Source organism: Moschus berezovskii, chromosome 9, assembly GCF_049115385.1.
Source record: "Moschus berezovskii isolate FMDL1 chromosome 9, NW_MosBer_1.0, whole genome shotgun sequence".
In the NCBI taxonomy this organism is placed as follows: domain Eukaryota; kingdom Metazoa; phylum Chordata; class Mammalia; order Artiodactyla; family Moschidae; genus Moschus; species Moschus berezovskii.
The window spans coordinates 103,844,970-103,954,454 of record NC_142468.1 but is presented as its reverse complement, the minus strand read 5'-3'; the positions used below and the strand labels follow the sequence as shown (position 1 = coordinate 103,954,454).

At 42.0% G+C, this 109,485-nt stretch overlaps 6 protein-coding genes and 3 pseudogenes across 7 annotated transcripts; 3 read left to right on the top strand and 6 right to left on the bottom strand.

Moving 5' to 3' along the window:
* Positions 1 to 10,650: 10,650 nt before the first annotated feature.
* LOC148776845 (uncharacterized) lies at positions 10,651 to 14,647 on the top strand. Its single transcript, XM_088840243.1, has 3 exons — positions 10,651 to 10,888; positions 11,352 to 14,102; positions 14,361 to 14,647. Exons 1-3 carry the CDS (start codon positions 10,651 to 10,653, stop codon positions 14,645 to 14,647), a joined length of 3,276 nt encoding a protein of 1,091 aa, XP_088696369.1.
* Positions 14,648 to 16,514: 1,867 nt separating this feature from the next.
* On the top strand, positions 16,515 to 27,363 carry LOC129563372 (protein 4.2-like). Its single transcript, XM_088840242.1, is given in 10 exon segments — positions 16,515 to 16,697; positions 17,439 to 18,030; positions 18,201 to 18,339; positions 18,645 to 18,748; positions 19,276 to 19,332; positions 19,335 to 19,514; positions 20,934 to 21,233; positions 24,047 to 24,201; positions 25,278 to 25,411; positions 27,201 to 27,363. Coding segments are annotated over 10 exon segments (2,007 nt in total).
* A 3,041-nt stretch (positions 27,364 to 30,404) lies between these two features.
* LOC148776844 (cyclin-D1-binding protein 1-like) lies at positions 30,405 to 36,287 on the bottom strand (annotated as a pseudogene). The gene is made up of 5 exons (XR_016038344.1): positions 36,206 to 36,287; positions 35,552 to 35,626; positions 34,923 to 35,201; positions 31,076 to 31,122; positions 30,405 to 30,830 (listed from the first exon to the last, which is right to left on the bottom strand). The product of XR_016038344.1 is annotated as a cyclin-D1-binding protein 1-like (transcript).
* Positions 36,288 to 36,334: 47 nt separating this feature from the next.
* On the bottom strand, positions 36,335 to 40,273 carry LOC148776843 (uncharacterized). The gene is made up of 5 exons (XM_088840241.1): positions 40,224 to 40,273; positions 39,957 to 40,156; positions 39,359 to 39,438; positions 37,513 to 37,594; positions 36,335 to 36,545 (listed from the first exon to the last, which is right to left on the bottom strand). The coding sequence occupies exons 1-5, from the start codon at positions 40,271 to 40,273 to the stop codon at positions 36,451 to 36,453; spliced, it is 507 nt and encodes a 168-aa protein (XP_088696367.1). The 3' UTR covers positions 36,335 to 36,450.
* Positions 40,274 to 41,141: 868 nt separating this feature from the next.
* On the bottom strand, positions 41,142 to 58,790 carry LOC129563382 (transmembrane protein 62-like). Its single transcript, XM_088840240.1, has 7 exons — positions 58,753 to 58,790; positions 56,705 to 56,864; positions 52,416 to 52,529; positions 50,139 to 50,223; positions 46,502 to 46,606; positions 44,624 to 44,742; positions 41,142 to 41,716 (listed from the first exon to the last, which is right to left on the bottom strand). The coding sequence occupies exons 1-7, from the start codon at positions 58,788 to 58,790 to the stop codon at positions 41,390 to 41,392; spliced, it is 948 nt and encodes a 315-aa protein (XP_088696366.1). The 3' UTR covers positions 41,142 to 41,389.
* Positions 58,791 to 60,706: 1,916 nt separating this feature from the next.
* Positions 60,707 to 61,816, top strand: LOC148776842 (tropomodulin-2 pseudogene; annotated as a pseudogene).
* Positions 61,817 to 62,466: 650 nt separating this feature from the next.
* Positions 62,467 to 66,984, bottom strand: LOC148776841 (olfactory receptor 11H6-like). Its single transcript, XM_088840239.1, has 3 exons — positions 66,067 to 66,984; positions 63,227 to 63,334; positions 62,467 to 62,586 (listed from the first exon to the last, which is right to left on the bottom strand). The coding sequence occupies exons 1-3, from the start codon at positions 66,976 to 66,978 to the stop codon at positions 62,467 to 62,469; spliced, it is 1,140 nt and encodes a 379-aa protein (XP_088696365.1). The 5' UTR covers positions 66,979 to 66,984.
* Positions 66,985 to 78,451: 11,467 nt separating this feature from the next.
* Positions 78,452 to 79,089, bottom strand: LOC148776840 (olfactory receptor 11H6-like; annotated as a pseudogene).
* Positions 79,090 to 95,392: 16,303 nt separating this feature from the next.
* On the bottom strand, positions 95,393 to 96,367 carry LOC129536203 (olfactory receptor 11H12-like). Its single transcript, XM_055394949.2, has one exon. It carries the CDS (start codon positions 96,338 to 96,340, stop codon positions 95,393 to 95,395), a length of 948 nt encoding a protein of 315 aa, XP_055250924.2. The 5' UTR covers positions 96,341 to 96,367.
* Positions 96,368 to 109,485: the final 13,118 nt, after the last annotated feature.

Below are 109,485 nucleotides of genomic sequence, written 5' to 3'. Positions count from 1 at the left end.
GATAAAGTCTCTTTGATTTTAGCCTCACTAGGATGTCCATCAGTCTGTGCCATTTATCTGAAATTCCTGACCTGCAGACTTAGACCCAGGAGGACTTTTCTGGCCTAAGGTTGATTGGTCGCTATGAATTTGCCGTGTGCAGTGCACAGCCCTGAGCACCTATCACGCATAGACTCTTGAGCTATCCTTCCTCTCTGATGATCTTGTTCCCCCTGCAGTACTGACCTGATTATGGGTTCTATCCAGTAACATTTTACCTCCAGTTATGATGTGTAGATTCTATGGTCCTATGGCACGATAGCCATTTTCACTGCCTCTGGCTATGGAACTGCATAGACCAAAGAAGCCTGCCTTTGAGAGAACAGTTCTTTTTCCACGGTAACTGACAAATTCCATGTCAGCTTGGATCCACATGTAAAGGGATTAACTTGAGCCTATGGTAACCATACGTGTCAATGCTGACAAGTTCTGTAACATATACTTTCCTTACAACTACGTCTTTGTCTCAGTCAAGCCTGCTTGGGAAAAAACTACCTGAAGAGTAAGCCAAGGTGAGCAGCTGCCTGAGTATTTCCTGCCCTGTAAACTTCTGCCCACCCCAAAGTTAAGAGCCGGGTAAAGTTCTCTGTATACTAAAGACCCTCCAGGCGCCCTATTCATTCTGCTCCAGGCATTCGCTCAGCCACCTGCAATTCCCTAGGGCCCCTTTTCTTTATGCCAGACCTTTCCTTAAGTGGCTTGACAGAAACAGCCACTCTCTCATGCAATAAACTGCAGCCAACTGCAGAGTCTTATTGTTGGTGTAGTGGGTTGATGATGACCCCTGAAAGGATATATTCATGTTCTAATTCTACTGTTACCTCACTTGGAAAAAAGGTCTTTGCAAGTTTCATTAAGGATCTTGAGATGGGATTCCCATCCTGTATTAATCAGATGGGTTCTTAATATGATGACAGTTGTTCTTATTAAACAAGAAGGGCAGAGGGCAGTTTGGACCAGATGAAAGAGAAATACAGACATACACAGGGAGTGAAAACAGAGACTGAGTGATGGGGCCTCAAGCCCAGGAAGCTGCTAACCACGGAAGCTCAGAGAGACAAGGAGTGCACCTCGTCTCAAGAGACCAGGAGACGCCGTTAGGGAGTGCAGCCCTACTGACACCTTGAAATCAGACTTTTGACCTCTAGAACTGTGGGATGGTACATTTTTATCATGTTAAGCCTCCAAGTTTATGCTGATTTGTTACAGCAGGTACCGGAAACTAACACAGCATACATTAAACCTTTTCTCGACTTCTACAGTTAACTGCATAAGCCGAAGTATTTTCAAATAGCCAAAGGTCCCAACATCCCACCACACATTAAAGACCAAGGCACAAGACTACCTTGCATGGACGCACCAAAACATTCCCATGTGGACATTTTCCTCTCCAAAAAGTCTGCTCCTTTCTTTTTATTTCTCAGTGTTTCCAGGTAACACACCAAATGATGCATTTGTGCAAGTACAACAGATACAACACCTTAATGACATCTAGGTGGAGATCAATCCTGGGTGTTCATTGGAAGGACTGATGCTAAAGCTGAAACTCCAATACTTTGGCCACCTCATGCGACGAGTTGACTCACTGGAAAAGAGTCTGAGGCTAGGAAGGATTGGGGGTGGGAGGAGACGGGGACGACAGAGAATGAGATGGCTGGATGGCATCACCGACTCGATGGACATGAGTTTGAGTGAACTCTGGGAGTTGGTGATGGACAGGGAGGCCTGGCGTGCTGTGATTCATGGGGTCGCAAAGAGTCGGACACGACTGAGTGACTGAACTGAACTGAATGGAGTTAATTAAGAAACAAGATAAAAGAGCGAAGATGGAGGTCCAAATATCCCTGGTACTGATCTAACCCTGGCTTAGACTCCAGTTTGAATGAAATGATCCCATAACTGAACCCCAGAAATTACTAGTCCATAACTGAACTAGTAATACACAGGATGACAGAAACAGAAGATACCAACTCTCACTCTCAAGGGAGAGAACAGAATTAGTTAAGACAAACATGCCCACTTAATTCTTTTCAAGCTTCCTATATAAGTCACTTGATCACCCTGGGGTGGAGTAAGTAAAGAAGCAGGGCTGATATTACCCTAAGATCTCTCTTGACAGGATTGAAACATCAAGATGGGAAAAAGACCATTCCCTCACTCCCCACCACCACCACCCCCAGCATTAAAAAATAATAACCTACACTTACAATGTAAAACAAATCAGAAACTTCTTTAGTTCTGATTCACTCTTAGTTTTACTAATACCTAATCAGGAGTCTTGTGCAAAAACATCTTGATTAGTTGCTAATAAAATTCTTTAGAGGCAGAGTCTCCATATGCCTCAAAGGAAAGATGTAGACCTCTTATGTGTTAAGATTTTCTCACCAAAAATCACACAATGTCTTTACTATTCCAGCCAAGTGTAGCCTAGCCCTATGCTCATTCCTGCTTTACTTGGATAAGCAAAAAATATATAAATGGAAATAAAGAAGAGATATCAGGTATAAATACATAAAATAGTGGGTAAAACATTATAAGTGGAGTCAAGTACCACCACCATTCACTACAGTAGAAGTGAACATTCAGCACCAACAGTAATGTTTTTTCCTGTAATGTCTGGAAAGTCATAATAAATCATATGTACCTACCTTTTCAAATTTGTTCAAATCTCATTTTTATATTAACTACTGCATGCCAAGTAACATGCTAAGGCTGCATCAACAGATGAAGAAAAGGTAGTCCCGGCCCCAAGGAATGTTGCCCAGAAGAAGCCCGAGATATGTAAAAAATCCAACTTTGTGTAAAAAAGTGCAACAATCAGGTATGCAAAAGTGTAATGGAAGCAAAAAGGAAAGTGATCACAACACTAAAGAGAAGACAGCACAAAAGAGATAATATGTAAACTGAGTTTTGACTCAGAAATGAAGCAGGTTTTCCAGGTGCCCAATAGAGAGGAGAGAATTCTTCGAGAAGGGAAAAGCATAATTCAAGAGAGTGAATTGTTCATATACTCCTAGAAGAGAAGCAGGGAGCAGCAGAAGAAATACTTGGATATAGGCATCATGAATATTTGTATGTTTCATTTTGGCAAAACCATTCTAATGGAAATTTTGAAGATCAACTCTAGAGGGGATAAACAGAACTAGTAATTACTGCAGGAAATACTAGAACCAATTTCTACTATAATCTACCAAAAAGAAACAAAACTGTTTCAATGACAACACAGTATCACAGAAAGGGCTTGGTGTGTGTGTGTGTGTGTGTGTGTGTGTGTATTCAGTTCAGTTCAGTCACTCAGTCGTGTGTGTGTGTGTGTATTCAGTTCAGTTCAGTCACTCAGTCATGTGTGTGTGTGTGTGTGTGTGTGTGTGTGTATTCAGTTTAGTTCAGTTCAGTCACTCAGTCGTGTCCGACTCTTTGTGACCCCATGAACCGTAACACATCAGGCCTCCCTGTCCATCATCAACTCCCGGAGTTTACCCAAACTCATATCCATTGAGTTGGTGATGCCATCTAACCATCTCATCCTCTGTCATCCCCTTCTCCTCCTGCCTTCAATCTTCCCCAACATCAGGGGCTTTTCAAATGAGTCAGCTCTTTGCATCAAGTGGCCAAAATATTGGAGTTTCAGCTTCAACATCAGTCCTTCCAATGAGCACCAAGACTGATTGCCTTCAGGAGGGACTGGTTGGAGTTTAGTGTATTAGGTGTCACTTAAAATTTTGACTCCACAATGTACTTGCTTTGGGATCTTGAACGAGACTCATAACTTCAGCGAGTCTCAGTATAGTGAGAGTATGTGATCACCTACATCTGTACCTGCACTGCAATCTTAATGTAAACTCAAGTTCCGGTCCAAGCCTAGGTTCTCTGTGACTCCTCCTCTGGTTAATTCAAAAGCTATCTCTCTCTTCTTCATTCAGCTTCTTTATGGAAATATCATAAGAATGTCTATGACTTCTTGGTGTCTTTTGCTGTCGTCTGTTTTTTAAATTGAAGTCTAGTTGATTTACAATGCCATGTTTGTTTCAGGTATACAGTTCAGTGATTAAATATACATCCTTTATCAGATTCTTTTCCATTAAGAAGTTATTATAAAATATTGAGCATAGCTCCCTGTGCTATACAATAGATCCTTACAGGTTATCTGTTCTATGCCTTCTTTGAAATATTGTAGCACTTGTTGTCTGTATCATTTACATGTTTCAATTACGTTATGACTGAAAACAAAAAATTTATATTTGCCCATGCCCTGGCCCATACTTTAAAAATGTGTTCATTGATTTCCTATTCATTGGCTACATTTTAGACACTGTGTTAGCTGGTGGTTCCAGAAGTTAGTAAAATATAGATGTTCCTGATCAGAAGGTCAGGTCTTTGTGGGAAAACAAACAAAAATAAACAATCCGTGTCTCAAACAGCTGTGTACTTCCCAAAGAGAACACGCCTAGTTGGTACAGTAAATACATGGATCACAAATAAATGTATCAATAGTTATTTGGTGTTAATAACTTCAGATAACTGCTTTTCTCTTTTGAAGAAATGATGACACTGTTTCACCAGGAGCTCAATACCCCTCTGAGACTTAGGGCTTCACTTCCACTTCCATCCTGACTCACCACAGTGCTTTCTTATATGAAAATATACAAGTCCATCCATACTCCCTATTAAAAGGATTATCTAGCATGACTTTCTGACAGCATGAAGAAAAACTCAAGAGGTTCAGAATTTTAGTTCTGAGATGCATCCAGAAGTTCAGATGCTCTAATTCAACTTGCTTGACTGGAAAATGGATCTGTAAATCTCACAAGATCAGATGATCTTTTAAGAATTTCAAAACTTCCTGCTGCTGCTGCTGCTGCTGCTAAGTCACTTCAGTCGTGTCCGACTCTGTGTGACCCCATAGACGGAAGCCCACCAGGGTCCCCCGTCCCTGGGATTCTCCAGGCAAGAACACTGGAGTGGGTTGCCGCTACTAATTAGAAATTCTAGAAGAATAGCTTCTTTTAAAATACACTGATAATATGCTTTACAGCTTAATATCCAGCAGCCTATGTTTCCGTTAAGTGAGCTTCGGGAAAGAAGAAAACTTGTGGTTTAGTTGCATTTACTTTGGAGCCTCTGGTCAAAACATCTACTTCTGTGCTCAGCCATCTTTTCATTTTTAAAATAGGGGCAACTCTAAAAACATGGTTACAGAGATGGTGCACAGCTTCACCTGTCATTGTCTTCATTTGTTTAGAATACCAATAAAATCGAAGCTATCACTGCAAAGAGTGGGATGTTATTTGGTGTCACCTAGTGCAACTCTGTGGAAATAAAGAAAAGGAAAGGGGTCTAGAATAACTACAATTTTCCTGAGAACACAATTGTTTTATGGTAAATCTGGGACAAGATTCCTGATCTCTTTGACCCACTCCATGCTTCTTTCACTGGGATCTGAACAACCCAGAGGAATAAATGTGCTGTGTTCTATGTAACTGGTGCAGGACTTGGCACGATTGGAATTGTAACACTATGTATGAAGAGTTATCTGGAAATTCTTAAAAATAAGTGAGATCCAGCCCAGGTATATAGAACACTATGTTTTATGAAAATTCTGTGGAATGAACAGAACTGGTAACTGAAGTGTGTGTGCTGTGCTGCAGTTTCAAGTAGGTAGGGTGAATTCTTGTTTTCTGGCACCTTGAAGATTTCACTCCATTATACACATGAAAATGAAATTAACATTTGAACTGTGCTAGTGCTAAGTCGGTTCAGTCCTGTCTGACTTGGTGACCCTATGGACTGTAGCCTGCCAGGTTCCTCTGTCCATGGGATTTTCCTGGCAAGAATATCGGAATGGGTTGCCACTTCCTTCTCCAGGGGATCTTCCCAACCCAGGGATTGAAACCAGGTCTCCTGCATAGAAAGCAGATTCTTTACCATCTGAGCTACCAGAGAAGCCCTAGTAGCTCAGATTTGAACTTGGTCATATTTAATTCTGCATGGTCTTTTAAGTCAGAAAAATATTCCATGTATCAGTTAAGTTGCGATTTATTTTTATCTTGATTTTTTTTTTTGAGTAAGATTTGTTTTATTTTCTCTTATAAAGATTAAAAATATAAGGGTGTGTAATGGTGTGATTCATGGGGTAGCAAAGAGTCGGACACGACTGAGCGACTGAACTGAACTGAATGGTGTTTTAGTCACTGTCATTCTCCCTCTGACCTGACCCTCTCCCCATAAACAAAAATATCCCCCATCCTTAGAAGAAGCCTGTTCTCAATTACTTGTAGATTCAGAGATGATGGTTCCTTTTGCTTTTTACAAATGTGATTGGGACCATACCATCCATGCTGGGGTCTTGAGTTCTTCCACCCAAGAAAGATCTTGATCTTGATCTTTAATTTCTAAAAGTCTTTCCAAACAGAAAACAGAGGTTAGAAATGGTATGTGGGAGGCTTTCCAAGAAGAAATAAGCTCATTTCATTCAGCACAAAAATGAACATCCAAACTCTTCACTGCTGAAAGTGTCCAAAGCTGCTAGCTTCATCTTGTAGTTAAGGCATCTGAAAGAATCATGCTCAAGGACTCCTAATCACCCAGATATCCCATATCCGACTCAGTAGGTATAATTATCCATTATGGGTATTTTTCTGAGTGACAGAGAACAATATCCTGGCTGAACATCCCTCTGCCATGACACAGAGATGATGGTCTCAAGCTATCTTGAAGGTGTTAGAGCCCTCTTTATCCATTACTAATATTAACAGAGGACAAAACTTAATACTCTCTTTGCTCTGTATTTGTTAAATCACTTCTTGCCTTCATTAAAATGGATGGCCCATAATTGAGTCGGTAGTATGTGTATCACTGGAAGCTGAACACATGTTTGTTGGTTTTATTAATGTCATAGATTTCTAGGGAGGGTCTACTCAAAAACTAAGTCTAGTTTCACAGACACAAATAAATTATGATATAATTTTGAACAAATTCAGCCTCATCATAAAGGAAAGATACTGATACTTACTATAACCCTGCCCTTGAGGGGCTCTTGTAAAGCACTAAATAAAGTAATAGAGGCATGCACACATGCATAGATTTTCAGTGATATCTGTGCACACTTAAAAAGAACTCTACACAATATATTATAAAAATCTTGATGCTGTGTGTCCCTAGTTGCCAGCTCTCTACACCCGGGGCAGATTCATGTCAATGTATGGCAAAACCAACCAATATAATATTGTCAAATAAAAAAAAAAACAACTATCTAAATTAACAAGACCTTATCTATTAGGATAGCTATCAGAGTATTCCAAATTCTACTTCTTGTAGTACCCTGTCCCAACCATTTTCCTTCCTCTTTTCATTAGCCCTCAATCCAGAAGCCCTGGAGATTTGTTCATTAATTTGTGTACCTATTTAGTGATGTGGCCAATTTCTTAATCCCTTATCAAATTTCAGGCACCATTCTTCAGTATGTTTTGTAGGGTGATGACACAGCAGTGATCAACACAGATGAATATACCCTCTCTCCAATTGAGGGGGCAGACAAAAATAAACAAGCAAATATAAAAAAATATAAGTATAAATATGTAAATAAAAATTACATAGATGCATAGAATAACTAGTATATCAGGTAAGTGCTAGGGAAAAAATAGAAAGCATGGTAGGGAGATGGAGATGGCTGATAGAAGGCACCTGCCACTTGAAATTAAGTAATAAATGAAGGCTTTATGGGGAAGATAAAATGTATCAAGGAATTTAAGGTGGTTGTGGAAGGGAGCAAGGTGCATATCTGGGGAATGAATATTCCCAGCAGAAGGAACAGTCAGATGGCAAGAGGAGGAGGCAAGAATGTGCCTAGAGTATTCAAGGACAGAAAGGGTGTCAGCGCGTGGGAAATAGAGTGAGCAAAGCAGAGAGGAGAAGGAACAAGTCAGGAAGAAACAGAGGCCCAGATTTCTAGGCCTGTGGAGGCACTCTGAGGACTTTGCTTTTTAAGTCACTGAAGAGATCTGAGCAATACGACCCGATTTACGTTTTAACAGGATCTCTCTGAATGCCCTGTTGATTAGAAACTGCAAGAGAGTAAGGACAAGCTCCAGAAGACCAAGAGTTGACTCAAAGACATGATTTACTCAAAAACGCACCTCTTATTCAGTGACAATGTAGAGCAGGGACTGGCAAATAATTGCTCACAAATCACTGTGAGCTCAGCCTGTTCTTTTATGACTGCTGAGCTAATACTGAACCTCACATTTTGAAAGGCTGCTGAAGAAAGAGGAGGAGGAGAAGCTACAGAAACTGTATGCGGCCCACCGAGTCTAAGATACATATGTAAAACTCCAGAAAATGTTTTCCAACACCTGATGGAAATCATCGGGCTGGTAGTAGGTCCACAACAAAACTGGGAGGAGGAATCCATGAGTGAATTAGCTGCTGAAAATATTGTAAAGTGACAGGTGTCAAGAGACATTCACGGTTTCACCCTTAACCTTCAGAAATGGTGCTATTTTCATTGAGCTGTTGAAAAATATAATCTAACTTTCAAAACAACAAATCAGAAGGCATCTTCTCACATAAGCAAGGTCATAAATCACTGTCAAGTAAAACTGAAGTAGCAACAAATCAATAACCAAAAACATTTGTATGGACTTTTAAACTTTAGAAAGCATTTGCATCTTCATTATCTAATGTAATTCTCAAATAATCCATGAACTAGTTATTATTACTTTCCCATTAGAAATTTGGAGAAGGCAATGGCAACCCAATGGCAACCCACTCCAGTACTCTTGCCTGGGAAATCCCATGGACAGAGGAGCCTGGTAGGCTACAGTCCATGGGGTCACGAGGAGTCGGACGCGACTGAGCGACTTCACTTTCACTTTTCACTTTCATGCACTGGAGAAGGAAATGGCAACCCACTCCAGTATTCTTGCCTGGAGAATCCTAGGGACGGAGGAGCCTGGTGGGCTGCCAACTATGGGGTCGCACAGAGTCAGTACACAACTGATGCAACTTAGCAGCAGCAGCAGCATTAGAAATTACCACATACTAAGTCCTTAGTGATTGCCCAAGAAAAGCTGAAATCTTGAGTGTTACACCTATTAATGCCAAGGTTTCCCCCCCACCTCCCCCCCCCACCCCCGCATGGAAATGCTGGATGCTAGAACTGACAGGGATTTTCAGCTCAAGATGCAGACTAGAACACATATTTACTTTCTCTTCTTTCTGAAACCATATTTAAATAACAGTGTAAAAATACCAAAATTAACAAGCCAATAAAAGCCAAGAGGTTGTGGAAGTCATCAACTACAGAAAGCTTTCAACATATTTCTAGAAGGCAAAAAATGAAACAGAGTGATGAGTAAAATAATTAAGGAAAGATTGTCCTAAGAAGGGTCTGCACAAAGCCAGTCAGCTTTTGGTGAATTCTGGTTTTAGTAAAGGGCAAGGAGACAAGAGGAACTGAAAAACAAGGAAATTAAAGTTATTTTAGGGAAAAAAGTTACTCGAATGAGCTCCAGAGACCACTCAGCCTGATGTCATATTAATTCATGGATTACAATGGATTGTTGGTAAGCAAGACAAGGAAACAGGGAAAAAACAAAAATCAAGAGGTTGTTCCTTACTGAACTCTTCTCAAACGAGATCAAGGAATTATGGTTAAATGCCACGGCTGTAAATCATTTCTGCTCCTAGAGAGGTCACATAGGGCTTATGACATTTCTCGCTTTTTTCAGACATAATTTAGGTCTGAGAAAAACCTTTTGTGTCCTCCAATCTCAAGTCTTATTGGGGATGGAAGTCCAAATTTACTCTGACATACTAGAAAAAGAATCTCAAGAGCAGAGGGCAAAACTAATTTATAATATATGAATTATGTCCAGTGTTATTTTAAATATATTTTAAATGAAAATATATAAATCAAGTTTCACTGATCAATACAATTCTGGGTTCTGAAACCTCTACATGTCACATGCCTAATGTGTAACCACATGTCAGCCCAGGAGAAGGAAAACACTCCAATGAAGTAAGCCAAAGAAACAAGATTTAAACTCAATAAAGCCATGTTAGACTAGGATTTTTCAGTTCTTTCCCATTCTTTTGAAGCTTCTACCTTGTGAATAATAACATGTTTCCCTTGTCCTAGACACACAAGAGTGCGTCTTCTCTCCTGGGCATAAGAATCTCTAGAATTATATATAGTAGTAAAGAGTGGACCAAGCTGACATGCTCACAGTGACCAAATTGTACTATTCTAAACTGATACAGTGCTCCGCTATGAAGCTGCAATAAATTATGTGTTTGCTTTCTAGACGTGAATGAGTTGCCTCACTGAACATACTCCAGGAAGGCCATCCATAGAAATTGGCTTCTAATCCATACAGAATAATTCACTGGTAAATTTCTTTCAGGAAAGCCCACGCTTTATCTAGACTATAATCTTTACACATCTGGATTCTTCAAACTAGACCAAAGGGAAAACCTCCGCTGGTGCTCTGCTGACAACTGGTGGTCCCTCACCTGCATCTTCTGAGATCAGAACCCAGTGCGGTAGGTGATCAACTCATGAACTGAGCAAAAGAAAACCTCTACAGGGTAGGATATAGGCTCATTATCGGTATGACACTTGGGGCTGATTGTCATCAGGAGTACAAGAAAAGAACAGTCATACATGAAGCATGGATGACCAGGAGGCACCACAGCCCAGAGAAGGCTTGGTTCAAATCCTGGCTAAGCCATCACTCTCTGCACACCCTGAAGACCAGTCTAAAGTCGAACTGTTGTACCAAATTTCTAAAAAGACGTGAAGAGCCTTACCTGCCAGGAAGGGAGGTTGTGGGGGGCAGCATCCGGCCAGGTGAGGGCTCTGCATTCCCTGCCGGCTGGTGATGATGGCAGAGGAGCAGCAGTGGAGAAGGTGCTCCTGGTTCCAGGTCTCGCAGAGAAGCTGGGGAGGTCCCCATAGGTGCTGGACCACCCCCCGACAGGATGGGTGGCTCTTGCACTCAGCTTTGCACAGGCCTCTGAGACACAGGCAGGGAAGGGCTGACCGATACAAATGCAGGCACCAAGGGGGCTGCATGAGGAGGTGCTAGACAGGATGAGCTCTGGAGGAGGAGGCCCCCACAGTCCTTACCAGTCTTTGCATGGTGGCCCCTCTGGTGCCAAACACCTGCCGCCCACAGTGGGAAGTCTCAGCTGCTAGAGAGCCTGGGAGGGGTCATGCGCTGGGGCCCTGCCCTTTGCCCTGTAATTTGCCACACCCACGCGCGCGCAGCACAGTTTCTCTGTGACACGTATACCATGGACTCATCACAAAGGCCAGGCTGAGGACTCCCCCCTCCAGTGCATGCTTGACCACGAGTGGAGTCAGAAGCTAGGGAGGCACTCTCCCAGTTTCACACTCTATTCTCTGGCGTTTTGGTGTGCAATCAATACTGTATGGGCAACTACGCTCCTGAGTTCACTACCTGAGCTACCTGCTCAGGTGGTCAAGCCTGGGAAGCTGGTACCAACCAGTCACCTCCCACTTCCTTGCGCAAAGGAGAGAGAGGTGATGGGCCAAGAAGAGCCCAGGGAAGGCATGACAAAGGAGGAAGGCCACGCAGAGGCCGAAGGACAGGACGATGGTCTGTACCACAGTGGGGATGTGACAGCGACACCCAGGCCCCAAGAGACCAGCGGGGTCCTCACATCCCTGCAGTGCAGTCCTGAGCCTCCAAACCTCCTTCCGGTGCACCCAGAAGGCAGCTTCCGTGAGAAAGCCCAGGGGTCTCGGCTGAATTCCTCCGGAAGCCCCGCCATCTGCTCAGCCGGCACTGGTGGAGACGGCCAGCCTCCCTTGCAACCTGGGCCCCTGGCCACGGTGCTCTCTGCCCCAGGTCCGTGCTGCAACCTGCTGCCCGAGAGGCCAGTAGAGGTGCTGGGAGAAGACCACCGACCCAGCTCCCCAGAGTCACTGATTTCCGGGAAGGTGCTGCAGCATAAACAACCTTCAGACACCCCACGGAGAAGCTCTTCGCCCCTGGGATCTGCCAGCAGTAGGCACCCCGTCAAGCGGAAGACACCCGTGCCGCTTTTTCTGCCACTGCCGCCACTGCTGCCACCAGTGCCACCACCGCTGCCTCTGCCGTGGGGTCGCAGCAACCTTCCCCCTCCTCCGAAGCTTCCAGGCATGACTCTCGCCAAAACCTGGGGCACCCTGAAACAAAGCATGCAGCGTCAGCGGAACAAAATCCTGAAAGATGCAAGGAAGGCCATGCGACGCCACAGTGTCCCTCCGCCTGCCCCAGGGACGACAGGCTCCCTGATTCCGGTCAGTCACACTTTGGCGGTCCCTCCTGCTACCAGCAATTTGGCCGACCGGAACTCCAGATTCCTCAATCTGGCTGGCCGTCCACCTTGCCTGACAACTTGTCTGGATCAGGGGGCAAGACACACAGCCCCCGTGTACTCTCACGCTGCTATTGCTGCACGTGCTCGTCTTCCTCCAGTTTGCAATCCCATTGTGGGAATGAACCTTAAGAAGGATGAAGGCACTCGGTGTTCAGTCAGAGCAGCACCCCCTTTTACTTCTGACCTCTCCAAACCACTGAGCACCCCAACCCTCTCCTTACCACCACCCTCCTACAGAACTGAATCCCCAACACCCATGTGTGTAGATCCTCCCCCTCCCTTATCCTTACTCACCTCTCTTCCAAACCCTCCCATCGCCCCCGCTGTTCTGACTGTGCAGCCCATCCCTGCTACTGCCGTGCCTTTTCCCACCACAGTCCCGGCATCTGGAAGTGTGACCTCCCCGTCTTCTTCAGATCCGGGCATCACAGCCATGGACACTACACCCCCTTCTAAAGCTATGATTTTTCGGTCTCCCCCAGGGATTGGGGTGCAGCAGACACACACTGCACCAGGCACGACACTCTCATTTGTGCCCATGGTCTCCAGCCGCGCTGGGGCTCCGGCTGCCGTCTTCCCCGGGCCCTCATCTGGGGCTCCGGCTGCCGTCTTCCCCGGGCCCCCACCTGGGGCTCCGGCTGCCGTCTTCCCCGGGCCATCATCTGGGGCTCCAGCTGCCGTTTTCCCCGGGCCCCCACCTGGGGCACCGGCTGCCGTCTTCCCCGGGCCCTCATCTGGGGCTCCGGCTGTCGTCTTCCCTGGGCCATCATCTGGGGCTCCGGCTGCCGTCTTCCCCGGGCCCTCATCTGGGGCTCCGGCTGTCGTCTTCCCCGGGCCATCATCTGGGGCTCCGGCTGCCGTCTTCCCCGGGCCCTCATCTGGGGCTCCGGCTGCCGTCTTCCCCGGGCCCCCACCTGGGGCTCCGGCTGCCGTGTTCCCCGGGCCATCATCTGGGGCTCCGGCTGCTGTCTTCCCCGGGCCCCCACCTGCGGCACCGGCTGCCGTCTTCCCCGGGCCCTCATCTGGGGCTCCGGCTGCTGTCTTCCCCGGGCCCTCATCAGGGACTCCGGCTGCCTTCTCTGTTCTAACTGTGCAGCCCATCCCTGCTACTGCCGTCCCTTTTCCCACCACACTCCCGGCATCTGGAAGTGTGACCTCCCCGTCTTCTTCAGATCCAGACATCACAGCCATGGACACTACACCCCCTTCTAAAGCTATGATTTTTCGGTCTCCCCCAGGGATTGGGGTGCAGCAGACACACACTGCACCAGGCACGACACTCTCATTTGTGCCCATGGTCTCCAGCCGCGCTGGGGCTCCGGCTGCCGTCTTCCCCGGGCCCTCGTCTGGGGCTCCGGCTGCCGTCTTCCCCGGGCCATCATCTGGGGCTCCGGCTGCCGTCTTCCCCGGGCCCCCATCTGGGGCTCCGGCTGCCGTGTTCCCTGGGCCCTCATCTGGGGCTCTGGCTGCCGTGTTCCCCGGGCCCTCATCTGGGGCTCCGGCTGCCGTCTTCCCCGGGCCCCCACCTGGGGCACCGGCTGCCGTCTTCCCCGGGCCCCCACCTGCGGCTCCAGCTGCCGTCTTCCCCGGGCCCTCATCTGGGGCTCCAGCTGCCGTCTTCCCCGGGCCCCCATCTGGGGCTCCGGCTGCCGTCTTCCCCGGGCCCTCATCAGGGACTCCGGCTGCCTTCTCTGTTCTAACTGTGCAGCCCATCCCTGCTACTGCCGTCCCTTTTCCCACCACAGTCCCGGCATCTGGAAGTGTGACCTCCCCGTCTTCTTCAGATCCGGGCATCACAGCCATGGACACTACACCCCCTTCTAAAGCTATGATTTTTCGGTCTCCCCCAGGGATTGGGGTGCAGCAGACACACACTGCACAGAGACCACGCACGACACTCTCATTTGTGCCCATGGTCTCCAGCCGCGCTGGGGCTCCGGCTGCCGTCTTCCCCGGGCCCTCATCTGGGGCTCCGGCTGTCGTCTTCCCCGGGCCCCCACCTGGGGCTCCGGCTGCCGTCTTCCCCGGGCCCTCGTCTGGGGCTCCGGCTGCCGTCTTCCCCGGGCCCTCGTCTGGGGCTCCGGCTGCCGTCTTCCCCGGGCCCTCGTCTGGGGCTCCGGCTGCCGTGTTCCCCGGGCCCTCGTCTGGGGCTCCGGCTGCCGTCTTTCCCGGGCCCCCACCTGCGGCCTTGGGTCCTGGTTTCCCCAGGCCCACTATCTAGAACTCCAGCCTATGTCTTCCCCATCCCTCCCTCTTGGGTCCGGCCGCTGTCTCCCCTGTCCCACCCCCCCATCTATGGCTTTGTGTCCTGTCTTCCCTCACCCCCCCATCTATGGCTTTGTGTCCTGTCTTCCCTCACCCCCCCCGCCCCATCTATGGCTTTGTGTCCTGTCTTCCCTCACATCCCCCCCCCATCTAGGACTTTGGCTGTTTCCCTCAGTTCTCAAATTATGACTTTGGGTCCTGCCTCCCCCAGCCCCCCAACTATAGCTTCAGCCCCTGTTTCCCCCAACCCCCCATCCATGGCTTCAGCTCCTGTTTTCCCCAACCCCACATCTGTGGCTTCAGTTCCTTTTTCCCCAGCCCCACATCTATGGCTTCAGCTCCTGTTTTCCCCAACCCCACATCTATGGCTTCAGCTCCTGTTTTCCCCAGCCCCCACCTATGGCTTTGGCAGTTATCTATGCTCCAGCAGATGGCATCGCGACAGATGCCAAACCAGTCTTTGACACAGATGCTATAGAAACCACACCTGCTCCTCAGACTGTTATTTTCCAGTCTACCTCTGACTCCAAGGAGAACCACTACCCATATCACGTGGCTGTTCTTGGTTGTGAGAACACAGCACCCAGTGGCAGCAATGCCTGGACCCAAGCCTCGACTTATTTACCTGTGGAGCTGGTCATCAGAGGTACCCACATTTCAAGTGAAGCTTGAAACCCAGAAACTTGGACTCAGAACTCACCCTTTAGCCCACATCTGGGGCCAACAATAGGAAGAAGCCTAACAAGTCTATTCCACTGGGAAACCCATTAGCCCTAGCACAATATAAAAAGCTAACCTCTTCTGCAGTCCAGCCACCCAGAAGAAGCATAATGGATTCAGGTTTGCCAGATCCCCTGTCTGAGACCACCACCATCAACATGCAGCCGGCCTTTGTCTACAACTCAGATATTTTCCCCAGGTATGTATCTGCTACTACTGGTTTTGGAGAGGATACCACAGTGCCCGGTACTGGACACTGGTACTTGTCCCTTCACACAAATTTCTCCTCTATGGTGATGGGATTTGTAACTGTAGCTTTTCTACACTCAGGTGGCTCCTGAGTGCAGCGATGGGAAGTGGTAACACCCCGACCTCTAACCTCTAACCATAAGGATGGCAGTGTCCCCTGCCATCACTCTACCACCTGGATTCGGCTCAGGTAGACCCCAGGCATTTGGATTCAAGTTAGAACCAGATATGTGCCCCGATGCTGGGAGGGCGGCTTGCCCTTCCTACTGCAGCAGCCATGCTGCACTGAGATGCCCCCAGGTGATCTGGCCTACAGTAGGAACACTAATGGTGCTGGGTGCCCCACACAGTTCTGTCCAAAAGTTAGGTGGGCCAGATGCTTCTGAATAAGTGAGGCCTAGGGCATTCACACCAACCCCAAAACTCCCACCAGCCATAGAGGCTGCAGGTCCCATCAACAGTGGGCCTGATGTGGTACTGCAGACAGCAAGCTACCGTCTCCAGTCCTCTGCCAGAGCTGCCCCCGTCTAGGGCCCCAGAAGTTTTTTACTCACGAATGGTCCCCTCCTCCCAGAGTGCAGGGGACAGTCCCTGGAGGAGGGTCTGAGTGAGGAGGGGCAGACAGTAGCATCCAGCGGGGAGAAAAATGACAGGAAGGGGTCCTCCCTCAGGTCACAAGCCAGCGAGGACTAAAACTGACCTGGGTTTCCTTGAGACCTCCCTCTCCCTGCCTCCTCACCCCCAGCCCTGGCAGGTAGCTTAGGTCCCTGGGAAGAAGGGGGTCAGTTCCATCTTACCTGTGGTTTGGGGATAAGGCAGTCAAAGGAACTTGTTTTCATTTCTAAATTATTCCCATGAAGGTGGCCTGGTCCTTTCCTATTGTCCTTCAAAAGTTCTCTCACAGGAGTAATGTGTTCTCTCTTTCCTCATGTGGCTCAACCCTCTCCTCTGAGGAGGTGGTGAGGGACAGCGCTAGCCTGCGAGGAGGAGGAAACGTGGGCCTCAAGGCCCCAGGTGCAAACACTCGAAGAATCAGGGCCAGGCAGACCAAGGAACAGTGAAAGCCTCCAGCGAGGGGCAGCCCTCCTGCTGCTCTCGTGTCCTGAGTTTCATTTGCCACTATGGGCTTCCCTGGGGGCTCACAGAGTAAAGAATCTGCCTGCAATGCGGGAGACCTGGGTTCGATCCAGGTTTCAACCCCTGGGTCAGGAAGATCCCCTGGAGAAGGGAATGACAACCCACTCCAGTATTCTTGCCTGCAGAATCCCATGGACAAAGGAGCCTGGGGGGCTACAGTCCATGGGGTCACAAGAATCGGACACGACTGAGCGACTAACACTTTCATTTTCATGGCTCACGAACCCCTGCTTCTGAAGGACTTGTTACAAATGTTTCCCAGACACCATCCCAGTGGGTGAGGGTGGAGCCCAGGAACATGCAGGTTTAACAAGTTCCAGGTGATTTCCATACAGGTGATCTGTTCACCATGCCTGGAGAACTTTGATGAGCCCTTGCTACGGGCGTACTAAGTCACTTCAGTTGTGTCCGGTTCTTTGCGACCCTATAGCCCACCAAGCTCCTCTGTCCGTGGGATTCTCCAGGCAATACTGGAGTGGGTTTCCATGCCCTCCTCAAGGGGATCTTCCCCACCCGGGGATTGAACACATGTTTCTTTCAACTCCTGCATTGGCAGGCGGGATCTTTACCATTAGCGCCACCTGAGAAGCCGGAGCCCTCCCTACTCACCCCCATAAACATCCACACATTTCCCCAAACAGCTGCACGTTCTTAAGGAGAAGTTCGTCCTGCTCACTGCGAAGATCCAGACTATGGAGGAAAGGGCCTTGCTGAACAAGCGCCGGGACAGTGCGCCCATCCTGCGACAGAGGGTCACTGGTCATGGGAGGCCCATGTACGAGGGTCAGGCCTGGGTGTTGGCAGCTGCTGCTTGCACAGGTACAGAGCAGACTTGCCTGCCACACCCAGGCAAGTCACCTTGGCTACCGCACAGAGTGTCTGCCTTGCTTCTTGCATTGCCCGGTCCCCCCTGCCCCGTGACATCTCCAAAAGCAGCCACTGCCTCCACTCCGCAGCATCCCCCACCTCCACCACACCTGTGCCTGCTTCCCATGCGCCATCTGGCCAAGACGGCTTTTCCCCAGCCACTCCTCCCAACCAACTTCTGCTCCTTTTCCCAGATTCAGCAAAGCTGGGCCCATCTGGCGAGCTCTGCTCCCAAACTCCCCAAAGCTCCTGCCTGCCTCTGCCCCGGAAAAGCCAGTCCCAGCGCTCTGTTGAAGCCCCCCGCTGTCCACTCCACCTGCTGTGTATCTTGTCTGTTTCTCATTACTTGGCCTGCACGTAGCCTAGGTCGGGCGGGTGTCAGCTCCCGTGCCCCTTCTTTCCACAATGTCACCTGGCATTTAGGACCATGAAAGTGCCCGGTGTCCAGAGGAGACACTGAGAACGCTAGCCATAGACCCCATCCCCCGCGTCCCAGGCCTCTCTGGTGCCCTGACCCTCTGCCCGCTTGCCCGCAGTGCTGCAAGGCCTGGGAATCCCTGCCCGTGTCGTGACCGCCTTCACCTCCGCCCAGGGCACCGGCGGGGGCCTGCTGGTAGACGAGTACTACAACGAGGAGAGGCGGCGGAATGGAGAAGGCAACAGAGGCAGAGCCTGGTGAGAAGCCCAAAGGGGATGCCTGACGTCCCAGACCTGAAAGGGCTCCAAACCCGCAGGCTCTCATCCACGGGAACTCCCCGCCCCAAGCAGCCCTGCTTTGAATAGGCCTTCCGGATTCTGGAAGGCAGGATTCCGAAGGTCAGGGTGAATGTGAGATGCACGCCCCTTCCTGGGAGTGTTGGAACCACTCGTCCGCAGTGTCCTCCCAGCCACTCAGTATCAGCTCTGTCATCTCCAGGGCTGCTTCCGGACTCCGCCCCCCCCCCCCCCCCCCGCAACTTGTATTGTTCCCTTTGCTTCAGGATCTTCCAGACTTCCACGGAGTGCTGGATGGCCCGGCCTGCTCTGCCTGAGGGTTATGACGGATGGCAGATTCTATACCCAAGTGCTCTTAAAGGAGGTGAAGGTAAAGCCTGGGGTGGGCCTAGGACCCCTGGGTTACACAGCGCTGCAAGAGTACAGGGAGTCCCTTGGAGAGGAAGCAGGGGCAGCAGGTGTTCCATAGTGGGTCTGCAGCCCCTAAAACAGAAGGGGTGGCAGGACTGATGGTGAGCAGTGGGATGCCGGCCCAAGGCCCCCCAGGAACAGAACAGTCACAGAGCCAGGCACGCAGGAAGTGCTCAACAAAGGCAGCCTGCTCCTGTCATGTCTGCGCTCAAGCTGGCTTAGGAGCTCCCATGTCCTCTGTAACTCTGAGGTCTCGTCCAGCTTCTGAGAGGGCGCCTGCCATAGACCATGACCAAAAAGCTTTGTCACTACAAGTGAGCCTCACCTCCTCTGTGCCCTCAGAAACCCTGCCTAGTGCCCACCTCTGACCTTGATTCCAGCAGAGGGGCAACAGGGCGTTAGGATGGGGACAGAGGTTTGGCTGCTCTGACCGAAGCCAAGGTCTGGCTGTGGTTCCTCTCACTCACTGACGTTTCTCTCCCTCAGTCCTGGAGGCCTGTGATCTGGTCCCAGTCAGAGCGGTCAAGGAGGGGATAGTGCAGCTGAGCCTGCAGCAGCAGACATTTTTGCCTCCATAAATGCCTCATGTGTGGTCTGGAGGTGCCGTGAGGACGGGACCCTGGAGTTGACTGACTGCAACCCTAAGGATTTTGGCAATAATAGCACCGAGAATGTGGACGGTGACCGCCGTGAGGACATCACACAGAACTACAAGTATCCTGAAGGTACCAGGCAGTGGGGGTCCTCTCAGGTGGCTCAGAGGTAAAGAATCTGCCCACCAATGCAGGAGATGCCAGTTCGATCCCTGGGTCGGGAAGATCCCCTGGAGTAGGAAATGGCAACCCACTCGTTTTCTTGCCCAGAAAAATCCCTTGGACAGACTGAACGGATGCAGTCTGTGGGATTGCAAAGGGTTGGAGACGACTGAAGCAATTTAGTATGCACGCACCAGGTGGAAGAGGGCCCCAAACAGCAACAGAGGGAAAGGAATGGGCCAGACACATGCAGGTCAGGGAGACGTGCTGTCCGCTCCCCATCACATAAAACAGGACTGCTCAACCTTGTTTGACTTTACTCACATTTTGGACCAGATATCTTTGCTCTCTGGGAGGCTGTGCGACCTGGGACATTCAGAAGCCTTCCTGGTCTCTCTCCTCTAGATGCCAGCCCCTCCTCAACCAGCACCACCAGTTGTGACAACCAGAAATGTCTCCTGACATTTCCAAATGTCCCCTGGGGGCAAAATTGTCCCCAGCTGAGAACTACTGCTATAGAACAGAATACTTAATACCAAGCCCAGGTGACTTCCCTGGTGGTCCAGTGGTTAAGACTCTGCACTTCTACTGCAGGGGGTTAATCCCTGGTTGGGAAGCTAAGATCCCATATGTCACATGTGGCATGGCCAAAGACAAAAGAAAAACCAAGCCCAGCTGCCAGGAAATATTCTCTGTCTCCTGCTGTATTCCAACACTCCCCACCCTCCCTGTGGATTCCCCTCCATATTAGTTATTAGAGTGCCCCGCGGCCCTGTCCTCCCATTTGTCCAAACAAGAAGGCCTGCACTGTTCTTGAGCCGCCCAATGGCACCCTCACCCCCATCTCCTCATCTCCTTCCCCGTTGCCTGCAGGTCACTCAGGGCCTCATCATCTCTTTTCTAGAGGATTATAGTAGCCTCCTAACTGGACCCCTGCCTCCAGTTTCCCCATCATTATTCCATCTCTAACTTACAGTTTCCAGAGTGAGCTTCCCAGGACACAGATATGTTTATGTGACAGAATATTCCTGCTCCAGAATATTCCATGGCCTCCATTTCCCTTGGAATAAGTCCAAACTCCCTCACTTAGGAAAATACAAGTTCCTGCAACTTGGGCAAAAACTAGCTTTCCCACCGTTCAAGGGGCAAATTCACAGTACTTGAAGAACTTGACCCCTGAGTGACTTGGAAGAGACACACTGTATCTGTGGTGAGTTTGTCTAACACAAACCTTTCTTTTAACTACACGTGGCGCAAGAGGTTTGCAAGGCTCTTGTGGCCTTGGGCAATTTGAGCAGTAGTGGGTCAATGAACCTTAATCCTGAGCTTTTATTAGAAGAGTCTATACCTGCTGGGTAAGAAGCCTGCTTTGTTTATTCCATTCTTCAGGATCTTCTCAAGAAAAAGTGGTGCTGGAGGAAGTCCAGAAATACGTAATGAAACACAAGAAAGATGGTGCCATCTATCCTCCTTGTTGTGAGACTGATGATCCTCTACATCTCTTTTTGAAAGCACCGAGTTCCCTAGCCCTGGGAAAGAATGTAGAGTTCTCTGTGAACTTGTTAAAGCCCAGGGACCAGGAGAAGGAAGTGTAGCTGGCAGTTGGGCTGCAGGCAGTGTACTACAATGGCGTCCTTGCTGCCAAGCTCTGGAGGAAGAAGTCTGTCCTTACACTCAGTGCCAACTCAGGTAACGCTCTGGGGCCCCTTCCCAACACTCTACACACCCAGCTCCCACCTGTATGGCAGCAGCCATCCAGCAACCCCTGCAGATTTGAAGACATGGTTTCTAGTTCCTGAAGGGCTCGCTCGCTCTCTGTCTCATTCACTACATATTTACTGAGCTTCACACAGGAAAAACAAAACCCACAATTCTGATTGTAGTCGTCTGAGTCAACAGACTGTGGAGCAGGGTAAGAAGTGTTTGACGAAGTAAGCACAGTACAATGGTGGATTAGCATCTCTCCCAGGCAGGAGCAGGCTGCCCCCAGGTAAATCAGGCTGCCCTGGGTCTTGAAGGATGAGTAAGGCAGTGTCAGACAGAGAAGTGAGTCATGGGCTTTCCAGGCAGAAGGGACATATGCCCAGGTTCTTCCTCCTCCTTGAGAATCTTATGTAATTGATCTGGAGCCGGATCCAGGCACTGGACTTTTTTCAGAGCTCCCTGTGTTATTCTAGGGTTGAAATTCTCTGGACTAGAGCAGCTAGTTCTGCTCTAGTTCTCATGGAAAAGTTCTCCAACTTTGCTGCATGTAAGAACCAACTGGGGGAAGTTTGATGCTCACCTTGCACCCCAGACCAATTAAGTCAGAAACTCCACAATTTGACCCAAACATCAAAAATATTGTTAAGTCCCTGGGTGACTCCAATGTGCAGGCAAGAGAATCAGTGGAATAGAGCTTGTTTACATGATTGCAGCTCCCTCCTGACTGGTCCCCCTGCCTCCAGTCTTTCCACCCTGTTCCCTTTCCAAGAGTGGGAGGAGTGGAGTGGGGGAGTTGCGTGAGAGCCAGACTGGGCCAGATCTTGAAGTGGCTTGTAGATGCTGCTCAAGAGTTGGGTTTTATTCTCTGGGCAATGCGGAGCTGGTAAAAGGTTTTAACCAGAGGAGTCAATGGGATTAGAAATTCATTTTTGAAAAAGAACTTTTGGTAGAATGGAATGGAAGGGGTCATATTAGAGTCATGTATCTCAGCCTTGTCTGTATGTTGAATCACCTGGAGAATTTTAAATATACTGATTCTTAGGTTTCTCGGTCGGAGTCTGTTTTAATTGACTTGGGGTGTGGCTTGGCATTGGGAATTTTTAAAGCTTCCCATATGATTCTAATGTGTATCTAATGTGTATCCAACAACCACAGATTAAAGTTGGAAGGTTTTGAAAAAATCGAAGGACAAAGTAAACTAGCAAAACTTTTCAAATGAAGTCATATTATAGAAGTGGGCTAGATTGAACTTGGGTATGCGGCTAGAAGGTGCTTCCAGTTTGGATGAGCCTCTAAAGTAGGGCCAATGGGAAAGAACAGGTTTGGGGAGAAAGATGACGCGTTCTGTTTGTTGCGTGTTGGGTTTGAAATCCCAGAAGACATCTGAGCTGTGATGGACAGTAGGCAGCTGGAAACCTAAACCTGGTATTTTGGATAAAGTCCTGGATGGGGGCAGGGGCGAGTGGGGAAGGGCTGAGAAAATGAGAGGGTGAGGAGGAAACCCAGGCAGCACCAGCGTGCAGGCAGCAAACAGGGAGACCTAGAGTGGGAGACTAAGTCAGAGAGGAGGAGGGGGAGCCCAGCACGGCCAGCGGAGGGGCTGGGAGAGGTCAAGGCGGGGAAGCCTCTACTGACAGGGAGGTCGGTGGAGAAGCAGTAGGATCCTGGGGCTTAAACTGACCGAGAGCTGAGGAGGTGAGACAAGGTACGCAGTCTTTCCTGGAAGAACGGATGGAAAAAGAAGAGAGGCTGGGTGGCAGACGGGGACACTCGGGAGAGGGAAGGTGTTCTTTGTTTTAAGATGACAGAGAGCAGAACCTGCTTACATGCTGAAGAAGAATTAATAGAGAGAAAAAGACAAAGCCTCAGGAGAGATGGGTTATAATCGATGGTGCAACCTCTGAGGAAATGAGACACAACTAGAATAATTATAGCTCACATTTATTGAGCACTTATTTTCGGCAAACACGATGTTAAGTGTTCTGTATGCATTATCTCATTTATCCTCATAATGACCTTATGAGGCAGGAACCATTATCATCCCACTTTACAGATGAGGAGACCAAGACACAGAAAGTTAAATAAAGTGCCCACAGTCACACAGCTAAGCAGCGGTGGGGTTGGGATGGAGCACTGATCTAAAAAGCAGAGGACAGGATCTGCGCACAGAGCGGGGCCGCGCCCTGGAGGCAGTGGCGAGGAGGGAAGCTGGCTTCATTTTCTCTGCAAACGGGAAAGAACAGAAGCAGAGAAGGGGAGGGGACCAAGCAAGCGTATATCCAGCTGTGACTGGGTGGCAGGTCTGAGGCCAGCACTTAACAACTGTCTCATGAACCAGAAGCCACCCCGCCAGGTAGGTGTTACTACTAGACAAGGGGACTGAGGCTCCACTTGTCGTCCACAGGGCCCTTTCCAGAGCCCTGTGGAGGCGGTCTGCCAGGAGTGTTGTGCCCATGGTGCTGATGCTGGTCTTGGATGGGTTGCTCGTTGTTTTATTTTGGCTGCCCCTGGTCTTAGTTGCGGCATGCGGGCTCTTGGTGGTGGAATGTGGGAATTGTTGTTTCCTGACTGGGGGTTGAACCTGGACCCCCTGCCTTGGGACCACGGAGTCCTAACCACTGGACCGCCAGCCAAGTCCTTTTGGGTGGGTTCTTGAGCGAGTTCCTTCTGAAATTGCTGTGAGGAAGAAGGCATCTTTCTGGCGTCAGTGAGGCCCTGATTCCTGGGAGTCATGTGTGAAACCACTGCTTGTCTCCAGGGCACTCCTGGTCCCTGACTCCCCCTGTTACGTGTTTCAGCTAAGAAAATCTCTACCTCCCTGTTCAACTCCAATTTTGAACAAAGCCTGCCAGAGAATAGCTTCCTCAGACTCACTGCCATGGCAACGCACTCCAGCCTTACCTGCTTCGCCCAGCAAGACATCGCCATTTGCAGAGCACACCTTGCCATCGAGGTAGGCACCGGTCCTTCCCCAAATCGCTGTGTTTGCTGCTATTCAGAAAGAACAGAGCCCCTCAAGCTTCAGAGCAGGTGACCGTGCTGAAGAAACTATCAGGAAATGCTGGGTTGAGAGCTCCTTCTCTTGAAAGAGATGATTTCTTATAGATGATACTAAGATTTAAATCTTTCCACTTTAAGTAAAGGTTTCTAAAATCGGAGTCTTCTCAGTGGCTGCCTCCAAACTTACAAAGATAATAGCCTACGGTCATTTAGCACTTTATACAATACCAGTGTATTTTCACGTTTTACTTCTTTGAATACAACAGCCCTGGGAGGTGAACTCTTCCCGTTATTCAGATGAGGAAAGCATCATGCCTACAAATCTTAAAAATGGCCTGTCTTAGAGGCTTAGGGCTCTTAGTCCAGTCCTCTTTCCACATGTGTACTCGGACCAAAATGAATGTGACTTGGTCTCTGCCCTGGAGGGGGTTACAGTTGGGCAAGGGTGCCACCACATGTGGTCTCTGTACCAGCTTTCAGAGGAGCAAAGTCACTCTGGCACAAGTGAAGTAAAGAGGCCTATTTCCGGCTGGGGGTTTGGGAACACCTCATGGAGGAGGTGGCATTTGTGTCAGGCTTTGAACAATAGGTGAGCTTTCAGTGCAGAGGAGGGAGAAGGCCATTGCAGATGGAAGACTGAGGAAAGAGGCCCAAAGGAAGGGAGCCTGAGGGCTGTGCTGGGGCTGGGAAACTGTCCACAGAGGCTAGGGTGGAGTCAGGGGTAGGACAGATGAGCCCGGGATAGATTGGGGTTAGATTGTGACGGGCTCTGAAGGCCAATCAAAGCTGAATTCTGAAGACAATACGAAACCATCCAAGGTTTCCAAGTGAAGGAAAGGCACCATCAGTGTTGTCAGTGATGGATCAAGGCTGAGAGGACATTCAGAAGACCACGTAGAGGGGAGGGAAGTCAGCAGTCGAGTTTAGGTGAGGATGGTAGAGATAGGAGAATAACCAAGAAAGGGTTCAGGACGGTAGCCAGGAGGGGAAGGCGTGACTACAGCTCTGTGCTCTTGGGATCCCCCATAGATGCCAGAGACAGCAGAGCAACATCAGCCCCTGATGGCCTTGGTCAGCATCCATAAGCCCCTCGATGTTCCCTTGGAAGACTGTGTGATCTCCATCTTCGGAAGGGGGCTCATTCACAGAGAGAAGAGCTACAGGTAAGAGACCACAAGCTTCTCATCCCACAGAAGTGTCTCACCCTGTCAGAAAGGCAAGAACCTGGGCTTCCCTGGTGGCTCAAATAGTAAAGAATGGCAGGAACCCAAGACTGATGACACTCTGTTTGCTATGTCCATGAGGACAGAGCAAATACCTGCCAGAGTTGAACTAAAAGATCAGGGCCTCTCTCACCCTGGGGCCACCAATGTTTACTGGGTACAGGAGAGAGGGGGGCTCTGTGCCCCTTGGGCACCTGATGCTGGCTGAGGCCCTGGTCATGCAGAGAGGGCCTGAGGATTACTGATGAGCGCAGGTGAGGGGGTTAGGGAACATCACAGGCAGGAGCTGCACTCTACCAGTGACAACACAGCACAGGATTTCATTTCCACATCCCTTTACTCCTATTCCCTACTCCCATTCTCTCAGATCCTTGTCTTAGTATGTGTACAATGTGTACTGTTGCTTCTCGAGCCTGTATTTTTAAACTATATAAATGTCAGGTCTAATTCATTTCACTCAGAACAGTTTTTCACTCACCCACAGGTCGTCCATTGCTTCTGTTACAAATTCCTCCGTCACGTATACCCCTGCTTCCCACCACACCACTCCACAGTGCCTCCAACTCTCAGACACCGCAAGTACACACATTCCCTTATCACCTGCTTGAAAACGTGTGTGTCGGGGGGTAAATACACAGGAACGGAGTTGCTGAGACATGGGATAAGACCTGGTTTGACCACATGCTACCAGATTGGTTTGTAGAATAGCTGCAGTTCCCTCCAGCAGTACTTGACAGCTTCTATATTCTTACCATTCCTCCATTCTTGGCAATACGCAGTTTTCTCTTTTAATCCAGTCTAACAGGAATAAAATAACATCTCATCATTGTTTTAATTTGCAACTCTTCATGTTTATTAGCCTTTTCCATTTCCTCCTCTGTATAGTTCCTTAACTTTGCCCACTTTTTTTGCCGTTCCTTTTTTCCTTGTTGATCTGTGGGTATATATATACACACATATATTCATACACACAAACCCTGTATAATCTAGGTTATTAGCACCTTGTTGGCTTTAGATGTTGCAAGTATCTCTGTTAATCATTGCTCCTTCTCTCGTCAGGTCCACAGCATCCTCCACTAAACACACACATACAGTTTAGAGTTCACGATGCCTATTCCTACAACCCCGAGGTCCCTGACAGGTTGTGTGGTTGTTGAGCCACCACCTCAGCCTCAAGAAACTCAGTCAGTCACTCTTGGCCATAAGTTGACGGAAGGACTGCCAGCATTTAACCAGACTTCTGTGGTCTCCCAGATAGATTGTTAAGATAAAGCTTCTCAAAAGAAATCTGCACTATGTGCTCAGTCACCGTATGAAGGTCCACAGGTAGACAAGAAAGCTGCTGATAGGCCTCCAAACAGCAGCTGCCGGCATCCTGACGTCTCAGTATGCCCACTACACCCGCTGCAGTTAGCAACGAGGATTCTAAAACCATAGTTTTCACAAGCCTACTATTACCAAGAATGGGCCCAGACTGAAGTCACAGGTGATGAAACAACAGATGCAACCTGGAAGCCCTTGGAATAGGATGTTTCTCTTCTCAACCATACAGCTGCTCACCATGGAGGCTCCTGCCTTCCACCTTCTTCCAACCTCCTCTGTTTTAACAGCTGGGTACTTACATGTTTATTTCTTCACGGTCTGTAAGCAGGTAAGCATCAGATTCACTGGGACCAGCAAAGGAATGGCCCTGAGACAGAACTAGGACGTTTCTTTTCTTCTATTTCAGAGTGAATTCGGTGCAGCCCAGAAACACTTTGCGCACCCAACTCGAGTTCATGCCAATGAAGGTGGGGCACCAGAGGCTCACTGTGGAAATGGACTGCAACATGTTCCAGAACCTAACCAACTTCAGAACTGTCACGGTGGTAGCCCCTGAGCCTCCAGCTTAAACTTCCAGCTCCCGCATCACGTTCCCCAACCACCTCCTCAATCTACAATCTAAAACCAAGCATGCTGGGAAGAGAAACTTTGCTTATCAGACAAATGATTCTCTGCTCAGGTTAAGCAAGAGAGGACCAAGAACAAAACCAGATTCCCCACCTCAAAAAAACTTATAGTCTCAGAAATCAACAGAAAAAACACTCATTTCTGTCACCCCAGCTCAAGGCATCTATGAAGACTAGTTGTCTTAAAATAGAAACTATTGGGCTTGAGGAATTTTTTTAAAAAGCCTTTATAAAGGTATTCAGATAATTAAGATTTTTTTTGAGTTCAGGGTTTTTCATAACCATTAATTTATAGGTAAGGAAAATAACCTAATATTTAAAGCACTCTTGTATTTCTGATGAAATGGGACAATATTAAATAAAAATATGATTTTTAGACAATCCTAATTATACTGGTCAATGCCATCCCTGACCATTATCCTTAAAGATCCAAAGATGACTAAAGAAAGTTATAAAATACACAGCATAAGACCTGAGTGGAGAATGATCGTCAATATTTAGCTATGGATAAGTCCTTATTAGAGTTGAATATTATAAAAGCGTAAATATTCCACAATTAAGTGTCATGTTAAAAACATGAATTTGGTCCAGTAGAGAAATATGCAGTTATTAAGTATAAAGAAAATAGGACCTATAAAAAAAACTGGACTCCTTTTGTACAAAGTTAACATTTGTTTCATTGTTTCCATGTTGTTGCTTTGATACTCTCGGTTTTAGTTCCTTTTCTTTGGAATACTTGTGAACAAGTACAGAATGGCACTTTATTAAAGTAAAGTAAAACTCCTGACCCAAAGAATTTCAGCCTCAAGTACACAGTATTCTCTCAAAAGAACGGATGCTGGTCTTGCAGGCTACTATGCTAAGTGAAATAAGTCAGACAGAGAAAGATAAACACTGTATGATATCACTTACATGTGGAATCTAAAAATAACAAATTAGTGAACATAACAAAAAAGAAGGGGTGGTGGGAATAAAAAACAGGACAGCGACTGTTGCTGAGTGCACCTAGAGAGACCATGGGGATGTCAGATGGGCTGATGTGATGAAGAACATCTACACAAGACAAAGGACGCCCAGAAGAAGTGCGGAGACCTGTAGGACAGGCATGAGGCCTAGTCAGGTATAGCACTGTATACCCTGCTTTCTAAGATGTACTTTCCAGGTTTACCTTGCTTTCCAATATGTGATCTTCCAGACTGATGCAAAAATATAATTAACCGGTGATGGTTTTGCAAAAGGATTAACTGAAGAGGCCCTTAATACTACATAAACCCTATAATCTTATACATTCAAAATTTTTTGATTTATAAAAATTTTGTACTTACATTTGGGGACAGGCAATACAAAACAGAGAACAATATAAATATGTATAAGGAAAATAAGTCTGTTCAATACAGTGAACACACCTAACAACTGAGCTTGTTGACCTAAAATATGAAACAGCCAGTTATTTTACCAGCAAAACGGGTTTATTCGGGAACAACAAACAACTGCAATTAGGGTCAAGCCAGCGACAGTAAAAACCACAGCCAAGTTCCACAAAGGAAGGAAGCAAAGGGAGGAAGTTGGGAGCAGTTGTTTGGAACAAAATTTCATGGAGGAAAGCGAGAGTTCAGGGTGACGAGGGGTTCTCATTAGCTTCGTAGCTAGGGTCAATTTCCTGGAGGAGATAAAATGTACACCAGTCCTGTCTATAACTGACAATCCTTCCTGTTATAGACCTAGAGTAATACTGTGTGACAATATACAACCTTGACGTACACCTTTTCCTATTTGGAACCAGTCTGTTTGTTTTTTTGGGCTCCAAAATCACTGCAGATGCTGATTGCAGCCATGAAATTAAAAGACGCTTGCTCCTTGGAAGGAAAGTTATGACCAACCTTGATAGTATATTAAAAAGCAGAGACATTACTTTGCCGACCAAGGTCCGTCTAGTCAAGGCAATGGTTTTTCCCGTGGTCATGTATGGATGTGAGAGTTGGACTGTGAAGAAAGCTGATCGCCGAAGAATCGATGCTTTTGAACTGTGGTGTTGGAGAAGACTCTTGAGAGTCCCTTATACTGCAAGGAGATCCAACCAGTCCATTCTAAAGGAGATCAATCCTGGATGTTCATTGGAGGGACTGATGCTAAAGCTGAAACTCCAATACTTTGGCCACCTCATGAGACGAGTTGACTCACTGGAAAAGACTCTGATGCTGGGAAAGGTTGGGGGCGGGAGGAGAAGGGGACGACGGAGAATGAGATGGCTGGATGGCATCACCGATTCTGTGGACATGAGTTTGAGTGAACTCCGGGAGTTGGTGATGGACAGGGAGGCCTGGCGTGCTGTGATTCATGGGGTCGCGGAGAGTCGGACACGACTGAGCGACTGAACTGAACTGAACTGAACTGAATACTGTGTGAGAGCTCCTCCTTCTGGCCTCTCGACTCCATTTTAAATAAGGTTTCACTTCATTGATTTTCCAGCTTCCCAGGTGGCACTAGCAGTAAAGAAACTGCCTGCCAATGCAGGAGACGTAGGAGACTCGGGTTTGATCTCTGGGTTGGGAAGATCCCCTGGAAAAGGAAATGGCAAATCACTCCAGTATTCTTGCCTAGAAAATCGCTAAGACAGAGGAGCCTGGCAGGCTACAGTCTACAGGGTCACAAAGAGTCAGACATGACTGAGCGACTAACACACTTAATAATTTTCACAAGCTCAACACCAACAGAACTCTCTCTTGTGTGCTCAGCTGTGAGGCTCTTCTGTCCATGGAATTTTTCAGGCAGGAATACTGGAGTGGGCTGCCATTTCCTTCTCCAGTAGATCTTCCCAACCCAGGGAGTGCACCTTGTCTCCTGTGTCTCCTGCATTGCAGGCAGATTCTTTACTGCTGAGCCACTGGGGAAGCCCTTCAATAACAATATAGTAATGGAACAAACTGGAAGAACATTCAAAAGAACGTGCTGGTAAGAATAATATTCAGCAACATGCTAAAATATACCTTTGACAATGACACATTTTATTGAGTAGGGAATACGGCAGCTTCCCCAGGGATCTCTGAGAGGCAACTCAATCACAAAAACTCATGTAATTGTCTTTTGTATCTAGCACAGAAAAATATACTCATATGGTTTATAAATAATTGCCAGTTTGGCCTAATCACCAAACTTTGGTAATTGTGTCTCTTAGTAAGTACAGATACTCCCTTCTAATCCAGAAAGCATCCTAGCTCTATTCTCAAAGCAGACATCAGAGCTTGGCTGTAACAGTAAGACAGAGAAGAGAGTTCAAATGAACCATGATTAAAATTCATGATTCAACTTCATTCTGAGTGAGTTCTTTGATTCTGTTCATGCAATGATCAACAGCATTAATGAGTAAAGGAATCCAATTATCTTCTGGCTGTGGGGTCACATGACTTGCTCTGCAAATGCAATGGGGAAAAGAGAAGTTAAATTTATTACACTGTCAAGGGAAAGACCTATCCTCAAAAGGGGGCACAGGGAAAACTACAGTAAAAGAGGGCAAGGGTCTCAGCTGCTCCATAAGCAAAGCTGAGAGAAAATACCACATTCACTCTCGACGCTTCGAGATGGGGGTTTGGGAGTTGAGAATGGCTGTTCAGGCTTATTCTCAAAAAGCTATTTCGGGATAAGTCTTCATACTCACTTTGTTATTTCCAGTGCCTTCTTTAAAACGGATACAAGTTTTGCAGACTAGAAAAAAAAAGAAACAAGAGAAGTTACTCACTCTGAGCCCTATCACAAAAAGGAAAGGATAGGGAACTTCCCTGGAGGTCCAGTGGCTGGGTCTCTGAGCTCCCAGTGCAGGGGGCCTGGGTTCAACCCCTGGTCAGGGAAGTAGACCCCCCAGGCCACAACTAAAAGATCCTGCATGCCACAACAAAGACCAAAGATACTTCGGGGAATAGCTAAAACTCAGCACAGCCAAACAAATAAAACAGATACTTAGGGGAAAAAAAAGGAAAGGAGGAAAAAGGGGAGGGGGGGGAGTAAAGCTAAAAATATTTTACTTGAATATTAAAATATTTAATACTTTAGCTCTCTTCCCCTTTTTTTTTCACATTCACTTTTTAAAAACGGACTGAAGAAATAAACATCTTTAGCATTTTGCCATGTCAATTACCCTAGAAACAATTTTAAGGAATGCACATTGGTAGCATTCATACATCCTCACGTTATTTTGTCACTGGTATTCTTAAAATTCTGTAAGTTAAAAAAAACAAAAACAGTTGTTTCTGCTATACATATCCTGAACTATCAGCAGAGGTGGGACAAGAAGTCAATTTTTTAAAAGTGAAAGTGAGAAAAAAGGAAGGAGAGTTAAAATATTACAATATTTTAATACTCAAGTAATAAGAAGTCATTAAAAAAAAAAAAAAAACCTTGGAGGAAACAGTCAAAAATAAAAATGTTGATTAGGTGGCCAGATCATGGACTCTTTTCTATTTAGCAAAATCTTATTAATACTGCTGCCAGAGTATCTTTATAAGCTTTTTTATATTTAAAATTTTTTTAAAGAAAACAAAAAAAGGAAAAATATAACCTAAATTTGTCCTAACTGCTGATAGTTCAGGATATATACAGCAGAAACAACTGGGATTTTTTAAAAAACTTAAAATTTTAAGAATACCAATAACAGGGTAACATGAGGATGTATGTATCCTACCAACATACCATGCATTCCTTAAAACTGCTTTTAGGCAACTGACATGGCGTATTACTAAGGATGTTTATTTCTTCAGAAGTCAATTTTTAAAAAGTGAATGTGGAAAAAAAAGTTAATGTCCAAAAGGATCCTAATTCTACTCCAAGGTGTTTCCACATTGTGAAGATACATTTGATGACTCTATTAATAATTTCCACAAATTTACCAAATATTATTGGAACTGATACATCTGATGGTAAAATATAAGCTAGCCACAATTTATTTTTCTTTCCTATGAGACATAATAACTTAAAGTTTATACAAAATAAGAGAACAGAACTCTAGCACAGGACCTAGGAGTTCAAAGAAAACAATAAAATCAGATTTTTATAAAGAGCTTAACCTACTTCATGACCACTCATGGTTAAATCACATAATATGTCGATATTAGAATAGAGAATAGATACAGAATTAGATATTAAACATATTCTAATATTTTAAATTATTCTCTATTAGACTATTCACCTATTTTGGCCAATACTGGAAATGAGAAACTTGTAACTTCACGGTGAAAGAATCCTAAAGCACTGTACTAATTTCTCTCAAGGCATGGTTATCTAAGGTCTTTGGGTGCGTGCATACTAAGTCACTTCAGCTGTGTCTGACTCTTTGCGAACCTATAGACTGTGGCCCACCAGGCTTCTCCATCCATGGGATTCTCCAGGCAAGAATCCTGGAGTGGGTTGCCATGCCCTCTTCCAAAGGATCCTGCTGACCCAGGGATCAAACCATGTCTCTTACGTCTCCCACATTGGCAGGTGCGTTCTTTACCACTAGCACCACCTAGGAAGCCCCTCTAAGGTCTTTGGGTTTTTCTAAACGATTACCCAAGTGGTTATGGAAGAGAGAGTACTATCAGAGCTCACTGCTATCAGAATTCAAATTCAACAACTATTTATCAGGCACAAACACATTGTGACATTACTATTGTACTTGCATCCAAGTGTAACAAACAAACATATTCCCCACAGTTAAAGAAAATACCAGTGATTCCTGAAATTCTACCAATTAGGTCTGCCGCTATTCCCTCAAAGCTAGTACTTAATTGTTTCGCACAGTCAAAGGGCACACAGGTGGGTAAATGCTCAGAGCCAAATCATCCACACTAAAGGGAGAAAGAAAAAATAACCATTAACCAAGAAGGAACAAAGCTCAACTAGGTGGTCTCCAGGATACAACTAAGAATGCAACGAGTGAGGAAATAATTCCCAGAAATGCATCAGTTCCTTATTCTGGCCAACCAATAAATAACCAATTCAACTGGTATTTATGGAACACATACATACCCTGTTTTACTAAGAAGTTGAGGGTGGGGGGAACTCCCTTGGCCAGTAGGATGGGATATTATTAATTCAGTTAAAATTTTGGGATCTGAAACCATAAGTTTAATAACCGATATAGGCAGGGTTCATCCCTGAATGCCATTAAAGGAGGCACCACTTTAATCAAGCTATCAAGTTAGTGCTGTACCACCAAAAAGAGGACAAACTAATACCATGTGCCTTTCTGATGTGATGCAGTGAAAAGCATGAAACACTCAACCAAGTGATATTCTTGCCAAAAATGTTTAACCCGAATATAATTATGAGAAAACAACCACACGAATCCAGATTGCTGGATATTTTACAATGCAACTGACTTGGATTCTTTAAAAATGTCAAGAAAATTTACAAAATTTTTAAATGTCAATGACAAAAAAAGCTAAAAAAGGACAGGGACTGCTTTAGTTGCAAGATGCCAAAGAGAAGACAACCAAATGCAGTACGACCCCTTGACAGAACACTGAATTAAACAAACAAACAAAAATGCTATAGAAGACGTTTTAGAGACAATTTGGGAAATGTGAATATTAGATAATATTATTATATTCAGTATAACCTTTATCATCAGGGAATGGCAAACCACTCCAGTATTCTTGCCTGGAGAATTCCATGGACAGAGGCACCTGGCAGGCTACAGTCCATGGGGTTGCAAAGAGCAGAACACGACTAAGCGACTAACACACACAAACACATATTCAATGTAAATTTCTGAAATGTAATACTAAAACTGTTTGTTCTTAGGAAATACATGCTGAAATATTCGGGGAAAACGTCACTTACGTCTGCAACTTACTCACGAATGCTTCAGGGATAAAAACAGCACATCGATTTCGGTTTTTAAAAAGGTACATCTAATTACACAGAAATAAACCAATACAGGAAAAAAAGCGAACAACAGGTGAACCTAGACAGAAGTACAGGTGCTCACTACAATACTTTTTAACCCTTCTGTGAAGAAAGCTGATTGCCGAAGAATTGATGCTTTTGAACTGTGGTCTTGGAGAAGACTCTTGAGAGTCCCTTGGACTGCAAGGAGATCCAACCAGTCCATTCTAAAGGAGATCAATCCTGGGTGTTCATTGGAAGGACTGATGCTAAAGCTGAAACTGCAATACTCTGGCCACCTCATGCAACGAGTTGACTCACTGGAAAAGACTCTGATGCTGGGAAAGGTTGGGGGCGGGAGGAGAAGGGGACGACCGAGAATGAGATGGCTGGATGGCATCACCGACTCTGTGGACATGAGTTTGAGTGAACTCCGGGAGTTGGTGATGGACAGGGAGGCCTGGCGTGCTGTGATTCACAGGGTCGCGGAGAGTCAGACACGACTAAGCGACTGAACTGAACTGAACTGAACAGGTTTGAAAACTTTCAAAACAAAAAGATGGGGAAAAACCTTCAGGTGACGGCACAAGTTGAGATCAGAATGCTGCTGCTGGGAGGTTTTGAGTGGAGGTCACACCTACCTAGGGCTGATCTCATTAGAAATGTCCACAATGTCATCCAGCTGGGCCACCTGACCGTTCTTCCCGTTCTCCGCCACTGAGAGCCGGGTTTTCTTCAGGCAGGCTTTGGATGCTCTCGGCAGTGCAAGGCATGGGATTATGAGCTCCTGGTCTTCCTCTGACCAATGAGTCCCGACTGTTTGGACATCCCAATATATCCTCCTCATCAACACGGCTGTCAGAGCTGTCCTCCTCAATGTCATTCAAGAGGCCACAGGAAGGGTCACATTCTTCCACAGCCTAAGAGACAATATGATATATGTGAGTGCCAGAAAAAAAACACAAGTATTAATACTTTCAGCATCATGTCTGGGTTGTTCCCAAACTTCAGCCAGCTATTTCCCTAAACGGCTACAGAGCTGAATCACCTCACACATGCTGTTCTAACTCTCCTAGTGCAGCAATGGAGCAGAGAGGAATGGTACAAATCGCACCCCCACGTGGGGTGGGGGAGACGGGAGATGGAGGATGGGAGTGAGGGGGGACCCATGTGGTCCACGCTTGACACATCTTCTCTCTCTATAACCAGTTCTCATCTACTAGACACAGAGTGGCCTTCCAATGACCATCAAAGACAGAGGTCCTCTCACCTGCTCCACCTCCTCATGTGCATCCTTCACAAGATCCACTCTCTGTCAGCACTGAAAGGGCTGCAGCTTTGTTATCTATGAGTGAAGAATCAGAAGCACCAGTTAGTGGAGAATCCCAACAATCCTCTTGAGTCTGCAAAAAGCAACAGTGTGCTCATCTGAAAGGAGTGCCAAGGACAGTAAACAAGGGCAGCAGTTGAATGTACAATTCTTCTCATATACATCCTCTGGGTGCCCAGACGGGGGTAAAAAGCTTTCTGTCATTCACCATAGGAAGAACTACAACAGTCACATGCTGGTTCTCAGCGTGGTGCCCTGGCATGACCACTGCTCTCGGCCTAGCAGGCTCTACCCCGTAACTGCTTCAGTGTCCCCAGAATACTGCCCCTGAGGCAGGACCAGAAGAGGAAACCACATCTGTTCAACAAGAGACAGAGCCACAGCCAGAGGTGTTTGAGTCTAAAAGTTATGTGAACTAAAAAGACTGGCAACAAGAATTAACACCTATCATTTCATGTCGGCGATAAACTAGACCTGTTTCACTAAGTTCTTTACGTAAGTAAAGATACATACATACTATAAAACCGGCAGTTAGATGTGAGGTCTGTCAGCTTTGGCCAGCAGAACCAATGTCTACTTTCCACTCTCACCCACCTTTAGGGATCTGAGGGACATGTTGGCACGCATCCCAGACACTGTTATAGGAAATCAGGTTCTCAGGGCTGCTGAAAGCCATCAATAAGGTTATATCAATAACTGGGTTCCTGTTTCCTACAAAGGTCCTTCCTGCTGGTCATTAATCTCAGTTATCAGTAACTTTGCTGTTAAAATGACTTTTCCCCCCCTCCCAGAACCAAAGAACCCCATTACCCAATAACTCCAGCTATGGCATCACTACTCTAAGCTGGATTGATGTAAAGTGCTTCCCCAAGCTGAGCCATGTCATCCACGATGTCCAGAGTGGCGCTCCGCACCAGCTTTCGCAGGGTGATGCCTGTAGCCAGACCCAAAGACTAAGCAGCCTATTCCTCTTTCCAGAAGTCTGGAAAGTCTTCCCGAGAATCTAAGCCCTACAGAATTTGAGGTGATGTGCACCCACGTGCTTTAACTGCAGTGCCAACACAAAACCCAGGTCTCATGTATATCCCCATGTCATTTGCTTGCTCCTCCCACCACTCCTTAGTGGTATTCTCCAAAAGAGATCTGGAACAAAACTGTTCCATGACAGCATGTATTCACTCATTAAAGAGTAGTTTCTTTCCTGGGGGTCCAGTGGCTAAGACTCTACGCTGCCAATGCAGGGGCCAGGGTTCAATCTCTGGTCAGGTAACTAGATCCTACACGCCACAGCTTAGGAGTTCACACGCTGGAACTGAAGACCCTGCGAGCCACGGCGAAGGCTGAAGAGCGCCCCTGCCACAACCAAGACCCGGCCCAGCCAGAACAGAAAAATCACAAAGTTTTAAAGAAACAGTGACTTCTTGACGTTTGTGGATCAAACACTTCAAGTTTAAACCACATGAGTTAACCCTGAAGATCCATGAGACATGTCTTCATCTATAATTGTAACCTGATAATAATCAAGACACGAATATGCAAGCAGAGCTGGAGGCTACTTAACCTATAAGGGAGCTCAGAAACAGCATGTGATGAGGAGGAGGAGCCTGGGGATGGCACTGATAACCAAGCAGTATCTGTGGTGATTATAATGAGTTAGAGACAGAGAAGCCAGTGAGAATTAAAGACGTAAGGCAGGGGACATGAGAACACAGGATCTGAACTTTAGCACAAAGGCTTACTTACAGAGGTCACTTATATAACTACCTTTGACCGCATTTAATGGGAGAAAGTTACATTACATACTCAAATTGAGGAAAAGGTAAAATTCTCAGGACATAAGCTGTCACATTAGCAAAGATCTACCCCATAAACTGAATACTTATGTGTATGGAGTGGCTTACCCTGATCCTTGGGAAACAAATAGTACACTGCAATAATTGCCTTGATGGCAGCATGCACTTGTTCACAGAACCCCTGGGTTTCCTATGAGAAGATAAGCCAATTTCACAAAGAAAAAAGAAATGGATTAGATCAATGTGGTCAATCCATCTACAGGGGAAAACAGCAGACATCTGTACAGCATCATCAAACATTTTCTGAAGTCCTTTTATGCATCAGGCCCTGTGCCGTTCTCATCACATACCAGGGAGGAGTTAGCTGGATACCAGATACTGAGCAGAAACTCAGTAAGACATGAAGAAACTAGGAAAAACATCCCTGATAATCTATATCCCAAGCTATCTGTGACTGGCTTTGAGGTATTCACAGTATCTTAGACCAGGAGTTGGCAAACTAGGGCCCAAGGGCCCAATCCAGCTCACTGCCAGTTTTTGCAAATAAAATGTTTCTGGGACACAGCCACAATCATGCGTTTACATGTTATCTATAATCGTATTCGCACTACAGAGGCAGAGTGGAGTAGCTGGACTGCAAAGCCTGGCATGTTTACTCTTTGGCCCGTTACAGAAAAGTTGTCAGCTCCATCTTAGACCATTAACCAGCTGTCTGTCTCTCTGCCTCTGTGTCTGTCTCTGTCTGTCTGTCTCTAACAGAATCTCAGTATACCTAAAGGAAATTAGAATGGACTTTACAATGCTCAGTGCTGACTATTTTCCTTTGAGGCAGTCACTGGCTTTCCCTTATCTTCCTTGTCCTCACTGCTCTGCTAAATTCCAAGCAAGGGCTACGCAAAATGTGATCTACGAGATTGGAGCCAGTCCATGAATGATCTGTTACCAGTCTGAGATGGATAGGTACAAAGATTGAGAATACTTAGAAACTTTTATGCCAATTTGACATTGTTTCAACATCCAAACATATAATTTTGTAAAAACACCACTTTGTATGGACTGCAATTAAAAAAAAAAAAAAAAAAACACCCATTCTTTGGCAGAATTAATGTGCTGAGATCCTAAGAAAGCAATCGTGATTCAAATATATATAATTCATATAAAGCCATATTCTAATTTTTCATCTACGAATGAAAAAACCACTGCCCTGAGCATGTACAGAGTAATCAAACTGATAAAAATTAAAGACAAAGATAAAATATGAAAAGCAACAAGGGAAAAGTGACAAATAACATACAAGAGAACGTCCATAAGGCTACCAGCTGATTTCTCAACAGAAACTCTTAATCACATGTGTAAAAAGAAGAAACCATATGCATTTAAGTGTGAATATGCATAGCATATATATGGAATAATACCAAAGGAACCAGAGACAGGAGATATAAACTGTTTAGTACATTTAACTTTGATATCTTCTGAACCTTATACTGTCTACATTATTAAAATTAAGTATAAAAATAATTCAGTACAAACGAGTATTATGTAGTATAATAGAAAAGGTAGAGCTCAAACATCAGACAGAACCTCATTTAAGTCCTAGCTCCACTACTTATCTACTTTAAACTGAGCCTCTGAGCCTGCCTGTTCATCTGTCAGAAAGGGATCATGTATGTGAAAACACTTAGCAAACAGAAAGTACTTTTAAAAATGTCAGCAAGGAAATAGCCAGGATGAACCTCAGAATGAATCAATATTTAGAAGAGCCATCTACCCCGTGACAACTACTGCATCTGACAAGCTGATCTTCAGAACAATCCTGTGGTTTGAGAAACTTCATCTTACTCGACAGATTGAGGCAATTAAATCCTCAGATTTGAGTGAAAAAGGTGGAAAGAAAATGAGAGGCTTCCTAAGGAATACTGAAGCAGCACAAGAATTCTAGAAAAGTGAAGCCCACCTGTGGAGATGGCAGTGGAAGTCGAGAGAAGGCTACGGTCAGAGTCGTGGCTTCCCTTGACACTGTCACAGCTGCCTCATCTGGGGGGGTGACACAGCAGGTGGCAAGAGCCACTATGTTAGTGCCAAAAGGACAAGGCTGCAACGGCTGCAAGGCCTGTGAAGATGATGCGTTCCCTCTCCACCCATGCCCGCTGAGACGTCTCAAACACAACTCCAAAAATCAGTGTTTTCTATTTCAACCTCGGAGGTACCAAGGATGGGTAAGCAGGAGTATCCCCGCAGAGAGGCTGGGGCGGGGGGAGCAGGAAGGAAAGGAGGCGGGAAGAGATGAGAGACAGCAGGCTCCAACCGGAGAGGCACTCGCTGAGTCTTCTCCAAAAGGCCTCCCGATCTGACTCCTTGGTGGTTTCCTGCGCTTCGCCGACTAGTGGGTGCGGGGTGTGGGCCGGGCGGCGACACACGACAGAGCACAGGTAAGCGGAACGACCTCCCGGCCCCACCTCCTCCGCCCGGGACGCCGCCGCGGCCGCCAAGGCCTGGCCCCTTCCCACCCAAGCCCGGCGCTGCGGGCGCCCGTCCCCGCTCCGGCAGCTCACCCCGCGCTCCAGGAAGCGGGGCCGCAGCTCCCCGGCCAGGCGCCGGAGCTGCTCCAGAGGCGGATCCACGTGGGGTCTGGGGCTGCAGCTCCAGCTGCGCTCTCCATCCCAGCACCGCGGTAGGAGGCAGCGGACCAAGCCCCACCGCGGCCTCCGGAGCCGCCCCGCGGCCGCAGCTCCTCCTCCAGGCCGCGGTTTCGCTTCACAACAACCTGCCACGCCTCGGAGCCCCGCCACGCCCCTTCCGCTCTCAGAAGCCCCGCTCACTCCCGCTCCAGGACACAGGCAAGACCCAGACCGAGCTGTTTCTTATTCATCCTTCATTCATTGGTATTTGATTAGTGGAAAACACCCCCGACTGAGGAAGCAGAGAGCCCATAATTCTGTTGAAAAAAAGACTAGGAATTAATCAAGGGTAGTCAGGGTCAGGTCCAAGTTTGCACGTTCCCTGTCAGATTTTATTTTTTGGGGCTCCAAAATCACTGCAGATGCTGATTGCAGCCATGCAATTAAAAGACGCTTGCTCCTTGGAAGGAAAGTTATGACCAGCCTAGATAGCATATTGAAAAGCAGAGACATTACTTTGCCAACAAAGGTCCGTCTAGTCAAGGCTATGGTTTTTCCCGTGGTCATGTATGGATGTGAGAGTTGGACTGTGAAGAAAGCTGAGCGCCGAAGAATTGATACTTTTGAACTGTGGTGTTGGAGAAGACTCTTCAGAGTCCCTTGGACTGCAAGGACATCCAACCAGTCCATAATAAAAGAGATCAATCCTGGGTGTTCATTGGAAGGACTTATGCTAAAGCTGAAACTGCAATACTTTGGCCACCTCATGTGACGAGTTGACTCACTGGAAAAGAGTCTGATGCTAGGAGGGATTGGGGGTAGGAGGAGACGGGGACGGCAGAGAATGAGATGGCTGGATGGCATCACCGACTCGATGGACATGAGTTTGAGTGAACTCCGGGAGTTGGTGATGGACAGGGAGGCCTGGTATGCTGTGGTTCATGGGGTCGCAAAGAGTCAGACACGACTAAGCGACTGAACTGAACTGTCCCTAAAGTGGCCTCCTTACAGGCTGCCAAGTTCCAGACACTGTGCTAGGTACTTTACATGAGGTATCTAAAAAACACACTGAGTAGGCCTCAGATACTCCCGTATCCATCAGCCCCTGCCCTGTGGATCTCCTAGATAAAGGCTTTCTCTTCACAAAAGGAAATCAACCCTTTACCTTCTTGGGGAAAGAAGGAATCACGGCATTATATACAGAATTTTCTGCAGTCCATTCTGCAAGAATCAGTAGTAGGTAATCCCCCAAACTCCCAGGTGTCCAAGGAACAGCAGCTCCCTGAAGTTTGCCCATCAATACTGGCCTTTCGCCTGCTGCTGAGGCAGAGTCCTGGGCTCCAGAGGTGGATGAGGAGATACAGACTTCAGGAGCTCAAGTGTCTTTTGAACCGCACTATGAAGGTTCCAAGCTCAGCAGAGTTCAGTGTCCAAACACAACGAATGAGAACAGGTGTCGCCAGTGTCAACCAGGTCCGTAAAGGGGAGAATAGTAAAGCTAGAGTGCCATATGTCATATGAAGAAAGTAGTAGGAATAAATCTGCCAGATGTACAGCAGTAACATAAATAGGTGGACAGGTATAATTTTCAAGTATTTTCCTTGATGGAGATGAGACCTGAAGCTGTGACCAAAGCACCGCTGCAGCAAAATCCAACACAGGTAAACCATCAAGGGGATGTTAAAAAACACCAGCTGGAAAGAACAGAACAGAACTATTAGCTTATTAAGCCCTGGTGGGGTCAGGTCTCACTAACACATTATTGGTGGCTCCTAAAAATATGTTGCTTTCTCTCTTGGGGGTTAACTGATCCTTTATGCTTTAATCACACTTGTGTCAAAGTCGTTTATTTGCCTGCATCCTTCTGTTCACCTTAAAGGCAAGTGTCATTTCATTTCTGTTGAAGCCCTCAAATGTTTAAGGTAGAAATGAATATATATGTCTATGTACAAACACACACACATACATACATACAGTACTCTTTTTTTTTTGGCAGAGTGAGGGGGGAACTTGGATATCAATATTTTTTCTTGACTTTGCATTTGTAATTGAAGTAACATAATGAATACTGGAATACAAACTAGAAGATTTAAGATTTATAATCCAACCATCACTACAATATGAGTTTTCATTCACCAAATAATTATCGAGCACTCATTATGTGGCAGGCACTGTGCAAGGCTCTAGGCAAGGGACACACTGATGAACAAGTCAGAAAAGATGCTTCAGACAGCTTACATTCTAGGACAGAGAAGAGGAAACCAACCTCCCAAAAAAGAGGAGGGGGAAGATGATTTCAGATGGTGATAAATTCAATGAAGAAAATAACTGGTTACAGGGCAACGGGAGATGGGCCCTCTGAGGTCTGAAGGACAGAAATGAGTCAGTGGAAGAGCATTCCAGGCAGAAGAATAAATAAAAAGCCCAGAGATGGGCCCATCTCCCCTTACCCTCCTGTTGGCCTAGAACATGATAAGGCAGGTGGAATTGGGGGCAGTCAGCAGGACCCAGATCATGTCACTGATCTGTTTTAAGCTGACAACAGGGAGACAAGAGCAATTAGGGGGTTAGAGGGTTACTGTAGTAGCCCAGGCAAGAAATCATTACTGGGGACTTCCCTGGTTCACTGCAAGAATCCACCTTGCAATGCAGGGGATGTGGGTTTGATCCCTGGTTGGGGAACTAAGATCCCATACGCCGTGGAGCAACTAAGCCCATGCACCGCAATTACTGAGTGCCTGTAATCCAGAGTCCAAGCACCACACCTGGAGCCCAAGTGCTGCAAGGAGAGGCCCCTCATGACGCAACGAAGAGCCTGCATGCTGCCATGAAGACCAGACCCAGTCAAATAGTTTTCTTAATAAAGAAATATGATTAGGTAAGAATGGTGGTAACAATGACAGAGAAAAGACATGCACAGTGCTACTTGCTGATGAACTGGATAAAGAGTGTGAGGGAAGGGGAAGAACAAAGATGCATCCTAAATAATGTATTGAAACGGAGAAGAACTGGGGAGAAACAGGTCTGGGGATTCAAATGAAAGGTTCTCTTAGAGGTACATTAAGTTGAGGTTCCTGTGAGATATCTAAGGAAGATGCGAAATGCCAGTTGTATACACAGGCACCTGAGGAGCAGAGAAGTGGTCCAGGTCAGAGAGAGAATAGATTTATGAGCTGTGGGCCTAGATGATACATAAAATCCATTCTGTTTATTAAAATAGGACTGTAAACCCACCTTTTGGTAAAGCTCAGATTTTAGTTGGAATAAGGATGCTCCTGTCAAAGCTATGGTTTTTCCAGTAGTTATGTATATAGATGTTAGAAGTGGACCATAAAGAAAGCTGAGCACCAAAGAATTGATGCTTTTGAACTGTGGTGTTGGAGAAGACTCTTGAGAGTCCCTTGGACTGCAAGGAGGTCAAACCAGTCAGTCAGTCCTAAAAGAAATCAGTCCTGAATACTCATTGGAAGGACTGATGTGAAAGCTGAAGCTCCAACACTTCGGCCACCTAATGGCGAAGAACTGACTCACTGAAAAAGACCCTGATGCTGGGAAACATTGAAGGCACGAGGAGAAAGGGACGATAGAGGATGAGATGGTTGGATGGCATCACTGACTCGATGGACATGAGTTTCAGCAAGCTCTGGGAGCTGGCGGCAGACAGGGAAGCCTGGCGTGCTGCAGTCTGTCGGGTGCAAAGAGTCAGACATGACTGAGGGACTGAACTGAACTGAAGGATGCTCCTGAGAGACAGTCTCCATCTATGTAATAGAAAACTGAACTAGACCTGGATCTCGTCACATATGAAATGCTGCTAACCAGAATATTCTGGCTTGTGGTCAGTGTTCACTAGGCAGAGATCGTCCCTACTTGTCTGCAGATCATGCTTTACTGTCCTCTTACGAGGCTGTGAACTTATTTTGAACCGTGTTTTTGGATCTCTTATAAAATTTCAGATCATCACCTCAGATTTTGATCCATTAGCCCCATTAGGTGAGAACAATAAATAAATAAATTGTTAGGTAAACAGTTTTCAAACCTGTTTACAGAGGTTTGCTATAGGTCTGGGTTTTTTATTTGCGTTTGTTCTAAAGAAATCTCAAGCCAAATGTAAACCTAATATATCAGTGTTTTCATAAACAAGTGAACTGCTAAGACAGCTAGATAGCTTACACTGGGTAACTGATCCACTTTTCTTGTATGTCTACTTTTCCTTTCCTCCCTCTGAAATAGTTTCCTTCTTCATTATCATAACCAATTTTGGTTTACCCAGAGGTCTGTCATTTATTCTACTATAAGTCTCTTCTTTCACTGTTTGTAGATGAAAAAGCACAGTGAAACAAACAACAAAAACCTCTCTCACCTCTTATAAACCCTCCTGCCAAAAATGTATTTTAGATGCTTACAAGAGTGGTGGAAGAAAGAGCTTGGAAAGCACTATAAAAACAAATAAAACACCAAATACTAAAGACTGCCCTGCCGGTAAGTTAGGACACATGATCTGTGGTATTTAATTTGGGATTTGGGATATAATTCATAATTGTTATGCAATTAGTCCAGCAAGACCAAGATGTTCTTAAATTGTATTTCCGAATTCTTACCTGGAGAATTCCAACTATAAACGTCATACTGCCTTGTAGGAAATGTCCATCAACAAAGATCCCAAAGGAAAAGCAGCAGCCCAATTTGCCTTTAGTGATTTCACCAACAAACCATGGGCCTGAAAGAGGCAATGGACAGGAAAGGAATTTATATAACTATGACTCTGATTACACATACCACAAGATACATTTTAGGACTAATGAAGAAATATGGGACGAGTCATCTATAAGCATTCATTTGCATAGCTTTTCTTCTCTGTTAATCTCTGGTGTACCCAATATCCCAGCTAACCAATTATTTGCTCTTTTGCTCCCTCTTTCTCTAGATTATAAAATTGCCTAAGTGCTATATCTGGAATAGATTCCAGTAACAGACTGGAGTACATACACAAACTTTAGAAGATTCTATTGCAGTAATGCATTTACTTTCCTTTAAGAAGCAAAGAGGTACTCCATCGACACCATACTTAATTTTCCAGATAACTGAAATTTACTCCTTTAAGCAATAAGACTTCAACCACTTTAATCATTCTAAAATGTACTTATCTTTCTTATTAATGTTAATGAATATATTTTATCCTTTTCTTGCTGACCCACAATCCTTACTTTGTACATCAACTACATACTCTGGGTTAACATGTTCATAGCTTAACTCACTTCTTTAATTTTTCAGCTGCAATGCCAGAATGACTTTTCTCTACTCCCTGTGTATTTACTGCTCCTTCTCAATGTGCAGGCTTCTGGAACTACTATATTGTCAGGAGTGATTAAGAGACAGTCGGATTTCCCTTCTCAAAATGCAATACTATGATTTGCTGGTAAGAGTAGAGTTCAACTTTAAAAAGTCACAGGTAATTTTCTCAGATATATATTATATATACTCCATTAGATACATCTTAGTTTAAGTTTTAACCTTGAAAAATGAAACAACTTCTCCTCTTCTAATGTTTCCCTTTACAGTCAGGAAACAAATCACTTGCTTTGGTCCTAGTGGAAAACAAGTGTCTGAAACAGGCTCAACCCATCTTCTAACAAAGAAACCGACCTCCAAAGGGGAATCTGCCATAGCTTGTTATACACAATTGTAAAGGGTCATATTTTTATTTAACTACTTTCTGTTCTCTGGTGAGAGTAACTAATGAGGAAATAAAAGTCCAAAGATGGACTAAACGTATAAAATATAGACTAAAGATATATTAACTCCTAAATGACTCTTAGTAAAGAACATTTGTAAAAAGTTTTAAAAAGAGACTCACAGGACTTTCCGTTTCCATAAATGACTAAAGTGATTTTGTCCGTATTGAGTGTAATAATTAATATGAGAAGAGCTCAGATGCCTGAACTCACTGCTTATCTCGGCTTCTCTCTCTTTTGAGCTGAGTGTTTAGGAGTCACGTGGTAGTAAAGAGTCTTTCAACTACATAATAGGCATTGTGCTTACTGCTGTGCATAGAGAGGAACAGGATAGATAAGACATCAGTCGATATTCTAATGAGGGGAGAGAAGACATACACAGAAGATAATCACAAATTCTGACAAAGTAATGAAAGAAATAAAGTGTGGTGAACTAGAGGACAAAACTTTCATATGATCAAAGGCTGCTCTGAGGAGACGACATTTAAACGGAACTCCTGTCTTCTATTAAGTTTCTACCCAAATACTAATTCTCACGGTCCTCTCGGCACCCTTGAGTTAGCGTGGTGTTGATTGAATGTGCTTTAAGTTAGGACATCTGTATCCCCCAGATCATGCCCCAGGAAATGGAGAAGCCACGTGCCAGGCATCGTGCTCCTCAGAGCCTAAATGGCTAATGTGAAAATTTTCAGTACATTCTTGGGCAGAATTCTCCACAATTTTCAGGTTTCCTAAATGACTTACCCAGCACTGTATACAGGGTCAGCAACAACACAGAATAGTAGGAGAGATTGAGTTTGCTCAAGACATGAAGGGAAAATGACGTCAAATTTATAAATCCCTGCAGTCCTAAACAGAATAAATTTGAAAACTCCAGTAAACACATTCAAAGTTCAGGTTCTTTAAAATACTTTCTAGAAGACTTCCAATGGCTATCTACTACATCTACAGCAAATCATTTGTAATATGGATGACTTGACTTTAAATCAGAAGTTGGCAGGAATTCTGGTAAGCCATTTCACTTAGAATTACAGAGAAGTTCAAAGCAATGGTGTAGTTGCAAGACAGACAGACACACACACACACACACGCATAAATATTCTGTGCTCAAAAAATGATCAAGTCTTTGGTTTCCATGAGACTTAGTATCTGAATGTAGAAACTTCCAAAAGTTATATCAAAGTAAGTCAAAGGTCACCCAGTGTTCTGGGTGCACTGCAACACTATTTACAACAGCTAAGACATGGAAACAACCTAAATGTGTGCATGCGTGTGTGCTCAGCCATGTCTGACTCTTTGTGACCCCACAGACTATAGCCCACCAGGTTCTTCCATCCATGGAATTCTTGAGGCAAGAATACCAGACTGGGTTGCCATTTCCTATTCCAACACACTGTGTATAAGACAGATCATCAACAAGGATCTACTGTACAGCAGCTTTGGTTCCAAATTGGGAGAACTGTACATGAAGGTTGTCTATTGTCACCCTGCTTATCTAACTTCTATGCAAAGTACATCATGCAAAATGCCGAGCTGGAAGAAGCACAAGTTAGAATCAAGATTGCAGGGAGAAATATCAATAATCTCAGATATGCAGATGACACCAAACGTACGGCAGAAAGCAAAGAACTAAAGAGCCTCTTGATGAAGGTGAAAGAGGAGAGTGAAACAGTTAGCTTAAAACTCAACTAAGATCATGACCCCCGATCCCATCACTTCATGGCAAATAGGTGGGGAAACAACGGAAACAGTGACAAGACTTTATTTTCTTGGACTCTAAAATCACTGTGAATGGTGACCACAGCCATGAAATTAAAAGACGCTCTTTCCTTGGAAGAAAAGCTATGACCAACCTAGACAGCATATTAAAAAACAGAGACATTACTTTGCCAACCAATGTCTGTAGTCAAAGCTATAGTTTTTCCAGTAGTCATGTAAAGATGTGAGAGCTGGACAATAACAAACGCTGAACGCTGAAGAACTGATGCCTTCAAACTGTGGTCCTGGAGAAGACTCTTGAGAGGCCCTTGGACAGCAAGGAGTTCAAACCAGTCAATCCTGAAGGAAATCAGTCCTGAATATTCATCGGAAGGACTAATGCTGAAGATGAAGCCCCAATACTGGCCACCTGATGTGAAGAGCCAACTCACTGGAAAAGACCCTGATACTGGGAAAGATTGAAGGCAGGAGGAGAAGGGGACCACAGAGGATGAGACGGTTGGATGGTTTCACCAACTCAATGGACATGAGTTTGAGCAAGCTCCAGGAGCTGGTGATGGAGAGGGAAGCCTGGCGTGTGACAATCCACAGGGTCACAGAGAGTGGACAGGAGTGAGTGACTGAACAGAAACAACTGTACAGCACAGGGAACTCTGCTCAGTGTTCTGTGATGACCTCCATGAGGAGAGAGCCTGAGAGAGAATGGACACATGCATGCGTTTACCTGAATCACTGTGCTGTGTACCTGAAACGCAACAGTATAAATCAAATGTACTCCAATGAATTTTTAAAACTATATATATATATATATATCTCAAAGGCAAATATCAAACTTTAATCTTAAGTATGAATATCTAAAGTTACCATGAGTATCTGTCCAATATTCCCTTCCCATATGTGATGCAGCTCTTAACTCAGTTATCCTCTTACTTCAACTGAAAGGGATCCCTAAAAGATCTCCAGATTAACACCTCTGAAAATACAGTGCCAGAAAGCCAAAGCGCCAGGGCTTTATTCTGCAGCCACAGACTAGAGCATCACAGATCCTCAGCCCCAGCCAGCCAGTTCACTGGTCTGCGGCTGATCATGTACCAGGTATCAGAAGACTGTGATGGGAAGCTCAGGACACGCTGAGCAACACCTGAGGGCAAACTCTCTAAAGGACTGGCCCCAGGGAAAGACAGCCTGAGAGAAGTGAAACGGCAGGTCTTCCCTAGTAGACCAGCACGTTCATTTCACACTCATAACGCTGCGCAACCCGACAGACAGTCACAGACGAAGCCTGACGCCGCGCGGCCTTTCTCACCCTGGGTGTTGCATCCTTCCTGCTCAATCCTCTCTCGTTCCAGCCTGGGACTCCTCAGGGGATGGTCCACGTATCCATCCATCATCATTGTTTATTTATTTTAAATATAGCATTCTTTAGCCTGAGAGGCAGCTATGCTCTACATTTTAAGGAATGATTCTCTACTTGGACCATTCATTAGAATAACCTGGGGGAACTTTTAGCAAAGACTCATGCCCAAGTCTCACCCTCCAGAGATTCTGATTTAGTTGGCCTGGGAAAGAGGGGAGTTGAGGCAGCAACCCAGGGGATTCTAGGCAGCAGGACTGAGAAATACTGCTCTGGACAGAGCCGTGCTTCTCAGCCCTACCACACACTGGGATCATCTGAGGAGCTTTAAAAAATACTGATGCTTAGGTCCTACCCGCAGACATTCTGTGTAAGCACTGAAAGTACTGTGTAGACACTGCGATTTTAAAAGTTCCCCAGGGCATTCTAAGGTGTAGTCAGATTGAGAAGTGTTTACAGAAAAGAACTGACCTGGAGTCAGACTCTTATTAGTTATAAGACACTAGATAACCTACATTAACTCTGCAATCCTCAGTTTTCTAGCCTTTAAATGGGAAACAATAATACCTACCTCACAGGATTGTTGTAAGATTAAGATAATGTAAGTAAAAATACGTTGTGAATTTTAAATAACTGTACAAAAATACTGGTAATCCCACATGAGGCTGAGGCCTCCCTCAAATATTTATTTATTTACATTTTGTGCAATAATGCTTTTTGAACTTTTTCACAGAATTTAAAAATATATATATAAGCAGGAAAACATTCAGTAGGATATGAATACTACCTATGCAGTTAACCATCTTATGGTTTAATCTTTACTACAGTCCTCCCCTTCCCCACAATCAGTTCCTGGGATTTCATCCAAGCCAGGAAGGAATAAGGAACATTTACTTCAACAAGTGTCAATATTTATTGTCTGTAATACACAAACTCAGAGCTGGGTGCTGTAGAAAACAGAAAAGAAGTACTAAACAAGGACTCCTATATTGAGGAACTTGAGTCTGATTGAGGAGAAAATATATACATTTGAAGTGGTGATGTAAACAAGGTGATTGGCTGGTTAAGTACAGAATTAATCCTTAGGAAGGACTCTTGGCATTCAGAGACACAAAAGTTCATTATGACCTGGAATTGTTGGAGAAAATGGTACGGAAAAGGGGGTTTGAAGTGAACACGATAGTTTGAAGGATGCACCTCACAGAGTTCAGGCAAAGACAGTCTGCACTGGTATTTGTTTAGTCAGGAGATTATGGAATGCATAAAAGTAAGGTCTTCTAAGAATAAAAGGAACCCATGGTGACTAACCGCTATGCTCTGCATATGCTCGATACCGAAAAATAATGCGAACAATGAGCCGCATCAGCACAATCATCACAAATATGACCCGGGCCTGCAGACAAAGAGAGATTAACATGGAACAGACAAATGGCTACATCTTCAGTTTTTATAAACAGCCCTTTAACACAAATGGAAATGACATCATTAGGAGAAATGACTATCTAAGAAAAATATACAGTCAAAGAGAATTGAAAATCTGATGCAGCAAAGAAGATAATTATAAGTTGCCACAGCATTTGTCTTTTAAGATTTGGATACCTGGACCAACATTGAAACTAAATAATCTCATACAGTTACATAAAATCAAATTAAAATAGTCCACTTTCAGTGTACTAGGTTAAGTATACTTTGTGCTGTTTTATTTAAAGTGTTCAAAGGGTGTTACAAACTTACAGTTACAGGGGGAGGGCAGAAGGGGAGAAGGGATAGTTAGGTAGTTTGGGATGGACATGTACATACTGCGATATTTAAAGTGGATAATCAACAAAGACCTACTGTATAGCACAGGGAACTCTGCTCAATATTATGTAACAACCTATATGGAAAAAGAATTTGAAAAAGAATAGATACATGTAAATGTATAACTGAATCACTTTGCTGTACACTTGAAACTATCACAACACCGTTAATCAACTACACACCAATATAAAACAAAAAGTTCTTTTAAAAAGTATAAAAGTGGAAAAAGAAAAAACCCAGCATGCAGTACACTACAAGCTGAATGAACAGAGACTGTATTTCCTTATGCTTTCTCCACCAGGAAATCACTTACTTGAAGGTGAATTCATAGTAAAGAGACATGTAATCTAGGTTCTTGTGCTCCAAGGACGGGCCCCAGCTCATCTCTGGAATCACCTTGAGCCTCTTAGGAATGCAGAGTCTCAGGCCCCATTTCAGCTCTACTAATCAGAATCAGCCTCTTATTCACATTTCCAGGTGATTCATAAGTACAGCAAAGTTTTCAAAGCCTGATCTAGGTGACTATTAAAAATCACCCAAAAAAGAAAAAGTAATAAATGATTTGTAAAAATGAGATGCAAATGCCCATTAGGCATATTTTTTAATGTTCAATCACACAAGAAATAAAAGTATATTAAAATAATAAGTAATGCACATTAGGTCTGTGAGGATATAAGAGGATATTAAGCTATCTTTGGAAGGTGAAATGAAAGGGGCTTAAATTTTCTTCTCAACATTGTAGTGCACTTTATGTTAATACCCAGGAGACGGAGATCTGAGGAAACTAGACTGTAAATTGCCAAAGATTCTCTGAAAGACAGTTTGACAGTGTATTAAAAACTAAAAAAACAACAAAAAAATTTATTCATTCAAGAAATACTTATTTGAGGGTCTACTTGTGTTAGGCATACCAAAAAGACACACTTGCCCTCATGGGACTTATCTTTTTGTGAGGGAGAAGAGACCAAAAACAACAAATGTAATAAATAATTTTAAAACCTGTGTAATTATATAAATTATATAATAAATAAATGAAGCATGTAGAATAATGTGTCCATTCTTTGATCCAACAATTCATTTCTAGAAATTTCCAAAAAATCTATTAAATGCAGAAACAAGCAATATGTTTACAGTAGAGGGAAAAATTGGAAACAAATGCTCAGCAATAGGGAAATGGTCAAATAAATTAAGATATGTCTATGACAATATAATACAGCCAATAAGAATCATTTATAAAACAAATCTGACGTAAGAAAATCATCAAAACAAATTCCTCAGTAGAAGAAATCAAATGGAAAAACAGAATGAAAAGTATATTACCATTTTATACTAAAACTTATATCCAAATGTAAATAAGAGAAAAATAAACAAATAGTATTCTAAGGAGAAATACAATGGTTCTAATGGTTAGTGTGATAAAAGAATGATGTGGGGTTCATAATACTTTATTTCTAAATTTTCCAGTTTTTCTGTATTAAGCATGTATTATTTATGTGGGAAGAAATATTTTTGAAATATCCTAATTTAGCACAGTTCCTATAATTCCCTTAGTGATCCTTGTTTTATGTCATTACTTAGAACCAGGTTCCAGAACAGGTACTCCATGTCCGTGTCTCCTCTTCTTTTAATTCAAATCAATTTAAAGCCATTGTATTCTTCTAGACAAACAACTAAACTTTTAATCTGATAAGGTTCTGCTTTCTCATCACATGAGTATATTATTTATGACATTAGACCTACCAAATCTAGTAAAAACCTATATAATACTAAGTTGAATTTACTCACCACAGTACAATGGTCAGTAAAGAGAATAAATGATGCCAGGGGATCAAGTCTGAGGTGAACATCCTCTCGAGCTGAAAATATGCGGTGAGCACTCTTACTTCTTCCGGCAGAATCCTAGTAATAGGCACGATAGGAAAGCAGCCCTCACGTGCAAATATGTGCAACGGCCCAGGATTAAGTTTCCAATGATTCTCGTCAATTAGCTCAGAATAAGTGACACCTTTTTCATTTATTTTTGAGTCTTCCTATAAGAACTTGATTTTTTTCCCACAGTTATCTTCGTACTTTATTTTTTTTTTTTCACTTTAAACTTTTTATTTTGTACTGGGGTATAGCTGATTAACAATGTTGTGGTAGTTGCAGGTGAACATACGAGCACTTCAAATAAAACTTCTTTTAAACTTTGTAATTCTAGATTTGAATTGGAAATACTAGTGTATATCACAAAGTAGTCTTAGATAAAACATCTGTATTTCCTTTTGTTTATTGAAAAGACATAAAAACAGTAATGAGCTGTCTCAAAATAAAATTCCCCACTGCATGAAACCAATGGTCTTTAGAGAAATAGCTGATTCCAATTTTTTAAAAAATTTATTTATTTATTTTAATTTTTGAGTAAGAAATGCATGAGGGCTTAGAACATCTTTGTACCAGAAAGCAAGAAAATGTAACAAGGACTATTAGAATTGTATCAGAGGACTTAGTGGCCAACTTAAAGAGGCTCCTACCAGCCAAAGATGGGACGACTGAGCATCAAAAAAATAAATAAATAAATGCAATGGAGTGAAACATACCAACCACGTTTTTTTAAAGTATGACTTCATAATGATACTAAAAGACTCATTTGGTGACCTTTGGCAGACGGTGGAGAACTCATTATTCTGAAAGCAGGTTTAGAAAAGGGAAGGTGGAGGATGAGTGAAGACTCTATCCTGCCTTTCCCGTATGAACTCTGTATCTGGGGATCAAATAGGTGAGGCAAATTTTTTCTTTATGGGAATCTTCTAATTAATACTCATGTAAGTAAGAGTGGCAATTTGAATATCACCATTTTATAACTCCAGTGAAGTAATGTGTTAGTCTCAGACTCTCAGTAGGTGCTAGAACTCCCACAGTGAAAAGCTGGTTGGGTACTTCATAATGAATGGAGGATAAGCCAGCAATGTGCTGGCACTGACTTGTCTGACAAGGGCCAATTGCTACATGTTCAGGAACACTGCAGACCAGCTAATGTGTTGGTAGCTTAAAACCAGCTACAGGAGGAATATTTATACTATGGAAATTGGGATAAATCAAGTTCCTCCCTTCAAACATGCCCCAAGTTAGTAGTTAAACATTTACCAAAACACCACTGTGTAGGGTCAACAATATGTACATACAGTGATCAATTTTGATATTGTTAAAAGAGAGACAACCAGATATTATAGACTTCTGATAAAAGCATAAAACACCAAAGGAAGTATTCCTGCCAAAAAACAGACTCAAATATGATCAAACCTTAAAATATAACTACCAGTTATAGAAACTAGAGGGGACGGAGAATCATACTACATAATACCACATGGATACAAACGGCAAAAGTCTAGAATACAGAAACACTAGAGCATAAAAGGTCCAGTTTCCAAAGTAAACAAATTGCAAGGGGGAAGAAGGAAGGAGGATGGAAAGGTAACCTACAGATTAAGAAACTGAAAAGACAAATCAGCTAAATGCAATATTTGAGCCTTGTCTGAATTCTGATTTGAACCAACCAAGGGCAATATAAATGACAAAATGAGAAAACTGGAACATTAGCTAAATAGTTTGAAATTAAGGTATAAGTGTTAATTTTTCAGGTGTGATATGGTATTATCATTACTTTTTTAAAACAGTTATCTTTTAGTGATACATACTAGCATATTAATATTTACACAGATGAAATAACATTGTGGTACACGAGGAAGTAGATGGGGTATACATGAAACAAGACTGTTCATGAGTTGATAATCTTTAAAGTTGGTCAATTCGTTAAAGTTGGGAATTCATTATAGTATTATCTCTTGCACTTATTTAAAAAATTCCCTATCGTGAAAAGCTTTAAACCAGCAAAAAGAACTTGCACTGGTGTTTATCGAACTTTTATTTCTCAAATGTTCTTACTCTGAATTACATATTCTTGGTTTTTTTTTAAGTTCTTATTTTAATGCAGGGATTCTCTTTGAGAGAGATTTCTAAAGTTTACTCTTTAAATTGGCAAAGCAGGCACAATAATCTTACATTCTGGTTTTCAAACTTTAATGTACATCAGAATCACCTGGAGGGATTGTCAAAACATAGGGTTAGCTTCCATCTCCAGAGTGTCTGATTCATAGGTTTGAGATGGGACTTCTAATGAGTTTCCAGGTGATGTTGATGCTACTACTTCAGGAAGCACACTGAGAACTGATTGAAAGGTCTAGTTGGTACTAGGTTGCCTGGAAATGTACAGATATTCAATAAATACATGCATAGATAAAATAAAATAAATCAGTGTCTTCTCCCATGAAGTTTTCTCTCAGACTTATCTTTATCTATATGTAAACTATATTTGTAAATACAAATATCTATATGTAAACTATATAAACTTATACATAAACTTATCTATATGTAAACTATATGTAAATCTGCATGTAAAAGGACAGAATTTTCTCATTGATGAATAAGGGGACTAGGTTCCCTATTTTAGTATTCAGTAGACTAATTTCTTAGAATTATATTCATATAGACAGAAAACAGATCAGTGGTTGCCTTAAATGGGGGTAGAAGGAAAGCAGTTGCAAAAGGACATAAGAAGACTTTTGAGGGAGACAGATGGTATTGATTGTAGGAATGGTTTCAAGGATGTGCAAGTCAAAACTCACCAAACTGTACTCTTAAATAGATGGGTTTTAAATATAAATTACATCTCAAAAATGTAAGAAATATGAAACATATAAAAATATATGTTATTTCACATTTTTACTAAGGATTCAACTAAGCAGGCAGGAATGTTTTGAGGAAAGTGAACTATGGTTTCTTCCTTATAAAACGAGCAATCCAAAGATTTGGGAGTTCTACCTTCCTACAAGGAGCAGGTCTCCTGTGGTTGCTCTCACTTCTTCCCCGTGACTGTAAAGATAGGGAACAATTTATTCTATGTGTACTTAAATCTTCAAGTCGTTTTAAAATAAGCCAACTTCTAATATGAAAGACATTAAGGAGAGCATCCCCTCCTTCCACATCCTACCCATGAGTTTCTTCTTCCTTCTAAGCAGATGGGTGGCACTGCAAAGTGCCTTCTCCTGTTTCCTCATCTATGAACTGGGGATAAAACTTACATCATGGAACATTGCTACATGGATTTAGGAAAAAAAAAAAAAATCCTAAGTGTCTTAGAAAAAGAAGCTCAGTAAATAGCTCCTTCCTGCTCAAAATCCTTCTCTGAGACACACATATAAAAAAGACGAGACTAATTACATGTGTTTTCTGAAGGATTACTTGGCAATCTTCAAACTAAGACTCAACATTAAAAGATCAGCTTCAAACTGTCATCAAACCATAGTGTGGTAGAGATTGACAGGTTTTTTTTCAAGAAACTAATTTTCCAGCACAGTCTATCACCTAACGCGTTTCAGTATATTGATAAAACTGCTCGATTTTGGTAATGATGATCACTTTCTACTCTGGCAGGTCTGCTGAATTAAATGCCCCACAAGCTGAATCACAAAAGGGATAGGCAGGCAGTCACTGCACACCCTATCAAATGCCCACTCCTCCCAAAAAAAATCTCTTTGATGCCTTGAAAATTCTCTATCCTAGGCTTTCAAAACAGTAAAAATAATTTTTTTTACTATGTGTACTTATATCTTCAAGTCATTTTAAAATAAGCCAACTTCTAATGTGAAAGACATTAAGGAGAGCATCCCCTCCTTCCATCCTACCCATGAGTACAGCAGTCAAAGGTGTGGACACATAAATACATGTTTTCTGACTTATTCTCTTTAGATATATCGGGGAAATTCTGGTCAAAGTTGGAAGAAAGCAAAAGAATGATTCCCTGGGATTAAAAGAGAGGGAACTGTAGTTGGTAGTTGCACACTCATGTTCTCTGCCCAGTTTTCAGTCTAACAGCAGAATTGCTCCTGAGTGGATATGTTCAGAACATATTAAATCCAGTGTATTCAAAATTTTTTACTTAGTTTCATCTTAATCAACTGACTAAGAAAAAAAAAAATCAAAGTTCAATGTGGCTACTAAGCATTTACATATCAAGTTCAAAATTACTAACTTACCTGAACGATTACTTCTATGTTATGTGTCTTATTACTGTAGTTTTTCGGGTTCCACTTTAGTATGAAAATAGGACCAGACAAATGACTAGCTTGCCTTAAAAGAACTCCATCAATCTTAACTGCAACTGAAGTAATGGAGGATAAGGAAAAGGCCAAGACTCTAAAATGAAAGCATAAATGCATGGTTTTAGGTATTTGCCATTGTTTCTATAAAGAAGAATAACCCTGTTATAACCTGAAAAGATGTAAGTACAGTAAACCTTCTGTCGGTTGGTCTTCAGGTTCCTGAGATGTGGAACCTGTGGATTCAACCAACCATGGATTGAAAATATTCAAAAAAGAAAAATTTCACAAAGCTTGCATTTGCCTTGCACCAGCAACTATTTACACAGAAGTTACATTGTATTAGGTATTATTAAGTAATCTGTTATTGTTCAGTCACTAAGTTGTATCCAACTCTTTTGCAACCCCATGGAATATAGCCCAGCAGATCCTTTGTCCATGGGATTTCCCAGGCAAAAATACTGGAGTGGGTTGCCGTTTCCTTCTCCAGGGGATCTTCCCAACCCAGGGATTGCACACGCATCTCCAGCATTGCAGGCAGATTCTTTACCACTGAGCCACCAGAAAAGTCCATAGGTAATCTAGGTAAGATTTGAAGTCTAGGTTATAGGCAAATACTACACCATATTACATAAGGGACTTGAGCATCTGAAGACTCTGGTATTTGCAGGGGGTCCTGGAATCAGTCTTGCAGAGATACTGAAGGGCAACTGTAAAATAGACCATTACACTCTGCAACTGTTCATATGACACTATTCATATGATCTGATTTCTTTTTAAACGGTGGCTTCTGGAGTTGTATAACTCAGCAAACCTGAAAAGGTGAGAAATTAGAAACTACTCTAAATCTAAATCTGATATCCAGCTCCTATCAAGAAACTTAACTGAGAGATATACGTTCCACTTAGTTAGTAATCAAAAGAAATAAAACAGCTTGGTACCCTTTTTTTCCAGAATAATGAATAAATATTTTTAAAAGTACAGTATCCAATAATGATAAGAGTTCTGTGAAATCTGCACTCCTATTTCTTGGTAACATTATAAATTAGTTACAGTTTCCAAATAAGGAAAGGAGTATATCAAAGCTGTATATTGTCACCCTGCTTACTTAACTTATACGCAGAGTACATCATGAGAAACACTGGGCTGGAAGAAGCACAGCTGGAATCAAGATTGCAAGGAGAAATATCAATAACCTAAGATATCCAGATGACACCACCCTTATGGCAGAAAATGAAGAAGAACTAATAAAGACTTGATGAAAGTGAAAGAGGAGAGTGAAAAAGTTGGCTTAAAACTCAACATTCAGAAAACTAAGATCATGACATCTAGTCCCATCACTTCAAGGCAAATAAATGGGGAAACAATGGAAACAGTGACAGACTTTATTTTTGGGGGCTCCAAAATCACTGCAGATGGTAACTGCAGCCATGAAATTAAAAGACGCTTGCTTCTTGGAAGAAAAGCTATGACCAACCTAGATAGCATATTAAAAAGCAGAGACATTACTTTGCCAACCAAGGTCTGTCTAGTCAAGGCTATGGTTTTTTCAGTATTCATGTATGGATGTGAGTTGGACTATAAAGAAAGCTGAGTGACAAAGAATTGATGCTTTTGAACTGTGTTGTTGGAGAAGACTCTTGAGAGTCCCTTGGACTGCAAGGAGGTCCAACCAGTCCATCCTAAAGGAAATCAGTCCTGAATATTCATTGGAAGGACTGATGCTGAAGCTGAAACTGCAATCCTTTGGCCACCTGATGGGAAGAGTTGACTCATTTGAAAAGACCCTGGTGCTGGGAGGGATTGGGGGCAGGAGGAGAAGGGGGTTTCAGAGGATAAGATGGCTGAATGGCATCACAGACTCAATGGGCATGAGTCTGAGTAAACTCCGGGAGTTGGTGATGGACAGGGAGGCCTGGCATACTGCAGTCATGGGGTTGCAAATAGTTGGACACGACTGAGCGAGTGAACTGAACTGAACTGACATCTCCAGACAAGTTCTGGATTTAAAAACCAGCTCCATATTGGATGTCACCAGTTATTTCAAGGCTTGTGAAGTGCCCCTTGCCTCATTTGTGCTTCTTCAAGTGACAGTTAAAATTCACTGTAATAAATCCCAAATACCTTCCTAATCACCCACTAGAGTAAACTGCTGGTCCATTTTTCTCTCCCAGTACTGAGGTATTAAAATTTCATCTTCTCTTCCATCTACAGGTCATTCTGCAGAGGAATTGATGCTACCGGAATGGTCCATAGCCTTCACACTTCAACGTGTATAAGAATCACCTGGAGTTTAACATAACCTTCAGGTTCCCGGGCCCTCCTCACAAGTCTATCCCAGGCCAGGCACTGTGCCAGCAGATTTTACATGCAAAATGTGAGGGAGACATTATTCTTTTCAAGTGATAAAACAGAAACTTACAGACATGAAGAGAATAGATTTTGCCATAATTCAGCTAGGTGTTTTATCTTTCAAGAGATTAGGATAGCCCTAGTGAAAATTATACCTAATCTGAGTATGGCTTCTAGCTAATGTTTAACTGTAATGTTTTCCCTCTTTGCTCTGGTCAACATTATAACATCATTTTTTTTTTTTAGCTGATTTCTTAAATAATGTCACCTAAAGCACTATGGACATGAGTTTGAGTGAACTCCGGGATTTGGTGATGGACAGGGAGGCCTGGCGTGCTGTGATTCATGGGGTCGCAAAGAGTCGGACACGACTGAGCGACTGAACTGAACTGAACTGAAAGCACTATACTTGATCAACAGCTCGATTTAATAAAGAAACACTTAATGTTAGCTCCTGAGTGACAAGATTAATTAATCTTTGCCCTCAAGGATTTCACAGTCTAGCCAGCCACCCTGATCAGACCATAGTCCTAGGGGCAAAAATCTACTCAAGGGCAGAATTTCAGACTGATTCATTTTTATCTAATGAAGTAATTATGTTGTCATCCGAGGCTGATATTGATGTACAATCTTGGCCAAAGTGCTTTCTGTAGGGAGGAGAGAGAAGGATGTGTTCTTCCGTTCGGCACTCTGATCCCTTCAGCACTGGCCTCTTTTCTCCAAGCTGTCTGCACATTGGCCCAGAGTCACAAGGTGGCAGGATAAGCCTCATCATTTCTTATCCAAATCAACTGAAGCCATAGGCTTTTAAGAGCATGCTCGCTCCGCCCATACCTCTCAAACACATGCTGGGAGATATTTAGAGCAAATATTATCCAGATTAGTTTTACCTCGAGTAAATTGTTTCCCTCTACCACCCACTCATCAGTTCTACTCTGCTTTCAGTGCTAACTCAAGGACATTGCAAGGTTATACTTTGGAGTACCCCTGGAGCATCTGGGATTTCATCCTGCGTTTCAAAACCTTTTCATGTCCTACTCATTGATCTGTTTGCATAAAAAATCTGTTAATTTTGCCATTTTAATGGCTAGCTGCTTTAATATGAATGTCTTGGTATTACAATAGCTTGTATATTTCCAAATCAGTCTGAGATTCTTTTTCTTTTAGTCTAAAATGAGCTGTAGCGCAGAATCTGTTCTTCCATGAAGCCATATCTCTCCAGGACTTCCCTGTAGCTCAAATGGTAAAAAATCTGTCTGCAATGCAGGAAACCAGGGTTCAATACCTGGGTTGGGATGATCCTCTGGAGAAGAGAATGGCAATCCACTCCAGTATTCTTGCCTGGAGAATCCCATGGACACTCAAGGAGCTAGGTCCCGGCGCCGCGCCCGGCCGGGAGCCGCCTGTTGATCGCCCTGCTCGCCGGGGCCACGGCGCCGCCCTGCTCGTCGGCCCCGCTCTTCGGGGCAGACGCACTGACGGCCCGCACCGCCCGCTCCGGGATGGGCGCACGCAAGGTATTCTGAAGTCTCAGGAAGCTGGCCCAGTTAAATGTTCATGGCCCATGAGAAAGGCATATAAGAAACCATGGCACTCCCTTTTCAAAAAGAGCTGGAGAAATACAAGAACACTGATGAAGATGAGCTTCTTGGCAAACTGTCAGAAGAGGAACTGAAACAGTTGGAAAATGTTCTTGATGACCTAGATCCCGAGAGTGCACTGCTGCCAGCTGGATTTCGACAGAAAGACCAAACACAGAAAGCAGCCACAGGCCCGTTTGACCGCGAGCATCTCCTTATGTACCTGGAGAAGGAGGCTTTGGAACAGAAAGACAGGGAAGACTTTGTGCCCTTCACTGGAGAAAAGAAAGGGAGAGTCTTTATCCCCAAAGAAAAGCCAGTGGAAACTCATAAAGAAGAAAAGGTGACCCTGGACCCAGAACTGGAAGAAGCTTTGGCCAGCGCCTCCGACACTGAACTCTATGACCTTGCAGCTGTTCTTGGAGTACACAATTTGCTCAACAATCCCAAGTTTGATGAAGAAACAACCAACACAAAAGGCGGCAAAGGGCCTGTGAGAAATGTGGTCAAAGGTGAAAAGGTCAAGCCAGTATTTGAGGAACCACCCAATCCCACAAATGTGGAAGTAAGTCTACAGCAGATGAAAGCCAATGATCCCAACCTGCAAGAAGTCAACCTCAACAATATTAAGAACATTCCAATCCCAACCCTGAATGAATTTGCAAAGGCTCTGGAGACCAACACTCACGTGAAAAAGTTCAGTCTGGCCGCAACCCGCAGCAATGACCCTGTGGCAATTGCCTTTGCAGATATGCTAAAAGTAAAGAAGACCTTGAAAAGTCTAAACATAGAATCCAATTTCATCACTGGTGCTGGGATCCTGGCCCTGGTAGAGGCACTAAAGGAAAATGACACCTTGATCGAGATCAAGATCGACAACCAGAGACAGCAGTTGGGAACAGCTGTGGAGATGGAAATTGCCCAGATGCTGGAGGAGAATTCCAGGATCCTCAAGTTTGGATATCAGTTTACCAAGCAAGGACCACGAACAAGAGTGGCAGCTGCCATCACAAAGAATAATGACCTGGGTAATGCAGGCATAATATGTGCTGTTAGTAATTACAAGAGCAGGATAACCATTCATTTCTCCACTTCAGATATAACATCTCACAGATAACCATTCCACTGGCCTTTGGTGTGAGCCCTTCATCAGAAGTATATTATTACATGGTCATAGGAATCCACATCATCTTTACAGTGTTTTTATCGTGGCATTCTTTCAAGAGAAATTTTTTTTCCCAAGCAGCCTTTGATTTTTGTTTGGTTTCCTTTGTGTATTTACTTCTGCTTTACTTACTTCTTATGCGTAATCACCCTCTGTTGTTAATCTACACCAGAAAGTGGACACAGTGACATGGAAATTTCCAGTTCACTTATGTTTGACTCCCAACTGTGCTTTTGTACTTGGGTTTAAGTATGGTTATGTCTGATACTTTGGTGAGTTACATATGAAATGACCTAATAGAGCTATGTTTTTTAATGGTTTAAAAAAAAAAAAGGAGCTAGGTGGGCTACAGTCCATGGGGTTGCAAAGAGCTGGACATGACTGAGCGACTAACACATGCGCGCCTGCACGCGCACACACACACACACACACACACACCCATCTCTCCAAGTCATGGGAAAGTCAGCCTTTCTGAGAAAGTTTTTGTTTTCCTCAGAAGTTTCAACACTTTTTCAACTCCAAGGTTAGAAACTACATTTTTCTATTATTCTTCAAGTGTTCTTGCATTTTTCTCTTTCCTTTCGCTTCTACCCTTCTCTGTGTTATCGTCTAAAAACTGCTGGCGTGGAAAGAGGCTCAGTGACATCTCTGGTGAGCTCATTGTCTTCTATTATGCTTAATTTTGTAGGTATCTGGCCCCAGACAGTAAAACTCCGAGAGTACTATAACCACATAACCTTAGTGTACCAGAATAATTCTGAGCTCATCCACTGCCAAGTAAGACAAATTATTTCAGTGCAATGGCAAAACAAAACAAAAATAAACAAGCGAAAAAACCTCCCTGAACATTCTTTCAGGACTCAGGAGCCGTTAATTATAATAACTAAGAATTCCTGAAGAAAATTAGATCCTGACTGGGTTTCTGAATTTGGCTGCTGGGTAGAAACTAGGACCGAGAAACAATTAGAATGAAATGGCACACCTGCAGTGGAGCCAGCTTTCCCAGATACTCTTTTTAGGTAAGAATAGGTCTGGAAGCATCACAGGCTTGATTACGGGTCAGGTCTCTTTAAGCGGTACTGCTCAAGACACTTGGAGCCTTCCCTTTCACCCTGTCTTTTCTGGGATAATGTATGTGGCTCTGAAATCTTTTCTGTTCCCTTCTGTAATCTAGAAGAGGGGAGAGAAGATGCTCAGCACATATCCTGTGTCATTTAGTAACTGTCTTACAGCAGTAATTTATCATCTTTTGAAATGAGATTTGGTTTTTACCACCCTGCTCTTATCCTTCCCTGATCCCTCCAAATACGTTGTAACAAACTGTGTGTGTACCTTCCTTTTGAGAGTATCAATTGCACCCACCTTTGAGGTAACTCTTTGTATTTTGCTGCTGCTGCTGCTCCTGCTGCTAAGTCGCTTCAATCGTGTCCATTTTGGTTGCTTTAAAACTGTCAATTTTGAATAAAAATGCTAAAAACATCTGTGTGCAGGTTTTTGTGGGCATAAGTTTCAGCTCTTTTGTGTAATTACTGAGGAACACACTTGCTGGGTTGTATGGTAAGAGCGTGTTTAGTTTTGCAACAAGCTGCCAATTCTTTCCAAAGTGGCTGGACCATGTTTCATTCATACTTGCAATGAATTAGAGTTCTTGTTCCACATTCTTGTGAGCATTTGGTGTTGTCAGTGTTCCAAATTTTGGACATTCTAATAGGTGTGGTCATGTATGGATGTGAGAGTTGGACTGTGAAGAAAGCTGATCGCCGAAGAATTGATGCTTTTGAACTGTGGTGCTGGAGAAGACTCTTGAGAGTCCCTTGGACTGCAAGGAGATCCAACCTGGGTGTTCATTGGAAGGACTGATGCTAAAGCTGAAACTCCAATACTTTGGCCACCTCATGAGACGAGTTGACTCACTGGAAAAGAGTCTGATGCTGGAGGGATTGGGGGTAGGACGAGACGGGGACAACAGAGAATGAGATGGCTGGATGGCATCACCGACTCGATGGACTTGAATTTGAGTGATTTCCGGGAGTTAATGATGGACAGGGAGGCCTGGCATGCTGTGATTCATGGGGTCACAAAGAGTCGGACACGACTGAGCAACTGAACTGAACTGAACTGAATAGGTGTGTAGTGGTATCTCATAGTTCTTTTAATTTGCAGTTCCTTGATGACATATCATATGGAACATCTCTTTTTATACAAGTCTTACTTTTTAAATTAAAGTATAATTTATTTTTAATATTATTTTCATGAGTTAGCCTAGTGATTCAGTTTTTTGAGTCACTAAGATTCAAAAATATTTAATATTATAAATAAAATTGATCGATTTTATTTATAATATTATATTAGTTTCATGATACAATTTTTACAGATTGTACTTTGTTAAAGTTATTACCAGCTAATGGTTCTAATTTCCTGTACCATATATACACAGTACATCCTTTTTGCTTATCTATTTTATACATACTCTTAATCCCATATCACAAACTTGACCTTTCCCCTTCCCTTTCTTCACTGTTACCCACTGGATCTGTGAATCTGTTTCTGTTTTGCTATATACTTTTGTATTATTTTTCAGTTTCACCTATAATTGATGGCATGTTGCATTTGTTTTTCTCTAGCTTATTTCATTAAGCATGATATTCTTTTGGTCCATCCATTTTGCTATAAATGACAGAATTTCATTCTTTTTTATGGCTGAATAAACTCCATTGTGTATGTATAACATAGCTTCTTTTTACATTCATTTGTTGATGGTCTCAACAGGCTCATTAAAAACATTTGACAGAATTCAATATCCATTTATGGTAAAAATTCTCAACCAAGTGGTATAGAGGAAGCACACCTCAACATAATAACCCATATATGCCAAACCCACAGCTAACATCATACTCAACAGTGAAAAGCTGAAAGATTTTCCTCTCTGATGAGAAATAAAACAAGGATACCACTCTCACCACTAATTCAATATAGCACAGGAAATCCTAGCCAGAGTGACTGAGCAAGGAAAAAAATAGTCACCCAAATCAGAAAGAAAGAAGGAAACTGTCACTATTTGCAGATGACATGATGCTATAAGAAAACAACCCTAAAGACTTCACCAAAAAACTTAGAACTAACAAAGGAATTCAGTAAGTCACAGGATAAAGATCATGGCATTTCTATATACTAAGAGTGAAGTATCTGAAAGAGAAATTAAGAAAATAATCCCATTTGCCATTGCATGAAAAGTCATTAATGTCTAACTAAAGTTATTTGTCTGTTTCCTTGAAGTGAAGACAAATGCTACACTCTGGCAAGAGGAACTCCTTCGAACTCAGATCTTTTCTATCAGTCAATATATCTCAGTGGAAAATCACCAGCTTACAGTGTTAATCCCCAAGTCAACCTATGATCTCTATTACATGTGTATTATTAGTTGCTTCAGCGTAGTAATGCAAAGTAGACTTCTATCTTCTTTTTAGAAACCAAATTATGTATAAAGGGACTGATAGGTTTAGATATAACAAATCGCACTTACTTGATAGTAACTTTGGGGGCTTCCCAGGTGGTGGAGTAGTAAAGAATCCACCTGCCAAATGCAGGAGACACCAGAGACATGGGTTGAATCCCTGGGTCAGGAGGAAATGACAACCCACTCTAATATTCTTGCCTGAAAAATTTTATGAACAGAGGAGGCTGGTGGGCTACAGTTCATGAAGTCACAAAGAGTTAGACACAACTGAGTGAGCACACAACTTCAAAGTTGAATTCACTTGTTAAAACATATTTTTTCTTAAATAAGACTACTGCATTTTGTGGTGAGTGGTAGTAAGGCGATAATTGGCCCTCAGTACAGTAGCTTAATAAAACAATGAATTTGGAGACAAATATATCACGTCATTTTTGTAGGCTTACTGTTTATTTGTTTTTGTTTTTTAATGGGACTACAGTTGCTTACAATGTTGTATTAGTTTCGGCTGTATAATGAAGTAAATCAGCCACATGTACATATGTTCCCTCCCTCTTGGAACTCTCTCCCACCTCACCCTCCATCCTTCCCATCTAGATCAACACAGAACACTGAGCTGAACTTCCCACACTATACAGTGTGTTCTCACTAGCCATCTATTTTACACATGACTTGTTAAGGTGAGTTACATTTGAGAGATAAAATGTAGCTCTCATTTGTATTTTATTAACATGTCCAATCCCAAGACTTTCATTAGGGCACCCTTCATCTTCTTGTTCCTGAGGCTATATATTAGAGGATTGCATAAAGGTGTTATCACAGAATAAAATAAGGTAATGAATATTTGCATTTTCACTGGGTGTCCTGATCCAGGACTAACATACATCACCATAACAGAGCCAAAAAACAGAATTACCACAGCCAGATGAGAAGCACAAGTGGAAAAAGCCTTGCGTTTGCTGGCTGCTGAGGGCATCCTTACCACATTCAGAATCACCAGTGCATAGGAGCAAAGGATGAAGAGAAATGTACCGATCATGAAAATAACATTAAAAGTAGAGTAAATGAGTTGTGTGGTGGTGTCTTCAGAACAAGACAGCATCATCAATGGGACAGGATCACATATAAAGTGGTCGATGATATTTGGGTTGCAAAAGGGCAACTGTGAAACGAGAACAACTGGGGTTACGAAGAGAATAAACCCCCCAGACCACCCAAAGATGACAAGGCCAGTGTAGAGCTCTTTCGTCATGATGCGTGGGTAATGCAGAGGTTGGCAGATGGCAAGATACCTGTCAAAGGCCATTATGCAAAGGTAGAAGCCCTCATCACACCCGAAAGAGAAGTAGAACTGTGCAAAACAACTCACAAAGGAGATGGACTTGCTTGAGGACAAGAAGTTGGCCAACATATTAGGGACGGTTGTGGTGACACAACATATTTCCAGGAAAGAGAAGTTCCCCAAGAAGATGTACATGGAGGTGTGAAGGCGCTCATCCCACTGCACAGCACAGACAATGGCTGTGTTTCCCATCAGGGTCAGGATATAGGCTGCTGAGAAGAGCCCGAAGTAGAGGAGCTGCATTTCTGGGCTTGAGGGAAAGCCCAGGAGGATAAACTGGGTAACAGAGTGGGTGGTTTCTCTGCTGGACACATTCATTAGTCTGGAAGACCTGGAGATGACAGTGGTTTGTGCTTTAATGGAGTGCACTGATTCTTCCTGAAAAAAAAAAAAAAAATTCTTTACCTTGCATTTCATAAAATTGCAAACAAAATTTTAGCAACAAAACTGTGGCTTTCATGACTCAGCACTGAACATATATTACTTTAAAAATCCACAGTAAGAGAAGAGGGAAAACACGAAACAGGGAAACATTTTTACTTTTCTAAACTTAACTAGATACTAAGAATGTATGTAATTCTGATAAATTACCTATGTTAGTGTGTTCTTTCATCTGTTTACCTATAGTAATGATATTACATGTCTATGCATATGACGTTTTTCTAATGTGCCTGTGTTTGGTATCCATGGTCAACTTAGATTCTATATATAAGTGATATCACACAGTGTTTGTATTTCTTTGACTGATTTCACTAAGCAGAATGTTCTCTAGGCCCATTCACATTGTTGCAAATGGCAGATATGGAAGCAAGTCAAGTGTTCATCAATAGATGAATGGATAAAGAAGATGTAGTATACACGCACACACACACATATATACCACATATATTATTGTATCAGTAATATTCCATTGTAATAGAATATTCAGTTCAGTTCAGTTCAGTCGCTCAGTTGTGTCCGACTCTTTGCGACCCCATGAATCACAGCACGCCAGGCCTCCCTGTCCATCACCAACTCCCGGAGTTCACTCAAACTCATGTCCATCGAGTCGGTGATGCCATCCAGCCATCTCATTCTCTGTCGTCCCCGTCTCCTCCCACCCCTAATCCCTCCTAGCATCAGAGTCTTTTCCAGTGAGTCAACTCGTCGCACTCAGCCTCAAAAATATCTATTAACATGTTCATTGTGTAGGTAGGCTTTTAAGTGCTGGAGGAACAGCTGCAGACATGACAGATCTTGAGCTTCTAGAGCTTATAATCAAGAGATTACTATAAACTTTTAATATTTTTTGCAAAATTTTGATTTGTTTTCCACTATTGGAAATATTTTTGCATTTTACAAAGAATATTTAATAAATCAAGGAATTTTTTTCGAGGTGGGAATCCAAGACTTTGAGTCAGGGAGGCCTTTGCTATATTTCTGTGTAGGAAGGTAATATCTGGATTCCTAAGTCAGACCACATAGAAGACTGACTCTTATTTGATGATTGAGATGGCACCTAAATTGAAAGGACTATTTATAGATCCTCAATGCCCTTTGGATTGTATACATCTGGATGTAGTAAATTAAGCCAGCTAAATATGTGACGGTGCTATCTAAAATAGTCTGTTAATACTTTGAAAGAAAGAACTCACTATTTACACAAGGCTTCTTAGGAAACACATCTTCTAATAACTTGTTTGAAAGATATTTATGTACTTGAATGGATTATCTCTCTGTCTTTTAGAAATTTCTAAATCCTTTTTACTCAGGATCCTAGTATCAGCCACCTCTGTTAATTTATTTTACGTACAGAAAAGTCATTGACAAAGGATTCATTTTAAATCATTACTGATACTTACCTTTTTGTTTTGGAATATTTCCTGGGGACAGTAATTGTCCAGTGACAGATTTAGAATAAATCTTGTATGTACAGCAAAGACTCATACAAGTGAAAAATTGTTACTTCAAAAAGAATGAATACATGTTAAACCAGGGCTCATTAATCTAATGGAAGTGAGAAACAATATATGAGCTTGGAAAAGAATAAATCTCTGAGATGAAATACTTGCTGTATTTCCTCTACTACCAAACAACAGAAATCATCCAAATAAATTCTTCTCCAACAATTTATGAGTTAATATGAACAACAACAATTGCATCTTCATTTGAAATCTTAAGCCTCTTTGCTTATATCTCTTATCCACCCTTTAGAGAAAGAAAGAAGTGAAACTTAGAGCTTAAGATTCTAGGATTTAAGTTAACAAGAAGGAACATATATTATTTAGTTTTTTTTTTGGGGGGGGTTAGCATTTTGCCCTCATGAAAAATTTAGTTTTCTCAAAGAAGAAAATGCTTCCTATTAAATTATTTTTGCAAACTATGGAGCACATGTGGCTCACGTGATATGGTTTCCACTCACGTTTTGGCTGAATGCTGAGAAGAGTTCAGGGATGAAGATTGAATATTACTCCGTGGAGCAAAAGGCATGTGAGGGACTTCCAAGAAGCTGGATGACCCAGTCTGTATTCTTTTAAGAGTTGCAAAGGGTGAACCCTATAAGATATTTTTTCTTGAGTTTCAAGGCACATGTTTGTGGTTAAGACAAAAGCATAGATGATGGAAATATATATGCATACTTCCTTGCAACATAATCTTTGGGGATTTGGGGTTTTCTCTCTTCATGATCTATTAGATTTGTTTAAAAGAGGAGACAATTTTGAATTTTCACTTATATATAATCAAACGCCAAGTCCTAGGATTCTCCAAAGAATAGTGAAGATGTGGAAATCGATTTTATTTATTTATTTTTATTCTCTAGCATTCATGTATAGTTGAAGTTTCCTGGGGAATAATTAAGTAATAATTGGAATTGTCATAATAGCTACAATAGGAAACTTTACCAGTGGGTTCCTGATACCAACTTTGAAGAAGAAACCATTCTTCTTGTCCATCAGATATCTGTTCTTGTGTAGCTTGTTGGAGATATTTAACCTGCATCTTTTTAGAGTAAAAAGAGTTGACAACTCAAACTCGTAGAAGTATTTGAGGCCAAAAATTTTTTTTCAGTTTTTTCTGTAAGGTGTTATGGAAAAATTCGATGAACTTCTTGGCCAAAGTGAGAGAATGGTGATTGCTGGGAACTGGGGAATGAAGGAAATGGGGGGAGGTTGGTCAAAGGGTGCAAACTTCCAGCTATAACATGAATAAATTCAACTGTACAGCATGGTGGCTATAGTTAAACTATATTACATACTTGAAAGTTGCTAAGGAAGTACATCTTGCATCTGCTAATGTAGTACATTAATTAATTTTCATAAGTTGAACTCTCCTTGAATTCATGGGATAAATTCTGCTTAGTCACGTGTATAAGCCTTTTAATATGCTACTGAATTCAGTTTTCTAGTATCTGTTGAGAATTTTGTGTCTATATTCATGAGGATATTGGTCTGTAGTTTTCTTATCTTGTCATATCTTTTCCCGGCTTTGGTATTTGGATAGGACTCGCCTTTTGAATAAGAGAAGGCAATGGCAGCCCACTCCAGTACTCTTGCCTGGAAAATCCCATGGATGGAGGAGCCTGGTAGGCTGCAATCCATGGGGTGGCTAGGAGTCGAACACGACTGAGCGACTTCACTTTCACTTTTCACTTTCATGCATTGGAGAAGGAAATGGCAACCCACTCCAGTGTTCTTGCCTGGAGAATCCCAGGGGCGGGGGATCCTGGTGTGCTGCTGTCTATGGGGTCGCACGGAGTCGGACACAACTGAAGCGACTTAGCAGCAGCCTTTTGAATGAATTAGGAAATGTTTATTCCAATGTCAGCACAAAGTCTCTCAATTCTGTTGATATTTTCTATATTTTTTCTTTATAAATCACTTATGATTCTTAACACTTTTTTCTCATTTTTCTTTAAAGCCAAATGAAATGTTGTTCTAAACAGTTTATAATTATTAACTCTCATTGATCCTATAAACTGTTGATAGTAGTTTCAGAATCAATAGTATTTATTTGTGCTGAATCTGTTAAAGACAATCTCAGGCACATTGTGGTATGGCTTGAAATTCAAGAGGAAAGTTAGGAAGAATTCCTGGATATAGATAGAGAGGCCTGGAAGAATATGGGAAAAGCTAGACACAACTATTAACGAAGCAAAGCTTGTTGAAATACACAAATCGTGCGACTTCCCCATACATAGGGCTGATACAACTCTGAGAATATTGTCTCAGGAAGACAGCTTCAAAAGCCTGAGACTCACGGGACTAAATCTCTCTGAAAATACCTCTTCTAGTGCACTCTCATCCCAGAAATAATATCACTGACACCTTTTGCATGTAAAATTTTTAATTAAGTTTCATACCACTGTAGGTATTTGCTTTTTGACTTGTTACTAGACATTTACACTATGTCAGAAAATTATGTGACTAATTTAGAAAATAAAACTAAGAAAGATAGTCAAATATGAAAATATAAAGCAGAGCGACTGAACTGAACTGAATACTGGTAAAATATTCTATCACGTATACCTACTGGGAACTTCCCAAGTGATGATAGTGGTAAAGAACCTGCCTGCCAAAGCAGGAGACATAACAGATTTGTGTTTGATCCCTTGGTGGGGAAGGTCCCCTGGAAGAGGACATGGACATCCGTTCCAGTATTCTTGCCTGGAGAATCCCCATGGACAGAGGAACTTGGCAGGCTATAGTCCATAGTGTCACAAAGAGTCAGACATGACTGAAGCAACTTAGCATACATGCGCACATACTATAATGGTCTTAACAATTTATTTATTGGTGCATATGTAATTTATTGACAGTTTCAGATATTCTCCAGGAAGACTTCATATGAGAAAGCTTGAGGAACTGAGATACAGAAGAGAAACTGTAGATGACAGAAAAGAGAACTGGTTTGAGGAAAGAGCACAAAACCAGGAGGAAATTTTGGTCATAGTTGGGGTACTTATGTGATTAGTCTATAACACTGATGCTATTAAGAGGACATTGGTGACGTCCCCAAGACTATGCATGCAGCAATTGTGTCTTAAGTGAGCTCTAGGTAGCAAGTAAAATTTCTAAGAACATTTATAGGAAATACAAGACTTAACAAGTTGTGTATTTGTGTGTTTTACGTAGGTTTTATTTTGTTCTTGAAGTATCAAGTATGCATTCAGTATACTGGTTTTGAACCAGTTTTAGTTTTGGAGATAGAGTCTATCATCGAAATTCTTTCCAGATTTTGCTGCTAAAGGTTTATCAGTGGCTGCTTCAGCCAGCAATGTATAAACTCTGGATCAAAGTCTTAGTTCGTTGGCTCAGCTTCAGTTCCACAAGCAAGATTCCCCCCATTTCATTCTGAGGGAAGAATTCAGTTCAGTTCAGTCCCTCAGTCATGCCTGACTCTTTGGGACTTCTTGGACTGAAGCATGCCAGGCTTTCCTGTTCATCACAAACTCCTGGAGCTTGCTTAAACTCATATCCACTGAGTCAGTGATGCCATTCAACCATCTCATCCTCTGTCGTCCCTTTTCCTCCTGCCTTCAATCTTTCCCAGCATCAGGGTCTTTTCCAATTAGTTGACTCTTCACACCAGGTGGCCAAAGTACTGGAGCTTCAGCTTCAACACGAATCCTTCCAATGAATATTCAGGACTGATTTTCTTTAGGATGGACTGGTTGGATCTCCTTGCAGTCCAAGGGACTCTCAAGAGTCTTCTCCAACAACACAGTTCAAAAGCATCAATTCTTCGGTGATCAGCTTTCTTTATAGTCCAACTTTCACATCCATACATGACTGCTGGAAAAAAAAAAAAACGTAGCTTTGACTAGATAGGCCTTTGTTGGCAAAGTAATGTCTCTGTTTCTAATATGTTGTCTAGGTTTGTCATAGCTTTTCTTCCAAGGAACGAGTGTCTTTTGATTTCATGGCTACAGTTACCATCTGCAGTGATTTTGGAGCCCAAGAAAATAAAGTCTGTCACTGTTTCCATTGTTTCCCTATATATTTGCCATGAAGTGATGGGACTGGATGCCATGATCTTAGATTTTTGAATGTTGAGCTTCAAGCCAGTCTTTTCACTCTCCTCTTTTACTTTCATCAAGAGGCTTTTTAGTTCCTCTTCGCTTTCTGCTAGAAAAGTGGTGTCATCTGCATATCTGAGGTTATTGATATTTCTCCCGGCAATCTTGATTTCAGCTTTGCTTCGTCCAGCCCAATATTTCATATGTACTCAGCATATACATTAAATAAGCAGGGTGACAATATACAGCCTTGACATACTCCTTTCCCAATTCTGAACCAGTCCTTTGTTCCATGTTCGGTTCTCACTGTTGCTTCTTGACCTGCATACAGGTTTCTCAGGAGGCAGGTAAGGTGGTCTGGTATTCCCATCTCTTGAAGAATTTTCCAAAGTTTGCTGTGATCCACACAGTGAAAGGCTTTAGAGTAGTCAATTAAGCAGATGTAGACATTGTTCTGGAATTCTCTTGCTTTTTCTATGATCGAATGAATGTTGTCAATTTAGACATAAAGAATAAGCCTTCTTTAACATTGCTAACTTGAGACTTTTGAATTAACTTTAAAAAGATTTTGGTAAGAAAAATTAACAGCAAGCTTATCATAATAAATTTGTAAAACACTTCAGGAAGCAGAACAAAATCTCCTATCAGTTCAGTTCAGTTCAGTTCAGATGCTCAGTCGTGTCCGACTCTTTGTGACCCCATGAATCACAGCACGCCAGGCTCCCTGCCCATCACCAACTCCCGGAGTTCACTCAAACTCGTGTCCATCGAGTCGGTGATGCCATCCAGCCATCTCATTCTCTGTCGTCCCCTTCTCCTCCTGCCCCCAATCCTTCCTAGCATCAGACTCTTTTCCAGTGAGTCAACTCGTCGCATGAGGTGGCCAAAGTATTGGAGCTTCAGCTTTAGCATCAGTCCTTCCAATGAACACCCAGGATTGATCTCCTTTAGAATGGACTGGTTGGATCTCCTTGCAGTCCAAGGGACTCTCAAGAGCCTTCTCCAGCACCACAGTTCAAAAGCATCAATTCTTCGGCGATCAGCTTTCTTCACAGTCCAACTCTCACATCCATACATGACCACGGGAAAAACCATAGCCTTGACTAGACGGAACTTGGTTGGCAAAGTAATGTCTCTGCTTTTTAATATGCTATCTAGATTGGTCATAACGTTCCTTCCAAGGAGTAAGCGTCTTTTAATTTCATGGTTGCAATCAGCATCTGCAGTGATTTTGGAGCCCCAAAAAATAAAGTCTGACACTGTTTCCACTGTTTCCCCATCTATTTCCCATGAAGTGATGGGACCAGATGCCATGATCTTCATTTTCTGAATGTTGAGCTTCAAGCCAACCTTTTCACTCTCCTCTTTCACTTTCATCAAGAGGCTTTTTAGTTCTTCTTCACTTTCTGCCATGAGGGTGGTGTCTTATGCATATCTGAGGTTATTGATATTTCTCCCGGCAATCTTGATTCCAGCCTGGGCTTCTTCCAGCCCTGGGTTCCTCATGATGTACTCTGCATATAAGTTGAATAAGCAGGGTGACAATATACAACCTTGACGCACTCCTTTTCCTATTTGGAACCAGTCTGTTGTTCCATGTACAGTTCTAACTGTTGCTTCCTGACCTGCATACAGGTTTCTCAAGAAGCAGGTCAGGTGGTCCGGTATTCCCATCTCTTTCAGAATGTTCCCACAGTTTATTGTGATCCACACAGTCAAAGGCTTTGGCATAGTCAATGAAGCAGAAATAGATGTTTTTCTGGAACTCTCTTGCTTTCTCCATGATCCAGCGGATGTTGGCAATTTGATCTCTGGTTCCTCTGCCTTTTCTAAAACCAGGTTGAACATCTGGAAGTTCACGGTTCACATATTGCTGAAGCCTGGCTTGGAGAATTTTGAGCATGACTTTACCAGTGTGTGGGATGAGTGCAATCTCCTATAATTTTGTTAAAAGAATGCAACTATAAAATTTTCTATAAAATTCCTTCTTTTAATTTCTTAATTACAAAATATGTTTGGAAACAATTATGTAAGTCCACTCTATTTTGGAATAAAAATTTAAATTTAGCTTTATATTGTTAACATAACATATCTATATGATATCCTATAATTTAACTGTATTATAATTCACTTGTTCTCCAATTACTGAACATTTGGATATGTATGATTTTGATGTTATTATCATTATTTTATTTTCATTAAACTAATAAAATTATGTGGAATGAAACAACAGATTTACAACATTTACTTGTTCCATCCAGAAAAATGGTAGATATCTCTACCTATTCTTTTTTCCCTGTTTAGAGCCAAGTATTTGCAGTTTTCTTTTTATACACTTTACTGATTTTTGATGTATTTATTTAGAGTTGTACTGCATTTTTTTGATATTATGAAAAACATTTTCTTTTATTGTATTTTCCTCTTGATTATTATCTTTTGTATATTTACTTTGCAGGAGGCCACCATTTTAAAGAATTTTTTTCTGATTTTAATCATTTTTGAAATTATTTTTATGAAAATTCACATCAAATATTTTTTAGTGTTTGATAAAGAAAAATAGGCAGAAAAATAAGTTTTGGGATGAGAGTAAATTTCTGAGTTTTAATTCAAGAGCTAATTGATGAGTATGATGTGCTATGTTTTAATCCCTATCTTCTTCCTCTTTCTTTTGGGAGAACTGGAGGGTTAAACACTTGCCTTCCCTTTTTCCAGTACTTTTAATGAGAGAAGGTGGGGAAGGCTTCATGTGGCTTACTTCTTCTCTCCACTACTAAGGGGTACTGTAAGGCTCTGCAGGTTGTTCCTGGCATAAGGGAGCCTGTCTGAGAGCGGGAGTGGGGGCTGTCACTCAGCCTGTGCCCAGGGAGTAGAAGTGTGCACCCTGATGTGTGTGGGAGACCCCCTGAGGAAGGGGTGCCTAAAAACACCTCTGGTCAAGACTTGTAGCTAAGGGGCTGCTGCTTTGTGATTTTATAATTTAAGCAAAGGGCTTCAGAGACTAACCTGAGGCCCTGCAACCAAACTTTAAATTAAGTCATATTATCACCTCACTTAGATCCTGATTTTACCTCCCTTGCATAGCTAAAATGAAGATATATTAGTGAATCTGGTCTCTTTGTGCTTCTATGGAACTGGCTACAATTTTACTAGTAGATAAGATTGTGTCACTAAGAATGAAATTTATTTACTAAGATGCAATGTGACAATTCCAGGCCATTTTGAAAATTAACTGCAGAATAAGCCACTCCAGTACTCTTGCCTGGGAAATCCCATGGATGGAGGAGCCTGGTAGGCTGCAGTCTGTGGGGTCACTAAGGGTCGGACATGACTGAGCGACTTCACTCTCACACATTGGAGAAGGAAATGGCAGCCCACTCCAGTGTTCTTGCCTGGAGAATCCCAGGGATGGGGGAGCCTGGTGGGCTTCCGTCTATGGGGTCACACAGAGTCGGACACGACTGAAGTGACTTAGCAGCAGCAGCAGCGGCAGCAGCAATGTACCTCATTTCAGACATTGGCTAAACTATCTTATTTCTGTCCTCAGACTTTCACATACTGTCCTTGCTGCATGATTGATCTTCATTCTTATATACACAGGGGAAAAGCACTTTAAAAAATCTTAAAGTACTTAAAATATGAATTATTGTGGCCTTATTAATTTTTTCCAGGGAATCTTGTTTCCAGGTCTCACTTGTATTCTGTTTAAGTACATTTATTATTTTGTATTGAGTGCTCCCAGGTGGTACTAAAATAAAGATGTAATATATCAAGTTATATGATTTTAAAACAATCCCAAAACTAAGGAGTTGGAGAAAGCTATTTTCACCAGATGGTGTTCAATAATTGACTTTGCTAAGAAAAAGTCTTTTGACAAGCTTATCTGGGGAAGAAGCTCAAACTCCAAAGAGCCTACATATAGACAAAATTGTTCTGAATATGAAAGGAAAGGTGTTCTGGTCACTCTTGTGGGTGATGGGGAGAGGATGAGGAAGGAAGAGACAGAGATAGCAGCAGTATACCATGGGAACTTGACTGTGAGTTAGCGCGAAGATCCTTCCTCTTACTTCCTAACTCCATCCTGCAGTCAGGTTTATTAACCCCAAAAAAGCTTAAATGAGTTTGATTTTGGATAAAATGTTGATGGGGATGAGTCTCACACTCAGATTGATGTGATCAAAACAAGATAGCAGGCAGACTAGGAGTGAGAGGAGAGAAGCACACATGAAAATCTTGCGTAGTGTGTATCTAGGAAAATAGTGGTTGTATGGTGCGTGTGCGTAGGGAAACAGTGATGGGGACTCTAGACATCTAATCACTATACAGTTAGGGGTCAGAGACAAATCTACTTAAATTTGCAAAAGATAGAAACTGAGCAGTTGACATCTGGGTTCAGTTCAGTTCAGTTCAGTTAGTCAGTCATGTCTGACTCTTGGCAACTCCATGGACTGCAGCATGCCAGGCTTCCCTGCTCATCACCAACTCCCAGAGTTTACTCAAACTCATGTCCATTGAATTAGTAATGCCATCCAGTCATACCATCCTCTGTCATTCCCTTCTTCTCCTGCCTTCAATCTTTCCCAGCATTGGGGTCTTTTCCAATGAGTCAGTTCTTCACATCAGGTGGCCAAAGGATTGGAGTTTCAGCTTCAGAATCAGTCCTTCCAATGAATATTCAGGACTGATGTCCTTTAGGATTGACTGGTTTGATCTCCTTGTAGTCCAAGGGACTCTCAAGAGTCTTCTCCAACACCACAATTCAAAACCATCAGTTTTTGGTCCTCAGCGTTCTTTATGGTCCAACACTCACATCCATATATGACCACTGGAAAAACCATAGCTTTGACTAGATGGAACTTTGTTGGCAAAGTAATGTCCCTGCTTTTTAATGTGCTGTCTAGGTTTGTCATAGCTTTTCTTCCAAGGAGCAAGAGTCTTTTGATTTCCTGGTTGCAGTCACCATCCACAGTGATTTTGGAGCCCAAGAAAATAAAGTCTGTCACTGTTACCATTGTCTCCCCATCTATTTGCCATGAAGTGATAGGACCGGATGCCATGATCCTAGTTTTATGAAAGTTGGGTTTTAAGCCAGCTTTTTCACTCTTGTCTTTCATCAAGAGGCTCTTTAGTTCTTCACTTTCTGCTTAAGGGTGGTGTCATCTGCATATCTGAGGTTATTGGTATTTCTCCTGGCAATCTTGATTTCGGCTTGTGATTCATCCAGCCTGGCATTTTGCATGATGTACTCTGCATATAAGTTTAATAAGCAGGGTGACAATATATGCCTTGACATACTCCTTTTCCAATTTGGAACCATTCTGTTCCATGTCTGGTTCCAATTGTTGTTTTTATTTGCAAATTCAGAAGTTAACTTAGAAACTGAGCAGTTGACATCTGGGTTATATATGCTTTTTTTCCTGGAAAAATACAAGAGAATGTCTGGCATTTTCCACTTTCCATACGGTACACACAGGACCACTAATACAATACAGCCTAGTGCAAATGATTTATTTAAATTCTGGTGCCATCTTATTTGTTATTTGCTTCACTGAAATGCAACCAAAAATATTCTGGGGAATATAGGAAACACTTTTCTCTCAAATTTATTAAAACCATTCACCTCTGATATGTTTATATTCCTATATGTCCTACATATATATAGATTCTAGTTCTTGAGAGGCTTTATTTGACCAAATATCACATTCCTAAACAGTTTTCTCAGGGCCTCCTTCATTTCCTTATTCTGGAGGCTGTAGATCAGGGGATTGAAAAGTGGAGTCATCACAGAATAAAATAAGGTCACAATTTTCTGAATCCCTGCTGGATTGCTTGCCATTGGGCTCACATACATCACCATGATGGAGCCATAGAAGAGCCAGATGGGAACCACAGGTAGAGAAAGCCTTCTGCCGGCCTTCTGCTGAGGGGACCCTAAGCACAGCTCTGATCACCAGGGTGTAGGAGCTGATAATGAACAGGAAAGTGGAAAAAATTAGGACTGAGTTAAAGGTGGCACATATAATCTCAGTGCCAGGAGTTGGCATGCAAGACAACTTCATAAGGGGTCCTGGGTCACATAGGAAGTGATCGATAGTATTGGGGCCACAAAAAGGAAGCTGGGAGATGAGATAAACTGGGAGGAGAAAACAGGAAAAGCCACACACCCAGCAGCAGGCTCCCATTCTGATGCAGCGTTGCACTGTCATGACTGTGGGGTAGTGAAGCGGCCTGCAGATGGCAAGACACCTGTCAAAGGCCATGGCAAACAATATGAAGGTCTCAGTGGTGCCCATGGAGAAGAAGAAGTAGAATTGGAGGAAGCAGCCAGAGAAGGAGATGGTCTTGGTCTCAGAGAGAAAGTTGGCTAGCATACTGGGGATAGTAGAAGTGACGTACCACATCTCCAGGATGGAAAAATTGGCCAGGAGGATGTACATGGGGGTGTGGAGATGGTGGTCCCACCACACTGCACAGATAATGCACAAATTTCCAGTTAGTGTCAATGCATAGATCACCGAGAAGAGTGAGAAGAGGAAGATCTGAACCTCCCAGGTACAAGGGAATCCAAGGAGAATGAATTCACTCACAGGGTCAGAGTGATTATTTCCTTCTGGGTTTTTCATTTTTTTTTTTTTTCTCCAGAAAACTGTAACAACAAGACATTACGATGATACAAATTATTTTACATAAGTTTTCTCATTAAAATGTTATCTGAACTTCTTTACAATTCAATAAGCAGCATCATTTTAGATTGCTTAAAGATTTCCAGCATTCTTTGCCCCAGTGTGATACTGGGAAGAAACAGGGAATTTGGAGGTCGTTTGCTTATTATAGCTTTATCTTCATGATTACCATGCCCATCATGGTCCATTGAACATCTGCCTCTGTGTAATGTCCTCAGCACTACATAAACCAAAATAGATAGTCCTTGCCATTCAGAAGCTAGGCTTTCAACCTGGTTCAGAGACAACCATCTGGGCCAAACCTATATAAGGACACATGGCGTTTTCATTGTTGTTCAGTTGCTAAGTCGTGCACAACTCTTTGTGACCCCGTGTACTGAAGCATACCAGGCTTCCCTGTCCTTCACTATCTCTAAGTTTGCTCAAACTCATATCCATTGAGTCAGGTGGTTCTAGTGGTAAAAAACCCGGCTGCCAATACAGGAGATGTAATATGTCAAGAAGATCCCCTGGAAGAGGGCATGGCAACCCACTCCAGTATTCTCGCCTGGAGAATTCCCATGGAAAGAAAAGCCTGGCGGGTTATAGTCTATAGGTTCACAAAGAGTCGGACGTGACTGAAGTGACTTAGCATGCACAAACATGGAGTTTTAAATAATAATAATAGTTCATGATGTGTGTAAATGGAAGAAAACATTGTAAGAATTCATAGTTGTAAATTAAGAGTTCATTACTGTAAATTTAATAATAATATGTATACTTTAGATCGAGTTTCTGTACTATTGGAAATTTTGGATATAGAAGTAAGGAAAATGCTTACAGCAAGCCCAACTGTGGTATCTGCAGTCTCTCTGATTTTTAAAAATCTCCATGAAAAAAATTCCAAAATTTGCATTGTTAATTTCTCTCAGGGTTTAGTGACATATGCACAATTCTCAAAATAATCTTTACTTTTAACTTGGTTCTCTTTGTAATAAAAAAAATTTTCAGAAGAAGAGTAAGCTTCATGTATTTTCAGCCAAAATAAACATTAAAAAATGAACTTGGTATGCATGAAGGAGGGTCACACTGCAAACTAATATAATTCTCTTTTAACTGAAATTTAAGGTCAGGAAGCAACAGTTAGAACTGGACATGGAACAACAGACTGGTTCCAAATAGGAAAAGGAGTATGATAAGGTTGTATATTGTCACCTTGCTTATTTAACTTATATGCAGAGTACATCATGAGGAACACTGGGCTGGAAGAAGCACAAGCTGGAATCAAGATTAACGGGAGAAATATCAATAACTTCAGATATGCAGATGACACCACCCTTATGGCAGGAAGTGAAGGGGAACTAAAAAGCCTCTTGATGAAAGTGAAAGAAGAGAGTGAAAAAGGTGCCTTAAAACTCAACATTCAGAAAACTTAGATCATGGCATCTGGTCCCATCACTTCATGGAACATAGATGGGGAAACAGTGGAAACAGTGTCAGACTTTATTTTTTTGGCCTCCAAAATCACTGTGGATGCTGATCGCAGCCATGAAATTAAAAGATGCTTACTCCTTGGAAAGAAAGTTATGACCAACCTAGATAGCATATTAAAAAGCAGAGACATTACTTTGCCAACCAAGGTCCATCTAGTCAAGGCTATGGTTTTTCCCGTGGTCATGTATGGATGTGAGAGTTGGACTGTGAAGAAAGCTGATCGCCGAAGAATTGATGCTTTTGAACTGTGGTGTTGGAGAAGACTCTTGAGAGTCCCTTGGACTGCAAGGAGATCCAAGCAGTCCATTCTAAAGGAGATCAGTCCTGGGTGTTCATTGGAAGGACTGATACTAAAGCTGAAGCTCCAATACTTTGGCCACCTCATGCGAAGAGTTGACTCACTGGAAAAGACTCTGATGCTGGGAGGGATTGGGGGCAGGAGGAGAAGTGGACGACAGAGAATGAGATGGCTGGATGGCATCACCGACTCGATGGACATGAGTTTGAGTGAACTCCGGGAGTTGGTGATGGACAGGGAGGCCTGGCACGCTGTGATTCATGGGGTCGCAAAGAGTCGGACATGACTGAGCGACTGAACTGAACTGAACTGAATCTTAAGTAGAGGAAACAAGCTTCAGTGGCCAGTTGAAATTTATCATATGCTGGGAAAGTACCCTATGATGGTACTCTCAATATATATTTTGCCATATAGAACAGAAATAACTACAGTGGTATATGTCATTAAAGCACTTTTGAGTTTTGAATTACATTAATTGGAGAATTGTTCATGGACTATTCATTCTCATTATTCTCTATTTCTTTTATTCGAGACTTCTATGTTAGAGTTCCTTCTGGTTGCCTTGACCTATAAACGTTTTTTTAGGACCTAGTCCTTGATATTTTTCCTTTTGTAATTATGCTCTCTCTGTAAGCGATGTGACAGATAGCCCTTTGACATAAAAACTACTCATGTAAAATGAAGCCACATTTTCTCTACCTAACTGTGAAGTCTCTTCTGCAACCTGGATTTATCTACCCAATTTCTTACTCATTTGCTATTGAAGGTAACCAAATCAAGAAGCTCATGACAAAACTTGATTTTTCTCACCACAAACTGGCTGATCCTTAGTTCTTTGCCAGATCACCTTCATTTATTCAGTTGCTCAGGTCACAGACTTTGGCCACATCCTTACCACCTTTCTCAATATTCCACATCCAAACCATCAACAAGTCCTCTAGGCCTCCTGTTCAAAATACAGTTTTGAAAAAAATCTGATCATGTCAACTAGTTGCTCTCGATCTTTCAAACATACTTACAAGAGAGTCTAAAGCTCTTCCCACAATCTGTAAGGCCAACGAGACCTAACTCCAGACCCTCATTTCTTAGCACCTTTCCCTCTACTGACCCCACTCCAGACACACTGATACTTGCCCATGCCACGTGTGGCCAGTATCAAGGTCTGGAATGTCCTTTATTCCTCTTTGCAATATTCATATGCTTTAACTTGTTCCTTTGTTCAGATATCTGGAAAAATCAGAGACAGAGAGGCCTTTCTTAAATTTACATGTGTGAAGGCTCAATCACATCTGACTCTTTGTGACACCATGGATTGTAGCCCACCAGGCTCCTCTGTCTGTGGAATCTTCCAGGTAAGAATACTAGAGTGGTATGCCATGTCCTACTTCAGGGGATATTCCTGACCCAGGGATCAAACAGTGTCTCTTGCATCTCCTGCCTTGGCAGATTCTTTACCACCCGGAAAACCTTCCTTGATTTAGCCCATCTTTACTATTCTGTTTCCCAGTTCTGCTTTGGTTTTCTACAAAACACGTATCACTATCTGGCATTGTATTTTAATACTTAGCATGTATTTTCTATCTTAATCGCTTGAATGTAAGAGGACATCATTTTGCTCACTGATGTATTCCCAGAATCTAGGATAGTGTTCAAGACATATTTTTTGTTGTTTAGTCTCTCAGTCGTGTCTGGCTGTTTGCAACCCCATAGACTATAGCCCACAAGGCAAGGCATATTAGGGATGCTCATTCAACATTTGTCGTTTCAGTCAATGTCTTGCCCTAATAGTAACTAAACAGGAAAACCATTCCTTTAGACAGGGAAAATGTTTAAAAAAATGTAAAGACTGGTTTCTCCAGTTTGTTAAAAACACAAAAGCAAAGCAACACCTTTTGTATGGGGAAAAACCTCAATCTTCATAAGCAGGAGATCCATGAGAGGAGCCCACTCAGGACAATCCTCTCAAAGCTACCTCACTCCGTCAATCACACTGTCTTCATCTTCCTTTTATCCGCTCTGCTTTGTGCTCTGGATGTTTTCTTCTTGTTGTGAAGTGAAAATCGTGCTCTAAGGGTGTGTGTGCACGCGCGCACACAGTTTTCTTTATCTATTCTCTCAATCTGTTTCTGTATCTAATTGTCCATATTTTAAATGAATGATTTTTAAAATTCTTTTTTCTTATTTTTAAATAGGTAAGTGAACTGTTTTTGATTTCTCCTGCCTAAAATCAAAAGAGCAGCCTAAAGAAAATGTGGCTGTTCAAGTTACTTTAATAGAAAACTGCTCTTACTCCTTGATTTTTCTTCTGTATCATACTCAGGGTCAGGAAATCTGGTATATCTGACTTGAATATGTAATAAGATATAAAATAAAGTTGTCATTCACAGTTTATTCTTGGCCCATGTGGTTTTGTGATATAGATAACATATTCATTTAAGAGAGATATTATTTTGTTTAAATATGTTTACCTATATTTTATAGATGAAACTCATAAAATCTAGCATTTAATCAGACCAGTTCTAATACCAGAGGCAATGTTACATAATATAGAATCTAACCAGTTTCCATAATGAGGAAGCTATTCTAATTTACATTTCCGTATGGAGAAACTACAACATAGGGTTAGAGGAAAGTGAAAAAGGCATCACAAAGAAATGTGAGCTGTGTATTACCTGAAGATCGCGTGTGAGAATTACAGACTCTGGCGGAGAGCAGAGTTCAGGTGTAGGTTTCTCTCTCCCGGAATATGCTGTCAGTCTCACTCTCCTCATTCTCTCATTTCAGCGGAAGAAAATGTGCAGCCAAGCCAGACAGCGGGGCCGGCATCTGAACATCTGATGGCTGCTAAAAGGGGGTGAGCACTGGAGGTAACATCATCAAACATCGCAATTATCTGAAGCCCATACAGTGACCATATTGCTTAAGCAACTTGAAAAGGTGGTTCTATGCAGTTGTAAAGGGCACTGTGGTCTTTTCTGGTTTGGGAAGAACCAATTCCATTCCTGCCTCTAAAGAAGAATATGTTAGCAAACACATTCTGAATTATGGCTGATATGTTCCAGGCAGCCCACCTTGGAGGGAAGGTGATCCAGGGCACTCTGTGTATGTAGTCAGCTCTTAACCATGAGCTCCTGTTCCCCACACAGTTTTTAATAATATGCCAAGATTGTCTCTGACCATCCTGGATTACTGAACTCCCTGTGGCCTCATCTGGGGATAACAATGAGAAAGTTTTGGCCAGACCTCAGAAAGTATTTCAAGTGAGGTCTAATTTGGTCCAACCTCTAGAGGAAAAGGGAAGGATGATGAAGCCTGGGTCTACAGTGAAAACTAATTTGGCCTTAAGCCTTGGATGAGAATATTAAATATAACCAGAAGCATCTGCATGCATTATTACAGTAATGCAGCTTTGTTTTCCCACGTTAGAGATGATACTGGGTTTAGGAAAGAAAATCTAAGAGCAAAGACTCCTATGAAGCCAAAAGATATGCAGACAGGTTAGTTGTTGCAAAGAATTAAAAACAAAACCTTCAAAGCCTTTATCTATTTGTTCCTTTCTTTCCACAATTCTGTGTGTGTACCAGCCCCACATTTACTACGGTAATGTTGAGATTTCTGGATCTGTGACAACTGACCCATTCATTCTTGACTGTAAACTGTAGCTCCATTTGTTTTGTGAATTTGTCCTCTCAATCTCACTTCAGCCAGAGAAACATAAACATTTAAATCAAAGTAAAAACTCCAATGTCTGAAATTATGGCAAAATAATTTATAAAAATCTTTTCTTTCTCAACAAAGACTGACTTTACAACTGTTCTTTGAATGTTGAAATTCAAATGAACTAGGGAACTTGGGAGTGTGTCATGACATTGTGATGCAAATGTGCAAAGTCACTAATTTATTTTCTTAAATATTATATTTTCCTAGTCATATAAGTCGATAGTAAAGACGTTTTCAAGAAGGAAAAAAGAATTAATAATGTAATGTGATATGAAATGCAAAATACAAGTAATATAAACTTGGAGAAGAACTGGAAAATATCTCTGTTAATCAAGTAAGAGGTTGTAACTAACCTTTGAGACTTCAGAGTCAGAATAGCACCAGTGAAAACTAGTGTATGAACTGTCCAAATGAATAAGTGCATGATGACAGAGGGAGGCAACTGGTGTTTCACAATGTTTTTTTTTTTTAAAGAAAAATGTGACAAATAATTTGCAAGATTATTAGGGTTAAGGAATGTCTTCAAGTTTGGATGTGATCTAAACAACTTTCCTCTCTGAGGTTAAATAGCATATGGAAAAGAAAATATTGAAATTTCAAAAGGAAGTGCTCGGTCAAAAGAACACATGGCATCAGGGTACAGAAAGAGAGGTTGGCAGATGGGCAGGATCATTCTGATTTTAAAGATTTTTTTTTTGTGTGTGTGTGTGTACCATTTTTAAAGTTTAATTGGATTTGTTACAATATTGCTTTTGCTGTTGTTAATATTTTTTGGCTGCAAGGAATGTGGGATCTTAGCTCCAAGATCAGGGATTGAGCCCACAACCCCTGCGTTGGAAGGCAAAGTCTCAACCACTGGACCACCAGGGAAGTCCCAGGGCAGGATCATTTAGGAAAAGAGAAAGTCCACAGCCTTTGACAGAAAATAAGGAAAGCTCCACATTCAGAAAACTAAGATCATGGCATCTGGTTCCATCACTTCATGGGAAATAGATGGGGAAACGGGGAAACAGTGGCAGACTTTGTTTTTTAGGGCTCCAAAATCACTGCGGATGCTGATTGCAGCCATGAAATTAAAAGACGCTTACTCCTTGGAAGGAAAGTTATGACCAACCTAGATAGCATATTAAAAAGCAGAGACATTACTTTGCCAACCAAGGTCCATCTAGTCAAGGCTATGGTTTTTCCCGTGGTCATGTATGGATGTGAGAGTTGGACTGTGAAGAAAGCCGATCACCGAAGAATTAATGCTTTTGAACTGTGGTGTTGGAGAAGGCTCTTGAGAGTCCCTTGGACTGCAAGGAGATCCAACCAGTCCATTCTAAAGGAGATCAGTCCTGGGTGTTCATTGGAAGGACTGATACTAAAGCTGAAGCTGCAATACTTTGGCCACCTCATGCGATGAGTTGACTCACTGGAAAAGACTGTGATGCTGGGAGGGGTTGGGGGAAGGAGGAGAAGGGGATGACAGAGAATGAGATGGCTGGATGGCATCACCGACTCGATGGACATGAGCTTGAGTGAACTCCGGGAGTTGGTGATGGACAGGGAGGCCTGGCGTGCTGTGATTCATAGGATTGCAAAGAGTCAGTCACAACTGAGCGACTGAACTGAACTGAATTGAAGGAAAGCAAAAAAAGTAAAGAAAGATTTTTCAGTTTGTTAATTTCTTTATTTTCATCCAGTTTTCCCTACTAAATGATCAATTAAATAAATATTAAGGATGTATTATTTTCAAAAATACTTCAAAAGAACTATGATTAGCACAGGACTTTTAAAGCTGCAGTCCATGTTATAGCTATTTCTAGCCCTCAGTCTTTAAAAATTAATACAAGCACAACTTAAAAAATAAATCAGCATTATGATTGCCATAATTACTAATGCGACTAGATATTTAAATGAAGGTAAAGATTTAATCCTGTTTGATTCTATCTGTAGATATCAGAGATAGAACCCTTCATAAGTCCTGGATCTCACAGTTTAAGAAGAACATTGGCAAAGATCAGTGAATTTGGAAAGGGGCTTACAAGTATCTAAAAGAAATAACACTGGAAGTATTTAGAATTTTAAATTGGAGTAAAAAGAACAAAAGAACCTCAGAACAAAAGAAGGATGACTGTTTAACAGAACAATTGCATTTGTCTCATTTAATCCCCCCAATACAAAATTTAAAATAATAATTTTTAATAGAAGTTACAGGGAGATACAGGCCTACCTGGTAGCTCAGCTAGTAAAGAATCCACCTGCAATGCAGGAGACCCTGGTTTGATTCCTAGGCTGGGAAGATCCCCTGGAGAAAGGATAGGCTACCCACTCCAGTATTCTCAGTCTTCCCTGGTGGCTCAGCTGGTAAAGAATCCACCTGCAATGTGGAAGACCTGGGTTAGATCCCTGGGTTGGGAAGATTCCCTGGAGGAGAGCATGGCAACCCACTCCAGTATTCTTTCCTGAAGAATCCCATGGACAGAGGAGCCTGGTGGGCTACAGGCCATGGGGTCAGGAAGAGTCGGACATGACTGAGCGACTAAGCACAGCACATAGAGAGACACATTGTAATTAAATGTGGCAAATAACTTTGAAAAGGATTCCTAGCCAGTGATGAATAAGCCGTTTCAGAAGATTGCTTTCTATCATGGATTTCACCAGATAAAGGCTGAGAAAGTGGTTAGAGCAGGTTTAAGCATCAGAAGTGGAGAAGGCAATGGCAACCCACTCCAGTACTCTTGCCTGGAAAGTCCCATGGACGGAGGAGCCTGGTGGGCTGCAGACCATGGGGTCGCTAAGAGTCGGAAACGACTGAGACTTCACTTTCACTTTCATGCATTGGAGAAGGAAATGGCAACCCACTCCAGTGTTCTTGCCTGGAGAATCCCAGGGACGGCGGAGCCTGGTGGGCTGCTGTCTATGGGGTCACACAGAGTCAGACATGACTGAAGTGACTTAGCAACAAGCATTAGAAGCAAATTTCTCTTACTATTGAAATTTGGTTATATGCATTTAAGATGTATCAAAAAAAGAAATCATGTGAAATGTTAAGATTAATGGAAACTTGGGCTTTTCACATTAACACTGGTGAAAATGAATGGTATATTCTAATGATCATTAGTTGACAGCAGAAAACAGGGGCAAAAAGGGAATTCTGGACTGCAACTTGGCCAGCAAAATCCTGGAGTTATATACTGGGACTACAAATAGTCTAATCCTATTAATTGAAAAAATTGGCATTTTTTTTACAATGCCAATTTTTCACACACACACTGAAAAAATGTGTGTGGAACTCTTTCACTCTTTGAGCCTAAAATTGAGTGGCTCCTTGGTTTGGATAAAGTTGGTTCTGCAAGGTGGGTGTAGAGTGCTCAAGGGACTTCAGGGCTGGACAAGGAAAAAGATATGGCTTCAAGGTGGCAGTAGTACACGTAACTTTGTCTGATGACACTGCTTTTACAGATTCAGTTCAGTTCAGTTCAGTCGCTCAGTCATGGCCAGCTCTTTGCGACCCCATGAATCACAGCACGCCAGGCCTCCCTGTCCATCACCAACTCCCGGAGTTCACTCAAACTCATGTCCACAGAGTTGGTGATGCCATCCAGCCATCTCATTCTCTGTCGTCCCCTTCTCCTCCTGCCCCCAATCCCTCCCAGCATCAGAGTCTTTTCCAGTGAGTCAACTCGTCGCATGAAATGGCCAAAGTATTGGAGTTTCAGCTTTAGCATCAGTCCTTCCAATAAACACCCAGGACTGATCTCCTTTAGAATGGTCTGGTTGGATTTCCTTGCAGTCCAAGGGACTCTCAAGAGTCTTCTCCAGCACAACAGTTCAAAAGCATCAATTCTTCGGCGTTCAGCTTTCTTCACAGTTCAACTCTCACATCCATACATGACCACTGGAAAATCCATAGCCTTGACTAGACGGACCTTTGTTGGCAAAGTAATGTCTCTGCTTTTTAATATGCTATCTAGGTTGGTCATAACTTTCCTTCCAAGGAGTAAGTGTCTTTTAATTTCATTAATACCTACTTATTTTAAGAAAAAATGAATAAAACAGAAATATATAAGAAGTTTAAATTATTCACAATTCCATTTCTGGGGCCATTTCAAATTTACATTTCTAATCTTCTCTCTTCTGGTGGTGTTTTACTCACTAAATTGTGTCTGACTCTTGTGACCCCATGGGCTGTAGCCAAGCAGGCTCTTCTGTCCATGGGATTTTCCACCCAAGAATACTGGAGTGGGTTGCTATTTCCTTCTCCAGGGGATCTTTCTGACTCAGGCATTGAACCTGGGTCTCCAGCATTGCAGGGGGATTCTTTACCAACTGAGCTACCTGGGAAGTCCAATCTTCTCTCCTCTACACATTTCCTATGTTAGGTACATATGCAGCTTTTTCAAAATTGGATTATAGTACATGCAATTGGTAAATTTTTTAAACATTTTTAAATTAGAGTAGAATGTTGGTTTCAGGTGTACAGCAACATGAATCAGGTATATATATACGTATGTCCACTATTTTTTAGATTCTTCACTCATATAGGTTAATGCAGAATATTGAGTAGAGTTCCCTGTGCTATATGCTGAGCTGTGCTCAGCTGTTTCAGTCGTGTCCAATTCTGAGGCCCCATAGACTGTAACCCACCAGGCTCCTTTGTCCATGGGATTTTCCAGGCAAGGAAACTGGATTGGGTTGCCATGCCATCCTCCAGGGATCTTCCTGACCCAGGGATCAAAATCTCCTGTGTTTCCTGCATTTCAGGCAGATTCTTTACTGCTGAACCATCGGAGAAGCCCCTCTGTGCTATATAGTAGATCTTTATTAGTTATCTTTGTATAGAGTAGTGCATATATGTTAATATTATGTTACAAGTCTTTCCCCATAAAAGTACATATCCTTCAAGCATGATTTTTAATGGGTTCATGATATTCCATTTTAATCAATGTACTTAAACTATCTTCCTCTTTGGGAACACTTATAACATCATGCAATTTTCTGGTAATCTTTTAAATTTTTCTTTCTTTAAAAAATTTTGGGGAATTGATCCTATATTTGCATATTTTTAAGATGTTATCCATATTTGCCTATTTTAACGTTTTTAGGAGGTCAAGTTGTCCTAGGTTAGAGATCACTGGAAGGCAGTAGAGTGGAGCTAAGCAGCAGCCTCTAAGAGAGGCCCAAGCCTCTGAAGTGGGAGACGGAGTATTTCTGAGGTTCAGGTTGCTCAGTGCCAAAACCTGTAACTTTAGAGGCAGCTCCTCAAGTAGCATCTCCAGCTTCACTGAACTTGGGGCATAGCACATCCAGGTCTCCCAGCTCCAACACTTGCGGCCTGGGCATCGCAAATAGACGTAGACCTTCTGTACCCTCATGATCAGACCAGAAGTGCAAGTGCTCCAGGAGCGGAAGCTGTGGGAGGAATCCCTAGATGAATGGCTAGAGAAGATGAGGGGCTGCAGCCTCTCAGAGTGAGGTGACGCAGGGTGGACGGTGTCATCTGGATGCAGCGATGTGAGATTCTCCAGGAACAGGAAGGGGTCTCTATAAACTCACTGCAAACTTCTGTCCAGACCTCCAAGCTGAGCAGTGCTATGATGCCAAGGAAAATAGGTCTCCAACATCTCAGGAGAATCCAGTTGCAGATGGCTCAGCTTCTGGGAACCCTGGAGCTGCCTAAGATCCACTCAGGAGGTTCAGTGAGGTGAGGGCAGGAAGGGAGGAGAGTCAGCCTCAGTTTAGTTCCACCCCAGGTTTAGGGTCTCTTCAGCCACCTCAGTCCCTCCAGGTTCTTGTTGGGTAAATTGGAATGATTGCTACCACTCAGCCAGAGCTCCTGGAGTTGAGGGAGAAAGGAGGGGACCCCAGAGCTTGTTGTGGGACAGATCTAACACCCTCAGGCTGAGCTGAACTGGCCCACTGGGAGCCTTCTGGGCCGTTTATTCTTTATTAGAGGGAGCCTCTGTAGCTGGGGTAGAGCACTCAGGAGCCTGGAAGGAAGTGACTGCAAGCCATTGGCATGAAGTCTGAGGTGTTTCAGGGAGCAATAGCTCAGGAAATCCCTGTCCTCTACAGTTTGAATTTGGTTCTTCCCAAGGTCAAGTATACAAAGCTGGAAGCAGTAGAAATAAGTGGTAATCGCACGTCACTCATCCCGGTCCAAGAAAGATAGAAAGAGACAGGCGACCAGACTGGTGCCCTGAGAGACCAGATGTCAGTTACCACAGTGAAGACACCCTCCTAAGAGGGATTTAGCTTTTTCAGTAACTCGTGACTTTGGGCCAAGGAGGATTTTGTATTGAAAGACACAGACTTTTCCACTTTCCCTTCAGTTCCCCATGAAGACAACATGCTTGGGTGATCACAAAAAGGCTGACTCTGGAAGCACTAAACTACCTTTCCTCAAGCAACACAGTTGTACGCGTCTCAGACTTCAATGAAAAGTTCAGAGGAGGCATGAGGAGAAGGGTCTGGGGATATTTGTCCAGGTAACTTGACCTTGTAAAGCCACCAGCCTCATTGTGTCACTCAACATACTCCATGCTGAGTCCTTCTGTCTCCATGGCTATTCCTTGCATTCTAGAAAGACTGTTTCTTGAGCTCACCCCTATAGTCCTCTATACGTCAAGTTGCATGCCCTTTTTTTCTTGGACTTCCCTCTCTTTTCTAGTACCTACAAGATTTCAGAGCCTGGAATAGATCTCAGACTAGGAACACACAATGACCTTGGAACAGGGATCCAAGGAATACAGAAGAGTTCTGGACTGTGGAATGCCCTTTGTCCTTAGGGAATTAGCTTTGTTGGCATCACTTAGATTGTCCACAAATGATGGTTCCTCATTTGGCCAGTTAAATGTGGCAAGTTTTAACTCAAATGCTGAGCTCTGCCCAGCCCCTGCCTAACTTGAGGCTTCGGGCCTCCCCTGGAGAGGTCCAGGGTCTCTATGAAGGAGAGATTCTCCATTTTTGCTTTCACCCTTGTTTGTTTTCACTACTTACTCTTCCACACTGTCCACAAAGCTTACCTGGCACTGGAACAATTTTTAACCTTTGAACAGAGGAAATGAAGATCAGGGGAGAAAGGGTTGACAGTTCTCAGGAAGGCCTTTTTCTCATCTCTTCTATTTTTGGGCCTCGTTGGATCTTTGTTATGGTGTGTGTGCTAGTTGTGGTGTGCGGGCTTCTCTCTTGCTGTGGCACCCGGGCTATAGAGAGTGCAGACTCAGTAGTTGCAGAGCACGAGCTTAGTTGCCCCGTGGCATATGGGATCTTAGTTCCCTGACCAGGGATTGAACCTGCATCCCCTGCCTTGGAAGGTGGATTCTTCACCACTGGACCACCAGGGAAGTCCCTCTTTCTCATCTTCATTTCCTCTGTGATCTTTCCTTCCTCTCATCCATAAGTGTGACACCCTTTTCAACTGAAGGTGGGAAGTGTCAGGGCGAAGAGTAGGGTGCTTTGTTGACCTCTTAACTTCTCCAACTTACAAGGTTTTCTTTCTCTTTTCCTCTTAATAGCCTTTTCTGTTTCACGATTTCTCTTTTCCAATCTGGTTTGGGGGTTTCAGTTCTCACTACTTTCGTGTCATACCTCCTGATGTCTGAGATAATGAGATGCTTCTTTGTTTGCAGGAGAGTCTATGTTCTTCCTTATCGTAAGTACAGCCCACTGTCTTCACCATGTCCACCTCTTTCCACTGAGTCCTTTCACTAGTCTTAATGCTGAGTCCCTTTGTATTAGGAAGATTAAAGATGCGCCCATGGCTTTTCTGGAGAGAGCTTGACCTTCAAACTATAGATTGGGAGTGTAGAGGAGGAAGGAAGAAGAAACAGAATGGTAGATTTCTACCTGAATGGTGTATCTCCTTACCCAGAGGATATGGACTATTGAGATACTTCTGTGAGGAAGTCATGAAATCACAACCAGGGATGGGTTTTGGTAACTTAGTGTCCCAGAGAGAAGGCTCCCTTGATTCATATCACGCTTGACTTGACTGAAATTCTTTTTGGATTTTTATTTTTTGGGCCTGTTTTTGGAGTAAGAATCTCATAAATTTGAATATGGATATATTGAAATATTTCTTTTACCACTTGTATCAATAATTCTTTTTTTTTTCTCAAGTACTGTATGAGGTGATTTTGTTTGTTGAGGGTCAGGGAAACAAAAGTTTATTTTTTCCACATACATTCATGGGTTTTTACTGCTTTACAACCTTTCCACAGTATAACATAATTTGTATCTGACATTTTTTCAAGGCCAAACTGTATCCCAAAGACAGAGAAAAAGACAGAGAGAGATGGAGGGAGAAAGAGCACTAGGAATAACAGTAAGAAGATAGTGTTCTTTTTGTCTGTTTCTCAGTACTTAAGCTTTCAAAAGAACACAGAAAGGTGATGCTTAAAAATAATTGTGATGGTTAGTGGTTTCCTCAGAGGAAATAAAAAGAAAAAGTCAGTATTTTTTTTTTTACCTTTAATTTGAGTCATCATATTTATTAGCAGCCTTTGTACTGCAAGGAGATCCAACCAGTCCATTCTAAAGGAGATCAATCCTGGGTGTTCATTGGAAGGACTGATGCTAAAGCTGAAACTGCAATACTTTGGCCACCTCATGCGACGAGTTGACTCACTGGAAATGACTGTGATGCTGGGAAAGGTTGGGGGTGGGAGGAGAAGGGACGACAGAGAATGAGATGGCTGATGGCATCACCGACTTGATGGACATGAGTTTGAGTGAACTCCGGGAGTTGGTTGGACAGGGAGGCATGGTGTGCTGTGTTTCATGGGGTCGCGGAGAGTCGGACACGACTGAGCGACTGAACTGAACTGAACTGAATGAGTCCTAAATTAGGTTTTCAATGTATCTCCATGGCAAATCTTTATAAAGGTTTTATTAAGGTACTATTTTTTACAATAAAATAATGGAAATAATATTCAAGAAAAAGATTGAAAGTGGATGGAACAGGAGTCTGATTCCCTGAGTACTAGTTCTTAAGCAGTCATTATTACTTAGTGGTAACTTATATTTTTCTCTTAATATATGTTCTGAAAATTCCTTTTTATATCCTTCACAAGTCAGCTACAAGGGACTTGGAAGAACAATTTTCCTTCTAGGAGAATAGTCACTTCACTACATAAACAATCCATGCCATATATTTGAATGGAATATTATAGTTTCTAAAAATAATTATAAAGACTTGTCATAATATGGAACAAATTTGACATTATATTAAATGACGCATAAATACAAATGAAAATACCTTTATTGCAGGGATTGAATTCTGGATGCTTTTCTTTAAAATTGTCCCTCAATGTTATTTTAACACTATTTTAGTAACAAATAACCTTGAACTGACATTCATTTCTTTGATCTTAAGTAGTATATCCCCAAGACTGTTTCCCTCTCCAGTTTCTAGGTGGAGATGTTCTGTTACCTAAAACCCCATTACAGGATCAATCTTTTGGTGACACTTTGATGAAAATATTAGTATTCAGAATACTGCATTTCTGAATACTTTGATTGATGCTGCTGTTTAGGCATTAGAGCCTGCCCTTTAAGGCTTCAGAAAGAGGTAATGTGTAAAGGAAACAGCGTATGTCTGGATGGCATTAGGCTAGCATTGACCAGTACTGTTTGACAGAATTAAAATTTTTTTTTTAATTTGTACTGGGGTATATTGCTAGTGGTAAGGAAACTGCCTGCCAATGCAGGGGATGAAAGAGATGTGGGTTTAGTTCCTGGCTTGGGAAGAACCGCTGGAGGAGGGCACTGGCAATCCACTCCAGTATTCTGGCCTGTAGAATCCCAAGGACAGAGGAACCTGGCGGGCTACAATCCGTAGGGTCACAGAGTCTGACACGACTGAAGTGAATTAACACACATGCACACACAGCTGATTAACAATGGTGTGATAGTTTTAGGTGAACAGAGAAAGGACACAGCCATATATACAGATGTATATATTCTCCCCCAAACTCCCCTCCCATTCAGGCTGCCACATAACGTTGAGCAGGTTTCCATGTGCTATACAGCGGGTCCTTGTTGGTCATCCATTTTAGATAAAGCAGTATATATAGGCGAACATACGTTCTCTACAGAAATTTTGGATAATTGCTTTTAAGTGTTTATTTACTAAGAATAATAAAGTCAAATATGATAAGAACTACAATTGGAAAATAATATAGTAATGATTCCTTTTTTACTTTACAACTAGCCAACTAAACAAGCAAAATGACATAATTACAATTTTATTGATCCCAGAACTATTAACCTAAATTATCAAATAGAAGATAGGAATTTTGACCACAGGTGAGTCATATTAACTCTTCAAAAACACCTAAGTGTGGTGTACATTCCTTATTTAACATACAGGCTAAATGCCAAGGAGGAATCCGACACTATCATTTAGCTATAAAATCTCAGCATTTTATGATTGTAAGTGGCCTCATAAATGTTTTATTTCACAGGCTGATATAAGTTAATATCACTAGACCCACATTTGAAGCTTAGATAACAATATAATTCTGGTTGTTTCATGTTAGACTATACTGACCTGACAATGGATGGATCATCTAATATGTCTTACATTATGTTGAAACTCCCGAGAAGTTTCCTCAAGGCTGCTTTTATCTCCTTATTCCGGAAGCTATAGATAAAAGGATTGAAGAGTGGGGTCACCATAGCATAGAACAAAGTTGCAACTTTCTGCATCCCAGAAGAATGTCCAAGTCCTGGGCTCACATACATGACCATGAGAGAGCCATAGAACAGGGATACCACAGCCAAATGAGACCCACAGGTGGAGAAAGCTTTCTGTCTCCCAGTAGCTGAAGGCATATGCAACACAGCTGTTAGGACAAGAGAATAGGACCCCAGGATGAAGAGGAAGTTACCAAAGATAACTATTGAGCTTAGACTGTAGCAAAGCAATTGGGTTTTGGGGGCAGAGACACATGCTAATGCAAACAGTGGCCCTGGGTCACACACAACATGGTCAATAATGTTTGGTCCACAGAAGGGCATCCGAGAAATGAGAACAATGGGGATCAGGAACCACAGAAACCCACAGACCCAGCAGATAAGGACCAGTTTGGTACAGAGATGCCCATTCATGATATTAGGGTAGTGCAAGGGACGGCAGATAGCAAGGTACCGATCAAAAGCCATGACAGCCAAAAGTAAGCATTCAGTCGTTCCCAAGGAAAAAAAGAAATAAAATTGTAGGAAACATCCAACAAAGGAGATGGTATTTTTATCTGAGAGGAAGTTGACCAACATCTTGGGGACTGTAGAAGAGACATACCAGATCTCTAGAAAGGAGAAATTCCCCAGGAATATGTACATGGGGGTGTGGAGTCGCTGGTCACACCATAAAGCACAAATAATGGCCTCATTCCCTGTTATGGTCAGAGCATACATCGTAAGGAAGAGTGAGAAGAGGAGGCTCTGAATCTTCCACTCACAAGGAAAACCTAGGAGTATAAATTCTCTTACAAAGACAAAGCGGGAATCTGGCTCAGAGATGTTCATTGGGTCAGTAACCTGCAAGTTTAAAAGACATATATTTATCATTTAGAATTAGTTTCAAATGTGTTCTTGTTTGAGAATGAGGAGAAGATATTTCCCTAAATTCATCAGTTAGGAAGAGAATATAGTCCGCTTGTTCTTGGCTATATACTCTGAGTTCTGGGCATAGTAGGTAACTGGTGGCACAGAAACAAACTTTTGCCTGCTTCTGAATTTCTCCCTTAGTTTGATAGAACTAGAGAACTTTAAACACATTTTGTCAGCTTGTTATTTTGGGGACAGAGATGATCTGTGACAGTTTCTATACAGCATGTAACACAAAGTTAACCCCATAAATGTACTAGTTTTTTTTTTTAACTAAACCTATCTTATGGTGAAATACTCAGCAGAGAAGGTTTTACAATTTACATCTCAGTTTAATATATTCCTTATCATATCATTAAAATGTGAAAAATAAATGGATATATTTTACAGTAAGTTGGTAGTAACCATTTTAAAGGCAATACCTCTGCTTTTCTGCAACATAAAAAATATAAGAGCATAATGTTACTCACCGACATTAGCTTTTGTAATGTTACAGTGATTCTCTAGAAATCAGTGGCTTTCAGTTTGCACTTAGTCTTTTACTTAAAATTTTGGAGAAAAAAAAAGCTAGGTATGGGACTATATTTTGTAGTAGTTTTTTTTCCACAAGTTTTTGGGATTGATTTTACTTATAAGCTAGTTTAAAGTAAAACGATTCCACAATTCAAGAGAAGGCAAATGCTTTCTTTTGTTGTAAGCAAATTTCTTTTTACTCTATATTCTCATGGAAACGATGCCAGGTATCTGAGCTTCTTGAAATGTTTTTTTGTGTGTGTGGCAATATGCAGGGATGTGAGTCCTAAAAGTTATGAAGTCTTATATTTTCAGCACAAACACAACATTTTCAAAAGTAATTTTCTTCCACTTATTTTCCACACCAGTGTTCTGAGAAGTCTTTCATAATGACTTCATAGAAGTTTGTGCATCTTTTAGTAATCTAAATCCTTTTAAAGTCACTCCAAATCAAAAGCATTAAGAAATCAATGTAAGGAGATGGGGATAAAAGGGGATTGGACTAATGGTGTCAGGACTCTGCTATTCTCAAAAGAAAGACCTGTGGTTTTGATGTTGACCAGATCTCTAAGGACCCATTTAATAAATCATATCCTTCTGTCTCTAGCTGGATAAAGAGTTTATTGCTTCACAAAATTAAGATTTCACTTTCTTTATCACAGATTCTCTTGAGACGTGGCCTCTGTGGCTTTAGGGAAGTTCTCTTCCAAGCCAAAGCTTCTTTATAAAGTTAAACTAGTGCACATTCTCTGAGGGATCAGTAAAGGGAAGTAGCAACTTCTCTGAGACCCCATTATTTACAAATAACTTGCCCACCTGAAATATGAATTCCAAAAGTTTCCAGAAAACACAGTTTGTGAAGCAAGAAAAGATACAATGTGTCAGCCAAAGTTCTGATAGGAATATTTCAAATATCATTGTGCATATTTTGCAGAATAGAGAGGGGATGCGCAGAGACCCCAATGAGGCAAATGTTGATATATAGAAACTGTAGGACACTGATGATAAAAATTTGGAGAATTTAGAAGTATCTTTTAGAAGGGCATTATGGTAAAAGTCTTTAGATATGAGAGAAAAGAGCAAGAAGTATCAATATTTAAGCTTATTGACTAAAATACTTCAGAGGAACGTGTGATTTCCCAATTAACACATAAAAGTAAACTCTTTACACTGAAAGACTAAAGAGGAAAAAGATTACTTAGACTTTATTACCTCTTGGTTATATTCAGTTCAGTTCAGCCGCTCAGTCGTGTCCAACTCTCCTCGACCCCATGAATCACAGCACGCCAGGCCTCCCTGTCCATCACCAACTCCCGGAGTTCACTCAAACTCATGTCCATCGAGTCGGTGAAGCCATCCAGCCATCTCATTCTCTGTCATCCCCTTCTCCCGCCCCCAATCCTTCCCAGCATCAGAGTCTTTTCCAGTGAGTCAACTCGTCACATGAGGTGGCCAAAGTATTGGAGTTTCAGCTTTAGCATCAGTCCTTCCAATGAACACCTAGGATTGATCTCCTTTAGAATGGACTGGTTGGATCTCCTTGCAGTCCAAGGGACTCTCAAGAGTCTTCTCCAGCACCACAGTTCAAAAGCATCAATTCTTCGGCGATCAGCTTTCTTCACAGTCCAACTCTCACACCCATACATGACCACTGGAAAAACCATAGCCTTGACTAGACGGACCTTGGTTCCCTAAAGCAGTCTTGATTTTATCATTTGCCTGCTTAAAATCCACCAGTGGTTTCCTTATTCAAAAATTTCCCAGTTCTCTACAAATAGACTTCAAGTGACTTTCTTTCTTACCTTTTCCTACTCTTTCTCTCAGAATAATTTTGGGCAGCATTTCATTCTCTGAGGCAGCTTTCAGTTTTCATATTTGATTCTTTGTGGCCATTTTCTCCATATGGAATTCTCATTACTTCCCTCTATACCTGCACATTGATGCTTTTGAGCGGTGGTCTTGGAGAAGACTCTTGAGAGTCCCTTGGACTGCACAGAGATCAAACCAGTCAATCCTAAAGGAAATCAAACCTGAATATTCATTAGAAGGACTGATGTTGAAGCTGAAACTCCAATACTTTGGTCACCTGATGTGGACAGCCAACTCATTAGAAAAGACCCTGATGCTGGCTGGGAAAGATTGAGGTCAGGAGAAGTGGACAACACAGGACAAGATGGTTGGATGGCATCGCTGATTCAATGGACATGAGTTTGAGCAAACTCAAGGAGATGGTGAAGGACAAGGAAGCCTGGCATGGGGTCGCAAAGAGTTGGATACGACTGAGTGACTAAACAGCAGTACCTGCAAAGCCCCATCTATCCTTCAAGGTCTAGTTCAAATGACATTTTCCCATAATAATTCTCCTTATTCCCATAACGGAAGCACCTTTTCCACCTCTGAATTTTTATTTCACCATTTGCGTATCTTTCTTTTTACGCTTTTCATAAGCTGCTTTATGTTTGCTTGTTTGTATACATATCTTTTCTCCCCTCCCAGATTTTAAGACGTAGACAAGAGGTATTATTCAAGTTTGAACTAAATCAAGATGATAAAAATACATTGTATTTACTTATCCACATTAAATATTTGTTGAATATGTGGAATTCTTGTTTTATGTTATCTGAGTTTTATTATTTGTATTGGCTTCCCTGGTGGCTCAGTAGTAAAGAATTCGCCTGCTAATGCAGGCGACATGGATTTGATCGCTGGGTCAGGAAGATCCCTTGGAGAAGGAAACCCACTCCAGTATTGTTGTCTGGGAAATCCCATAGACAGAGGAGCCTGGCAGGCTACAGTAAGACACGACTTAGTGACTAAACAACAACCACAATTATTTGTAAAATCAACACCTGGTGCACCAAGTAAAAAAAGACAACACCAAGGTGCCTGACAATATTACATTATATTCACAGATGGGAAAGAAATTCAGAGGGAAAGAGAGATGTATGTAGGTTACAACTTATATTGAGAGACTTCTTAGGAAGCTCATTGAAGAAATGGCTTGAGATCACACATAAGTGATAACACACAGCATTTGCCTCTGTATGACTTATTTCATTACATATAATACATTTCAGTTCATCCATGTTGTTGCAAATGGCAGAATTTAATTATTTCACTGACTGAGTAATATTCCATTGTGTATATATCTATATTTATATATAGAAATGTCACATCTTCTTTATCCATTCATATATTGATGCATACTTAAATTGTTTCTGTATCTTGGCTACTGAAATAATTGTGCAATGAACATCAGGATGCATGTATCTTTTCTATTAAAGAGGGATTATCAAGGAACATAAAGGCTGGTGGATATGTTCACTATCTTGATTGTGATGATGTTCATTGTTGAACACATATGTCACATTTTATCAAATTGCACACTTTAAGTATGTGCTGTTTGTTATATATTAATTACACAACAATAAAATTATTAAAAAGACCTAAAAGATCAAATTAAATGTATTTTATGCTAATATCAGTGTTCTTTTGAAGATATTTTAATAACTTGACATCCAGTGCATAACTATCAGGACCTGAAGTAATCATAAATAATGTTGAAACTAATTAGTCAGGTGACCAAAATTACCTGTCTATTTAGAAAACATTAGGCATGCATTAGAGCATGCCATCCATATCAAGGTTTTCTGTTGGTGGTCATATATCATAGTGGTCAAGATATGATTTCTCGTGGAACTGGAACTATTAATAAAACCTTAACTGTATCTAATGATTTAGATTTAGTTAGAGACTAAGATCGCAGAAGACATCTGCCTAGTACTTATACGTTAAATGAAAAATAATCTGAAACTTCACTTATGGTTAATGCTTAGCTGCTTTATATTTGGATTTTCTTGTCTCCCTTTTTTGATTCTTAGAATATGCAAAATTTATTGCTCTTAACAAAGAAGTTCCCAAGAGATGTCCAGTGCAAACTATTTTCATGATTCTTGTTCTGTCCAAAACAGAGAATAGGAAAATTTCACTCAAGGGATTCCTTCCAGTGGTGAATATGTGTCAGGCTGAGGGAAAGTTCTCTCATAGATACTGTCTCTACCCAACAATGGAGATTATCTCAAGCATATATCAGAAGAGAAGAGTGAAAAGTAATCTGGTCTTAGAGAGAATTGTGAATGGTAAGTTATTTCATATTCTCTGGGACTATCTTTTTTAAAAGAACTTTAAAAGTATATCTGTTTCTGTCTCACACATGCCTGTTATGCTTGGAACTGAGTATGGCTCGTTTAACTTCTGAACTTTAAAGAGATCATTCATGGGTTTTCTCCTTGTATTCTATTCCTACTGAAATCTCTGCGGTTTCTTTAACAAATGTACATATCATCATGATGCTGTGTCTCAGAGATGCTCTCAAGTCTGCTTTGGGAGATCAGAGGGCTTTGACAGCTACCTGATTATGAGCAACTTCCAGCTATCCTGGCTAAATGGCTCTTACCATTTAAGAAAATAAGTGTTTATACCAGAGAGAGTATTGCATACTAAGACAAATTTTAGCATAGAGATAGAAGTGAAAAGTTATGTATCCAGTGAGAAGTGGTATAAAACTCATTTATTATGGGATCAACAGGATTAAAATTTGTAACTTGAGAGAAAAGGAAGGCAAATTTAGTTTAGAAGAAGGAACTTGGAATATCTCCCTGTGTACCTCATCCAGTGTTTATATCAGGCAATCTATTAAATTCTCTGAGTTCAAGTTTCTCTTTGTAATATTATAAATGTTGAGAATCTCACAGCTTTAGGATTACTATCATGAAAAAATTAATGGAAGGACATTGGATCCAGACTAGGATAAAAAATATGTTGTTATATTTTAATACTCAAAAAGAGTAACTCAGTTTATCTCCTTTCCCTCATTCTTCACTTTCACTAATCCCTACTGAAAAATTCAAAATTTTCAATTTCACTACCTCCTTTTGTGAAAATCCACCTTAAGTTACAGAATTTCAAAGGTGCTTTAAAAGAATGTGTAACTACCTTTTGTCAGTCTTTTTAAAATCTTAAGTGCCTCCTGGATAAAAGCAGAATTGAAAGGTAAAAAGGTTGTTAAGTTTGTGGAAAGCAAGAAGCAAGTCTGATAATTCACTTGCATCTACATCCTATAGGGTTGCTAAGCATCTACTTATTACTTTAGAGAAAATATAAGCAGTAGGTATTTTAGGGTCAAACTGGGGTCTCCTGCATTGCAGGCAGATTCTTTGCCAGCTGAGCTACCAGGGAAGCCCACAAAGAAAGGTTATCCCATGTATTTTGGTTACAGAAAGTGGTTGGCCATTCACTAAGATTTTTGCCAGTAAGTTCTGGAAACTGTAGAGCTTTAGGTTGCATTTTAATGAATGAAGAAGGGAAATAACTAATATTTATTAAACATGCACTATCAAAATTTTAATTGCTTTTGGTATATTTTCTGACTTGACTACCGGTCTATTAGATTGAGTGTTATTTTTTTTACAGATGAGGAAATGGAAACAGAAATAAATTTAGCTCAAAGGCATAAGGTCAATATGCAACAGGGTTCAGACTAGATCTGACTATTTTAAAAAGTCCATGGTTATTCTATGAATTATCCCAAATGTTGGACTGATATTGATCGAATAATATCTCTACTAACATTGTGAAATATTAGCAATTTCAAAACTGATGAAAAATATGATTTCTTATTGATAAATTGTTCCATTGCAATGTACATATTCATCTTTTAGCAAATTTCTCTCTCAAACACAGTTGAAATTCTACACTTGTTATTATCTATCTTCTATGTCTCTTATTCCAACCGGTACAAAACTAATTATTGAAAACCAGTTTTGGAAAGATTTACCTTGACGAAATTTAAGTTCAAGGTAAAGGTCAAATTATTCAAATTTCTAAGGAGACATAGGCCTTTTTTTGGATATAATATCAGAATATTTTTCTTTAGAAATTAAATAAATATTATGGAGGTTATATTTATTTGTTAGTTTTGAAACTATTATCACATGTTCCCATTTTCACAGCAAATATGTGACTTACATAATTCCTTTAAGAAATTCTTCTTTCTTTCCATTCTTTATCTATGCTTCATAGTTCTCAGTATAAGGGAAGGGAAAACAAGTGCTCACGATGAGGTAATGGTTTTCACTTTTGCTCACCTGCTCTCCTTGGTACCACCCTTGAGATTTCAAAGGATAAAAGAAGATGCAACATACGTACAAATGAGCTTATACAAAAGAGAAATAAACCCATAGACATAGAAAACAAATTTATGGTTATAAAAAGGGAAAGGGGTAGGTTGGGATAATTAGGAGCTTGGGATTAACATGTATGCACCATTATATATAACTAGATAGCTAGTAATGACCTACTGTATAGCACAGGGAACTATACTCAATATTTGTAATTACCTATAAGAGAAAGAATCTGAAAAATATGTGTGTGTGAGCATGTGTGTATACAACTGAATCACTTGGCTGTACACCTAAAACTAATACAACGTTGTAAATCAACTATATTTTAATAAAAAAAATTTTAAAAAGGAGGTGTAACAGCCTAAAAGTAAAATGAAGTCAAAGGAAATAAATAAAATGGAAAGAGAGAGAAAAAGCTATCTTTCCACCAGGCAGCTTGAGAGGAATTCTCAATTTACTTCAGGATGAATATAAGCAATATCATTATTCATTTAGAAGTGATCACTAAAGTTTTAACTTCACATCAGTCAGTACTAACAAAGACATACTTTGCTTACACATGTCAGTAGCTTATTTTCACTTCAGAAAAGATACATTTAAAAATTTTATGTCGATATTTCAAAGAACCCATTGGCATAGTAGAAGGTAAATATTTTCTATTGATAAACCTGAGTTATAAAAAACCTTTGTTCAGAGGTCATTAAATCAGAATGTGAGTCTGGGTTGCCACCAAAGTGGAAACTTTGGTCCATCCCTTTCTCACATAACACTCCCCTGACATTTTTTTCCCTAATAGATTCAGTTTACTAAATGAATTGCATTTAATTGTGATCCTAATGGTAAATTATGTTTATTTTGCATTTGAATGGTCATGCCATGATATTTTTATATGGCCTTCTGTGCAGTTTCTCTCCTAAAAAAGGTTGTTCAAACATATACTTGAAAAGTGAAGTGGACGTGTTGGTTGTTCAGTCATGTCTCACTCTGTGCGACCCCATGGACTGTAGCTGCTAGGCTTCTCTGTCCATGGAATTCTGCAGCAAGAATGCCGGAGTGGGTTTCCATTCCCTTCTCCAGCGGATCGTGAACCTGGGTCTCCTGCATTGCAGGCAGATTCTTTACTGAGCCACCTGGGAAGCCCATATTTTAGAGTAATAAACTAAAAGTTTAGTTTAAGTTCATCTGAGGCTTGAAGAAATCATTATGCTTAACACAGAGAAACTGTAATTTTGTGCCATGTCGTTTATTCTGGATTTCAGTATCTGTTCTCCATCATCTTCCTAAGTAGACTACTTATATTTTAGTTATTAACTTATAACGGTTTTTGTTGGTCACCCATCCAGATTCTTTTCACTGGAGAAGCAGACTGAAGCTAGATTCTAGGTGGCCCAATAATCTTTTCTCAGCCTTTCATTTTGCTGTCCACCTTTCTCACTTCCTCATTGTGAAAGAACCCTCTCAATCATTCATAAGAATCCGATCTTGGAAAGCCAGCTTTATGCATTTTACTTCTCTTTTGGGCACACTACCCTGAGTATTTTACCAATATTTATTTTCTCAATTATACTTTTCACTTTCAGATGTAGATGCTAAATTTCAATGAAATTTAAATGTCAGTGGATAAATTTTAACCAAAGTCTAGACAATAAGTACCCTTTTCCATCCTACTAACTGACAATCTATCTTTCTCTCTAGGTTATTTTAGATGACATGCTGAGTAAAATGGATGAAAGAAATCTGTCTGTAGTGTCAGAATTCATGCTTCTGGGACTTTGCCAGTCATGGAATAAGCAAGTCTTACTCTTACTGATATTTTTTTATGCTATATTTGATCATTGTATCTGGAAATATTGCCATCATGATCTTAATCATCACTGACTCCCATCTGCATTCCCCCATGTACTTTGTGTTGGCCAACCTTTCCTTTGTTGATATGTGGCTTTGCTCAGTGACCACTCCTAAGATGATTACAGACTTTGTCAGAGAGAACAAGACTATTTCCTTTGGAGGCTGCATGTGCCAGATCCTCTTTGTGCATTTTGTTGGAGGGGGTGAGATGGTGCTATTTGTGGTAATGGCCTATGACCACTATATAGCCATCTGCAAGCCACTCCACTATTCAATAATAATGAACCTGCAAAAGTGCATTGGGCTTGTGGCAACTTCCTGGACCATTGGCTTTGTGCATGCCATGAGTCAAATGGCTGTGATTATGTGATTGCCTTTCTGTGGCCCCAGGGAAATCGACAGTTTCTTCTGTGACATACCACTGGTAATCAAGCTTGCCTGCATAGACTCTTATAACTTGGGAATATTAATGAATGCTGACAGTGGGGTTCTGGCCATGACCTGCTGTAAAATAAAAAATGATTGACAGCAAGTAGTTGACATGATCAGATTTTTTTTTACCTATGTTTTGAGCAGGAGCCGTAGAGATTTTGTTGATGATTTGGATGTGGACTATTGAGAGGTGTGGTGAGGATGTGGCCAGAGTTTGTGGCCTGAATAACTGAGTAAATGGAGGTGCCATTGGATGATATGGCAAAGAAGCAAGGACCCACCAGTTCGGGGTGAGAGGAACCAAGAGTTTTGTCATGGGCTTCTTGCCTTTGGGGCTTCCCTTGTGGCTCAGCTGGTAAAGACTCCACCTGCAATGTGGGACACCTGGGTTTGATCCCTGGGTTGGAAAGATCCCCTGGGGAAGGGAAAGGCTACCCTCTCCAGTAGTCTGGCTTGGAGAAATCCATGGACTATATAGTCCATAGGGTCGCAAAGAGTTGGACATGACTGCGTGACTTTCAATTTCTTGCATTTTTGTTACATTCAGTAGCAAATGGAGACGTTGAATACAAAATTGGGTAGATAAATCTAGGTTGTAGAAGAGACTCCACAGTTAGGGAGAGAAAATGTGATTTCATCTCACATGGGTGGTTTTTATACATGTGGCTAGTTGACTGATCACTAACAGAGAGAGCATAATTGGAAAAAGAAAATATCAAGGACTAGGTCCTGAAAAAAACATGTATAGGTCAAGGGAACCTGAAGGAACTCTAACATAGAAGTCTCAAATTAAAGAGATAGGGAGAGAAAAATGAGAATGAATAGTCCATGAACAGATCTTCAATTAATGTAATTAGAAACTCAGAGTGCTTTAATGACATATATACCACAGTAGCTATTTCTGCTCTATGTGGCAAAATACATATAGAGAGAAAGTACCACCATGAGGTACTTTCCCATCATGTGACAAATTTCAACTGAGCACTGAAGCCTGTGTCCTCAACTTGAGATAAATTTTCAATTAAAAAAGAATAATGTTTAGTTTATAGTCTGAACCTCATTCATGCATGCAGGTTTCATTTAAAATGTTGTTCAAGGTGACTGTGCATGAAGCTTACTCCTCTTAAGCAAGAAATTTTTGCCTACAAAGAAGTGCAGTGACGTGACATTCGTTCAGTCATGTCCAACTCCTTTTGACCCCATGGACTATAGCCCACCTGGTTCCTCTGTCCATGGGATTTTCCAGGCAAGTATACTGGCAGGGATTGTCATTTCCTTTTCCAGGAGATCTTCCCAATTTGGGGATCAAACCTAGGTCTCCTGCGTTGCAGGCAGATTCTTCACCATTTGAGCCACCAGAAAATGTCTTTGCCGGTCCTCTGCCTACAAAGAGGAGCAAGTTAAAAATGAAGAGTACATTGGAGAATTGTACATATATCACTAAACATTGAGAGAAATTAACAATGAAAATTGTGGAATCTTTTTACAGAGATCTTAAAAATAAGAGGGTACATGAACTTCATAATTGGCCTTTCTATAAGCAATCACTGATAAATATTGTGTTCTTCATCTCTTTTCCAACACTTCCAATAGTACATAAACAGAAATCCCACCTAAAACTATGCATGTGTTATTACTAAAGTTTACAGTAATAAACAAACTCTTGCTTTATGGCTATATATTCTCACAGCATTTTCTTCTATTTACACAGAGAATGATCTGTACAATTGTTTAAACATCTATGTGTCCTTATGTAGGTTTGGCTCAGGTGGACATTTCTGAACCACAAAACTAACATAATATTGTAAAGCAACTATACTCAAAATTAATTCTAAAAATAACAGAAATTTTTAAAAGGAATGAATAAGGAAACTATTGACTGAAAGATGTGTCAGACATAGGAACCAGTGACAAAATGTGAAATTTATTTGGCTCCTACTTCAAACAAACTGAAGAATTCCTTTCCTTCCAGTGGTTAGGACTCCATGCTTTCACTGTTGAGGGCCTGGGTTCAATCCTTGGTTGGGGAACTAAGATCCCACAAGCTGAGTGGGCATGGCCAAAAAACAAACAAACAGATAAATTGTAAGACAAAACAATTCTGACATAAAGCAATTGGAAATTTTAACTCTTTATAAAATTAAGGAATTATCAATTTTTGGATTATATAGAGATATTTTGATTATAGTTTTTAAAATTTTCCAGGGTTACATGCTGAAATATTTTGTAATGAAATCATACATTTGGTATCTGCTTTGAAATAATATGGGAAGTATGGAAGAAAGTAGAGTTACAACAAGTTTGCCCATGAGTAATTGTTAAAGCTATGTGATAAATGTGCAGGGATTCACTATACTCTTCTGTTTGCTTTTGCATATCATCCATAATCAAAAGTAAAAAAAAAAATTATTCTTATCAAACCTTGCTTCCCATTCGCTGGGAAAAAAAAAAAAGCCTCTGAATGGCAAGGAGTATCTACCTTGGTTTATGTATTGCTGAGGACACAGACAAAGGAAGACATTAAATGGACCATGACAGGCATGATGATCATGATGATGAGGCCATAATAAGCCCCCACACTCCAAGTTCTTTGTTTCCTCCCAGTGTCACACTGTGTCAAAGAATGCTAAAAATCTTTAAGTAATCTAAAATCATGCTGCTCGTGGAATTAATGTAAAGAAGTTCAGAAATATCTTAATGAGAAAACTTCTGTAGAGTTCTGGACCTGATACGTATGATCATTTATAATGTTTTGACTTCTCAGCCCTCTGCATACAAATCAAATGCTTTTCTACCATAGGCCTGATCCTATGCTAGTTTTAGAAATTAATCCAATTGTCAGGTTTGTAGACATGTAAAAGCTCATTCTGCTTATACAAAAACTCTGTTAGACTTGTGCCATCCTAATGTCCTTAAACCATGGCAACAGTCTGCTTCTAAATTGGAAAATTAAAAACAATAGCTGGAAATCAGAGTCAGGGCTATGGGAAATCCAAGATGGCTGCTTGGCTTTTCCCAGCTCCCTGACAAACCTCATTTTTTATTTGATGGGTTAAAGCCTCCCTGGCTACAGGGCCTCCATAATGAAAAATCACGGAATATTAAGTTTTGTAAATTGTTAAATTAAGTTTCTAGTTTTGTTAATGTCTAGTGTTTACTAAGACTCACTGCTGAGACAGTTCCTTGTTACTTGATACTGCTAAAAGATTTAATTAAGTTATTAAAAAGGACACTCTAGGTTAGTTTCCAAGGCTTATCTCAGTAACCAATCTTCAGATAAAGGTCGGATGCTCCATAATGTACAACCAGGAGATTAACACCAGACTATAATCATTTAACGAATGAAATCAGGTGACTTGGGGTATACCAGGCTTTACCTAATGAAAGTTCTTGACTTATAATTCTTATTTTACTAATAACTGCTAGCTATGGCTATATTATTTTCTATGTCACTTGTTTCACTGAGCCTGTGATATAATGCTGAACTGACAGTTCCATATGAGATCAATAATTGTAATAATGTGACTCTGGGTATGGGAAAAAGCAACAAGAGGAAATATTTTCCTGGACCAGGAGGCTAGTAAGACAGTGGTCCAGAGACTTTTGCTACTTGCAAGGCCTGGTCCAATTTTAGCACACTGAGTGGCCCATCACTTCCCTAGACCTGGGAATGAGCCTTCCCAGCACCGTGGGACACAATGGCCATGAAACGGTGTCACATGGTCAGATATGTGGCTATGAAGGGACCCTGCTGACTGGAAGTTGGTACTTGCCAGCTGCCTCTACAAAGATTACATCATGACCATTGCAAGCTGCTGACCTTCAACACCCCCTTAAAGAAGTTCAGGGTGAAAATCAGGAATGAGGCACTCTGTGCTCTGAACAACAACAACAAAAAATAAACAGAACAGGTCTTCAGATAGTTAGATCTTTTCAGAAAAAGGTTTTATGAGTTCCAATTCTTGCATCTTCTCATACCTAGAAAAACACTGACATCATTAATGGTGAAATCTGCTTTGGCTATTTTAAAAAAAAATTTTTTTTTTTTTTTTTTTACAATTAAAAGTCAAAATAGAGTAGCTATGGTTC

What these genes read in the sequence shown, in the direction of transcription:
- LOC129563382 (XM_088840240.1), bottom strand. Translation starts at nt 58,790, where the DNA reads ATGGAGCTGGTTTTTAAATCCAGAACTTGTCTGGAGAT. An exon ending in TTACTGACCATTGTACTGTG is followed by an intron (nt 50,224 to 52,415) that starts GTGAGTAAATTC and finishes CTTTGTCTGCAG; the next exon opens with GCCCGGGTCATATTTGTGAT. An exon ending in GACCCTGTATACAGTGCTGG is followed by an intron (nt 44,743 to 46,501) that starts GTAAGTCATTTA and finishes TGCCTCTTTCAG; the next exon opens with GCCCATGGTTTGTTGGTGAA.
- LOC129536203 (XM_055394949.2), bottom strand. Translation starts at nt 96,340, where the DNA reads ATGAACATCTCTGAGCCAGATTCCCGCTTTGTCTTTGTAAGAGAATTT.
- LOC148776841 (XM_088840239.1), bottom strand. Translation starts at nt 66,978, where the DNA reads ATGAATGTGTCCAGCAGAGAAACCACCCACTCTGTTACCCAGTTTATC. An exon ending in TGAAGGGTGCCCTAATGAAA is followed by an intron (nt 63,335 to 66,066) that starts GTCTTGGGATTG and finishes AGATGTTTTTAG; the next exon opens with CATTTTTATTCAAAATTGAC. An exon ending in TACAAAGAGTTACCTCAAAG is followed by an intron (nt 62,587 to 63,226) that starts GTGGGTGCAATT and finishes ATGTGGTTATAG; the next exon opens with TACTCTCGGAGTTTTACTGT.
- LOC148776845 (XM_088840243.1), top strand. Translation starts at nt 10,651, where the DNA reads ATGACACTTGGGGCTGATTGTCATCAGGAGTACAAGAAAAGAACAGTC. An exon ending in GGGGGGCAGCATCCGGCCAG is followed by an intron (nt 10,889 to 11,351) that starts GTGAGGGCTCTG and finishes CTCATCACAAAG; the next exon opens with GCCAGGCTGAGGACTCCCCC. An exon ending in CCCCGGGCCCTCATCAGGGA is followed by an intron (nt 14,103 to 14,360) that starts CTCCGGCTGCCT and finishes GCCGCGCTGGGG; the next exon opens with CTCCGGCTGCCGTCTTCCCC.
- LOC148776843 (XM_088840241.1), bottom strand. Translation starts at nt 40,273, where the DNA reads ATGAATAAGAAACAGCTCGGTCTGGGTCTTGCCTGTGTCCTGGAGCGG. An exon ending in GCCTGTGTCCTGGAGCGGGA is followed by an intron (nt 40,157 to 40,223) that starts GTGAGCGGGGCT and finishes GTTGTTGTGAAG; the next exon opens with CGAAACCGCGGCCTGGAGGA. An exon ending in CCCGCTTCCTGGAGCGCGGG is followed by an intron (nt 39,439 to 39,956) that starts GTGAGCTGCCGG and finishes TCACCCCCCCAG; the next exon opens with ATGAGGCAGCTGTGACAGTG.